Below are 142,433 nucleotides of genomic sequence, written 5' to 3'. Positions count from 1 at the left end.
CTTATTCTCAAACCATCTGAGCTCTGGAAGGACCAGTGCACACCCAGGACAAACCACGCAGTTTATAGCAGCATAATATACAGTTTAAAGGTTGTAAAGCCCTACAAATTAATAAAACATCCCATAAACAGTGTGGGGACAAAATAATGACCTAAAACTAAGCTACCCGTGCAAGGCCACTCACTGGTCAGAGGCACTCTGTCGCGCGATGGTTTCAGATTGTTGCGCGATGGTTTCAGACTGTTGCGCGATGGTTTGAGCCTTTTAACCAGTGTTTGGTTTACACGTTTCTGGATTTTGGTACATATCCAGAAAGATCCCAGGAGTACTCCAAAACAGCAGAAACACAAACTAACTACAAACTAGTAGTTTATACTAAGGAAAGCAGTAAACAGGTTATTATCATGCTTGCAAAGTGATTTATACGTAAATAAATACACAAAAACAGCAAGACACCAATCCCCACGCGAACCATCACATGAGACCTGGTATGGTCGCGCACGTGTCTGGGTCCATCGCGCGCTGGTTTTTACCACTACGGTTTTTGAAACTTGCCAGCTTTAGGACCAGGATTGGTATTGATTACCAGCCTTGGCCTTGCCAGCCCCCCTCAGGGATCAGAACAGAAAACAGAACAGAGGTAAGCTATACCTTCGGTTTTGAGTTTGAAAGGTGTTTGAACTTTGATGTTTGAAAGTGGTGTGAAAATGGGGTGTAAGATTTTGTAACCTTTCTAACCCAAGGAGTGGATTTTCTAACCCTTCAAATGGAAGGATATGGGGGGGTATTTATAGGGCAAGACCCTTCCATTAATGGAAACCCTCCATTAATGGAAACTATTCCATTAAAGGAAACCATTCCATTAATGGAAAGAATTCCATTAATAGAGACTATTCCATTAATGGAAGCCTTCCATAAATGGAAAGCTTCTAGAAACCTTCCAGAAGTGGAAAGCTTCCAGAAGTGGAAAGCTTCCAGAAGTGGAAAGTACATGGTCGGCTGCAACTTTAACCAGCACGCGGATCGCAGACTAGCGCGTGCGAGCAAAACCAACATGTGCCAGTAGGGTTTTTGGTTTTTGAAGTGGCTTAGGCTAGGTTAGGTTCAAGGGTTTTGCAAACACTCAAAGCTCAAACACGCTATCATTCCCAGGGTGTTCTTGATCCATTTTATCATTGGGGAATCAAAAACCGTAAGTAAACTAATCTGGAAGCCCAGATTGGGGTGTCTACACCTTCTCATCAGGGTAATCAATTCATGTGCCGCTTCGTCTTCTGGGTTAGACAAAACCTGTGCCAACTGCTTGGAAAGGCTTTGTATATCCGTTGGTGCACTCAAGCCATTCCCCTGGCTATTCTTTGGCATCCTTTGTTCAGGATGTATCACATCGTTTTGGGTTTCCAAGCCTTCATTCTGAGGCTCTATTGGTCGATCGCCTTGCTTTCTTGTTGTTGGTGCCATTACTTCCAAATTAGTAAGAGCCCTCCTTCTAGCGCCAAAATTGTTACCAAAACTTTTCCCTCGATCGAAATCGACGGAGATTTCGGGAAACAAAACCAACAACAAAAATAAAGGCGAATGCGGCTTGTCTCCACAAACGGATTTGAGGTTCCTTGCCGTATTTCAGGACTTCACCAGAAAAGAAATGGCGAATGATTCAAATGCTATTTTTTGGTGGTGATGAATTGACTCGTAAAAGAAGACCGTCACGCGCCAATCAATGATATGCACCTCCTCATAAGATTTGAGCAATACGGAAAGGACCTTCCCAATTTGGAGACCATTTCCCAAATCTTCCCTTCTTCCTTTTTGAATCGATTGGGAGAATTGTTTTCCAAACTAAGTCCCCAACTGTAAAAGATTTTTGTTTCATTCTTTTGTTGTAAGCCCGTTCCACTCTTTTCTTTTGGACTTGAATTTGGTTTAGGGCATGTAACATTTTTTCTTCCAATCCATCGATGTCCAAATACATTGCTTCTTCATATTGCAAGTTTGGATCATAATGACGTGCCACCCTTAACGATTGAACATTAATTTCGACTGGCAAAATTGCTGCGTGCCCGTAAACTAATTCAAACGGAGTTACCCTAGTACTCTCTCTTTGTGATGTTCTATATGCCCACAAAACTCTGGGCAACATATCATGCCATTCTCTTGGGTTATCATCGATTACCTTTGCCAAGGTGTTCTTTAAAATTTTGTTGGTCGATTCGACTTGCCCATTAGCTTGGGCATAGTACGGAGTGGAATTCAAGATCTGTATTCCATACTTTTGTGCATACTGGACAACTGTAAAGTACAGATAAAAGTAGAAGCCTTTGGGCGATTGATTGGAGGTTCTAAATGTCTTCTATTCTTGTATTTATAGGCTGTCTTCGATTTGAAATTCGAACCAGATGGAATTCCCTCCTTTGATTTGAATTGAGTGGTTACTTTCATACTTCCTTATCTTGCTCTACTATCTGCACGAGGCGGTTACTTCTCCATGATCTCACATGTTCCCAATGTTGTAATTGCTTCAACTGCCTGCATTAACTATCTTGTCCACGATCTGCATGTAACTTATGCTCTGAAACGTGTTCCGGAGTTGAATATTAATCGTCGATCAGTCCACTTGATTTTCCTTAATAGGCTTCACATTGCATTTTAAATTAACTAGTCTAAAACATGCTGACACGTGTAACACTTTTGACCCAGTCGATCATATTAGACTAAATTACTAAATTATGGTGTAAACAATGACCCACAATGTTTGGAAAGAAAGGGGTGTTTTGCCAGGCCTTGGAGCCCACGTAGAAAGGAATTGGAAGTCGGCTACAGCAGCAACTTATAAAAGGAGGCGGCATACATTCAGAAGGGACACGGACGCATTACTGGAGAAAAACAGAGGGCTGCGCAAACACATTCAACTGCTGGGTTTCGATCACGGCTGGACAGAAAAATAACGCGATGATTACCACTCCGATGTCCGGCTAAATCTCTCCTAGGGTGTAGATGAAGTTCGCACTCTGAGTAACAACATTTATGTTTTGATTTAGTGTTTTATTATTCGAATCACGGTTGTATGACTTTATGATTTATATATGATTTTAATTTTTCCTATTTAATCTTATGTATGGTTTTCTAGATTTTATACACGTTTATGCAACGGTTATTAATTATTTTGTCATAACTGAGACACGTCGTGCTATTAGACGATCTATGTCATAGAGACGGGTCGTACTAGTAAGTCGGTTCGTGTTAGGTGATACCCTATGCTATTTGGTGATTCAAAAAAATCTTTTGGCGATACCGTAAGGGCACGTGAACCCTAACGATATCTGGATTGATTCGAATAATAGATCTTTATCATCACATTTATCATCGCATAAACATTGTAACGGGTCGAGTGGATTCGAAACCCTAGGTCTTTTCTCTCATAAACTCTCTACTTTTAAACTGCTTTACATTACTTAGTTTGCATAATTTAGGAAATCAAACAATCAAATCCTTTTTCGAATTAAGTTAGAAATGAATTAAAATAATTGCAACTTAGCTAATCCCCGAGGACGATACTCGAAGTACTTACCACTATCTTTTAGGTAGTGGTAATTATTCTGTTTTATAAATTATTTTTGAAACGGAAACCACATGATCAATGATCCTTTCAGATTTGAGTCTGTGAAATATTTCTCATTGAAACATTTTGATTGAAATGAGGGATTTGGAATTTTGATCCACTAGATAGTTTTAGCCAACCCTTCCTGGTCCAATGATTAAAGAGTAAATCTTTGTGTTGTATTCACAGTCCAAATGATAGTTGTGTAGTTTGAGTTAAAATGTAGAGAAAAGCTTTGATTTTTCTTATGTGTTTCCTTCGAATTTTTTTGTTTATGGTTTTGACCACGAGTCTATAGTAATGCTGCTACGTGTAAGGGCATGTTGAGTTTTGCTTGAACTGATATGTGAGGGTCTGTAGTACTCTTTAAGGGCTACTCAACATGGGCCGTCCAATACATACGTTTAAGCAAAACTACGACATTTGCGAGACTTGAATTTTGCTTGAACTGATAGTGAGATTTTAGTGATAGCTTTGCTTAAAAGGAACAGACAACTCCCTACCTTTTCACATCCCCGTTTGATAATAGGTTTGAAGTTTGGGATTGGAGTACTAATTCCATGGGAGTATTAATACTCGGTTTGGTAACAAAAAAGGTTCCGGACTATTAGTCCATTGGGATGTCCAATCCGGCCTTTAGGGAGTATTAGCAATACCCATTGAGACTTGGTATTCATAGTCCAATCCCAACTTCTTCTCATTACTAATCCATTCTCATTACAAATTTCTTCTATCAATGTAATCTCATCATCTAATCTCATCTTAAACAAACATGATATTAATAATTCCATCATCCAATCTCATCTCAAACAAATATACTCATTATCAATCCCTTCTCATTATCAATCCCAATACTAATTTCATCTCCTTACGAATCCCACACATCTATCACTGTTATCAAACGGAGGGTAAGGTAACTTCAAACGCTCTTTTTTTTATACAAGAATATTTTTTTTACTTCAGACATCAATTTCAAAGCTTGCATGTCCTCCACTGTCAGAATATTGTAAGATGAAGGAGACTTGTGGTACAAATTTTCACTACATCAGTTTTTTTTTTTTTTTTGAAGATGTTATCATGTCACAACATTAGGTGGAACATCAAAAAGTGTTTTTTCCCATTATGTTCTTTGCTTTCATCTTCTGTGCCATCATGTTCTTTGTTTTGATTATAAAGCTGAATGTTCTTGTTTGAATAATAAGTTCCAAAGCAATCTCATTTATGTACGTTCCTTCATGAAATTCCAGGCATTTTTACCGGTGATCGAGTCATTTGGCTTTGAGATAGACCTGAGGTATCACACCCAAGGACAGGCAATCTGCCTTTCTGTGTTTGATCATTGGGCTATAGTACCTGGCGACCCTCTTGACAGGGGTATTGTCTTCAAACTGCTTGAGCTTGCACCCATTCAACACCTAGCTCGTGAATTTATGGTGAAGACAAGCGAAGATGTGAGCATCATCAAGTTTTTTGATCTTCATCAAATGTGGACCTGGCTTAGAAGTTCTATTTCCATATGTAGAGAGATGAATTTTGTAAACTTGTACTTAGATGATGTAACTTGTACTCAGATGAATTTTCTTCTACTAGTTTGTACAACTTCAGTTTCTGTTTTGGTGATAGCATTTGGTTTTATGGTTTTTGTTGTGAATGGATAACTTGGCAATGAGAAATGCCCAGCGTGGGCTTGTGCATAACCTAATGTTGTTTCTGTTGTTATTGTTGTACTGACACCTTTGTGAATGTACACGACACGGACACGGGCACTCTAAAAACTCAATTTTAGTACTCCAAAAACTCAACTTGCCAGCACCTAATCATGAAGCAAGTGTTACCAACATTGAAACTCAAAACCTGAAATGATAGAAATCTCAAATTCCAGAAACTCAAAATTGAAATGCATACACAACAGTTACCAGTAGGGGTAAGCATGATCCGAATTGGTTCGGTTTTATAGTAAACCAAGAACCAAATCAATACCTACGGATTATGAGTTTGGAGATCCAAACCAACCCACAAAGGCCTAAAACCAAACAAATCCAAACCATTAAAATACGATTTGGTTTCGGTTTTCAACCACAGTTTATTTGAACAAAGCTATCATCTTCTAAAAGTATTTAAAGTACTTAAAATTAGGAAGATAAAATTAAAGGAAACTTATATTAAAACCAATTCCATTCAAATAGCCAAAACACACTAACATCAACCAACCAATTAAAGGTAGAACACCAACAATTGCCTCAAGTCTTAAACTAAGAAAATGAAATATTGGTAAGTCACTAAAATGAACCAACTAAGAATACCTACTACTAAACATCTTAAGATAGTTTAACCTAATAAAAGGCCAAAGATAATGCCTAAAACTATTGATTGAAATGAGGCAACAAAAGAGCAGTGGCAGCAGCATGATAGCAACCAACTTGTGATGATCACTCCACAGCAAGGAAGGAAACTAAATACTACGGTGAATTTAATAGAATCAATAAATTAGAAAATTAGTTGACTAAGGGCGCCCTTAAATTATTAAATGCGGATCTCCCCTTTCCTGATCAAATTTCAATGATCCGACCGTTCAATGTGATCAGAACATGATTTTAAGGGTCCCCGTGAGAAATCAACAAAAAATATAATAGGGAAGTTCTTCATCCGAGCAATTTTCATTAAACGGTTCAATAAAAAACTGCTCATATCAAGCACTTCCAAGTCATATTTTTTGCTGATTTCTTGGGGGGGGCTTAAAATCACGTTCTAAACACTTTGAACGGTTCGGATCACCGAAATTTGATCGGAAAAGGGGAGGTCCGCATTTTAGCAAGTTAAGGGCGCCCTTAGTGGAGCTTCCAAGAAAACAGTTCCAACTGTTAGTTGAGCTTCCAACTGAGATTGAGCCGTGAGCTCACTTGGCTCCTTGGTCAGCTCCACTGGCTCAGTTTGAGCTGAATTTGGATACCGTTTTTGTGGTGAATTTTTTTTTATAAATAATCAAATTTAATTAAAGAAGCATTAAGGGGATGCCACCTATGTACAATTTTGTTGTGATTATGTAATGGTGATGAAATTGGATACGTCGTGACAATCGCGTAGTTAGGTTAATGGCAAACTTAAAGTTGAATATCATTATTGTTTGTAAAGCATTTTTTTGGATGCCAAGAATTAGATGTTGGTTATAACATGTGTATCTGTAAGTTTTGGAGTTTGCTTATAGTCAGAAAGAGTTCAGAGGTTTGCTTTCCAATTCCAGTAAGAAGTATTGAGATGTCAGAAAGAGTTCGAAAGATTGAAAAGCAGTATTGAGAAGTCATTAAATAAGAAAAAAAGTAAGTGTCACATGTGCTTTCAATTTGGACATGATAAGAGAACTTGTCCTTCGCATCTAATGCGTAAAACTAACAAAGGTAACTCAATTACTAATCCTATTTTTCTTGGGCTACTGATTTTGCCACTCCCTTTTTTGTTAACGCCACTCCCCTGCAAGTGTATCAAAAATACACTTGCAAGAAAGTGGCGTTAACAAAAAAATGGAGTGACAAAATCATTTCCCTTTTCTTATTGACATAAATGTTCTTATTTACTACTAATCTTTTTTTTTTTAATTGTCAATTTTATTCAATAGACTTGAAAGAGGAAGCGGAAGGCTCAGATAGTGACCAAGAGGAAGACTCAGATTGCTTCGAATGATCTTGGAGTATTTTGGCATGTTAGCTTTCGTAATGTAATGTAGTTATTGTGCTTTCAGTTTGGAATTGAATGTAATGGGATGGACCAGTTTTTAGGTTAAATGAAAGTTCTTTTTTATGGATCAGTTTGTGGGATGAATTGAATGTAAGAAAGATTGAATCTTTACACTTGGTATTGGTATGTAATATTGGGTGTTTGAGTATCTGTATCCTGCCGTATCTGTATCGTGTCGTGTCCACTTACTTGCTAGTAATATTGGATCTCAAACTTCGTTTTTTTGTTTTGTTTGAAGTATGAATTTCACACCCTAATGAGGTGTTTGAATCATTTTATTTAGTGAAAAGAGGAGGCAGGTTCAATGGTGCTGGTATTGGTGGTGATATTTTATCCATGGTTGTGATCCATTCTGTAAGCAGCATCTACTTGCACAATTGCACTTGAGTTTTTCCAATGACCAACATTCATATCATTGGTTGTTGGCTTTTCGTTGCTATTTTATTTCTGTTAGTATATACTCTAGTTTTTAAATAAACACTTGTGAAACATAGAAGGGGACCTTTTGGGTATTTAAAGTGATACGTACTTAACTAGTCTTTCTGTCCAGGCGCTGAGGAAAGCAATAGTAGAAAATTTCTATAGAGATCTAGCAGTGAAAGAAAGATACAGCAGTGACGATTTCCAGTGATGTTATTGTGCTTAAATGATAGTACTATTGAGTACTACTTTTTCTTCTTTTTACGTCCTTAAATTTACATGTTACTAATGCAACTCAGGCTGGCGACTCTGATGAAGTATCGGAATATCGAGTACATGAAATGTGGACCTTTGGATCATTTCTTTCCTGATTTGTCTAAACTTCAAGAACGGACGTTATCTTCTTCTGCTCTCCAAATAACCCAACTGGCCATGCAGCATCAAGGGAGCAATTAGAGCAACTTGTGGAATTTTACGGGGAAAATGGCTCAATCGTTGTATACGACTCTGCCTATGCGGCTTATATGACAGACGGAAGTCCTTGATCAATCCATGAAATCCCCGGCGCCAAAGAGGTACATCATTGACATGTGCGGATTGTATTTCCACTGTGTCATCTGATTTTCTGGAATGTTGTTGCTGCTGACTGTTGGTTTTTTATAACAAAGGAAAACAGAATCTGCCCTGTTTTCTTTTGAACTGAAATAGTAACAAATTATGTATTTAGGGTTGGATGATTCTAATTCTGGGGCTAATATCCTCACAGGGCCGGCCCAATGCTAAATCATAGGGTGGGGCCCTACATGTATTTTAGAATTAAACAATGATAGGAATGTGCCTTAATATAACGACTTTAACTTTTATAAGAACTGTAATTGCTTTGTCACCGGCAACCAAGTGGATGGCTTGTATCCCTCTTACACCTGGGTTCCAAACTTTGCAGCTACAATAGCAAACATTGCACTATTTTTTTTGGGAAAAACACTTACAAAGAAAGTAGTGCGCGCTGGGACTCGAACTCAGACATTTCACTCGGTCAGGAATCAACTTACCATTGAGCCAACAAAGGCATTTCTCTTAAAACATGATCAAAATTTGAAGGCCCCAGGCAGCGGCCTCTTGGACCTTGTCCTAGGGCCGGCCCTGTGTAGAATCTTCATTTACCTTATGCCTTCACTATCCACCATTCTTGTTGCTTGTGTACTAAAGTTGATTGTATTTCTCCCTTTTTTTAAGAGGTCGAACTATGTGCAATTGTGCATGAAGTTTTCTTCTCGTGGCTGAGAAATGTCTCCAGGTTCATTTTTGCTTCTGAATAGTGGTACGTGAACAAACTGCTGTATAACTGAGATTTTTATTTTTTGGACAAACATAAATTCATAGTATAACTGAGCTTTGAGTTCTTTTTAGGTTGCAATTGAAATTTTATCATTCTCCGAACTTGCTCGGTTCAAGGTGAGTTTGAATATCTGTTTGCCGTTTGGAATTGATTTTGGTTTTCATGCTTTTGGATGCAGAAATGATTAAAACATCAAACACATCTAACTTTTTATTTGTATTCATTTTTGTTTGCAAAGTTTCCGAGAAGCCAAAAACATCTTCTCAGCGCTTTCTAAAAAGTGCGTTGTTTCCAAAAACGTTCCCAGAAACAGTTCACCAACGAACATTGGTGTTTTCTGAAAACCGGAATACAAAAACGATAGCAAACAAATTGGGAAATTCCTGCATTCTGAAACCAGGAAGACACCTGGGAAGCCACTTGTAAACAGAATGCCTTTTGGTTTCCGGAATCTGACTAGTTAATCAACGACGACTATATATCTATCTAATTACTTCTGCTGAATCTCTCCACTTTCAGGCCATGCTCTCTGTGGTTGACTACTACAAGGAGAATGCTAACATACTTGTCGACACTTTTGCTTTGCTGAGCTTCAAGGTTTACAGAAGTGTTAACTCACCTCATCTGCGGGTTCGTTTTCCAGGTTCTAGATACTGGGATGTGTTTTACGTGATCCAGGAAAAAAACACATGTAATTTCCGTCCCCAGGAGTTGGTTTGGTCCTGGCGGTGAAGAGTTCATTAGGGTTACTACTTTTGGACACAGAGAAAGTATCCTGGAAGCCTCAACTAGGCTGAAGGACCTTTTTTCAGTAGAGAAATGCGGCTGAAGCCTCAACTAAGTGCCCGGCGGACGGCAGCGAGGCTTAGGCCGCCCGCCAGGAGTGAATATCCACAGGGCCTAAATCTTATAGCTCTGATACCATGTTAAATATGAATAGAAGTTTTATTTACCGGAAAAAAAAAAAAACACAGAGGCTGTAGGCTGGCTTGATTTTGAGGTTTTTGTAACTTAATAATTACAATCTTGCAATAAAACCTACGATTACTGACTTGAGAAAACTTGAAGAGCCTTCGTGGTAGTTTCATCAATGTTATCTACCTAATAAAAGGCATTTCCAGAAAAATAAAAATAAAAACATCTAATTCTCTAGAATTGACCAATTGAAACTTTCTAACTGTTTCCCCCTATAAACCTCCATATTTCCCCGGACAACCGTTAATTAATTGGTTCCTGCATTATGAAACAACGTGCCACCTTGCTAATTGTAACTTCTGAAAACAGCATTATGACCCCAAAATGACTAAATAAGCTGGAACCATGTGAGGGTGCTTTTGACTGCAGCTTACAGGCATCAACTTTCTCAACCAAAAAAACAAAACAAAAAGAAACTAAGTTGCACTCAAGGGCAGAGTGAGGACATGAGATTTGGCGTTAAGTTACCCGACTGCGTTGAAAAGATCTGTTATAATCGCCGTAGTTTCCTATTTAATGTATGACTCGTATCACATTCGACAGTTTTAATAAATTTATCTGACAGACGACACTACACTATAAGTTTGCCCTCTTGACACTGCCAAACGCAACTCTAGGTTTTCGATCCTACTGTTCAAAAATATTTGCCCCTCTTGGTTGCAACTAAAGGGGCTGATATATATCACCTTCAAGGCTGAGATCTCCCAACTTGATCAAGAACACATAAAAGAGGTCATTAATTGAATGCAGAACACAACCATATGACAGATCATCTTATACAGTCAACAATAAAATTGTTTAAGCACACTCAAACATCTTCTATTGGAGTTTACAACATCCTGATACACTCAATCTGCAACCAATTCAGCCGCAATGCGAGAAAATGGTCAGCAGATGGATCCTTTACAATACAATGATATCAACTACTACTACAGTGCACCATATACACTTCCGGCAACAAGAAAGCGATCAAACTCAATAGTGGTCAAATCAACTGACTCACAAAATACAAATCCTTTAGGCAGTATATCGATCAAGGAATTGGGTAAGATAAATAAGAAGATATGGGAAACTACGGTTACATCCTTCAACTTTCCATTTCCTTTTCATTTCTTCTTATCCAAATCTTATTTATTCAAATATAGCCTTCGTTGAAAACATAAAAGAGCAGAACTCACAGTCATAATATAGGTCTAGATATCAAGGATCTGGCAACTGACAAGTTCCTCAGGACCCGCACACCTAGTGGAAATGACCTTCCATATATTCGTCTCAGATCTTGCCAGGTTGGGGGAATCAGCCGAAAGAGTGGATGAAGTTGATGGCAATGAGGTCGAATCATTTTGTCTTTCAGCCTGCATGACTGAAATATTATGGTTTGCATCTTTTGTGATCACGTGAAGCTTCCCTACTAAACCACCAAGCAAATAAGGAGACTCAGAATCAGCAAAATCACGGATGGGGACATCTCCCTCAACCACTTTCCAAGCATCATCTTCGTGATCATACCTTTTCATCTTAGCACTATCCAAAGAACTGGAAGGATCCAATGCATACAACTCACCATCAACAACGACACTCATTTTGGTTACCGCCTGCTTTGCAGGCCACCCCTCTCCCATGCCCATCGGCATTTCAACCCATGAATTTGTTTCGGGATCGTAAACCTCCCCTCCGACATCCACGAAAAATGGCCAACAATATAAACTCTGAGGCACATAAAGTTTTCCCCTGTATGAGGTCATTCCGGTTGCAATAGGTTTAAGCAAATCGGCCAAAAATGCCGTCGGTAGGACCTGAGCTTTTGAAAACGGCATGTTTGGGACTTGCGACCAAATCCCAGTACAAGGATCAAACACCTCAGCGGACTGCAGTGGAGTTAGTCCTCCGTGACCTCTAGTAACCCCTCCAACGACGTAAAGCTTTCTGTTTAAGACACTTGTCTTACAATAAGCTCTACCTACTGACATGGGACTTGATTCCCTCCACTTGTTAAGAATCGGATCATAATACCAAACACTACTCATGGCTGAAGCTCTGGAAAATCCACCTAAAACATAGATGCAGCCATTAATAGCTCCAACAGCACAACCACAGAAGGGCATTCGATTTGATCTGTCTTTCCTCCCAAGCCACCCACTTATGGCATCTGCAATTCTGATACTTGACCCCACCATATTCCACATCCAAAGGCCTAATGGACCCCCTTTAGATCCTTCTTCCGCAATGTTAGGCATCAGTGGCAGCCTTTGCCATTTCTGACACACCGGATCCAATGCATGCCACATAAGCTTATCGTCTTCCCCCTTGGTCAAAATATAGAGCCACTCTTCTGTTTTTGAAAGTTCTTTTCTAATTTTATAAAGTTCATCATTCACAATGGCAGATTTCCAGCTCCGTGAGACTAGTTTTAAGCCCACATAGCAAATTCTTGGAAGTCTAGCAAGAATTTGGATTGATATCTCATCGGGAAGGCAGGGAATTAATCGTGGACTCTCCTCGTAAAAGCTTGAAGATATCCTTTGCCTCTTGGTGGTTTCACCCTGTGGAAACTCATAGAAATCGCTCTTTCCAGCTCTACGACTCAATATTCCCCCCATTAGATTCTGTATTGGCAATTCCAATCCAGATTGAGAACAATAACATCCAGCCTTTGGAAGTCAAACCTTCTTATCTAGGACTTGGTTCATGTGTTGTAAGACCATCGCATTTCTACTTGAAATCAGTAACAACAAAGCTGACCACAGAGCAGCAAGAAACAGGTGTGAGAACGTAATGTCACGGGTGAATGACTAGATAAGTTGCAATGGAAACACTATAAAAGTCGAAACTCCGATGACAACACAATGAAAGAAAATGGAAATATCCACAACTCCTCCTAAAACGACTGGGACACCACAAATATAACTTCTAAACCATCTTCAATGTGATAGATCACAAATTTTGCAATTTCGCTCTTATAGAAAGAGTGCTACGATAATATTGTACTTCCAAAAAATCAACAATTGATTTGTACGCTTCAGCAGGATATTGCATAAGAAGAAACCATCAAGCTCCTTCTTACCCATGGAGAAGAAAAAGTAAAACCTTAAGTAAGAACATGCATATAAAAAACTAAACACCAGGAATGAAAGCCCCAAAATAAATCAAAAAACAATGTGCCAGAAATTAATTTAAACTGAGCTACATTGAACTCAATATCTGTAATGAACAGCAACGTGGTGGCTCATGTCCAATACTGACCAAAGACCACAAAAGAACTATAAAAGGCATTAGCAAACAAAATAAATGAAAAGGGACAACACCTATTTATGATAAGCATCACGTTTGAGAGATCATTATATGCTCGGCATAAAATAGTTGTTGTTCGGGGTACATAAACTAAGGAAAACAAAAGGGCACTTAAAATCTCTAAAAGATCGACTTTATGTTCGTTAGTAAACCATAACACTCAAATTGGTGCAAAACAATCAGACACCAGAATAGCACAAATTATCTGTCAATCAACATTAAACTCCCTTTGGCTGCCAAGGTAACATAGATAACAAAAGAAATAAATAAACCAGAGACACATGGAACTTCTGTATTCCCTAGTTTGCCACTTGATTAAACAAAAGCAATAGTCGCAAAGCATGCAAAATTACAACCGGATTAAGAAAAAATAAAGTCTAAAGTTTCAAAAACTAGAGGTCTAGCAGGTAAGATTGTTCTTCTTAATGAATTTCTCATTCATGAAAAAAAAAGAAAAGGGTCTAGCTTGTTGAGGTTGAATTTTAATTTCCTGAAAACCAAATAAAATTATAGGCAATGAATTGGAGTTAGCACAGTTGGCCACTCTTGTACACTTCCATAGGAGAGGTCAGGGGGTCAATCCAGTCAAAAGCAAAGATTGATTATTTCTTCCACCGAATGGGTAGTGGTGGACGCATGATTTGTACTAAGTTGAGGCCCGAATCACATGTATTTTTACATTACTAGCAAAAATATAGTCTATAAGATAAATATTGCTCAGAAGACGAGATTGTGTATATATACATAATCACATTTAAATTTATAACACAACCGAAAAATGGTCGATAACTTGAAAATTTAGGATGTTTTCTCAGACATATATAGCAACTTTATCAACATTTTTTTCCATCCAAGAGACTTGCACGGGCGGCGGGCCGATCATGTAAAACTTTTCCAAATGAACTTGAAAATATAGTATAGTTAGTGGGATAATTGGGAGGTGTGCAGGGGCCTGGCCCCCCCTTGCACCTCCCTACATCCGCCCCTGCGATTGGCGGTTATTTGTTTAGTTAGATGTTCCCCACTAACAATCTTATAAGAAAAGCAACCAAATGGAAGTAATTACATATCACCAAGTAGTAAAATTGAGATGCTTTTGAGATGACAGTAAACGAATATTCCACATCTGGCATCTCAAACACGCCCCGAAAGCAAAAACATAGTACATAAAAAGGATGAGCTAGAACCATTCTCAAATACCAACCAAAATTACACTAGAATATACTTCATATTCTCATATCTTTTTTGGGTGTGTGAAATCATGCATGGTTTTCAATATATCAACTAATGAACATCAAACCCATATGAAGCAACCACCAGACAACAAAATAGCTCAGCTGGAAGAAACAAATTCCCATATCCTCCCATATCAACACGAAATAAATCATCACTCAAGAAAATTAAACTCCAAAACCCAATTAAGCCAGATAGGTATCTAAATCCAAACCAGATTCATTGATGAACACAGGTACACAAGACGCCTATAGACAAAGCATACATACACACAAACATAAACGAATTCCGTTTATGTGTGAGTGAACTACTTACCTTTCTGAAAGGGAGGAAATATAGGGGAAATTGATGCAATTAGGGTTCAAGCGGAGTGGGTTTGGGAAGAGAGTGGAATTTGGGAGGTGGGAATGGAGATTTACTCGGCCAAATCACCACGTAGCTTTCCACTTCCGGCATTCTGTCACATTTTCCTGTTTTGTTGTTTTCTTACAGCAGCTTTTCGGCTGTCCCTCTTGTGAGACTGCACCGTGCAGTTGCCCCGTTTGTGAGCCCGTACTAGGTTCAGTTCAATAATTGTGATCGTTCATTTTGTAAAACTCGACAAGAACATAAATTGTGTCAAAAATGTTATTGATAGGACATAGATTACTACCTCATCTCGATGCATTTATCTTACATAAAATTAATGTGGCGGGTTCCTCCTATGTGACTGAACCCATTTGTGTAAAGGTAAATGTGTTCAGATGAGGTAGAGTTTGTATCCAATCAATTTGATTTCTGAGATGATCGATGATTTTATTGTTCTACAAAATAAACGATTTCGATTATTAAATTCAACCTAGTACGAGCCCACAAAGGAAAAATTGCACAGTACAATCCCCTTGAGAAAATGCACACAACGATTGTGTTAATTTAAGAAAACAGAATTATGTTTAATCAAGAAATTTCAAGCGGAAACATGACTCAATAATGATTTCATTTTTTATGTAGACTTTTGTGGGACTTGACTAATATTGCCCCCAAAAAAGAAAAGACTTACTAGTATTTGTTAGACTTTTTGGGTATTTTTAGCTCATTTACTACTAGAATTTGTGATGACACATTGTTTACTTTAGTCGGTTAAACATGACTCAATGATGATTTCATTTTTTATATGAGCTATGCTACGTGCACAGCAGCTTGTACACAGCAGTTGTGCACAGATCCCATTTTCTCCCGGCTCGGGTCGCACAAAGATGATCGGAGCCGCTCATGTTGTTCTAAATATGTCGTTTAAGGTTTCTGTAAAAAATGAGCTTCGTTCGATATCGTTAGAGGCGTTAACAAAACACCCAAAATTACTTCAAAATTTAGGCCGTACAAGCTGCTGTGCACGTAGCTTTTCTGTTTTTATATAGACTTTTGTGGGACTTGACTAATATTGCCCCCCAAAAAAAGAAACGACTTATTTGTTAGACTTTTTGGGTATTTTTAGCTCATTTACTACTAGAATTTGTAACGGCACATTGATTACGTTAGTCGGTTAAACATGACTCAATAATGATTTCACTTTTTAAGAAGACTTTTGTGGGACTTGACTAATATTGCCCCCAAAAAAAGAAAAGACTTATTTGTTAGATTTTTTGGGTATTTTTGGCTCATTTACTACTAGAATTTGTAACGACACATTGTTTACATTAGTCGGTTAAACATGACTCAATAATGATTTCATTTTTTATGTAGACTTTTGTGGGACTTCACTACTATTGCCCCTCTAAAAATAATAATAATAACAATAATAATGATAATAATAAAATAATAATAAAATAAAAATAAAGAAGAAGAAAAGACTTATTTGTTAGACTTTGGGGGTATTTTTAGCTCATTTACTACTAAAATTTGTGACAACACATTGTTTACGTTAGTCGGTTAAACATTAGAGTAGGCTTATCTGACATCAGGTGGTGAGGGGAGATTCTTTACAATCTTATATACCATCTAGCCATTTATTATTCGAAATTCTTTGTGTAGTAGTCAACTGAAAAATAAATAAATTGATCGGTCATTCTGAAACATCTTAGCAAATCGTAATTGTCACATATAAAATGCCTGACCATATATTTTTTAGATTAATTAAATGCTCATCCTTTTTGGCATTCCACGTTAGTTTTCATGCTGGTCAATTGAACTATTATTTTCTCATTTCAAAATTTGTATAAAAATAATCCGTAGTGATAATGCCAAAACTATTTTTGTTTATTAATGCCAAAACTCTAATACATAAAAATCTTGTATCATCCCCATGTGTAAGGTACAAGTCTTTTCTGCACTACAATTTTGGCATTATTATTTTCTTAAAATACTAAGCAAAGTTTCTATTGATATTCTATTGGTTTTATCTTTTCACATATTGGTTTTATCTTTTCACATAAATGATTTATGTGTCCAGCCTTATGAAATGAACAACTCAAATGGTCAAATGACATCGTGTTGGAACGTATTTTACATTAATGAGAAGATTTTAAATCATCAAATAATCTCAAAGTAGACTGGACCGTGTCATCTATAAACTTGTGGAGTCATCACCATTTTCATTTTCATTTGTATATGTTACGATTTCAATTGAAATTACATGGTGATGATTAGAGCACTCAAGGATAAGAGATCCATGTCTCGGGATATTCCTATTCAACTTCCACACCCTCTTCTTACAAGTATTCAACCTCACCTCCTTCTTCAATACCAAGCACGATAAGTGAGGGCCATAACAACACTATGAGTGATTTTTTACACTCAATTGATAACTCATATCTCACTAACCCTTACATTACATATCTCCAAGGAACACTTAATGAAATTCAAAATTTAAACACTACTCTAACTTTTTATAATTTGTTGTCTTTTTGTGATTTCTACGATTCTCCTCCTTGAGAATCCTTCCTCCTAGTAATTCCAACCATGACCACCGCATAATTAACCTCCTTATTGGTTTTCTTATATCAGAGTCCTAAGTGAATACACTTAAATTATCTACTTAGTGAATAAACGTATGACCATAGCAAGAGGTATAGACCCGCCGAACAAATAAAAGAGAAAGAGAGAGAAGCCGAGAGAAAGGGAAAGGGAGAAAACGGGCTTTAGCAAACTGGTAAGTTACCTAGATCTAATTAGTTGGTTTTGGGGGGTTTTGAAGTTATGTAGTTTAATTATATTCCTAAGTAAGAAATCTGTAATTAACGACATTTGTAAGTAACCCTCTTATATTTTGGGATTTTTGTTTAACACAAAATTCAAAAGTGTTAGTGAAGCATTGAACTAAAAAATAAAGTTTATTGGAACACAACAAACATAGTGATGAACTATTCTAAGAACTTGTACATTTTAAATCAATTTTGCCAAGAGAAGTAACAAAACCAATTAACATCATTAATTTTATAAGTTCGTATTGGGAAGATGGTGGTTTCCAAATGGTATGAGTTGCTTATCAAATTTTATTAGCTATATAGGTTACAATTATTTTTAGCGGAGAGGAGCTTTTTTAAGTTGAAGAAAATAAAAACTTACATTCGGATCGATTCTCATATCACAAGAGAGATTGAGTAGATTAATTATGGTCCTGATTAAAAACAAGTACTTGGATAAGTTAAAGTACGATGACTTAATTGAAGAATCTGCTTCAAAAAGTGAAAGGAGAAGTTGTTTTCTTCTAGTCGGATCGTGCTAATCATAAAACTATGACTATGGTTACATTTTGATTTTTTTAATGTAATTCAAGCTAAAAGTACAATGTCACATGGGTTTTATTTTTGACTTTGATGTCTTTTTATTTTGGCAAATGCTAACCAATGCCCCCGGGACACAAGTTAACATGTGATATATATAGAATATTCGCAAGGTTTGGTATCTACCTAATAAAATACAAGCGTGTAGACCCCAAACAAACACAAGTTGTTAGAAGAGTTGAGATTCATTTGATGTCATGTCCCGCCCCACAAACGGCACCCAAAGTGGGCCCGAGTCGGCGCGACCACGTGACATTCCACATAGAAGACCAAACCACACCTCACAACCTGTCAGAAATAAACACCCAACGGAAGAATTATCACCTTAACATAAAATGAGTCAACGTATCGACCAACCAACTTCAACCTCGATTTACAATACTTTAGAAAATTTCATCCTTCAACATGTCTACCGACAACTTAAATAAATCAACTTTTTCATCAACTACCTACAACAAGCTCGACCATCCACAACATCCAAGGCTAGCCTAAAACCCCTCAACACGATGACCAGTAGTGGGCCCACTCTAAGCAACCTGCTACCTGGCAGACTAAAGAGGAAAGCTAGAGTGTGTGAGACATAGAAGTGCTCGACATAATACCACAGTACCCGAAGGAATATCAACATAAATGCACATCACCAACGTAACTGAAATACGTGAATATATACAACAGTTATAACCAACATGTCCACCCAAATAGAGCAATAATATTCAATGCACAACAACATGAATATAATCACATCACATGCAGTGGCACGTCTGCCACATCCCATGTAGCTAAGGTATTGTGTCCCGCAAACCAAGCTCTCATTCACTGTTAATTAGGCAGCACGGCACAATGACTTGGTGTGACTCACTCCACAATCCTTTCGCGGGTACAATCAACACACAACAACATGCATATCAATAACTAAACCTCGGTTAACATGATATACAATCTCCAAGCATGCATATCAACAGCTAAATCATCAATTAGCATGATATACCCTCACCACTACAACAACATCTCATTAAAGATAACCATATCGAAAGCTAAACTACGATTAGCAAGTTATACACTCACTACCACAGTAATATTATATTGAAAAGAACCATATAAAACACACTCACCTTTGACTAGAGTATGCCAAACTTACGGTTTTGGCACCTCCCATTTGACCGGCTCGTTACTTAGTCACAAACTAACTCATATTAGCATACGAATCTCTTGGGATGTTTAAACTAATACATGATAACACTCCATAACATTTCTACCAAGCTAACACATGTCACAATGTTAACAAAGTCCCCAAACTTCTCCTAAACATTCAAATGGATATTTAATATCAAGTTACAAAGCAAACAAGGTGTTAAAAAATACCCTAATGAACACAAATATTTCCACCTCAAAGGCCTAAAAGTGTCCCTAAACAAGCGTAGAGTTCAAGTATAACATAACCTCTAAAATTGGTAGAGAATCCTATAATCATTCCATCGTATTCTGACCATAACTTCTTTTAGGATTATAATTAGGTCATGAAACCACCACCATTAGAAAGTACATTTTTAGTACATCAATTTTGATATATAATTTGCCCAAAACGGAGTCCGGATGAAAAAGATATGATCGTCCGAAATTTCACAACAGTTGCTGAAAAATTACCCGAGAGGTACCAGTACCACAAAAACTTGGTACAGGTACCCAAACAAAATCGTCACAAAATGTTTCAGTTCTGCCTTGCTAGTACCGGTACCACCAAAAAGTGGTACATGTACCAACTGGATTTTCATCGAAAATTCACCATGTTTCCCTTCCGATTCCCAACCTTTTTCCTACTCAAAACACAACCAAAACTCAACAAAACATCACAAAACCATGGCCAAACACTTAGAACTCAAAAGTTATTCCAAGGTCCTAAGATTCAATCATCAAGTTCATACCCAAAACAAGTTCTACACATTGAAATCATGTGTTTCAAAGAGTGAGCAACCTCAACTCTCAACCAAACTAAGAGTATGAAACCTTGGCCTAAATATATGGATTCAAGACCTATACTTACAAATTCAAAGACAATAATCAAGAGATTCAACATAAGAATTAGGAATTACCAAGATTAGAGCTTCAAACCACTACAACACGAAAGAGCTATAGCGATGATTTAGTTTCCTCGCCAAAGCACCTAATTTCCTCGCAAAACATATTAGCGAGGAAATTTTTCCTCGCCTAAACATTGTCGCAAAAGGTTTTATAGCAAGGAAAAAAAATTTCCTCACCTATTTCGACACAATTGCGAGGAAATTTTTCGTCGCTAAAGGCTGTAAATTTACTATTACCAACAATAATTAGGAAAGTTAAAACTTCCCTCGCTAAAATAAATCCATAAAGTAAAAACAATCTCTCCGCGTTTTTTGCCACTCCCAACACTTGAACCTTGGTTCTCTTGTATAAGATACATAACACCTATCCACCGCACCACTTTGCACTTCTAAGTGAAATTGTGAACTTTTTTTTTATATATTATGTTTTTGCATCTCTTTCACCTTCCAAATTAGTTTTTTGCAACATTAATTATGGCCTTTCAACTTTTTGTACTCTTATAGTGTCTAAAATTTATTTGAAAAAATTTAATTTTTTTGCTAGCACAATAATTTTTTTGGTTGAAACATGTTATATTGGTATCCAACAACAACTTTCGAAAGACTAATAATATGTGTCATTATTCTAATTTTTTGATGGAATTATCCCTAGCTTTTATGGAATGAGATTTTTGTCGTCATAAGCTAGCTCGAGATATATTTTAATATCAGATTATGAATGACAAGTTTCATCACTGTTATTTTTTATTTTTAAGAGTGAGTTTGACCTTCTTCTTTTTGCCAAATACAAAGGGTATTATAGATTCGTAGTTATTTTTTAAAGCTTTTTTCATCATTGCTATATAATAATATCAACAAAATTTGTAAATATTCAGATTAGATCATCCTATAAGCACTAAAGACAATACTTTTTAAATTTTTCATCTTTAACAAAATTTTTAAAATTTTAAATTACCCAATATCTCTCTCTCTCTCTCTCTCTCTCTCTCTCTCTCTCTCTCTCTCTCTCTCTCTCTCTCTCTCTCTCTCTCTCTCTCTCTCTCTCTCTCTCTCTCTCTCACACACAATATGTATTTGTATATATAAAAATATGCATAATACTTATAAAATTGCATTTGAAATTAATGTTTAACATATTTATCCGTTTATAAAGGAATACCATTAGAATCACCTAAGTTGGTTTAAATAAAAATCAATAACGGTTCACACAAAAAATTCTTTACAGCATGAATGCACAATAGATATGAAATAGTGTGTTTTTTTTTTTTTTTGTGAAATAGTGTATTTTATGTAGATGTTTTGAAAATAGATTTGTGATGATCTAATTAACTTCGAGATATATTAAATACGACATCACTTCAAGATGTTTTTAACTTTATTATCTTTTGTTGAGTTTTTCATTACTATGGAATAAATCCTCAATACCTACACTTCAAGATATCTTTCATTGCTAATTAAAATAAGAAAAGTGACAAATATGAGATTTTTTCACCAATTCAATGCGATTGACGAGGAAACTATTTTTTCCCGTTTATTACTTTTTAATTTTAATAAATTTGATAACGGTATTGAACTATGTAGTTGATTATGTTTTACCATTGTGATATTACAAATACATATGAACATAATTAATAATGATTTATATATAAAAAAAATTAATAAGTCGTAAGAAAGGCAAGGAAATTAGATTTCCTTGCCACATGTAAGCTTTTGGCGGGGAAATCTGTTTTCCTCGCTAGAAACAGTCTTTTGGCGAGGAAATATGTTTCCTCACAGATAATGTACTTTCAGTGGCAAAATCCGTTTTCCTCGCCATATTTCCTCGCTATAGCCCTTTCGTGTTGTAGTGAACCAAGCCAAGCAACCTCATCCTAGAGTTTTTCCCTTCTTCTTCCTTCTTCCTTCTCTCTCTCTCTCTCTCTCTCTCTCTCTCTCTCTCTCTCTCTCCATGGAACAAGAATAAGAAAAGGAAAAAAGAAATATCTAACCCCCCAGAATATCTTGATACTAGTGCTTACCCGTGCCTACGGCACTACGCACCCCGGTTGGAATTGCCCGTGCATACGGCACTTGCTAGTTTGTGGCTCAACCACTAAATCGATTTATTAGTGTGTAGTATGTGATCATCTTCTTAGTGGCACGAAAGAGAATTACCCAACCTTAAGACATTCTCCCAACTAAACTTTTTAGCTAGCTACAAAGAACTATCAATTGCTTATGGAATTCCAGCAAACAACAGCAACAAACATAAGCATATTTCCGATAGAGAAATGGGATTCCGTCAAATGTGGGTAGAGACACCATCATATCACGGAGAAGCAAATTAGCAGTAGAAATACACTCAGCATAGAGCAGAAATGCACACCATCAGCATCAAAGATCTTCACAACACCCTGACAAATTCACTCTTTTTATATATAGTGAAGTAACAAATTCAATTCTTTTAAAATTGGTTATTGAATACAGTCAATCTCATAGATTCTGTCATATCACTTTTCCATATGTAGGGAAAAAATGCAAATCGATAAGGACCCACCAGATTTTTTAAACCTCTGAGAGAAACCCTCCAAAACCCTTCCCAATCTTTTTTTCACACTAAGCTTGGAGAGAGTCCACCAAATTTTTATAACTTATAAAAAAACAAAAACAAAGGTGTAGCAATACGGGAAAAAAAACTAAAATTAGTTGCGATGCTATTGTGATAAGCGAAAGTAGTTGCCATGCTATTCGAACTGATTCATGCTATTTGAATCACAATCTTAAGAACCAAGATTGATTAGTTTAGCCAAAGGAAAAGGAACAAAAAGAAAAAAAAAAGGAAGACAACTTCTCTTCTTACTTGAGCTTAAAGACTCCTCACATAATTTGACATGAAACTAAACCAATTACCACGTCACACCATGCCAAAACAAAAACGAAAGAGAATGCTTATGGAGAACCCTAGATAAGAACATAACCAAAATAAATTGAACATCTCTACCTAATCTTGAGGAAGTGCACAGTTCTACGAAATTCTGCAGAACGCCGTTCAAAAAGGGGGAAAAAACTGCAAAAACCCTCTACTTCACTATATGTATTTTAACTGATAGTAAGAGGAGTGTGCTATCTACTTTACTATAAACCACAAAGTCTCTACAGTGTCAAGGAAACTCATAAATATAAACCACAAAGTCTTTACAAATAGAAGAAATAGAGGAGGGGTACGAATTTTGCCACATGCATTTTAACAAACACATGGTGGGCAACAGAAAAATACCTCTCAATACACTTACATTACCATTTCTTATCCGGTAAATGCACTAATTAATCTACTTGCCCAAAACACATTGAACATTTTTTGATAGATTACTCCCACTGTAATTGGGAAACGGGAGTTGATTTCATTGTCCCACCCTCATTTTGTCGAGGAGGGGTGTTATGGAGGAAGTCTACTAACCCGAACAGTAGGAAAAGGGGAGACGGTCCCGAGGGGTTTGAACGGTCTCGGTGCTCGGCAGTCCACCGGGTGGGTTTTGACGATGGACGATCCCGGTGCTCGATAGTCTTCAACAGGGAAGGAAAGGTCTTCAGATTCGTAGGAGAGCCCCCCATCACTCTGAACAGAAGAAAATGGAAAGGGGATAAGGATAAAAAAAAATGTGAAAGGGGATGGCAATTGTGTGATTTAAGTAAAAATCACAAGCACTTAACCGGAAAGTGGGAAGAGGCACTACAACCTTTAGATCAAATGAATATGAGTCGTTCCCACAACTAGGAAAGGAAAGAAGAAATATCTAACCCCCCAAAATATCTTGAGAAAATAATATGGTGTATTCTTCACACCTTTTAAAGCATGCACCAACCAATAGCATTTAGTTAAATACCAACAAATATGAATTAACCCCATAAACACATAATTCAATTGAAATACTAAATATCTGGAACGGGTATTACATTTGATCCAAGGATTGAGAGGCATTCTATTCATTTGATTAAAGTGCCCACATCCCTCACATGAATTACAACATTGCCATCAGATTCAACGGTCTAACCCACCCCATCCTTACCGTCCATTCAAAAATCAAACCTACTCACCTACTCTCTTTCTTCGTCCTCTTCTCTAGATCTCGATCCCCCCCTCTCTCTCACTCTCTCACACACATACACCCATCAACACCCACCCCAAACAATGCCCACACCCACAACACCAGCGCCGTTCCGACCGCCACCGTTGCCGCACCCACCCACCAATATGCCATGAATCTCACTGCTCTCTCGCCACACCCACCCACCAATACATCATGAATCAAAGGGGGAAACCCCGTACCAAAGTCGCCTAACTCCGCAAGTAATCATCAGATTTGGTTTTTTTGAATTGGTTTCTGTTTTTTCCGAATTGGTAATTCTGTCTTCTTGCATGTAAACTCCTTTTTTTCCTTCTGGTTTTAGTGCTTTTTGTGTGTTGATTTTATTGGAAAATTTTGAATTTTTCTCTTGGCTTGCATTATGGGCTTGCAGGAAATCAGTGCAAGTGAGATTATTATTGGCTAACCACATGGGTAAGGATTTTGTCAATTTCACCGGGTGAGCCACCATGTGCTCTTTATATTCCTTGGTCCAGTTGACGTGTTAGATACCCACCATGTGTTTCTTCAATAAAGAATTGTTGTAAGGTCCATATAGGACTCTTCAAGGAGCTCCAGTCCACTGCAATCTTCCAAGTGAGTGCGACTCCACATCTTTGTATTTTGGTTCGTCAAAATTCCACTCCTTAATTTACTGAGACAAAAATACCCTCACTCATGTTGCAATATTTATGTACCCGCACCACACAAAATACCCTAAACACCTTTGACCACTAGCGCTTGGACAGTTGTCGGGAAATCGTCATCCCATTGGAAGTCGTCGGGGAATCACCTATGCAAATTACAGCTGCCGGTGACTGTGCCTGTGTCCGGCGCTGGAGATGGTTGTAGAAGATGATGGTGATGTGGAGGCCGATGGCATCAAAAAAATCAAAAGTACCAGCCAACATTTCATTGACTGCATTAATCTCTCTCTCTCTCTCTCTCTCTCTCTCTCTCTCTCTCTCTCTCTCTCTCTCTCTCTCTCTCTCTCTCTCTCTCTCTCTCACTCACTCACTCAAACTCTCTTTCTCTTCCCAAGGGACTAATCACTGACATTTCACTTAGCCTACCCACTCTATGTTTGTCTAGTTGTGTGGAGGAGAAATTTTTAGGTGTCGGGTGGATATATCCCATGTGGAGCCCGCTCGGCACTCCCGAGCCGTCCGATATACTTTTGGACAACTCAGATTGAAACCTTCTCTCTCCTCTCACCCGCTCGGTGCTCCTTAGCCCGCTCAGCACTCCCGATCCATCCGATACACTACGGAGTTAGGCGACTTTGGTACGGGGTTTCCCCCTTTGATTCATAGCATATTGGTGAGTGGGTGTGGCGAGAGAGTAGTGAGATTCATGGTGTATTGGTGGGTGGGTGCGGCAACGGTGGCGGTCGGAACAATGCTGGTGTCGTGGGTGTGGGTGTCGTTTGGGGTGGGGGTGGGTGTCGGTGAATGGGGAGGGGGGTGGTGTCTAAAGAGAGAATGGGTGAGTAAGTTTGATTTTTGAACGGACGGTAGGGATGGGGTGGGTTAGACCGTTGGATCTGATGGCAATGTTGTAATTCATGTGAGAGATGTGGGCACTTTAATCAAATGAATAGGATGTCTCTCAACCCTTAGATCAAATGAATCTCAACCCTTCTAACAACATGTGTTTGTCTAGGGTCCACACCCTTGCGTTTTATTTGGTAAATGTCCATATTAGTTCGATGTAGATTAGAGAATCACCTTTGTTTAGGAATTAAGTAGGACAATCCCTAAACCAAACGCTCTCAATGGCATCTTCCAACATAAAATGACTAACCGATAAGGGGTTCCACGCATACAACAAGGTCTTCATCTTGTTTGAATCCTATACTTTCGTTGAAGTACTAGGTGATGACTCTATTTGAATCCTATATTTTCTTTTCTTTTCTTAAATATCACCTTGTTTTGGATCAATAAGAGGAATTGTTTTTCTTGTAGGATTTTGTGAAAAATTAAATTATGAATGGCACATTTTATTTATGACCTGCCATGGTATTTTTTTGTCATTTAATTTTTATGTTAGATGCTTGGATTGGTTTTTAGTCACCTGCTAATGCTATACTTGATAAATCTTAGAGCATGATGAAGCGGAGAAAATGGTCCATGACAAAATAGAAGATGAAGTGGAAAAGGAAAATGTGGGGGAGGGAAATGGAAAGAGATTAAAAAGTAGAAAATGAAGTGGAGGGAAAAGAAAATTAATTGTTGTTGGACTTTCTTTTAGAAATTGTTGGAAAAATATTCCATATTTGTTGCACCTTAACTTGTGCCCCGGAGGCACTTGTAGCAGAATCGTAAAAAAAATTCCTTCTCATTTCGCTATCATTGTCCTTTCTTTTCTCTCATTTTCTTTAGATTCCAAATAGAGTATAACTTTCCCTTCCATTTTCTTCGTAATTATATTCTCTTCTTTTCCATTTCTTTCCTCCCACAGTACCGCCTTAACAGCCCCACTTGAGTGATAAATGAAAAAGAAACAGGTGTAGTTTCACTTACTAACGAGAAAATAAAAGAAATGAGTATGTTTTCTCATCATGTCATTTGGATAGACCAAATCTACTTGGGTGAGAAATGAAAAGAAACAGGTGTAGTTTCACTACTAATGAGAAAAAAAGAAGAAGAAAGTAGTATGATTTCTCATCCTCTTATTTGAATAGACAAACTCAAATATTAAAATTCTTCATATTTTCTCTTTTCACCAAATCTCACTAAAAGTGGTGAAAAATAAAAATGGTTCTAGAAGGGGGGATTTTGACTCAGTGATTCTCACCCTCAAACCTCTATATCCATTCAAACATGAGAGAGAATACCATTCATTTCTTTCCTTTTCTTTTTCTCTTAAGAACCTTCGGGCGATGTTTCCATTAACAATTTTGAGCAACATATTTACTAATATTTTAGTTTGTTATTCACATTAAGCAATAAATTTTGCATCTCGTTTACAAGTTTTGCATCTCATCTACAACTCATTAATAAGTGAAAACAACTTGACATTTTTCAACAACTCTCTCACAACAAATTTGACATTTTTCAACAACACAATTGATGCTTAAAGTTGCCTACCAAAATCCAATAAAGCGGATGTTGGTGGTTGAAAAACCTTTTTGGGAAAATGACTGGTCAGTGGCGTGGACCGGAGTTATTCCCCAAACCATGGGCTCCAGTTTCAAAAGTACCCCTGCCATGGCAAAAGGGATAATATTCACCAATACATGGTGTGGGAACTTAAAATGTCTATTTTACCCTCCTTTATATATATTTTAAAACCCTAACTCCCTCATTCCCCCCTCCCCCCCCCCCCCCCCCCCCCCCCCTCTCCAATTCCTTTCGTCTCCCCTCTCTCTCTCTCTCTCTCTCTCTCTCTCTCTCTCTATAGCAGGAGCACGATTCCCCCTCGATTTGTGTCTGTGTCGAACTGGTATGTTCCTCCCCCTCTCTCTCTCTCTCTCTCTCTCTCTCTCTCTCTCTCTCGCACACACACACATAGTTTTGTTCTGCCCTTCCGTAGGTATTCCCTCTCTCTATCTCTCTCTCTGCGCTCTCCTCTCTCTTTGGCGTTTTGTTCTCTCTCCTCACTATCTATACCGTTCTATCTCCCTCTCACTGTAATGTTCGGCCAGTTGAGATGATTTTTTGGTTGTTTTACAGATTTCGACCAATATTGTTGTGTTTGTGTGAACCCTGATTGAAGGTTTGACAGATACTACATTGGTGATTTTACTGTGTTTTCATTTGTATAAGTCCATATTTAGGTCACTTTGTTTGATTTGGTTGTTTCGTACTCCGTATTTAGTTCATATAGTTGTTTGCCAAGTGGGTTTGTACTGATACAGATATCGTGTAACCATGAGTGTTTTGGTTTTGATCTGGACAAAGTTTATGGTTTCCATGGTCGGTATAGAATTTTGAACTGTATGATTAGGTGCTCCATATGTACATTTGACCTGCAACCATGAGCTCATATTGTTTTTTGGTTGTTTTCCATGGTCGGGTCGGTTTATGGTTTCCATGTCCCGTGCCAGAATTGTTGAACACTGTGAGTTTTGTCATGCTTTGACTAGATAAAGCCATGTTGAGTATTAATTGCTAGAATCTTTTCAATGTTCTTTGTTAATTATAGTATGTAATTGTGTTGTAGCGAGCTGAAAATCAGCCTATTGGGATCTGGTTTATGAGCATGGTCATTGATTTGGTTAAAAGGTAAAGCTATTCACTCCTTTGCCCTATGCATATATCTACAACCAATTGCAAGGGAAGACCTTGCCAGGAATGAAGGAGCGAATGCTAGGGCATAGATTGTATCGTTAATAACCTACTAAGTTATGCAGTTTATTGATAAGCACCTAAGATTGTATGATTGTGGTGCTTAAGTCCCCTAGTGAGTAGTGTTCTTAGTTATAACTTGTCGTTTTTACTCAATTTTACTCGTAAGGTAGGTTGTTTAGTGTTTCAGGTAAAACGTTTCGAAAAGGCGTATTCTGACCACGAGGCTAACCCCCTGGTGGAAACTTTGCCAAGATGACCCAAGAGCGAATGCGCTTCGGGTTTTCAAACCTTGTATCTAAGGCAAAGGTTTTCTTTCGGTTTAAGCATTTATCTTTATCCTCTTTTGTGCACACATGCAAATCGATATTGATAATGAAAGTGTGGTGGTATGTTTGCTTTTTTTAATGTTTACTACAATAGTTGTCTACTAGATTACTTCTCCATATGAGGACCAACATAGCTTTATTAGACCATCTTTAATGTGTTGTTCGTGAACATTAAATTTGTGGGTGCTGTGTAATAGTATTAGTATTAAAATGTAAAATTTGCATTAAATCGGGCCAACACCTCTGACCCGTAATTGTCCCTTTTACTTATCCTCTTAATCCCAAATGATTTATAGATGGTGTGTAACATATTGTTTTCAAGAGTTTAGTGGCTTAATCTTTTTGATTAAATGACGTGGTTTTTGCATAGCATTGTAGTTGCTCCATATAAATATTTGACTTCCTACTGCTGTCATGTGTGATTTACAAATTACCTCATCCAAACAAGTGTTGTGGGTGTAGTTTAAAGGGTAACATGTTTTATTGGACTCATCGGACAATTGAACGTCCCTTATATCATGTAATTGGGTATGAATTGCGTAATGCTTATATATTTGGTTGATGTTGTGCAGCCATGTCGACGACTCCTGAGAAGTTGATGTGTTTTCGTTATTCGGGTGGTGAGCGCATGGCAAATGCGGATGGTAGCTTGGGGAAGTATATGGGTGGTGTATCTGAAGCCACAATCATTGAAGAGGGCAACCTAACCTGTCAACAGACCTAAGTTCCAATCTTCACAAAGAGATAATATTCAATTAAAACTACCAACAGGCATACCTGAATGGAAAAACCATCAAACTAGTGGCAAGTCTCTTAAACTAGCTAGTACTGTGCAAGTTCTAACTCAAAACCCAATGTACTAAAATTTGATAACACCACATTTATCCATTCTACCTAACTCAATTTTCACCACAACATTTGACAGGCAAAATGGTCTGAGAAGTTTCCAGTCTATTCATGAACAAGCAGAACCTTTGTCCCAAAATCTTACATGCAAACTTAAATGCATCATAATATCACAACAGTGTAGACCTAACCCTTTGTCACATTTTGTGCTCTTCTTTGTGCATACTTCTCTGAAGTAATTCATGCATTCTTCTGTTCACAAATTCAATGTGCATAGCAGACTTGGATTTGCTTGAATCATGGATTTTCAGAGACAAAGGAAAATTATGAGCAAAACAAAGTAATGGTCTTTACTTCATCTTTTCCTTCACAGCTACTATGAAAAGTTTTCCTTACATTTAACCACAAATTTCAGAAAAAAGCTTCATTAATGGCGTGGTTGCAAAATTGGGAGGAAAAAAATCGCCGGTTTCAGAAACAAAATTTGGAGATGTTCCAAGACCAACTCCACCCCTAACCTGTTTTTTAGACTCAGAACCAAACTATGAGTGAAAACCTCCTAAATTTCAAATCAAGGGAAACACACACCATCACATGATCAGACCAGTACAAAGAACATTGGCTTTCTATGCCTCCTTTTTGGACAAGAAAACTCATTTATGGACCTTATTTTCATTTGTAGAACGACCACAATAACATATAACACACAACACACCAGAAGTAAACCATTAATTACTAGGAACTACAATAACATATAACACACAAGACAAGGATTTACACCCATTTTTTTAAATGGAAGAAAAGGATTGAAACTTAAATGAACTCAATAACTAGGAGCTACATATGTTTGGCAAGGCCAAACTAAAGCTATGGAGCATCTAAACGTGAACATAGATGCACCATCAGGTTAGGGACCTTTAGAGTAATGCATTAATATCATCCAGTGGGTAACAAGTAGAGTCCAAGGTTAGGTATCATCCTCTTGGTGCCAGAGAGGTGGCCTACCCACGCTGACGCCGGTTTCAGGCATACCCAAACGCCGACACCGGTATCGAGCGGCAGTGTGCAGCGACTAGCGACAGAAAACCAATATGCAATTGACAATGAAAGTTACTCATGGCCAAGACTAACAACTACTAACATTGCAACTACTAACAAATTATTGGAGAACAAAACCCTAACATTGCAACCAAAACCCATAAATCACAAACCCTAACCCGAAAAAAAAACTTACATGTGAAACGGATTCAACGTGATTGAAATGGATTGGGACGGAATCAATGGCCAGAGGAAGTATGCGCACGTCTTCGATTCTTCTGGAGCACAGAGGAGAACAATGGAGACCAAACTAGAGAGAGAGATGTGTTGAGAGAGAGAGAGATGTCTGTGTTTGAGAGGAGAGAATGAGAAGGGAAAGAGGGTTTTAGCCCTTCTATTACAAACAGGGGGAAACGGTGTCGTTTTATATTGAGGGCAAAATTGTCCACACTGATCCACCGGTGTCATGCTCACCATGTGTTGGTCATTACAAGAGAACCTACCATGCCTGCCGTTGTCATTTGGAAATGGCACACCATCAAAGTGGGGAATAATTCCAGCCCACACCACTCTCTACCACGCCTTTGTCATTTGGAAATGGCACACCATCAAAGTGGGGAATAATTCCAGCCCACACCACTGTCCGGTCATTCTCCCAAACTTTTTTCTGACTACTCTTCACAGTTCTCCTTTCGCCCTCCTGCATCACTATTTTAGTCACAGTCTAGACTCTAGAGAGCATATATTTTGCATTGTAACCTTGTATACAGAGAGAGACAGAGAGAGAGAGGGAGAGGGAGATGAAAACAGAAGTTCCAATCCAACGCAAAATTCGTCGCTCAAAGAGACAACGTAAGCTCGCAAAACGACGAGGTAAAAGCCTAATTTCCTATCTCCATATGTCCATATACATGCATCAATCCCTTGGCACTCGAATAAAATCTTCATCTCTCTAATTCCTTTTAAAATCTTCCTGTTAGTGAAAAAAAGGGCGAAGAAGCAAGTTAAAGAAGAAGGGGTAAGCCCACTGGTGGAGAAGTACTGGTTACGGAGGTACGATCTGTTCTCCAAGTACGATGAGGGCGTGAAACTGGACGAAGAAGGATGGTTTTCGGTTACGCCGGAGGAGATTGCAGTCCGGCACGCCGAGCGGAGCGGCGGTGGAGTCGTCGTGGATTGCTTCGCCGGCGTCGGTGGGAATTCCATTCAGTTTGCTAAAATGTAAGCTCGTATGGGTACGTCAAGTATTTGGATTACATCAAACGGACCTGAATTCACAATGATACTAAGCTCACCTAGTAGTCCATGAAGATGTGGAAACTTTATATCCAACCCAAAGCCAATTGGCAATGAGTGACCTCTGGAAAGGTCCCTCGTATTATTAAGTGATCACCGATTCCATTCCATTGCAATGTGGGACTATATTTCCTTAACATCCCCTCACATGCAACCGCATTTGAGGTCTGTCAGGCGTAGCCTCTTTTTGTGTCTATCATCGTGTAGCCTTTTTGTTGGTCTATCATTTGGGGTGTGAATTATACTTTTTTTTTAAATGTGGAGTGGAATGGCCCCACTTCATGTGAAAATTTTATATCCAAGTCAAAGCCAATTGGCGATGAGTGGTGAGGTCCCTTAGGGATGGCATTCGGGGCATTCGCGGATATAGGAATTTCCGTACCTGATCCCCAAAACCGAAAGGCTACCCATATCCACCCCGATACCTGAACGGGGAGAAGAGAAATGAACCATAACCGAACCAAACGGGGTTCGGGTAATCCCTGAACCGATTGGGTAACCGAAATAAAAACTGAACAAAATTGAGATCTACTCCATGAAAACAAAACTGAATCTATTTGACTGAGATCTACTTTTCCGAACAGCGAACACCATACAAACTGAAAGTAAAACTACATGGTAGCGCAGAAGATTTTAGAAATGCTGTATCTATTGTCGATAAGAAAGCGTTATATTATTTTCTAGAAATGAAAGGCCTGTCAAAATAGGGCATTGAACTCTTGGAACGAGCTCCTTTGTTTTTCTCTTGATTTCCTCTTCTTTGGCTAACTGTAGGAGCAAAATTCAAAATGAATGTATGAGCAAAAAAAAATCTGAATTAACATCAACAGGTTGTGTGTGTGTGAGAGAGAGAGACGAAGGGAGAGAGAGAGTGAGATAAAGGAAGACGAACACACACACACACAGATGGCAGGCGGATCGGAGAATCGAGTGAGAGCTTGTCCTTCCGAAGAGAATCGATGTCTGAAGGCCGTCGAGTGGTTAATACTCTTAATCTTCAGCAGATCTTATGGGAGAGAGAGAGAGAGAGAGAGAGAGAGAGAGAGAGAGAGAGAGAGAAGAAGAAGAAGAAGAATGGGTTCAGTTCTCTCTCAAAACTTGAGAGAGAAGAATGAGAGAAGGGAGTGACTGCGGCTGTGCTTCTGTCTTTTACCCTAGATGTGATACCACATATATATAAAGGGTATTTTTGTAATTTCATTATTTCTGTTCGGTTTGGTTCGGGTATCTGCTGAACCATAACCGAACCGAACCAGTTCGGGTATCTCACATCCTCTACCATATCTGCACCCACAGGGAATTTTTCGGTTATCGTTAGGGGGAAAAAATTGGTTACGGTTCGGGTATCCATCGGTTCGGTTCAAATTGCCATCCCTAAGGTCCCTCGTGTTATTAGGTGATCACTCATTTCACTCCTAAGCAATGTGGGACAATATTTCCTTAAGCTTTGGGATATAAACATAAGGCCCAAGTTCGTGTCCTACAACAAGGCCCAGGTTCAAGTCCCAAAGCCCCTTACTGGGGCTAACCATAGTCCTAACACCATCCACATATAGTGAGACCTTAGCTTCAGTCCCGATGTGGGTGCGGTGTGTCCTCTACGGATTGTGGTGTGGTGACAGGGCAATACTCCGAAGTGACAGAGTAGCATACCTGCACCTCCATTTTAAGAACCAAAAAAGAAGAAGGAACAAATAACTACATAAATATGTTTTGACTCATTTGGTTGTTTTCACAAAACTTTCTTTAATACAGTCAAAGAACCTACAAATTTCAGATGCCGTAATACTAAAAATTATGTCAGTAGGAGTAGGCGTCTGTGACTATTTTTCTACAGTATTTTTGTATCTGTAGTGTTGATAGTGAAAAGGCTGAATCGAGTTCATAATGAAATAGGGAATGGTCTATTATTGAAGAAACAAACTGTGAGTGCATATATCTCTATTCCATTTAATAGAAAACCAATCTTGGCAAAGAAGACGCCAGGCCCTTAATGCAGACTTGATTGGGAGTCCTTTACATACTTAAGGATGTTTCAATAAATTTATTATCCCAAAAAAATAAAAATAAAAACATAGTTAAGTGTGGCATTTGGTTGGACAGTCAAGTTGGTTTGGTTTGATGACATTGTCTTGCTTATGCTTAACTTGTAGGTCTTGCCTACCTTTTAGTAGGTTACGTTGTAGATTTCTTAGTATTACCATATGTTAGTGAGCTTTGGGACACTGAGGTAACTCAACAAAGTTTTCTCTCAGTTATTTGGGGTTGGTTATGTGAGTCTCTTTAGGCTCACTCAGGTCTATCAATGCACCCCCTATCTTGTTTTCCTTTATGCCAATAATTCATATCTGCATAGGATTTTGCATGTTTTTAAACGAGTTTTTAGTTGCCTAACAGACCTCTCCATTGACTGTACTGAGACTGTACTGATCTTCCATTTTTCTTTCATTGTGGAATTCCATGGTACAAAATTGAGAATATATTCTGAATTCGCAAAATGCTTCAAGTCTTATTTGTTTCTCCTCCCAGGGGGCTTTTGGATGTTTGGTCGTATAATTTTACGAGTTTACCGATGTCTGTCGATTGTACAAGAGCATAACTCTATTTTATTCTCAAATCATTGCAAAATGCCGTTTTCCAACGACTTATGAATACGAACTTTTAATTGGCGGTCAAGTTGGAGTATTGTTTTGGATGCTTTGGTTAAGATAAGCCAAACAATGCAATGCTTGTGGGCTCTAGCCTAATGGATACCCATAGACAAACCTCCAAACATTATATAGTTATATCTCGCATGCTTTCCTGTAGTAGAAGACTTTGTAGACAATAATTATAGATTCTTGTTCTTTGTAATTTCCTTTTTGGATTCCAATATTAGTATTTTTAACCTTGCATTTGACCCTTTCTCTCTCTAAACTGCCGACGCCTATGCTCTAAGGTCTGCCTCCTCCCCCTGGTTTCACCCCTTTCTCCTCCCTCTCCTCCATCTTTCCTCTCTCTCTCTCTCTCTCTCTCTCTCTCTCTCTCTCTCTCTCTCTCTCTCTCTCTCTCCAGTTCCCCTTTTCTTCGCCCTCAGTTTGGGGCTTTTGTGATGTGCGACCGGTGTGGAGGCCATGGCCGTTTGGCCGGTGTTCCTCTTTCTAGCTCGGCTCCCTCCAAGTCCCCAGATCTGATGGCTGCATCGGTGGTGGTGCAGGGGTGCAGGGAGTGGTGTGGCTAGGGTTTAGGAGTAATAAAGGAGGAGGAGTGAAGGGTTTTGTTCTGCTGTCTGTTTTCTCCGGCTTGTCCGGATTGAGTTTCCAGTCCTGGTTTCCCCTGGATCTGGAGGGTTGAGGTGGTGGGCGAATAACACCTGCGGGGCTTGGCTCTCGGAGTTGTATAAGGGCAGGGGCTTGGCCTTGGTGCCTGGGTGTGTGTGGTGGTTTCCATTTAAGCAGCAAGGTAGGGTTAGTCGTCGGCCACTGCGATCGTAGGACCGATCCACTAGCCAATACGGATTTCTGGCTCTCGGTTTTCTCAATCGGATTGGAGCCTGTCGTGACAGCGTAGGTTTGCCTCGGAGATTCCCTCCACTGCTTTGGTGTGAGAACTCGATCGCGCCCTCAGCTGACGGTGTCTCGTATCCACGCCCGAAGACGGCAGGCATGCTTTTCGGGCAATAACCCAAGGCAATTGATCGTACACTGTTGTTTCGATATCCGTCGGCATTGATTGCTATATGTGACTTGGGTTTTCACCAATCCTTAGGGGATTGAGTGTCTGGATTTCATACTCCACTTGTCCCAACCTTTATTGGCGGTGTGAAGTCGTTCCTGGTCTTAGACATTTATCTTCCTTGTTTCATTCTTAGTTGGATGGTTTTGGTGTTTCCCTTGTCATTGTTTTCGGATGGATATCTGTAGTCCAGAATGTAAAGACATAAAGACAGATGTTAATAAATGTTCTCGATCTGGTTTTTATCATAAAGAATCTAATGTTACCATCAGCCCGAACTAACCAATCCTTTGCCGTATGGCTTCTTTGAATTGATATGAATTGTGTTCGGATAAATTATAAAAAAAAAAAGAAAGAAACCCTTGCATTTGACCAATATTTTCCTTTATGGGGACAAACTGTATCAGGTACTTGGAGGGGAGTGGGCTCATGTATTTCTGTTGTAATATAGGTGCTATCATGTTGTTGCTATTGACATTGATCCTCAAAAAGTGGAAATGGCATTAAGTAACGCAAAAGTCTACGGCGTGGAAGATTATGTTGATTTCATTGTTGGAGACTTTATCCAACTTGCTCCTTCTCTAAAGGTATGCTTTTGCTCTCCTGGAATGAGAAAATATTGGAATTTAGAAGTAAAGGAAGTTAAGATATTACTTACCAAAAAAAAAAGAAATGGCAAGATGTTTTTATTCATTTACCTGGATGCATTCTAATAAGGCTTCTATTATGATAGCGAAAATTTGAGGTCGACAATATTTTCAGCTCCCCTGCCCCCACCCATCTCTGAAAGACTCAAATGAAAAAGGTTGTACCAATTCCATGAGTTCATTTTACTGTTCGGACTGTGGTGTTGTTTTTATGTTTCTGTATATTTAAAGTGAGTTCTTATCTCTATTTTGAGCGCACACACATATACAGGGAGTGCTTAACTTGTTCTTCGATGTGGTGAGATATTTGATGGCATGTCACATCTGTAACTGTGTAAAATGAAGTGTTTTGGGCGGATCTGTGTAGAAGCAACCTGCCATAGTTTTGTTATCTTACTACTACCTATTGATTTCTCTAAAGAAATCAGTTGAAAAAACAGTAAATGGTGTTCAAGAGAAATGGAAAAGAAAAGGCAGAGGAAATGATAGACGTTATACATGTGACACAATTGTTTGCTAACAGGTTGAGGGTTCGGAAGTCCTAAAAGTGAGCTCTAGAACACATACCTTCCTTGTGAACAGAACTTGAGCTGTGTAAGAATCTAACAAACATGGAGAAACTCAGGTTTATCTTCACTGGGAAATGTAAAGCAGTAATGTTGTTAATCGAAGCTGAAAATTAGACCAAATTGGGTGATCCTTTAACGTTTAATATTACTGCTTTCCCTTCTTTTCCTGTACATAGATAGATTTAATATTCCAGTGTTTGTTTTGTTAGGGGGATGCAGTATTTCTCTCTCCACCATGGGGAGGTCCGTCATACAAAGCAACGAAGAATTTTACCCTTGATTTATTGAAGCCGAAAGATGGGTACGTGGTGATGCTCTTGTCTATCCATTCTTTGATGGAATGAAAGGTTAAATCCCTTAGGTCTTTTGCTATATCAAACTGAAAATGCAGACATTTTCACAGTCCGAGAGAGGAGGTCAGAATTGCATTAATAAGGTAGTTCATACAGAATAGTTCAAAAAGTCATGGACCTTCTCCAGTAGAGTGAACTCATGATTGTTTCGCAGCATGTTTTTAAAGTGTATGCATCTTCTTGCCATGATAAAATGCAATTTAATAAAGAAAAGGAAAAGTGATTGTGCATTAATTGGCTCGTGTTAATAGAGTGGGTAAATTGTCAGCTGTTGTTCCAAGGAGCATTTGTAGAGCATGTTTGCTTGCCTTTCCAAAAAAAAGAGCATTTGTGCTTAGGAATTTTAAGAGCCCTAGATACTTTGAACGTGTAGAAGGTTCTCTATATCTATTTACAAGGTGGTGTGCATGTGTGCTTAGAGTGGGAGAGTGGGCAGCTCCTTCGAGGGTTGCCGGGTACAACAGCCATGAGGTGAGAGGAGAATAGATGTGAGGGACAAATAGAGATGTGGGGTTGAGTGAAAAATATAGTGTAGAGCCATGATGTTAGGAGCTCGAGGGGTGGTTTTTCATCTCACATTGTAATCTCCTATTTTTCATATAGTGGAATCTCTCTCTCCCGTGGAGGAGGCATTGAGGCATTGAGTGTTTTGTGCGTGTTTATTTCTTTGTTAGGCTTCCATTGCGGGTGGGATCGAATTTATCCCAACATTTTCACCATTAGGGATTATCTTAAACCTTATTTTAGTACTTAGTAGGAAAGGGAGCTTATTTAGAATGTGGAATTGGGACGTCTGAATATGTATTTTTATGTGGTTGGTCTGAATATCTTTGTGATTAGTATGACGAATATGAAGGCTTAGTTTTGCTCTTCCATTCAGTTAAGTAAAGTTGTGCAGTTGGATTTATACGGGACGTCTCTCCTTGATCCTAACTATTAAGTAAAAGCAATTTTCGAATTTGGGTACATAAGAGGAGAATTTGATCAGTCCACTGTTTTACTAACTTCTAATGTATGTGCTTTCAAATCCCATTATCAGTAACCCAAGGGCCAAGAGAGGATGTAAACCCTAATTCATTGCTGAATAACAGTAGATGTCCTTTTATGAAACATCTGTTCGAGATAACCCTCTCTCTTGAAGCTTTGGTCAGAGAATGTTACACTGCAAGGGAGCAGATTGTTAGGTTCCTATGTCCCACTTATGAAACCACTTCCTGGATTAGCACAAAATAGTCGGAACAAATATGGCTCTCTAGATACATTGTGGCCACCAGAAACGAAAGATGACAGTCATTTGGTACTTGTTGATCCCTGCAGTATCGAGTTCTGTTTTTTGGTTTCTTATTTATCTTCTTCTTTCCGAGACATGTATCTTTATATTTTCTTCCTTATTTATTTCTGCAGGTACTCATTGTTTCAAATTGCTCAAACAATAACGCCTAACATCATTATGTTCTTACCGCGGAATGTGGATTTGCTCCAAGTGGAAGAACTTTCATGGCTGTCTTCTCCTCCATTATGTGTTGAGGTATCCATTTCACTGAATGATATATGTTCATAGGGGATGTTTATATCGACTTGCTGGGAGCTTCTTTTACATATCAAAAGCTTTGTGCAGATTGAAAAGAATTATGTGAACAGCTATTTAAAGGGCATAACTGCGTATTTTGGTGATGCTGCATTTGGGAAAATGGAATTATCTTGAACTTTTCGGGCTTTGAAGCATTCTCCTGATTAACCAGCATACAGTTTCCTGAGGGACATAACATGAAGTTTAATCTTTGTGTACAGTTTGTCTTCTCCACTAGTGACTACATTCTTGAGAGAGAGAGAGAGAGCTGAATTGGAATTGCCCTTGCCCTTGCGAGCGAGGCTGTGTAAAACGTTCATGTAGTTGAATTGTCCTTTCTCTCTGAGCTTTTGTCAAAACAAGAAATTATGGACTCCAAGGGCTTATTCAGTTTGAGTTGACTGTATTGTTTATTCAGCTTGAATTTTTATTTTTTTTTGAGCCGCTATTCAGCTTGAATTGACTGTGTTCTTTTTGCTGTATTATTTTGAATTTTGTTGAATAGCACCCACCGGCACTTATTAACACGTTTGAAATGCTTGGAGTATATTCTTTTATATTTGTAGAATAATAGAAACAACGTACAAGCTTTAGCGATTTAGACATTTTCACAGGTACTCTAGGGTTTAGACACTTTTAGGGTTTAGGATTTTAGGCACTTTTACTGGGTTTTAGTGTTTCATTAATTGGAGGTGACTTGGAGGGAATTACTTTTTATTTTCTATACCTAAACGTAAATAGCCCCCGAAATTTTAGTGTCTCCACATACTAAACTATTTTTTTTTTTGGGTCAAAAGTTATGTTGTTTCCAAAAACTAAAATATCCAAAACATTTTCTTCTACTAACTGATGTATTTTTTACCATTTATAATTTAGTGGAAACAACTTGACGTTAATAAATTACAAATAGTCCATAATTTATCGCTTAGCGGAAACGCCCCTATGAGTTTCCAAAGGAGTTGAGTTTTGTTCACCCTCTTAATAGAGGGTGAACATTACTCTCCTTCTTATTAGTTGAAATGGTATGGATTCCACTACAAAATGATGTCATGTTTACCAAAAAGGGTACTGTATGGGTGAGACCTACATCATATCAATCAATAAGAGGGAGGATAATGTTCACCCTCTTTTAAGGAGAATAAACAAAATTGCTCTAGTTTGCAAATGTATTGTTTTTACAGTCCCTCTACTGTCAGTCCCTTGGGCTGACTATAGTGTCATACACGCGCGCAACTTTTTGTACTCTGCCATGGAAGTTAAATCCTATGTCTGGGTTGTTTAGCTAATAAGCCAAGTGACTTATTTTTTGTGTCCTTATTCAAATTTTTTTTGCATTCGTTAATTTTCTGTCAATTTTTTTGGGGATTATTGCTTCGTCATGATGAGAGGAACCTAAAAATTAAGAAATTACAATTGAAATTCAATTTTTTTTGAATAAAGACGAAAAAATTGGCTTATTGGCTTATTTGTCTTTATTCAAAAAAAATTATGTTTCGATCGTAATTTTTTACTTTTTAGATTCCTTTCGTCATGACGAAATAATAATCTCCAAAAAATTGACGAAAAACTAACACATGCGAAAAAAATTTGAATAAAAATAAAAAAATAAGTTATGCAGCTTATTTAGCCGAACAACTGCATTGATGGCTCCAGCTAGTATAACACAAAATGACAAGCTTGACCCCATTCACCTTTTCCTATAGTAGAACTAGAACCAACATTTAAGAGAAATGCCAAGTGCAAAGAAAATGGGCAAAAAAAAGATCCTTAAGAGCATCTCCAGCCTTGACCCATTTTAAGACTCAAATTTAAAAATGGGGCAAAAATCACAAAAATCTCTCTCTAATCTTTGACCCAAACCCTTCCCCATTTTGGGTCTTACCCATTTTTTTGTCCAAATCTGAGACAACTTTTGCCTTGACTCATTTCTCCAACAGCTAGTTAGAGAGAGAGAAAGAGGGAGATGTGTAAAATTTGGGTTTGATTGTTGGAGATGTGTCTACCTAAAATGGGTTTTTACCCAAAATTTGACTCAAATTTGAGGAAAAATATGGGTGAAGGCTGGAGATGCTCTAAAGTGCTCAGATTTACCTCTCAGATTTACTGCACAGTAAATCTGAGCGGTTCGTGTACACTTTAAAGGTCTTTTCTTTGTCTATTTTCTTTATCCCTAGCACAACCCAACATTTAAAGGACGAAAGACCCCATCCCATTTGCGTCGTCTGCCACATGTTAAAATATTGTACAGGTTCACAGAACTCAAATCCTCCTCTTTCTGCCTTCTCTCTCTACTAAAGGCTTGTTTTGACTAAACAAAGTCAAGTGGTTTATTTTTTAATCTTATTAAAAGAAAATTTGTATTTGTTAATTTCGCATTAAATTTTTTTGAATTATTAATTCGTTTCAATGAGAAAAAGGAAAAAATTTTGATCCAAACTCAAATTTTTTTGAAATCATATTTTGGCCAAATATTTTTTGTTATCATTGATAATTTTTTTTGCATTTGGTAATTTTGCGTCAATTTTTTGTGAATTATTGCTTCGAAACCCAAGTTTTTTTAAATAATAACAAAAATAAGCCAAAAAACACCTTATTTTCGTCTTTATTCAAAAAAAAATGGATTTGGATTTTATTTCTTACTTTTTAGATTTCTCTCATCATAATCCATAAAAAATCAACACAAAATTAACAAATGCGAAAAAAATTTAAATAAAGATCAAAATAAATTCATTTTGGATAATTTGGCCAAAATAGGCCTAAAGATTTCAAAATAGGCCTACAAAATAATCTCCTTTATTTCCTACTTTATTACTCCTTCCATCCTTTTTTAAATGTCTTAATTTGACGAACATGCAATTTTAGGAATCAACTTTCAACTCTACTTTACACTTTTTCCATCTAACTTTCTCTCCACTTTACACTTTCCATATCAACTTTTACCTCCACTTTCCAAAAATTATCCTCCACTTTATCAATTAACTTTTCAAAATAGACACTTATTTTGGAACAACCTAAAATAGAATAGAGGATATTTAAATAGGGATGGATGGAGTACTTGTCAAATTTCTCTCGTCGAAACGAATCAATAATCTACTAAACTTGACGCAAAACTAACAAACACGAAAAAAAAAACTTACTAAGGACAAAATAGAAAAGCTAGACAAATATTCAGTGATGGAGCCAGAATTTAAAGATGGGATGTCGTCGTTAAATGAGAGTGCATAGTAGTTGCATGTAGTGGTGTCAAATCGGCACGGCCCGTTTAACTTCGTGCTAACCATGTTTTGTGTCGTGCTGTGCCGGCCCGTTTACTTAAATCGTGTCATGTCGTGCTGTGCCATTTGTCAATCGTGTCGTGTCATGCCGGTCTGTTTCTGAAATCATGTCGTGTCGTACAGGCCTGTTTTCTTAAATTGTGTCGTGTCATGCCGTTTTCAATCGTGTCGTGTCATGCCGGCTCATTTTCTTAAATCATGTTGTGTCGTGCCGACCCGTGTTCTTAAATCATGTCGTGCCGTTTTCAATCGTGTCAAGATGTGCCGGCTCGTTTACTTAATCGTGTCGTGTCGGATCGGGCCGTATTGTTTTAAGTCGTGTCGTTTTAGTCTGCCCTAACATGTTTGGGTTGACTTAAAGCATAACTAATCTTGCAACAGATATGCAACCATTGTATACATTTGATTTTTTGGCATATTGGAAACTCAGCGACATTGAGCAGGGATAGAGATCCTTGCATTCGCTGCATCCTCATAAAAAACAAGGGATGAGTGTGTGTGTGTGTATGTTTGAGAGAGAGAGAGAGAGAGTGTGTGTGTGTGTGTGTGTGTGTGTAACGACCTTGATTTTCGATAAATAAAAATTTCGTTAAATATTTAAATTTTATTTTAATTACTTGGATTTCTTTTAAAATTCCATTTTTATTTTTAATAATCCGTCATAATTAGATTTGAGATTTATAAAATTATATCTTTTCGTCTCGGACAATTTAGTTATTTTCTAAAGACAAGTATCACTTGTATATTTTCTTAGCAAGTTAAATAAAATTCTAAAATTATATTTCTTAGCTAGAAATTCTATATGGCAAGTAGGATTAGTTTTCAACCAATTAGTTAGGAAAACCTAACTACCATTTCACTTAATTACTTTCCCCTAACCTTAGGTGAACCTTATGAACCTTTCCAACCATACTTGAACCTTTTGGATCTAGGGAAGTAATCATTATACTTTATGTCTAGTCATTTCAACCTTACTTATCATCAATATTCTTCTACCCATTGGATAATAATTGTTAGAAAAATTTTTATTCCTTGGATAATGGACATTAGAATTTGCCAATGAATATGTGATTTGACAAGACAAATCATGGACCATAGGAAGCCATCATTTTGCTTCCAAAAGAAGCAAACTTAGACTTGTCATGCATGCAACCCTAAGACTAATAGCCTTAAACCTAATAGTTATCCTCCAAGGCTTATATATATATATATATATATATATATATATATATATATATATATATACACACATATGCACATGATTCTAGAGAGAGAGAGAGAGAGAGAGAGCCAAGAGGAGAGAGGGAGAGAGGCCGAGAGTAAGAGAGAGGAGTGAAGTGTGTGCATGTGTTTTGTACACTCTAGCAAGCTACCTCTTTTACCAATTTCACACTCAAGCCTAAGTACAATTTGACAACTCATTCTTAGACCTATTCAAGCACACAATCTTAGCCTGTAATCAACCTAGGAATTGACTACAACCTAGACCTAAGATTGACTAGACATAGGAAGACTACTCTCTAGCCTAGCTATCATTTCTTTCTTACTTGCAAGACTTGCCAACCTAGACTATAATCACCTTGATTTACCCTAGAAAGCATAAGACCCTAGTTAGTTTATAGCCTTATGCTTAAAGATTTGGAATGACCAATGAGAGAATTGACTTAGCATGCTTTCAAGCATGATTTGCAACACAATGAGAGCAAGAGAGAGAGAGAGATGGCCGGCCATATGGAGGGGAGAGAGAGCCCAAACTTTTTCTATAAATAGCACCCATCACTCACCATTCAACTCACACCTTCACCTTCCAACTTCTCTCTCTAGAAATTCTTGTATTCTTGCTTGTTCTTCTTTGTTCTTGAGTTCTTCAAGACACTCATCCTAGGCCGCCACTAAACCACCACTCGACCACCCTTTCGATCTAAAAAGTTTAGTAGTATAGTCAAGAACTAGTTTCGAGAAAAACCTTTTCTCTTTCGAAGCTACCGCAAGCTTGCCGTAGGAAGTACTCCGTTCGACCTCCGACGTATCTTCTTTCCTCCGTAGTCGTCACTACCGCCAAAAAGAACGGTAGAACTTCCTTACTCTCTAACTCTAAGTATATGTAAAATACCCCTACTTACTTACTCTAAGTATAAATAGAAGTGTGTTTATTGTTTGAATGTTAAAAATGCATAAGAACTTGAAAGATAATTGTTTTAAAGTTTTGAAAAGGAAGGGGAATATGTAGGAATGGCAACGGGGCGGGGCGGGGCGGGGTGGGTTTTTGCATACCCTGACCCCGACCCGAAAATCATTACCTGCCTCGACCCCGACTGGATTTTTTTGGGGTACCCCCGTCCCCGCCTCGATCGGGGAATGGGTTTACCTGCCCCGCCCCGTAAAAATTAAAAAAATTAAACTATAAGTAAAAAATTAAAAAAATGCAAAATAAAAATAAAAATTATCTAAAAAAATAAAAGTTTTGAAATTATTTTTGTGTCTTTTGGTATCGCGGTTTTATCTAAATTTTTAATTGCAATCAATATTTTAGATACTTCATTCCATTTCTTTATGTGTAGGATTTATTATAAATATTTGAAGAAAACTTTTTAAAAAATCCACTAAACACCAATAAATATTTATTTTTATTTCTTTTTTAAATTTGATTAGACTACTTGACATTAAAGAGACATTGTTTTTTGGATTAATGCTAAAAAAATTAAAGGACATGTATATAAGTATATATACATATATACTCCCTCCGTCTCATAATATTTGTCCGGTCCGCGAAACGAGGACTACAAAATAATGCATTTCTTTTGAGAAAAAATTTAAATTTTTTTCATAAGTTAAAAGAACTCGTCGAGATCTAGTAAATTGTTGAATTTTTTTTCGACTTTTCTTACAAAAATAGTATTATTTTTACGTCTCTGTTTTGCGGACCGGACAAATATTATGGGACAGAGAGAGTAAATAAATACATATACATATATATATATATAGAGTGGTGCTATTTGCACCGACCGGAGCATACCGACGGTATAGCGACGACCCCGCGCAGCCTTCTCCGGCCACCGGACGGCCAATCCGAGCCGTCCAAAATTTAAAAAAAAAAAAATCGAGGGGCCCAATGCGGAAATCAACGGCATCCGATGTGTGTAGGGTGCTTGATCTAAACACCCTATTTTTCGTGTATATATACACATATATATACACGAAAAATAGGGTGTTTAGATCAAGCACCCTACACACATCGGATGCCGTTGATTCCCGCGCATGACCCCTTGGTTTTTTTTTTAAATTTTTGGACGGCTCGGATTGGCCGTCCGGTGGCCGAAGACGGCCGCGCGCGGCCATCGGTACAGTTTTCCTACATTTTTGGTCGGTACATATAGGATTTTCGTATATATATATACACACACACACGCCGGGTCGGAGTCGGGTAATTTCGGGGTGGGTTTAGGGGCGGGATACTTTCGCCCGAACCCAGGCGGGTTTTGGAAATTTTACCCCAACCGGACCCGATCCCCGAAAATAGAGTGAAAAACCCGCGCCGTTTGGGGCTGGGCGGGGCAGGTACACTTGTCATCCCTAGGAGTATGTTGAATATATCGACTTTATTTTCCGGAAAAACATATGTTGTTTTGAACTTCCCTAAAAGAAAGAAAGAACGGATTTCAAAAATATGAACTTGATTGAAAGTATTCGTATTTTGATCTTAATGATGGTTATGAGCATGTATATGTGATTACTTGGATTGTTTGTCTTGAGGTGTGATAAGGCATAAGTGGTCTCCACTCCAAAGGGACGTACATGTGGCGTTATGCTTTAAGTGGTAAATTTGAACTTGATAGATCACATATAGTTGGATGATATTACTAGTTTAGTTTCAACATTACAATGAATGATTTATGATTACGTATGTGAAAAGTCCTACCGCAGAGTCTTTGCATGAAAACGAGACACGAAAATCAAGAAAGTAGAAACATGACACCTAGGATGTGTTAATGGCAAGGTATGTTTTGAAACCGTAATGTGGCCGGACGTGGTAGACCATTGTGTGTAAGAAAACCCGCAATGTGGCCGGACTTGGTAGCCCGTTGTGTGAATGAAAACTCTCAATGTGGCCGGACTTGGTAGCCCATTGTGAAGATTGCCAATGGGGCCGGACATGGTAGCCTCATTGGTAATGTGACTTGGTTATCCACAGAGAGGAACCAATGTAAATTTTGTGTGCCAATGGAAATCCGACGCGGCGGAACCGAAGTTGGGTGTGTAAAATGACGATTTTGAAAATGTTGATTTGGTTAATGAAAGGTGAAACCAGTAACACGGTTTACGAAATGACGCGTAGGAGAAATTCAAAAATCATGGACACTAACGATAGTGAATAGTAAATGTGGATGTGTCATTGTTAGATATGCAAGTATTATGTGAAAATTGTCAAACTATGATCTTCTGCTTGTAAGTTAAGGGTTAGTCGGTATGGATTATTTTATCAAGCTTTTGTAGCTCATAGTGTTACCTTTGGTGATCATGACATATTATATTGGTGGCGACGCTGGTATAATGTATCAGGCCTTATAGATGAACATGGTGAACTCTACATCTTAGAAGCTTTTGGAGCTGAAGAGCTGGCTAGGATGGAGGAGCAGACGGAGCTGTAGTTAGGAACCCTAATTTCCCTTCCTTTTGTAATGAAAGTACTCTTATAGAGGTTTATGATATAATAATGAGTTAAACTCTATTTTGAAATTTCAATAAAATTATCTATTTAAAGTACCCAAAATTCGGGGTGTTACAGAGAGAGAAGTTGCTATTCAACTTCGATTGCCCCTTCTTTTTCCTTTTTTTTCTTTAAACGTCCCCTCTTTTTCCTCGCTTTCCTCAGCTTCCTACTTGATAAATCTTTTACAATTTTTCAGTTAGTATACAAGCGAGTTTGGTAATGGGCTCAATGAATCTGCACTTGCGCTTTCAATACTTATTGTCGCACATTTGAATATTTTGGGGTGTTTTCTTAAAGACGTTTTTACTGTTTTACGATCATGCTAGTGCACGAGAATTATTAGGCAAAAGGTCTACTCTCAGTCTCAGAATATCATAATCACTCAGTAACTTGCAGAAGAGAAAAATGAAAGGACAATTCACAATGAAAAAAGAAAGAATAACAATGGACAGCAGCATTTTCATATACCAATCCTTTTGGATTAGATGACATGCCAAAAAAATTTAACAATTAAAAAAATAACATATTACAACCGCTAATTAAAAAGAAATTTTTGGTCTTAATGAAGTAAAATTTAACAATTAAAAAAATAACATATTACAAATGGTCTTATTGTCCTAACTGCCCCTAATTAAAAAGAAATTTTTGGTCTTTCATTCTTTGCTGCTTCTTCTTTTGGGACTCGGTAGCAGAGTGCTTGGATACTTAGATACGTGTCGAACACTTGTTAACATTTGGCTAATAAGCTCAGATAATTTGTAAGTTTATAGACCACTTTTTGAAGAACCAATAGGCCGCAATATTAGTTGCCGATTTGACCTTCAAATGTTGCCTCGCCTAAATTCAACACATTTTATAAAATTTTATCATCATAGCCAAATAAATCTGGAAAGGGCCCGATTGGAATACACATACATACCAGCTGGCTGCTGTATCTTTAACACACACACCCCTGCTGGAACAAACACACATACCTACACTTTTTTTAACCAAAAATGGAAAACCTGCCCAAACCCTCCAACTTTGAACCAACAACCAACTAAAAATTGCACATTTTGAAACCAGCTGGTTGCTGTATCTTTAACACACACACACACACACACCCCTGCTGGAATAAACACACACATGACACACCTGCACTTTTTTGAACAAAAAATCTGCCAAAACCCTCTAAACTTTGAACCAAAAATCAACTAAAAACTGCACATTTTGAAACTAGCATAAAATTGCCCCAAAAATAGCACTAGAAGCAGCAGCACACACACACACACACACATATGCACCTGCACTTCACAATAAAAATGCAGATTTCTCTCAAACACACACAGAGCCCAGTTTTTCATTACAAATTTCAAATGCATAAAGTGATAAAGTCCAGATTACTCTCAAACACACACACAAAGCTTGCTTAATCCAGTAAACACACACACACTTGGGACACTAAAACTTGCATTGAAAGACACCCACACCCATACACTGACACAAAGTTGTTCAAACAGCAGTAGCAGCAGCACACAAAGTCATTTCTGCTCAATTTTTGCTCAGTCCAATAACAAATGAAAACTTGAAGTATAACACCAATTTGGCTCAAATTATATCATCATAGCCACACTAAACACCAAAGGCTCAGATTATATCATCATAGCCATTCTAATTAGGTTCAAATTACATCATCATAGTCACACTTAACACCAATTTAGCTCAGATTATATCATAGCCACACTAAACACTAATTAGGCTCAGATTACATCATCATAACCACGCTTAACACTAATTTGGCTCAGATTATATCATCATAGCCACACTAAACACCAAAAGCTCAGATTATATTATATCATCATAGCACACACTTAGATATATAAAGAATAGCACCTGAATGCGGCAACATTAAGTTGTCATTTAAGACCTTCATAAGTTACCAGCATCAGCAATGCATCTCCCCCTGATCAGCATCTATATCTGAGTCCGAAAAATAATCTCTGAATTCATCTCTAGGATGACATTTTTGAATTTCAAAACGTGCATCCTCCCAATCTTTTATGCATATAAGACAGCCCAAAATGTCGGGAGCTAGTTTGCTCCTCTTCTCATTCAACACTCTATTACCTGCACTAAAAGCAGATTTGGAAGCCACTGAAAACACATGTGATGTTAGTAAATCACGTGTCATGATAGAAAGAATGAGAAATGTCTTTTCAATTTTTTTTCCACCAAGCTAAGATATCAAATGATTGAAACTCCTCATTGGTAACTAAATTTATCTCTAAATATTGAGTAAGTTCAGATCGTGAAGAAGTTTCACTACTACTTGGCCCTGAAATCAGAAACCAAGATAGGTCATTCTCATTGTTACTTGTAGAACATGGATTATTAATACTTGAAGAATATGGAGTAGCAGCAGCAGTAGTGCATGCAAATTTAGACTCATATGAAGCATATATAGAAGTCAACAGTGCGGTAACAGTAGAAATAGAAGGTAATGTAATCCCTAAATTCTCACCAAGCCCTTTTAAGAGCTTTTCAACACTCCTTACCTTAATCTTTGGGTCCATTACAGAAGCTACAATAAATATTGTTGGCATGTTCTTGAAATATTTTTTGAATTTATCTTCCATAAACTTACAAGTAGCTACAAAATTTAGTTTCGTTCTATGACTTTTAAGAGTGTGACTCATATTATACAAGTGATTAAGCACAATACAAGTAATAGGATAACGAACACTTGAGCAAGATAAGGTAGCAGCATAAATTTTTTTCAAAAAATTCATAAACTCAAAAGCAATCTTCCAATCAGCTCGAGTTAAACCACCATCAGTACGCATATACTTGGAATTAACATAAGCAAAAATTACATCAGTTTGATTCCTACAAGATTTTCACATAAGAAATGTTGAATTCCAACGAGTAATTCACATCAGTTTTGATTTTTTTTGCTTTAACGTTGTAACTTACACACAATCTTTCAAATTCTTGTTGCCTAGCTGGGGAAGTAGCAATAAAAAGAATAGCATCTCTAATTTTTTCTACTTGTGATCCTATATGTTTCAAACCATCTTGCACAACTAAGTTAATGATATGACATACACATCGCACATGAAAAAATTGTCCAACATGAAGAGTAGTCAAATTTTGTTTGAACAAATCAATTGAACTGGAATTAGCAGAATGGTTATCAAAAGTAATACTGAAAACTTTATCAACAATTTCAAACTCCCTAAAAACACCCATTATATATTGAAAAATGTTCATAGCATTATGAGGATACTCCATTAAAAGGAAAGCAATAATTTTTTTATTCAAAATCCAATTGGAGTCTATATAATGAGCTGTCACAGAAATTTAACCAAGATTATTTCGACCACTCCACAAATCAGAAGTAAAAGAGATTAAACTACCAAGTTCCGCAATTTCACTTATCAAAAATTTTCTAACTTCAATAAAAGTTTTCAAAGAATCACTTTTGATTGTATTTCTAGAAACTTTCAAAAAAAGAAGATTAAGATAATGTTTGACAAAATATTCAAATCTAGTATCATCACTAAACGTAAAATGGTTGTTCTGCTGCAACTACATAACAGGTCAATCCCTCTCTCATACTAGATTGAGAATATACGAAATTCGACATACCACCTATGGAATCAAAACCACCAGATTCACCACTGACTTGCCCAACTACGGTATGTTTAAATTTTTTATGTTTGTTTTCTAAATGTCGTTAAAGATGCCCTATGCCGCCCGTACTTACGCAGGTATAATTATTTGGACAATAATTACATACAGCTCTAGCTCCTATATCGATTCCTTGTGCATTTTTAAAGTTCTTAACTATCGTTGAATGTCTCCATACCCAAGAGCGACGCCTTGTTTCACCAGACTGGGCTGATTGGCTACGGCCTGTTACGCCTATAGGAGTAGAATCTGCTGTAATGTTTGAAACAACTTCACCTACAGACTCCCTTCCCGGTGGTAGAATTAGTCCATCATCACCTGAGTCAGGGTTTAAACCCTCATTATCGAAATGAATGTTTTCAGGATCCATCTCCTATAAAAAAATGAAAACAAAATAGAGAAAATTAGTACACTAGAACATTAGTTAATAACATCTAAATAAGTTAATAAGCTACATGTGCAGAAAACCTAGAATGTACAAATAGAGCAAGATAAACTGTATTCAAAATTTGACCAACTACCAATTTTAAACTATAGTAAGTAGCAACTATACCAAAATAAACTGTATTCAAAACTATAGTAAGTAGCAACTACCAATTTTACCACTATAGCAAGTAGCAACTACCAATTTTACGACTATAGCAATAGCATGTAGCAACTACCAACAGTGCATGTCTATAACAAAATCATCAGATCTGGCCATTTCTAGAATATACGAAATATCAACAGTGCATGTGTGTACTAATATACGAAATTAGTGCAGGTGTGTGTACAAAATCATCAAAAGTCATTTCGTAACCCTAATTTCATAAATTAGTACTCCCTCCGTCCCTTTTTAAGTGTCCCGCTTCGTAACTCCAACTTATTAAAAAGACATCATCATTATACCTTTCACATCAACTTTTTCCTCAACTTTTCCTATTTACCCATCATCATTACACTTTTACTCACTAACTTTCCAAAATAAAATCTACTTTTAGGGACAAAATAGACAATACACCAACTCTTACCCCCCTTTACCCCCCTAACTTTACAAAATGGACACTTATTAAGGGACAGACCAAAATAGAATACTGGACACAAAAAAAGGGACGGAGGGAGTAACAAAAGTGAAAAGCCCTAATTTCTTGTGAAAATCCTATTGGTACCGATGGTACCGTAGGGAAAATGCAGAGACGGCCACCAGAAGGCCGATCTGAGCCGTCCAAAAATTTAAAAAAACAAAACCGAGTGGGCCTACACGAGAATCAATGGCATCCGAGGTGTGTAGAGTACTTGATTCGAGCACCCTTTTTCGTGTATATACACGTATAAACATATATAGACGAAAAAGGGGTGCTCGAATCGAGTACCCTATACATCTCGGATGCCATTGATTCTCGCGAAGGCCCACTCGGTTTTGTTTTTTAAAATTTTTGGACAGCTAGGATCGGCCTTCCGGTGGCCGGAGACGGCCGTTCGGTGGCCGTCGGTGCATTTTCTCTACCGTACCATCGGTACCAATAGCAGTACTCAATTTCTTGTTACTAATTTACAAAAACCTTAATTTCGTAATCTTAATTTCAAAAACCAGGAGTCGAAACCCTAATTACAGTAGTCAGTAGATAACGATAAGTGGAGACTGGAGAGGGAAGTGATAGATGTATCTGTGAGAGAGAGAGATATGGTGTGAGAGAGATACGGTGACTGGTGAGTGAGTTGGTGAGCTGAGGACCTGAGGTGGTGAGAGAGTCGGACTGTCGATGAGACAGAAACGTTGAGAGAGTGAGATGATGATGGTCACTGAGTTCAGATCTGATCTCTTCACTTATGATGGTCACCGACTCACCGTTTGAGAGTAGAGAGAGAGAGAGAGAGAGAGAGAGAGAGAGGAGAGGAGAGCAGTGAGACAGAGAGAGTTGTGACCAGTGAGTCAGAGAGAGAGAGAGAGAGTGAGAGAGGTGAATGAATCGGTGAGAAAGGTGATTTAGGTGAATGAATCGATATATAGTTCAGAATCTGAACATTAGGCTCATCAGATGACCAGAGGTGAGAAGACAAAGAGACGTTGATAGAGAGAGAGGGAGAGTTCGAGAGAGCTCGGAGAATGAGGTGAGAGGGCAGCATCTCATTCCTTTTATATGATCTGTGTGATCATGTGCATGCGAGACACCATAATCCATATGCACCAACTTATCGAAAATTCTCGTAGAGTCCTATAATGCATCACTCAAGGGCCGCCCGAGCTGTTTTTTGAAAATCGGAACCGTCTATCTTTTATGTGGCAGAGATTATATTATTCTTACCAAAATTGAAGTAAATTGGTTATCGTTATAAACTTGATTGTTTATAACACTCATTTTCCTATTAATGGATCTACGTGTCAATGAAGGAGCTTTAAAAACCCGATAGACCCAAAAATTGGAGAGAGTCATTAAAACACAGAGAATAACAAAATGAACGGTATGGATCGTCATATTTATTTTGTGATCGTGTGGCTAACGTACATTATACTATAGCAAAATACCTTGGTTCATAACCAACCAAGTTCAATGTATAGATTTAAAAGGTAGCTGCAGATTTTTTTTTTCTCCAAAGGTTCGATCTAAATCGTTACGATTTAATGTCTTATCAAATTTATCATTCTCATCTGAATAGGTGATAATCGAATGTCGGAAACCACATCATCGGAACACATTCGGTGCTTCCAGAGATATTAAAGTCCTATAATGCATTACTTGAGGGCCGCACAAGCTATTTTTTAAAAATCAGAATCGTCTAACTTTTATGTGGGAGGGATTAGATCATTCATGTCAATAATCAAGTAAAATGCTTATAGCTACATACTTGATCGGACGTAAACAAAATTCCATCAAACAATGAATTAGCGTGCTGATGAAAGAGTTTTCAAAATTCGACGCACGAAAAAATAGGTCCTATGATTAAAACATTAAGCACAACAAAATGAACGCATTGAATGGTATCGATCGTCGTGATTGCGTTGCAATTGTGTGTCTACTGCTTGATGACCTCGTTTTTATATAATAGATCTACATATTATATATTAATTTTCCAAATCTATAACAAGTTAATTGGTGGCATAGTGGTTTGTTTGTGTATAAAAAAACCTAAGGACCTAGGTTCAAGTTCTAGTCTAGCCAACCCCTTTTTATTTATTTTTTTCCCTTATTTCTACTATGTATTTTTTTTCTTTTTTGTTTGGCACTTTTTTTCTTATTTCTCGTTAGATTTGGGGTAAATAATATATTAATATATGACTCTTGCACATTTCCTTTCGTATTAAATTGCTCTTGCACCATAAATATTTTGATAAGTTTTTTTAATTTTACTTGTTATCTTGTAATGTTAAATTTACAAACCAAAGGTCTAAAGACTATTTTTCTAATGAAAACAAAACAAATATTTTTTACCGAATAAAAATTGATAATTTTTTAAAAGTAAAAAAATGAATTTTTAAAAACATGATTTTTTTTAAGAAATTATTATTTTTAAATTAAATATCTTAGTTGTTTACCTTTTTTTAAAGGTAAACAAATATTTTTTACTGAATAGAAATTGTTTAATTTTTTTAAATTTAAAAAAAAGTCATTTGGCTTATTTATTTATTTTTTGTTTTTCCGTGCCCATGTCGTGCTGGGTCATGCCCATGCCCGTGCCTTGCTAGAACCGTGCCGTGCCGTGTTGTTCCTGTCCACTTTCCGTGCCCTTGCCCGTGTCATGCCTGTCTACGACCTTGTCATGCCATGCCGTGCCAGGCCAACTTTCGTATCGTGCCCGTGTTGTGCCGCCCACTTCCGTGCTCGTGTCGTGCCTCGGGCCCTCTAAAACCGTGCCGTATCGTGTCGTGCTAGGCCAAAACCGTGCGTGTGACGTGCCATGCCGCCCCGTGCCCTTGCCTTGCCGTGCCGGCACGGCCCATTTGACACCTCTAGTTGTATGTTGTTTGAGTGCACTAGTAGTTGTAAAAATATGGTTAAAAAATTAAGTATTTCAATTTTCAATCCGTTTAAATCGATGCGAATATATATATTTTTCATTTTATTTTAAATGGTCATAATTAATTTTTAGACAGCTTAGATTAAAACTTTCTCTCTCCTCTCACCCCTCCTATTTCTCTCTCCTTTTTCTATCTCTAAATGTGCGCCATCTAAAATCGCATCAGAAATTCGGATGTGCCGAACGGACACCACATCATACCACCCGGCACTGAAAAATTTCTCGAGAAAGAGGAGTATTTGAGTTCTGTGAAACTGTACAAGATTTTGACACATTGCAGAGGAAGCAAAGATGGGTCTTTCGTCCTTCGAAACTTGGGGGTCTAGTTGAAGAAAAGGTAAATAGGGTCAAGCTTGTCATTTTGCTTTTTATACGCTGGAGTCATCTATACACAAACATTGAATTTGACATCCCATGTCAGAAGACAAAAAGTTTCCCAACTTTGGAATTTGCCTTGTTCATATCGAAAAGTATAGGCTCAACAATTGATGACTACTATTTTGAGTACTCATCATTATATTGCATTGGATCCTACTTTTCAGCTGTCAAACACCCACCAGTCCCACTTTTCCACTCCACAGCCACGCGGCACTATTGATCTCTTTCACTCTCACTCATATGCATTTGCTTTATAACATTGAGAGCTTGTTCGTTGGGGCTTTAAAGTTTCTGTGCATTGTTTTTAATACATTTTTTTTATTTATCTCTCCATTCAAATTTTATTCAAAATTCAAAACAAACAAGACTTGAGCATTTTAATTGGGTAACAAATAGTGTCTCGATAAATCGGACTAATCTCATATTTCTGTTTGACCAAAAAAAAATCGGACTAGTCTCTCCAACTTCTCTTGCAATCCTTTTCACATATTTGCGTGAGATGAGATGACTCCATAGACTAATCATTGTTGAGGGGAATCAATCTTACGATCTTGTAGGGATAAACCCCACGGCCCACGACCGTAGGGATAAACCCCACGCCCCACGACCTTGGGTGATAAACCCCGCCATGGTTTAGTTAACCACTGTGCCAAACCAGCTTATGAGTATTGAAACCGTGTAGCGAAGGAGTTATTAGTGGGTGAGAGATGGGGAAAGTAAAGTTTTGTAAGCAAAGTGAATCTACTATGGATCTTGATACTCCTAGTAACAGTCATTCAGACAGTGACGATCAAGTTGGGGAAGAGATTGTATTTATAAAGCAGGTGCAAAGTAATGAATTGCCAACATCAGAGGACCATAGCCCCAAATCAGCAAAACCCAATTTTATTCAGTTGTCTCCCTCCACTCCCTCCCCTTCCTCCACGGTCCCTCTCTCTCTCTCTCTCTCTCTCTCTCTCTCTCTCTCTAACATGCATGCACTCATTATTTATATAGTGCCACTTTGTTTCTGTGAATTTTTCTGGGTTAATGTTAGATCTAGTTGGTGGTGGTTAGGTTAAGGGAAAGAAGAATTCCTGGGATTTGCACGAGGAGTTGAACTGGCAGTTGGGGAAGACCAAGAAGAAGCGTTCTGGATCCAAATCAAAGCACGTGAGACTTCCTTTCTTCACCTTTCTTTCTCGTGATCAGAAAAAAAGGAAAAAAGAAAGGAAGAGAACTCTCCCTTTCTATTATTAACACTGTCAAAATGTCGTAGTTTGTCAAGTAAATTGAAGTATCTATAGTACTCTCCTCTTCTGTGTTTCTTAGAAAAATGATTTTGGCACTCCAAAACTTGTCGACAAATTTTGGAGTACTATCATAAAAAATTGGGGTGTCGAAATCATTTTCCATTTAGATATCTATGTAGATCGTTTACTACTACTTGCGTCAGATCAGAATATTAAGTACTCAACTTTTGGATGGGATAGATATCCTTAAATTGTAAGACTAAAAACTAGTGCATCCTAAGATTGGGTTTAGGGAGGTCTGACACCTGGACATGCACCCGGACACACCCATGCCTGATACTAATAACAATTAACAAGTACATGACGCACTACAAACCGTTGGACCTGTTTGGTAAACCATGTTTTATGAGTAGAAAAATAATATGCTGTTTTTTTTTGCTGGTAAAAAAAAGAAAAAGTATATGCTGAAGATTCAGGGCTCCAAAAGTTGCAAGTTTTATGGGATTCCATCAAATTAAGGCCAGTAATCCTTGGATAATTTGGGTGTTTTGTTTCTGCTTCTGTAATATACCTACCTGAATTTAGTAAGAAGAAGCTAGTGAAAAGGTTTTGCCTCAACAATTTGGTGTATTGGCTTCAGAAAATTGTTAAGTCCTGCTGAAAGCCGGAGTAATGTGGCATAGCCAATGTCGTTCTCCTGACTGAACGAAACATACACCATGTTGGTCAATTACCCAATAAAAGTGAATCATAATGTCCCACCTGTAAAATTCTTTGCTGCGACATTGGTTTGAGTACCATGTGAAAATGCCACATGTACTTTAGGATCACGAGTCCTCTTTCACTATTGTCCTCTATCTAGTGCCACCCAGTTTGTCAAACCACGTGGCACTATCCTTGTATGTCCCATGACTCTCAGAGTCACCAATCTCTTATTATCTCCCCTTTTGCAAAGCTTTTGTCCTGGATCATCACACTGTCTTTTTTATCTACGTAGACTGACTTTACACTATATTGCCATCTTATCCTTAATCCAATGTGGAAGTTATTATGTGTTCATGGTTCTCCTATTCTTAGGCCCTGTTTTCCTAAGGTTCTTATTTTTTACGTACTTATTTTCCGCTTTACGAAACTGGTCATTCTCTCACAATACATCACGTTTAATTCAAAAAATAAGTACTTATTTCCCTTAGTGGAATTGGGCTTTGTTCTCATTTTTTAACTAACCGTGGATGGAAAAACTAATGGCAAACCTATTAACTTCTTGAACAGGCGGTATCTAATCATGCGGGGAAGCCCATGAGGTCGGTTATAAATGTTAATTTTCTGAATTTTTGTTTTGAAATTTCATGAGTACGAAATGTGACTATGGATTGTAAAAAAATTCTGGCTGTTTTTGAAGCTGTAAACAAAGTAAGTCTGCAATGATTGGGTTGCCTGTTGAAGTTAAGACACCTGCCATGATTCGAGCTGAGGAGATCAAGTCCAGTTTGGGATGTGAATTTCCTAGCTTTGTAAAACCATTGGTTCGATCGAATGTTTCCAGTTGTTTTTGGATGGTAATCATGACTCCTCTGCATTTCGATTTGCATTTGAATTTGGAATCTATTGTAATGTACAGTGTTCAAGTCAAGCCAGAGAGTTGTGTGATAAACTCACTCTTTTGTTGACAGGGGCTTTCTGGTCCCTTCAGCAAGTCTCACCTACCTGAAAAGGATACCTCAGTAATTTTGGAAGATGAAAGTGGGGAACAATTTCAAGTGAAATACATTCAAGGAAGGTGGGGACTTAGTGGTGGTTGGAGAAGCTTTGCGATGGGACACAAATTGCTCGAGGGTGATGTCTTGATCTTTCAGTTAGTTGAACCAAACAAAATGAAGGTAACATTTGAAGATGTATTTATTTATTTTTGATGGTTCAGTATGTATCGTGTCTTAAACAAATGAAACCCTGGTGATGGGTTGACTATAGTATTAGGTGTCGCGCCTATTGTCCAATATAAAATCTTTCTATATATTCACAAATCTAGGTTCATAGCTTTTTGTTACAATACCTCCTATAATGGGACGCTAAGTGTGAATCAGCCTGGGAGCAGGAGGAAAATTGAATAGCGAATGATGAAACTAAATAAGTCAATGTCAGTGGTGGCATCAAATGTGCTGGTTTTATGAAGTGGAATGAGAATGGTGACATCTAGCAGGGGAAGTATGAATCAAAATATGAATTTCTCAATTTCCGCTGCTTCTGTAGAGGTAGAGAATACGAATCGAACCGTTTTTCCTTTTTAGTTCTAACAACCCTGTTTGATGGGTTGAAATAATATCAATAGTCACTATGTTCAATTTGGTTGTGTCCCTACCCTTTGTTTGGATCATGGATTTGTGGAGGGATTTACGAAGGGAAAGGAAAAGGTAACAAAAGTACGTAATTGAGGTTATGATCTGAGTTCGTTACTTCATTGTTATTTCTCCTTCCGTAATTAACTCCGTCCGTGAACCCTTGATCCAAACACATTCCTAGCATTTTCTCCACAAAGACCTTATCAATTCTGACTGTGTTCTCTCATATATGGCACATCCTTTTTTAGGTGTACATTGTAAGGGCCAATGGTTTGACTGAGGTAGATGGTGCTCTAAGCCTTCTTAACCTTGATGCTCACGTCAAACAAGATGATACAGGTTAGTTGATGTATTTACAGCATTCAGTGGTCCAAGTATAATTTTGCAGAGTCAGCAGTCAAGAACAACTTTTTCGATCTTAAATCGTAATGGTTTGGCATGAATGTTGATCTCAGAAAAGGACGATGCAGATGATGGAACAATAGCTCTGGATAACAAGAAGAGGAAGCGTCCAATCTCTCTTCAACTTGCTATAGTCAAGAAGAACAAGAAGGCAAGCCTCCAAAAATCAGTTCCTAAACTCACAGAATCCGTTGTGCAACTTGAAAATGGTTGCGAAGAGGTTGGTTCAGAACCTCTCATCGGTCCCAGATTCTCTAGCTCTACAATTCGTATCTGGGATGTCAAAAGCTTTAAACACTTCAATATTTTGGTTGATGGGTTGTCCATAGATTCAGAGATTCCGAAACATATACGGGTCAAGTACTTCAACCTCTGCCAGAGTAGAAGAGCATTCCTTCATGCACGGCTTTTCCATGGCCTTAACATTAAGTTGGTTTCTGGTATTATTTCTGAGATTGTCAATATAGCTGATGCCATAAGAGCATGTACGCTCACAACTTCTCGGAACAAATTTGAAGTGTGGGAAAAAAGCTTGAAGTCTTTTGAGCTCGTGGGAATGAATGTCGGTTTTTTAAGTGCTCGGTTACGGCGCCTTCTTAGCCTTGCTATTAAAACAGAGGTTGACGTGGATGTCAAGAAGTACGTAGAGGCTAAAACTAGAAAAGTTCAAGCGGATGATGAGATACGAAAGCTCAAGGCTAAGGTTGTTGAGCTGAAGGTGGCATCCAGAAAGTTGGGTGCATTTATCAAGGCTCTAAAATCTAAGGTTGAGGGCTATGAACACAAGTTCCAGGAAGAAGTTGATGCTCCATGGTAGTTTCTGCTCTATGGCTTTATCTTCTGTATGATGTTAATGTTTTTGTAATGGTAATGCTCCCCGGCAATACCTTCTGAATTATGTTGTTATGTTTTTGTATCCTAGTCCATGATGTGTGGCGGGAAAAGGTGGGAAAAAACTATGTTTTTTCATAGCAACCGGCCAACCATGTAGTTATGTATCTAGTGATCTTACATGAAGGCAATGGTGCCTAATAAGAACCTTGTCTTGCTAGGTTATGTGCAGATATTGACCGGGTCGTTTTCGTACCAAAAATAATTAATAAAACAAGACAATTATTACTATTCAAATGAATAGTGATAAGTATTCCGAGTATTGTTCCTCAGGGATTATAAGGCTGAGTTACAGTAAAATCAATTAATTTCTATCCTAGTTTGACAAAAAGATTGATTGATTTGTAGATTTTCCCAAAATTATTAAACAATAATTAAAAGGATTAAAAACGTAGAAAGTATTGATGGGAAAAAGCAGGGTTTCAAATCCACTATTCTCTCTCGTAACCTAAATATATTTTAATTACAGGTCAACTATTCAAATCAATTCGGATACCGTAGGATTGCAAGCCCTAACGATATCTCTTAAAAATAATTTATGAATCACCAATGGGCATGGACTATCTCCGCTTAGCACGAATCGTCTTACTAGCACGAATCGTCTCAAATCAAGCACGGATCGTCTCATCGGCACGACTCGTCTTACGTAGTATAATCCATCTAACCAGTTATCACAAAACAATTAAAACCGTTGTATGAATGTGCATAAAATCTAAAACTTCATGCACACGATTTGATAGAAAGAATAATAGTAATAAATTCTGAATAGTCATACAACCACGATTCGAATAATAAAACCTAAATCAAAACATAGATAGTATTACTCAGAGTTTGAGTTTCATCTATGCCCTAAAAGAGGGTTTAGCCGCTCATGAAAAAGAGACAACTTAATCTTGATTTAGCCTCCATGACAGCAAAAACTTTGTTCGTTCACTGTTGTCTTCGTACGTCTGTCGCTCCACGGCAAGTCCACGCCTGCTGACCCCGAAGTCAGTAGGATTCCATTGTTTATATAGGATTTCAAGCATTAATTACATTCAGCCCCTTGAACTTTATGCTTTAATAAATTAACAATCCAATTTTGAAGCATTCTGCGCTTTAACCCCAAATTTCATTAAACTCTTCTTTTTATCCAATATTTTGGGCAATGAGCTCGATCAACCTATAAATAAAATAAAAGAAAAATAAATATCAGATAACAAATATAAATAACTAACAAATGTAATTTGAAGAGCTAAAATATCAATATTTCGGCACTTATCAGATATCCATACATATATCTATGATCTTGCTTCTCGAATTGATAAGTTGTTTTGTACTTATCAGTTAAGCTTAGATTGTAATGTCTCTTGGTTACTGTTCAAACCTTAAATTGAGTAGGTAGGGCTACCAACAAAACGAGCCGAGTGGTAGGGTATGCTCGGCTAGTCGGCTTCATGACAATTGGTTAAGCTCATTGAGGTTAAAGCCGAAGTTAAATGACCGAAGTCAAGTTTGATTCCCACGGTACTAAAAGAGATCGAGCTTGGACGACGATGGAGATGGTTACGAATTCATGTCCTTTCTAACTTTGTAAGCAGGATTTTTCTTTTCCTTTCTGGATTCATGCTGCACTTCCGGATCTAAATTATAGATGATGTGAGACTAAGGTATTTTTGCTGCAGAATATGTGATGCAAGAAGATGGTAGAAATGGTTCAAATGACAAATGCCTTACAAAAATTGCTTTGTCCAAGACATTGTTCTGCCCGAATTAATCGCTAAATTTGTTTGCACCGAGTTAATAGCGACTCCAGAATCATTTCTATCATCTGATTGTGTTTGCATACGTGGGTTCCTGATCAGAACACCTTAAAATTTCCAAAAAGGCAAGAATTTATAAATTTAATTAACTTGCATATTGCAAAGCATTAATTCAGACATTGAATTGAATGAAAGGAAGAGAGCCAAAATAATTAGAAAAGCACACGAGTCGCATGTTATTGAAGTAAAAGAACAACTTTTTTAAGAAAAGCCTTGGAAACCCTAGCAAAGTTTGAAGTTGTTGTGTGTCATCATGTTCATAAACTCATCCAAATCAACTAGTCCATCATATCCCCGTCCTTATCCACCCCTTTCACCATCTTCCAGCACGACTCCAAGTTGCACTTCTCTCCAATCTTCTTCATAGCCTCCCACAACTCCTCCGTGCTTATTTTCCCATGCCCATCCAAATCAAACACGCAGAACGCGTTGGGATTGTCGCTTGTCTTCACCCCTCCTCCTCGCCCCGTGTCGTTATTCACTTTCATGAACTCTTTGAAGTCAATGAATCCGTCTCCATCTGCATCCATCACCTATAAAAAGCCCTAACCACCTCTTTTTCCGTGTTTGCAGTGCCCATGACTTTCACCGCTAACTTGTACTCCTTGCGGGAGATCTTTCCGTCCTTGTTTGTGTCAAATTTGTCAAAAAAAAAAAAAATTCATTTTGGCCATATTTGGGTGGAAATTTACCTGAGTGGCCGACAAGTTAGACTTTTGCCTTTCTCTAGGTACGCTTACTGGAGTGGGAATTACAGAGGAGTTCATTGAATTAGAACTCCCATATTTGAAACTGAGAAAACTGATTTTCGACATTTTCCAATGCTATTTGGTGTTGTATGAGTAGAAGATGAAGAAAGTTGATGATCTTAACCTGGAATCCGACCTCCTTTTATAAGAGCTTTTACATTCCTAGCTATTGCCTTTCTTCCCTTTTTTGAGAATATATAATACAAAGATACTAGCTCTCATTCTAAGCAATTCATGGGGTAAATAATTACCAATTCACTATTCAAATTTCAAAGCCTCGGATTAATTTTTTGTTTTTTGTTTTTGCCAACGGGATAACCGATTCATTGATAAACGGTACAAAAAAAACCATTAAACGGCATATTAAAAAAAAAAAATCCTTAGATGAAGGCGTAGATAGCCAATCCGGTGGATAGGCTTCCCATGTGGAGACACCTACACAACCATGAAAGAATGATAGAGAAGAGCATGTGAGCAAACTATAATACTGCATACTACTAGGAGTACAATATTCTAAGGGCGTGTTTGGTTCACGAATTCATCTTGGGGATTGTTGCAAAACAAAGGATTGTGGTTGGGCGCTATCGGATAAGCAATAGCATGAGATAATTTTATTTTTTTTGATCAGCAATAGCATGAGATAATGAATGGGACAAAAGATGGATGGAATGTATAAGTTCATCACTTATCAGAATTATTTTAGCTATAAAAAAAATGGATAGGAAAAAAGAAAAAGGAAATCGGAGTTCCTAATCCTCCCTTGTACCGTACGTGTGATCCTAGGTATGGTGAGAGTATGTGGAATTAATTAAGTTTATTCCTGAAGCTATAATTTAGTGATTAATTAGGCGAAGGTGGTCACACGTGGTTACCTAATAATAGTAATATTGTTGTTATAATAAATGTAAAATGGTGAGTCGTCATACTTTATCCATCGTTTTTTTTTTTTATATTCCACGATTCATACGGTGGCGGAGCACTAAGTTCTCCAATGCGCGTCCTCAAATATTCTAGATTATCAAACATGCCCTAACCTTCTACTCTCCTAATCTTATGTTCGTGTGTGTTTTCCTTCAAAGTTGTGCTCTTTTTTAAAATACAAAAAAAAAAAAAAAAAAAACCTAAGTTACCGTTATCGTTTAAAATTGATAAGGAAACCAAAAAAAACTTCGAGATGGGTTTAAATAAAATTCGAAAAGAGAAAAAAGGATACTTTTCAGATTCGGAAGTACTTGGCACGAAAGTTTCAAAACAGAAAAAGGCAACTTTCCAGGAGGAGTATTGAATTTCGAACCGCCTCAAACAAAATTAAAAAAAGAAAGAAAATAAATACTCCTCCTTAGGAAAACTCTCCTAATTAATTTCGGTAGTGTCAAAGTCCCAGTTGAACTAGGACGAAAACGAAGGAAACCCATATCCCAATTCTCATCGGATTTGAAAACAAGAAATTTCAATCCCCCTATATATATATATAATAATAATACCCTTATTACACATAACCATAGAACAGAGTATACTGCAACTGGTTATATTGCCTTTCTCGTGAAAGAAGAAAAGTAACCGAGAAAAACCATGAACCGTCCGAAAAAGCCGGTCGCCATTCGAAAGGTATGGGCCAAGAACTTGTTCGAAGAGCTCTCTCTCATCAACTGCATCGCCCTCCGCTACCCATTCGCTGCGATGGATACGGAATTCCCAGGTACCATCTTCCACCCGGCTGTCGAAAAACACCACTTGTCTCACCTCCCTCCAGACTACAACTACCGCGTCATGAAGGCCAACGTCGATGCCCTCAATCTCATCCAGCTCGGCCTCACCCTCTCTGACGCCCACGGAAACCTTCCTGACTTTGGCACCAGCCACTCCTACATATGGGAATTCAACTTCAGCAACTTCGACATCGAATCCGACCTCCAAAACCCGGACTCCATCGCCTTACTTGAACGGCAAGGAATCGACTTCCACAAGAACAGGACACTCGGCATCCATTCGAGGCAATTCGCCTGGCTCTTTCTCAACTCGCGACTCGCTTTCGATTTCAATCACGGGTCCCCACTGACATGGATCACCTTCCACAGCGCCTACGATTTCGGGTTTCTGCTCAAGATTTTGACAGGGGGGAAGTTACTACCAGAAAACCTCGGGACGTTCATGATTTGGGTTAACATGTACATCGGTGGGGCCGTGTACGATATGAAACACATGATTCGGTACTGCTCCGGATTGTACGGCGGATTAGAGAGGGTGGCGAAAACCTTAGATGTCGATCGGATGGCTGGGAGGAGCCATCAAGCCGGTTCAGATAGCTTACTCACTATGCAAACATTCATAAAGCTGAAAGAGTTGTACTTTAACAGAGAAGGAGGGGAAGAAGAAATTGGTAAATTCCGGAGTGTGTTGCATGGACTAGAGGTTGAAGGGACACTTCTCCTTGTTTAATTTTCAATATCTATGTGAAATTTTTCGTTTTAGACCCAGTAAATAGACTAATGATTAATTAGGAGTACAATTTTAGTGAGTTACGGAACAGTTTTTGTATCTGCTTTCTGTTCCCTTCAGCTAAGCCGATAATTCGGTCCCAAAAGGTTTCCCCGAAAATGTCCCCAAACTAGAATTAAGGGCAGTCCTACAGAGAAGGTTTGTCATGTGACAGCTCTCTTGGAAACCCCCTTAAAAAGCATGTCAGTTCTGCTGTAGGTTTTAAAATAGACATGGAGCAAATTCATAATAGTACTGATTTATCGAACTTTTTGGAGACACTTGGCGACATTTGATTAATCCTTCTCATGACTAGTGACGAATATCATAGAAGTCATGTTGTTCAACATGCTTCACAGCTGCGCACTTATGCACCATGAACATACTTTGCAATGTTAGATAATTAAGTTCATCATCTAGCTGCCAGTTTATGCAAGTGCTACATGAACGATGTCCTAATGCTAAAAGTTATCAACTATGCAACTTCTTGATCTAATCAGTATTACGTTATACGTTCCTCGTTAACTTTCCATTAGTTACATTCCATTGTCCTCTGCTTAGAGGGAGTAGGGACTCATGACCAGGGGTGGCTCCACTAGTTTTTAGGGGGTTCAAGCAAACCCCATGGGTTCAAAAAATGTACTAAAGTTTTATACTTTTGCATATAATTCGATTTTCCTCTAGTATTGTGCCCTAGAACATCTGTACATGTCCAGAGTAAATAAAACGTCACTTCAATTTGTATGTAGATCATGTAGCCCAATAAAAAAAACAAATTAGGCCCGATTAATTTTCAACTAAAATACATATAATTATCTTATATTGCGTAGTGAACACAAATTCTAATGCAATTGTCACCGCTGTAAAAAAAAAAAAAAAAACACTCAGCCGCCCCTGCCATGAGCATCTATTCAGAAAGGGGTTTTTTGAATGTCCCTGACTCTTGTCCTACTATTGATTGGCAATCTACATTGCAAAAGCAGATCAGGAAAAAAATAAAATAATCTACATTGCAAAAGTAAGGTACTATTACTATATGTGTTATTTACCATAAATGGAGGGAAAGAAATTCTAAAAGCTTTAAGCTTTAGCCTCTAAAGTCGTGGTAGTGCTGAGGCTGCTCAGAAGATTGTAGCAGATGTGAGAGCATTTTTATCAGCTTGGAGAAATGACCCAACTATGGCAAACAAGATGTGTTTGTATTGGGATCTTCCAGAAAAGGTGCTAGAACTCTATAGAAAGGGCTATTGCTGGTCCTTGTCTTGCATTTGTTTGTTTTGTTTGCCTTGTATTAGATAGTGTTCTGTTGTCTGTTTAATGATTGTTTTGATGTTGTCCTGGGATTTCTCAAGGATCTTCCTTGTTCTTTTGGTGAATAGAAATCAAGTTACCGACGAAATAACATAATAAATCAGAATTTTTTACAATACCATAGGCCTGCATTTTTTTAGTTATCTGCGTACAACCTGAGCTACTTAGTTTCAAATTCGCCATTCAGAGACAACCATGTAAAACTGATAATGCAACTCAAATAGTAACACGGGGATCCAAATGTCAAACATGGCCTAAAAAAAATAAGTGACTCGCGGAATAAATGACATCTCCTATCCCACAACCAAAGGTTAAAAAAAATAAAATAAAATCCTAGTAATATAGATGACTGCTATCAAAAGTTTAGAAACAAGCATCACAAGTCCCTCCGATTTCCATCCTCTCATCTAAGAGTAGACCCATAAGCCTTTCAATTGAAAGAGAATGAAGCAACCACCAGGGCAAAAACAAGAGATTCAAAAGCTTGGGCGGTGAGTGAAGCAGAACCTGAGGTTCCTGGAGCTGGTACGGGAGCCACAATTTCATTCGCTCCTTCTATTGAAGTAGGTCTACCCACTGGCGAAATGGCTGCACCAAAAAAAAAAAAAAAAAAACAATTCAAGATTATGCTGTTCACCTGCATTAATCATCCGTTTGATGCCAAAGATGGACTCAAAACCATCTTTTAGTCCACTTTATAGTCCCAAGAATGGATTGGAGATGGAACTCCAATCAAAGCTTGAAATGAAGTAACCATCCCTTTTTTCATCTACCCTTTACTCAGCGTCTATTTTCTTCACTCATTGACATTATGCCATAGGTAAGATTGTAGTACTTCTGCTAGTTTCCTTCTTTGTATGCATGCACAATGAGTTTAATCTAATAGTGTTGCTTGACATTTTATATGTTCAACATTCTTCAGGTGAAGTGCATAAATTAATAAAACTATCAACACTTGGACCACTAACACAAAATTGAATGGTTGACAAGCTTGTTATCAAAAGTTAAATAACATCTGACTCACACGTAGGCAGACTAGATCGACAACCGACCTGCAAAGATTTCAGCATTAGTCGAATAGCTTTTGTATGTACTGTAAAAGTTTGTAACATCTGAAATCTGAGTAACATGCTATACACAACTAATTGTTTAGTTTGTAAGGACCACACGTGCTTTCTTAATCGAACCAAAACTGCTACAACCACATGTGGATGTGCACAGATCATGGCACGGATGTATCCGGAACCATCCGATGTGTGCAGGCTATGCCTTGAGATTTCTGAAACCTTAGGTGCCTAAGCGGGGTTTGAAAATGGGCCTTTCATTTTCTACTATATTAATTAGTTGTTCGATGTAGGAAACGAGACCACCTTGTTTTTCGGTGGCAAAGTGGTTCTACCACCTCTTTAGCATCACACTACGAAATACCGACACCTCTAGAGGTTGAAGTGTCGCAGTGTCCAGACATGGGGACACGTGTTCGACAGGCCACATGGCGTGTCCAATAATTTAATTTAAATTTTTGAGGGGGACACGGCTGGAGACATGTAGGAACACCAATTGGGACACAATGGGGTCAAACTATAATTTTTCAAAAAAAAATTGGGGTCAAAATGTAATTTTTTTTGTAAAATCTGGAGGGTCAGGCTTTAATTTTTTACAATTTTCAGGGGTCAAACTGTTATTACTTAAATATATAAATAAATGAAGAAATAGTGTCTCCCGTCGTGTCTGTGTTCCCATTTTTTAAGAATTTTCGTGTCTGTATCTAACTATCTGTGCATCATAGGTATCTCAGGTCGTGAGTTCAAGCCTCAAAAGCATCGTTTCAAAACTATTTTGTACGGGTTCCAAAACCGTTGTGTTAAAAATTGTAGGGGCCAGGATCAAACTTGTGTGCCTTACCACCATGCTACATTAGTCTAGTTGTAAAATAGTTCACACATACATAATATTTAATATATTCCTCTATTTGGAGGTCCAATTATTGGGCCCAAAACTGGAGGCCCTAGGCGATCGCCTGATGGGCCTATGGCCAGGACCAGCCTGGATGTGTCATATGAGACAAAAGTGAATCGAACTATTTTGAATATGTCTGTGTCTATGTCTGTGTTTGGATTTATATACATCCATCTGTTTCCGTAGCATTGCTCTCGATCCATCTCAAAATTTAATCAACAAATTGTCACCAAAATTGTCATAACAAGGTTGTTACGGCACTGATGGAAAAAGAGAGGTAGTTACGGCTAGTAATGCTCTATCTAATTTGGAGTTTGACAAGGGGACTAGTTTCCAAAAATTTAAGGATTCTTCATTATGAGATGAAGGCAAGTTCCTTCATATGCAACATTTTGGATATTCATAATGAGCCCCAGCCTATGGCTACACGTAAAAGAATTCACTTGATTTTAGAACCTTATATGCTGTTAATTAAATAAACAAATAAAAACAAAGCAGTCATTCCTGTGGCCCAAAGCATCGTGATGGTGATGCTAACTGGTTATTTGCCCCTGTCAATACATTCAAATGGCCCAGACACGAATGGTTGGGATTGAAAATTATGAATTCTAATGAACAAGGATCAGAATCGAACACAAATTTAATTGAAGATTGGGAGACAAGTTACTTTCCCTGAAATTTAAAAAGGGGAAATTATACTTTGCCCCCTTAAACTATCACCCGGCCACACTTTGCCCCCTCCAACTACTCAATCGAACACTTAACCCCCTTTAACTATGATTTCGCTGCCACCTCTTTAACTCTGTTAACGTTTTGAGCTAAGTTACGTAAATACCCTTACACAATACAGGTAGATATACATACACGATACTCCTACAGATTTCCCCAACGCACAATACGATTTCCACAACCCTAAAAGCTACAATTCCGGTCCATACCATTTTTTTATTTATAAAATTCAGTTTTTGTTAAAAAATTAAGTGTTCCAAATTTCAATCTGTTTGAACCGGTGGAAAGATTTTCGTTTTCTGATCATTTTATTCTAAATGGTCATAATTAAATTTTGACTATAGGGCTCTCGTTGATTAACCCTAAGAGATATTTGATTCTACGACTTTCTTAGAGCTAATCAACGAGAGCCTTAGAGTCAAAATTTAATTATGACCATTTAGGATAAAATGATCAAAAAACTAAATTCTTTTCACCGGTTCAAACGGATTGAAATTTGGAACACTTAATTTTTTAACCATATATTTTAATATATAAACTATCTAAAAAGAAAAAAAATTAAGTGTTCCAAATTTCAATCTGTTGGAACCGGTGGAAAGATTTTAGTTTTCTAATCATTTTATCCTAAATGATCATAGTTAAATTTTGACTCTAGAGCTCTCGTTGATTAGCCCTAAGAAAGTCGTAGAATCAAATATCTCTTAGGGCTAATCAACGAGAGCTCTATAGTCAAAATTTAATTATAACAATTTAAGATAAAATGATCAGAAAACTAAAATCTTTCCACCTGTTCAAACGGATTGAAATTTGGAACACTTAATTTTTTAACCAAAAATCGAATTTTATATAAAAAAAATGGAATGGACTGAAATTGTATTCCGCTAAGGGAAGAAGAAAATGAACTGGTCAATGGATGGAGAGAGAGAGAGAGAGAGAGAGAGAGAGAGAGAGAGAGAGAGAGAGAGAGAGAGAGAGAGAGAGAGAGATGGGTTTGTGTAAAGTCTGGAAAATTTCATCTTTGAGATGGTTGTGTATGCTAGAAAGAGAAGGAGAGGGTAAGTTTGTCTTTGGGTTTAAAAAATAATGGCCTCGAAAATTTTTCCATCCAAAATCCAAAACCCTAACAGACAACAAACGGAAGGGTTAGGGTGGCAGCGAAATAATAGTTAAAGGGGGTTAAGTGTTCGATTAAGTAGTTGGAGGGGGCAAAGTGTGGCCGGGTGATAGTTTAAGGGGGCAAAATATAATTTCCCCATTTAAAAAGGTTTAAAGACAGAAAGAAAAATTAATCAAAGTAAGAAAAAGAAACAAAAAAAAAAAATTTAAGGACCTTCCTCTAAGTACTAATAACCAAAACAAAGAAATTACTTCAACCCGTTGTTCGATTTATATGTTTGCAAGAACTAGCGTTTTGGCTGGTTTAATTTTTGTATGTTAAACTTGTACAATATGAACCTCATAGTTGGTAGTCAAGGCCTAGAACAAAAGGGTTTGTTCCCTCTGAGATCTCATGTTCGAAACTTCTTAAATGCTACTTAGCTTTGGGACGTAATCCATATGGAGCTAAGTTTCAATCAGAATCCTGGATAGGGATAGAGGACAATACAATTTGTGCCCAAAAGATTAGTTGACGTGAGCTGTACGAGTAAGGTGACCCTGGTTATAAAAAAAAACTTACAAAATATGAATACTATGGTACATTGTATACACAAATATCTTTAAGTCCAAATGGATGTGAATTGTGATGTATGAATGGCACACTGTATACACAAGTAAAAATTTCTGTATTTGTATTTGTTGTACGTTACAATTTTATCAGCATCACCAATTCCATAATCAGCTTTCCAAATTAAACAATTACTGTTTAAAAAAAAAAAAAACTTGTCCAGATCAGAAAGCAGAGGTGAAATTGACTAGAACTGCATAATCATTTACTAAGTCATGATAACAGAAAAGTAAGTCAAAACATTAATAGGGGCAGGGTAAATTGAAGATCATTCCACACGTACCTGGAGAACCTATTCCACCGGTGCCAATACTCACTGCAAAAAATAATGAAAGAAAAGATAATTAAAAAAAATAAACCGACATAAATTTCTATTTCACCCATACATGACTTGCATGTACGCAGCTGGAGATTGGGCTGCCTGAATTCATTGTTTTATAATTTATTTTCGTTGTTTGAGATTAATTTTTGTTTTTGGTCAGCATTGTTAACTTCTTAAGATATGTCTAACTGAGAGAAATAAAAAAAAAAAAAAAAAAAAAAACCGTATAAAAACTGTGAACCAAAATTGAACAGAGCTCGGAACAAATAAAAACAATTCGAAACTCCTGTTATTTTGAAAAAAAATTCAGTAAAAACATTAGGTCTTGTTTTTATATTTTTCAAATTACTCCCGTCAAGATGAAATATTTGACATCCAAGAGATCCAACAAATTTGATGTAGTACGTACAAAAGTTAATAAACAATAGTAAAAAAATAAGGGGAAATAAATATATATGTAGTTTTGCCAGAGAGGGTATTAGACTGACTTGCACAGAAAAGTGTACATAGAATCTGCTGTCTTCAAATTGAGACTTTTAACACAAAAGAAATAGAGGGTAGAACATATCTGGGATTTTTCTGTCGGGAAACAAACAGGGTAAAGGTGACAACAGAAAAACCAGAAACAAGGCAAAAAAAAGTGGGGGAAATCGATGAAAATAAGGAAGAAAATTATCAGAAAGATAAAAAAAAAAAATTATTCATCGAAAGAATGATTGATTTAGACCAATTAAAGCACATACGTATGAATTCAGAGATGCATACACCACAGGGTATAATATACCAGAATGGATCCAGACAAACAAAAAACCATAAACGTGCTTAATAACTAGACTATTTTTCTCCCCGGGAAAACAAACAGATCGAGCAATGTGAACAAAATCCAATCGAGAAACCCATGGAAAATAGCCAAGAAATTTTAAGTATATCGTGATCCCTGTTTTAGGTCCCCTCTTTGATGATCAAAATTGCAAATTTGCCAAAAATCGTCCACAAACTAAATGCATTAGAAATCATATTTATCCACTATAGGTCGGTCCCAAAAAAGACTGCCCCCCCTCCGAAAACGCAATAGTATCGGTATTGGGCTGTTGTATCGAGTCGATACATAAGTATACAATGCTATCGGAGATCCAAATTCTCGTTACAGAATTGCATGTGTTACAGAATTGCATGTATGATCGTAACTGCCTTTGTTTAAAAGGCTGATTAGTAGTAGTACTCCCTCTGTAACAATATATTAGACCTTTTTGAAATAAGGTGCCATTTTACATTGTCTTTACGTTTCAATATGAATCTTAAAAAACATAAAATATTAATATTGTTCAATATATTTTGATTAGTTCTATTAGACCAAGTTTTCAAAATCACATTATACTTTATGAATCGAAATATATAATCAATCTAAAATGAAACGGAATCCCGAAAAGGTCAAACATGTTGGGAGTGAGAGAGTTTTTTTTTTTTTGGAATGGAAAAGGTGAGGACTCACATCCGCAGTCACTAACAGGAGGAGCAGAGACACGGCAAGCGGAGGGAAGATCCAAGGCCCTGGTCATGTTCAACGTCACCCCAAACTGCGCGGCGTTCTTGAAGGCCTCGCACAGGCACTCGGCGTGGGTTTTCAACACCTTCTTCAGCCCCGAGCAGCAATTCCCCTCCGGCTTCTTCACGGTGGCGTCGCCGCTCACGTACGTCAGGCAGTCCGCCATGTCCAGGATAATGCTCGAGCAGTCCGCGGCTGGCACCGGGGCCGTTGCCGCCATGCAAACATCGGCGGCGAACAAGACGGCGGTGAGGGAGAGCAGGATTGGGATCGTTGTTTTGATCGCCATTGTTTTGGGGGGGTGGGCAGTTGAAGAGGTAGAGGAGGTGTGAGGGAATTATAGGGATGTGGTAGCGGAGAGAGTGAGAATGGGAAGGTTTATGGCCTTATGGGGAAGTTAAATGGGAAAATTTCAAAACTTAAGAACCTGAACTTATCATGTATTCTTCAAAAAAATATTTGGAATTTACAGTAACTAATAACAAAAAGGCACTTCGTAGACTTATCATTCCGTTAACAACAGCGGCAGAGCTATGTTGAGGCCCGGTCCCTTCGTTCCGGTATCTCGAGTTTTAAAAAATTTATTTTGTATATACCTGATTTAATTTTAATATTATTGATAATTTTTCGTACATAACTACTTATTATCTTAATAATTCTAGTTTGATTTAATAAAAAATTTAGTTTTTTTTTACATTCTCATTTTTCAATTTCTTTCATAAATAAAAAATAAGAACATAACAGTTAAGTACCCTAAAGAAAAAATACAAAATAATTGATGTACTTTAACCTAAAAAAAGAAAGAAAAAGAAGGTTAACGTCTTCCGTTAGCTCCATCCATTACAAATTTACTGAATTGGACGGCAAGAGCCTAATTGTTAGGAATGGTAAAGTTCAGGTATCTTTTTGTTATTAGTCAAAGTCCAGATATTTTTTTTGCAAATACATGAAAAATTCATGTGTTTTTTTGAAATTTTCTCAAGTTAAATATCATAGTGAAGAGAAAAGAGAGAGAACTGTGTGCTGTTGGGATATTTTTTTTGTAAATAACCCTAACGACAAAAAGACAACTCGTCTCACTAAAAGTACCATGTAGTCCATTTAACTAGAGGAAATGAATGACTTGATTTGAATAGTGAAAAAACTAATGCATTGAGCAACGGCGGGAGGTGATGGTTTGAAACCCCGTTAAACGATTCCCTTCCACTTAGGTTAGAGTAGAATAGGGATTTTTATTAGAAAAAAACTGTTTAGCAAATAATCTTTTTCATTGCTTACAAAAATGAATTGTTATAATATATTGTATATGGGGATTTATTCACCTATATTACAAATTAAGCTCATGCATGTATACATTTCTTCTCTATTGCCCTGTGCATGAGGGAAGAACCGAAAGAAAGAGGACTCTCACTTCAGACTTGCAATCGAGGGCAGGTAGAAACGGAAGACGCTACCTAATAACACCTTTTTTCGTTTTGAAAAATATAGAAAAATCGGCATCAGATGCCTTCGTTCATGACTCCCACTCTTCATCGGAGAGTAAACTTTTAAGTTGTTGCAGAGAATATATTAATTTTGCATTATCATCAGACTCCGTAAAAAAAATAACGTATGAATATAGTGTAGGCCCAAAAAATAACTCCACAAAATGATTTGAGCTTCCACCCAAGTGCACCCCATGGGGGGCCAACCAAATGTGCTAGAACTAGCTACACAAAACATGCGCAATGTGAAAAAGTTTTTGCAGCTTTTTTTTGGGGTCAAATTTTGCAGCTTTGTGTGTAGGTCAAACACTACACTAGTCCTTTTTTCATGTGACCAAACACTAGTCCTTTTTTCTTTTTGGATTGGATGGAAAGTGCAACTGGAAGGACCTTAATTAGATACCCTCCATGTATTCATGGAGAGAGAGAGAGAGAGAGCTTGAAGGACCTTAATTAGATACACTCCATGTATTCATGGAGAGAGAGAGAGAGAGAGAGAGAGAGAGAGAGGGACCTTAATTAGATACACTCCATGTATTCATGGAGAGAGAGAGAGAGAGAGAGAGAGAGAGCTTGAAGGACCTTAATTAGATACACTCCATGTATTCATGGAGAGAGAGAGAGAGAGAGAGAGAGAGAGAGAGAGAGGGACCTTAATTAGATACACTCCATGTATTCATGGAGAGAGAGAGAGAGAGAGAGATTGTGAAGGGCCCAAAGCGTGAACGAAAGAATGTTGGAGAGTTGAATTATGATGGTAGAACAATACTTTAAAAGCCTAATTGCATGCTGGAATGCTACACCAATCAATGAAAAGCGTGAACTAAAGAACTTTTGACCGCGACTTATGCCAACTAGTAGTGTAACTTTTGCAGCTCGAGAAATGATTATTTAGACCCATCCCGCCGAAGATGGAATTAGAAGAGTTTAGTTGCGGAACCTGCAACGATAAGAATTTTAAAAATTATAATTATTATATATGAAAAAAAATTTATTCCCAACATATATATTATTGCCACTGTTAGATTTTTTTTCTTTATTTTTTGTTATATACTAGTCCTAAATCTTCTATTTTTTTCAAGAAAGGAGATTCAAAAAAGTATTTCAAAACTAAATTCAATGGGCCAAAGTGAAATAATATAAATGATGAGACATAATTAAGGAGAAAAAAAAAACTCCACACTTTAACCCTAAAACAACTTAACCTAAAAAATTAAAGTTAAGTCCTTTTTCGTACTCCATATGCAAATAACAAATATCATTTACTATAGTTTTTGTTATGTTATTTTAATTTTTTTGTAGAGTCGATGACTATTAATATTGTAATGCATCTTTTTTATTTTTTAGTATACATTTCACTACTGCTAGGGTAAAATCCTGATTCCGTCCCTGTGTGCTACTCCAATCTTCTAGTACGTTGCGGCTACTTTGAAAATAGATTTGCAAAACACCGTTGATTATAGCCAATGTTAATTTCATACGATTTTATTAATGGGCACCACCAGCCACTGCTAGTGAATGGTGGAAAGATTATTATTTTTGCACTGCAATTATCTTTTAATGTGCCCAATTTGTTAATTAGGATAAACTTAAGTCTTGGTGAACTGTGTAGACATTTAAATTTTTTATTTTCTATAGTTGTGGAGAGATTTTCTTTAAAAAAAAAAGTGCCATAACATTCATCAAACTTTTTCCCAATTATTAAGCATGAATTCTTTTTACGTATTTATATATTTAACTTCACTGCAACTAAATTTTGACTCTGTCCCACAACGGGATTGTGGGATTGATATAGCCTGGAGGGCACGATTGGATGAGCTGGCAATCCCAGGGCTGTGTTTGTGAAGGGACCCACATTTTTAACGGGGAATCATTTTCCCTTTCGGTGGGGAAAAAAACCTTTTGTGCTAGTACTATTTAATGAATTGCTTTTGGTGAAGGATGTTTGTTGCAGTTTTGCATGATGGTCTTTTCCCTTTATTTTTCGCAACATGAGTCAGTTAATTAGTTTAGGGGGCGACTATTCGTAACCCTGTATTTTCTTTTTTAGTCCACTATATTTCGATAAATAGTTGTTGAAAATTATACATAACATTTTAGTAAATAGCTGTTGAAAACAAGATTATATTTCGGTAACTGCATGTCGAAAATATGTTCAACCTTCAGTAAAAAACTGCTGAACATACATTTTCGATAAATAACTGTTAAAAAAAATATTATATTTCGGTAATTGTATGCTGAAAATGTATAATTTCGGTAACTAACTGTCGAATATAATTGAAAATTTTTAACAGGCTAAGCGAGAAAATATGGGGCTGCGAATAGTTGCCCCCGTTTATTAATTTGCATCAAACAATTATTATTATTTTTTGGTGAAAGTACATAAATATCTGTTCGATTATTACTTTTTCTCGTAAAACATCCCCACATTTAAAAGCGTCCATGAAGACCCCTCACCTATTCCCGTTACCCAAGTAACACCCTCCCATCTCAGAAATATTTGCTGAGAGGTTACATGTCAGCAAATTGGGCATTTTTTGGACAAAAATGCCCTTTAATAATCCACAGTCCACCATTGACGCCACCACAATCTACAATCCACTACCACTGACTTCACCACCTCCACCATTGTCGCCACCACAGCGAGGCACCAATCGCCACCACCAAACCCCCCCTCCCACACTCGGTCTCCAACAATCACAACTATCACAAACCACAAATCACCAATTTCAGAAATCTCCAAAATCAAACCCTAACCCCAATTTCAGAAATCTCTAAAATCACCAAGATGGGTTGGAACCCATAAGCGGTTTCGGGCTTTTCACAGCAGATTTTGCAGATTTAGGAGTGTTGGTTTTGCGTTCGAGCTTAGGGCTGTCGAGGTCGTCGAAGCCAGAGGATTTCAGAACTGCTTCAGCTATCGTGGTCCGGCAACGCAAGCTTGGAGTCGATGGGTTGCTCGTCAGAAACCCCATTTTGGCGTAGCTTCCGGGGCTCGGGCCCGGGCTCATGCTCGGGCTTTGACTTCGGCTGGGGGAGGACGAGGAGGCCGGAGAGGGTCATGGCGTCGGAGGGGTCGTGGAGGAGGAAGCGGGAACAGTAGGTGAGATCGGAGTCGGGGGCGGAGAAGGGGTGGTTGCGGAGGAGGCGAGGGAGATGAAAGGCGGCCACGGAGTCGTCGAAGAGGTCTTTGCCCGCGATCAGATCACAGGGGTCGAACTGGAGGTGAGTGCACCACCTGGGCGCTGCTCACTCTCTCTCTCTCCCAGATCGGTTGGTAAATAATTTTCAGGATTTTTTTTTATAAATTTTCCTTTTAAGTGTATAATAGAAAAGGGTATCTTGGTCATTTCCTTAATTCCGTTAACGGAGTTCACATTTTTTTCGTTTCTAGTAGTTTAGGAGGTCTTCATGGGCGCTTTTAAATGTGAAATGGTGTTTACGAGAAAAAGTGATAGTTGAGAGAATGGTTATTTACTTTCACCTTATTTTTCTATCATCTTTTGCAAAAAAAACCTTGTGTTGCTTGCAAAAGTGGCAAAAATCAGAAGAGATTCGTAATCCAATCACATAAACAAAGGCATAAAGTTTAATGTATATTTATAAAGTATTGTATATAGAAGAAATTGGTCTTTGAATTGTATAATGAAATGATGTATGTCTTCAATTCAAATATTTTATGTTGCTCTTTAAAAATCTAATAAATTCTCTTAATAAACACCATCAAATTAAGCATGCGGGTAGTATTTTTTTTTAACTGAAAATATGTCGGTATTTCAATTACCGAAAAAAGACCCAACAATTTTATTTAATGAATTACACAATAAAGAAAAGAATATGTAACAAAGAGCTATGGTCTATCCTTACCGATCAGGACATCGCCAGAATAAAAATTTGGTTCGCCAATGACATCCCTCCAAGACTCCGAGTGAGATTTATCGCCTCATATACGGATGCAAAATTTTACACTTGGGGACTCTAGGAAGTAGGATATCAGAAAGAATGCATAAACAGGGGAAGCAAACACGAGCCAGAACAGTGCCAAAGAAAATTTTGACTTATCATAAGATCAACTGTGTTTAAAATAGATCATAGGCGGGTAAAAGTAAACAATTAAAAAGGGAAAGGAAAACAAAAAAACAAAAAAACAAAACAAAACTCTGTCGAAACGAATAAGTGAACTTTATTTTTCTTCAACCCGATAATTTTGTTTAAATTGATCCACACATCAACACATCCTTCAACATATCGGGTGTGAAAAAAGGTATAGACAAATGTTGGTTAAAACTTGCCATATTGTGAATCAAGCAAAAAATTATATTACATGATTTGAAAGCATTTAGAGACTACAACTTACAAGAAACAAGAAGATGAAGAAAGCCATTGTCGTTACTCAGTGGGAGGACTTCTGGACCAAAGACACAATTACGGTAACATCATCAAGTTTGCCACCAGTAAATCCCACATATCCAGCTGCTTGTACTGCATCTGCAAATGGACTCCTACCAGTTTCTCATTTTCCCACCTCTTGTGCTCTCACAGCCAGAACTTCTGCTATTTCCTGACGATCCAAGAAACAAAAGCACAAAAAACAAAAGTGATGAGAGACACTAAACTAAAAACCAAAAAAAATTACAAACCTGAGGGGGTCAGATCTCCTGCTATCATATTTTACAACTAAAAACCAAAAAAAATTACAAATCCGAGGGGGTCAGATCTCCTGCTATCATATGTAACAATTGCCAGAGGGACTGCATATCCATCGAATAATCCTACAAAACATGAGATGAACAAATATGGAATATTTTTCTTGATTGGAGCACAAATGTGGAATATTAAGGGGCATGTGGTATTAGTAATCCCATTAATCAAACATGGGATGAGATAACAATGAAGGGTTGTACCTTACCCAAAAAAAAAAAAAAAACAATGAAGGGTTGTAAACAAACCAAGTCAAATGTGATCGTCTACAAGATGGGGTTACTGCTAGGCAGAGCTCAGAAGAGAAACACCTAAAAGCACTTAGGCCGAATAGGATCACAAAACTGGGGAGGGTTTTCTCGAGGTAAAGAAAAGGTCCCGGAACGCATAAGAGATAATGAAGTGGAGAATCTTAAAAAAACTTCTTCGGTTTCCCTACCCTCTTCTTTATCTTCTGACAGCACTAAGAGACCAATCTACGGAAGCTGTAAGCCTGTAACTATTTCCATCTATTGACAGGATTCCACATTGCCAGAAGAATCACCTCCAGGTGCTTTAAAACATTGGACCTTATCATATATCAGAAATATAAAGAGAAAAGAATCGCCAGGTCACTTTTTGCTAAACCACTGCCATTCTTTGTGTTAGGTTGATTGTCTATGGTTAACCAAATCTGATACAACAACAATAAAAGAACCTATGTAGTCCCCAATCATTGGGGGATGGATGGGAGAGGATTGGAGACAGACCTAATCTTTGGCAATATGCACAAATTGGTTGCTCTCAGAATACCACTGAAATAGTGGCCCCCTATACCTGTTTTGCTGCAGAACCATGCCCCCAAATCAAAGCCAAATGGCATCAAAGAGGACAGGCCTAGAGACCCAATTCAATTTATGTGCACATTACTATTCTTCCTTCATTGATAGTCCAGAGCATCGGTATGCACAATTGGTTAACCAAATCTGATAGTTTTCCAAATAATCTAATGAACATTTGACAAGCTTAATAAATTTGAGCACAAAAGATTTGGGAAGCACCTCAGGTTTCAAATTGCCTGGCAGCGACTTGGAGATGATTGAAGCTATTTCTTCGTCATATAAATTGTCAAAAAGGCCATCAGTTGCAGTAACAATAACATCACCCTCATCCAAATCAATCCTATAGTCCTGAAATGTAGCGTCAAACAACATTTTCAGTTCTAATCAATCATATACCACATCAAATCGTATAGTCCCGAGTAATTTAGCTAGCGTTTTCCAAATAATTAACTTGCATCCTCAGACATATAATTAGAACTAGGGAAAACATACCTCCACAAGCTCCAAGGGATCGTCTCCACATTTTATTTGAATATGGGAAGTTCAACTCGTAAGACCTTCGAGAAGACTTTTTATAAACAGCACCATTTCTGATTACAATAAATCCCGAGTCTCCACTATCGGCCACATGAAGAGCCTGATTGGAATTAAACAGTCAGTTAATTGACAGCCTTAGAAGAAGCTATAAGTATCACCACAAATCCGTTTTAGACGGTCTATGAGTTTTGGGTATTTCATACTTCAATAGAAATCTGTCTATTCGTGGCCTAACAGCTTGAATTTATAATTCTGTAACACTTACTTCCATTGAACTCCCAAGTGACTGTTTAAGATTAGATTCCTTCAAATTATGGAATTGCATCCACAATTTTATTTATGGATTCATTACTTTTCTTGCAACGACAATGCAATATGATCAAAATAACCAATCCAAAACTCTGAGCTAACACCATAAAGAGCAGAAAGACATTAAGCTTGTTCTGAAAGCTACACTTCCTAATGGACAAAAAATTGAAGTTATTACACGATAATAATACGATTTACGCACCGTCACCTATACAAAGTCTACAATGGCTCTTCGATTTGTGATCCCTTTACCTTTTCTTTTCCTTTCACAATCCAAGATCCAAACACAACCTTGACTAAGGTAAAAAAGGGATAAATTTTACAAAAGCAATGTCAATACTTAGTTTCACATTAATTACATTGCCAACATAGGTGTTAAGATAGGTACAATTACCCGACCATCAAAGTAAGCAACCAAAACTGTTGACGATCCAGGAGACTTCGCTTCAAGAGCACTTTGATTGAGAACTTCCTCCGGTTTAGGTAGTAGCATACTGTTGCAATTCGAGACAATCTTTTGACAGTGCTCCATCAGTTCTTGGGCATAAATTCCTGGATTAATTCCTGAGTAACAAATGCAGAACATATTAGACTGATCCAAACGTGCCCGCACAACTTAGAGATACAATAAGGCTGCGTTCTTTGAGGAATATTATGAAGAAGAGCAAATAAAGAGAAGAAAAAATGAAGAAACCGATTCATGGCAAATGATAGCAGGCCATTTGCCTATGGGGCTATCTAGCAAAAAGTTGTTTTCGAATATTTGTGAATTGTGAGTGTATGGATAATCTTATATAGTGAAACGTACAAAATTGAGACTATGGGTTGCGGTAATACCACCCACAACAACAAACCAAAAATGAAGGTTGAGCACTAGTGGTCCCTCGGGCTTAGTAGAGTTACCACATAAGCTGGCCAGGACACCCTAAGTTATAAAATGCAAACATGCACATTGACATACATTGTGCAAGACAAAAGGGATTACATTCTAGTGACCATTGACCAACTCCATCCGCTGCACCCAACCAATTCTTCCCAGGAACAAAATAAGCATCCTCCCCACCTGTCAATGCCTGGCATTGTTATTGCTGAATTACTACCTAAGATATAGTATCCTTTTATGACAGAATTTGAAGTTAAAATTTCACAAACTTCACAAGGTCTTCATATATAATACCTGATGTGCTAGAACGTTCACCTTAAAAAAGCAAAGGCTTAGAAAACCCCCTTGTGGATTCTTTGGTATTTTCGCTTTTCGCTTGGTGAGATTACATCTCCATATGATGCTTTGCAATATTATACACAGACCACCAACTAAATTTTCAGCTAGCTCAATCTTTGAAATTCTGAATTTTAGATATGAAATCAATTACCCATCAAGGGAGTTGGCTTTTTCCCTCTGCCCACTAGAAATTCAGGAAAACCCAAAACTAGACTATTCCACAATTTGAGTAACCTGGCAAAATATGGTCCTACTACTCGCTTATTCAAAAGTTTGAATGCCTATTCCAAATTAAATGAATATTAGACAAGCGTGTCACAGTTTCCTATCGTCCAAAACATAGAATGAAAAAGTCATGTCCATACCTGAGAGGGATGAGGCAATAGCGAAGCACCAGAGGAGAGGAAATATCCTGTTGATGAGATCTCCTCCCTGTTTAGAAGTAAAATAAATGAACCTGATGCTGTGACAGATCATAAATCCTTCACAAGTCACTAATGTTTTTTTCCCTAATCCTTTTGAAGATTAACCATTCTAGCTTTCCATGTAGATGCTTCTTAGTCTGCACTCTGCAGAAAACATCCCTCCACATGGAGATTGCTGCAGAGTGACATATTTCATAACGTTGAGTTGCCTAGTCACAAATGGCAAAACTTGCAAAAGAGGCCCTTTCATTTTATTATGTGATGGTATGAGCTAGGTTGAAGTACAAATCCGATAGAAGGCAATATTGGATGGTTAAGATTAACATAAACATTCACAAAATAAATACAACCAAAATGAGAATGTTCAGACGGAGACCACAATATGCACACGCGCGCGCGAGAGAGAGAAACTCTGTTATACACAACTGCCAAGGACTTGGTGAAGCATATGGCTCTAGAGAAAGCCAAAAATGAAGAACTATTCACATAACAGACCAGAATAATTGACAATTGCTGAAAGAAAGAGATCCTCTTATATGTGTAGTAAAGAGCACTTGTATAGTCCTTTGTGCTTAAATGCAAACACTGTTTCTGAACAAAAGAAAAGAGGCAGCACATTTCCCAAGGGGCATTTCAGCTAACCAAAAAGTTATGGACTACTTGTCGTCTGTCAAATTGTTTACACTAACTCATAAGTTGTAGATGATATAGGGCAGGTCAAAGGAAAAATTGGAGGGGGAAAATAGAGGGGAAAATGGAGAGGAAGAAGTTGTGGGTTAGTATGAAAAACTAGACAAAAGAACCCAAGTTATAGTGCAAAATTGTTAGCGGAATTGGGGCCAACCGCGTTCCATTATCTGATTAAGCATTTAGAATTCAAATCCAACTTGCAAAGAAGGGAGAAAGGATAGTAAGAGGGCCTAAGCAAAATACCTGTTTGCAGCAGCAACAGTTAATTCTGATTCTTCTGCTCCGTGATCTGACACGTCTACAAAATCACGTTTCCGTGCGTCGTTTATTGTGGTTCCAACTTCCAATGCCACATTAGTTGCTCTATCATTCAGCTAGAAACAACATAAACACAAAAGATTATCAGCTGAATCAACCTGGAGGAAGAACAAGATTTTCCTTGCTCTAGTTACGTCTCACTAAAAAGCAGAAAAGTCGCAGCATCAAACTTTCCCATGGCAAATGCCTAGCAGTGAACAATTTTCATTATTGGTTTCATACTTCTTCTGGCACGGAGAACTAATATTACCTTACCTCGTTCTATGTAGTAATCATGTTATAGCCGACATAACAAGAGAAAAGATAATTACCACATGAGTATGTGGGAAGAAAGAACAGTGAAAGGTTGGAAGCCAACCTTTATGAAGCTCTCATTTCCGACCATGCCAATTGATTCTTCCATTGTGTCACGACTGTTCCCTCATCGAGAATTGGAATGGGTATGGTTCCGATCACATTACCTCTGGTTTCAATCACATTATTTTCACCAATAACTTCATCACTCTTGCTGCCCATGACAGCAATCTTAGTCAAACATTTACCTTCAGCATTACCTTCATCACGTTGGCCTAGTATACTACAGGTATGCATTTATAAAGAATGTTATTCTTTAAAACTTGGAGAGCACATTCAAGGCTAACGATATTTTTTTTTCCAGGGCCTTAATCATCCACCTCGGCCTTAGAGAGCAAAGTTGAGAGATCCAAATTAAATAGTTTCTGGAGCAGATTTTTGTGTCAGTTTTTGAGTCTTGGTAGCCAGTAGCCACTAAGAAAGCTTCTGAATGTGGTGTTACTTGGTCTATGCAATGTGAATATCTAAGGGTCCTTTTTGATGCACCCATTTTTGTTTCAAGTCTTGGGCCAATCTAGGCAAACTATAGGAGGTGTTCTTACCCGGTCTATGTATTGTGAATATCTAGGGGTCCTTTTCAATGTGCCCCGTTTTGGTTGAATATTGATGCACCAATTGTGGCAAGGGGTTGTACTTGGTGTTCTCCACAAGGTATGCAGGTCTTCTAGGCCCAGCCCTGAGATTTTCAAGGCCCTAGGCGGGGTTCGAAAAGGGGCCCCCCTCATTTGTGATATGTATGTATATATACACACACACACACACACACACACATATACATACACAGTCATTTTCAAATAAGGAGGTCTCCATTTCTCCCATTTTCCGTTCAAATTTCGATGATCCGAGCCGCTCAATGTGTTTAGAACATGATTTTAAGAGTGCCCGCGAGGAATCAGCAAAAAAAATGACCGAGAAGGGCTTCATCCGAGCAGTTTTTATTTGAACCGTTCGATAAAAAACAAACAAAAACTGCTCGGATGAAGCCTTTCAAGTCATTTTTTTTTGTTGATTTCTCGCGTGTACCCTTAAAATCACGTTCTGAACACATTAAGCGGCTTGGATCAACGAAATTCTATCGGGAAAGGAAAGTCCTTATTTTATTAAGTTAAGGTGGTCCTTAGGAGAAGAGGACTATATACATACACACACATATATATATATATGAGTCCACTTCTAATAAGGGCGCACTTACCGTATTACGGTAAGGGCTTCTCATTTTCCGACCAAATTTCGATGATCCGAGCCGCTCAATGTGTTCAGAACGTGATTTTAAGGATACCCGTGAAAAATCAGCAAAAAAAAAGACCGGGAAGGGCTTCATTCGAGCAGTTTTTATTTGAACCGTTCGATAAAAAACAAACAAAAACTGCTCGGATCAAGCCCTTCCCGATCATTTTTTTTTGCCGATTTCTCGCGAGTACCCTTAAAATCACGTTCTGAAGACATTGAGCGGTTCGGATCATCAAAATTCGACCAGAAAATGGGAGGTCCTTACCTTAACAAGGTAAGGGCGCCCTTACCTGATTGAAACTGTATGTATGTATGTATATATATATATATATATATATATATATATATTTGAATTGAGTAGCATAAAAGCCTTCTGGCGCAATGGCAATTTCTTGTTGCACCTTTTTGGCACCTTAGGTCGCGTAATCGAACCACAACAATAGCTGGTCATGTGCTGGGAGTCAAACTTGCATGGTGGCGTGTGAAACACCAGCAACTTGGAAACACATCATGTTTATCGAATCCTATCACAAATGACATGATGCCAAAAAATCATTAATGAAAACAGTATACTGACTTACCTCTCTCGTGCCCATTATACAACTTGGAACAACTGCTGATTTGGTAATCCAGAAAATTTAGCAACTCCACAGAAGTATTATTATGCTTATGCTTAATCGTAAATCACAGAGTCAACAAGTGCGTCGCAATAACTTCAAACAAAAGAGTAATTGAACTCATGATATGCAATCTCATTATACAATGGAGTATATAGAGCAGAAAAGGAAGCAAGTAAAAAACCATTTTTTGGAGCAAAGTAATCATAATCGATGATTCTAGCACACAGAATTAATATATAACATGAAAGTGAGCAAGAAAAATGTCCTAAACTTTACGAATTAAGGCTCGGATCTTAAATTTGTAAGGGGATGTCTATGGGCGAAAAGAAAAGACACGGACATAGGAAGGGAAATGATTAATCTGTTTCAGCAATATTTTCTATTTCTTTTATCTTCTACAAATCTCAAGACGTTAACCAAGGATTTCTGATGTCACACATGAACACTCACATCCAACTCGGGAATTTTGCACTTTTTATGACTTCTAAAATAGAAGTCTTGGCATACCCAATGCTTGCACATTTTTTTTTTACAATAATATAGTTTCAAATCACAAACCAACAAAACTATAAAATACATGTACTTAGATAACTTCATCAGCTGCTCATAGTCAAAACAATCACAAACCAACAAAACTATAAAATACATGTACTTAGATAACTTCATCAGCTGCTCATAGTCAAAACAAGGGGAATGAGCAACCACTTGAAAATATTTCTAATCTCTATGACTTTAATAAGCAAATTTAAAAAAAAAAAGAAAGGGGGACAAAACCTATATACGAGGCAAATGGTAAGAAAAAACCATGGAAAATAAAAGAAAAGCAACACAAGGAGCCATATAGCATGAAAAGGTCGAACTTTTAATCACCAATGCCAAAAAACCACAGAATCAACAATTTGATCAAAGCTAGATGCTGCTGTTCCCATGTCCCAGCTTTATACAATAAACAAAAAGCAACTCTTTAGGCTCCTCCTTTCCAAGGAATGTCCTGTTTCTCAACTCCTGATAATACATAGGTTGGTACACAACAACAGAGATACTAGGTAATAGATTCACATGTAACGCCTGTAATAAGTTTCCAAAAATATGAACTACGCAACTTGAGAGTGTCGTTTCGTGATCTAAAATAGCACTTTGCACAAGATAATTATTATATAACAACCAAAATAGCAAAACGATAGAATACATTGAGGGGGTCTAAGTAGAGAACCAAATCTTATGATTGAAAGTTTAACCAAATGCATTTCCCTCCTAAGATAAGTTCCACCAAGGTTGACTAGTAGTTGTGAAGCCAACGATAAAGAAAACCCAAGTCAAGACGAGAAAATTGAAAATGGATATATCTCAATTGTCCAACTCTTGGAAATTCGACCCATTCACAATTCTCAACGAATATGCAAACCAGAATAAATTGCTTTCTAGTTCCATGATGCTTGAGTAGAAGACTATCAAGAAGAACTTCCAAAAGCTGATTGGCACTCCTTATCACCTTCGCCTTCTTGTTTTAGCGACATGCAAATCAACTCGTCTCTTAACAGACACTAAGCTCTCGGAATACGGAAAAACTTGTGATAGTTCCAAGGGTTGCGGCCAACCGCATAACTGTTTGTATTTTTTCATGTCATGTGTACTAAAGTTGTATGACACAAACTCCCAACAATCGTTGCCTCCGCTGACAAGAATCTCGTTATTTGGCCAAAACCCAAATACAATGTCACATCCTAAGAGGGGCCCAAAAGTGTACTTTTTAGTCCAACACTCCTCAACTTTGTATTTGTCCATCAACCATATGTCAAAGCATGCGCAATCCTTTGACCCAACAAGGGCGAGTGAATCATACAGAAGACATAGATAAAATCCATTGCAAATGCTGACAGGCAAAGATATCCGTTCGAACGATTCTTCAATGGTGTTTAAGGCACCAATTACCTTGACCTTGATCTTGAGACCAGTAGAAGAATCATCACATAACCAGTAGAAAACCCCATCCAATGATGTGCAAGGGGAAGGACAAGGGTTGATGAAGTAGTTGGGCACCGTAGCAATAATTTGCTTCCATGTATCGTTACGCATAATATAGATGTGAACTTTATGCTCGATAGGTTTAATGTCAGATCCACGGCGAGTGGCAAGTCTAACCACAACATAATCATTGATTGTGGGAACAAAAGCAAACCCTAAATAGGTAGTATGAAATGTTCTATAAGGGGGTTGGGGGAGTAGCCTGAATTCTCTCAATGCAGGGTTGCATATGACGATAGTGGACTTATTGAAGAGACAAATGAGGCCGTTACAAGAGCCACCGTGACAGTATTTCTTAAGGAGCGACCTGGTGAAAGATATATCTACTTCTTCAATTGAAGTTTTGTCGGGGAATAAATACATCCAACATTTGTATTTATAGGCGAGTTGAAAGAGGATGCAGTCGTACTGTTGTGCGAGGTTGTGGTGGAGAGAGATGAAGCTAGGGTCTTGAATGAGAGAGTACCAGAATTTGGAGACGGATTTGAATCGGAGGAGGGATTTCACCGGAATCCTCGACAAGATGTTCATCAACACGTCTTTTGGCAGCTCATCCACATTCGCCCTAACCTTCTTTGCCATGTCGATGGATTGTGAAAAAATCGAGTGCTTTCTGCAGAATCCATAAAGCAATATTGGCACAAGGAACAAAGATAGATAAGCAACGGGATTACCAATTCAGGGATTAATATTTAATAGTCCGAAATATTTAGTCTGGGTAATAATTTCATCCCGAATTGTACCTAGTAATTTTTATGTATTGATTAACATGGGATTCCTTATGGGATAAAGAACGGTTTTCTAAAAACAAAAACGGTTTTTGAAAAAAGTTTATATCTATAAAAAAAAAGCACTGTTTTTTTAAGACAAACATCCTTGAAAACAGTTTTTGGATTTTTATTTTATTTTTTTGAAAAAGTTGGTATAGAAAAAGAAAGATTGTTTTTTTTTTTTTTGTTAAATAGTATTTTAGAAAAAAGAAATTTTTGAATTTTATTTTATTTGGGACAGGGATTTCACTGGAAGCAGAGATCAAGGTTGTGAATACGGCCGGTACGTACCGGTTTGAAAAGAAAACGGTACTCGGACGCTACAATATCAGCCTTTACTAGTCCGTACCGGCAATTTTCGACAATACCGGACAAGATAATGGTACCGGAAATTCGGCCGGTATTCTGCTATACTGGGCCAGATTGCAACCGGTAGGTTTTCCAGGTGCATCTCGGTCAGATCACAACTATAGAGAGAGAGAGAGAGAGAGAGAGAGAGAGAGAATGTCACCTTTTGCAATCGAAGAAAAGCGGCAAAAGAAACCCAGCCCTAGAAATTGCAGAGAAGGAGGGGAGGGGTATAGATACAAGGCGTGTTGGGGATATAATGATATATAGGTTTTGGGGGCCTGGGGGTGGGGTTTTTATATATCAACCTTGATTTGCAAAGGGAAACTGCAACAAGTCATTGTTTTATTTTGTGATGCAAGGGTATGTTTCCTTATTCTAATGAATTTGTTTTGTTTGTATTGGATTTTGAATTTTTTTTTTTTGAAGTAGTAGAGATAATAAATGGAGAAAGATTGAGAGAGAAATGATTGAAAGTAAAAGGAATATTTGAAAAATGTTTTCCAAAAAGTAAAGTGAATAAGGCATTCGTTTCTTTAATTAATTTTAGTATGTGAATTCTAACTTTTACCATTTAATTTTGTAATTTCCTATGTAACATTCTCGACAATTGAACGAAGCCGGAATAGTGCCATCAATTATAACATTTGAATGAGATTAACTTTTACGTGCTAGACAAAAATACCCTTGCTTCAATATTTTGTGTCTAGAATTTACTCACCAACACACATGACCTATCAAACATTAAACTCCTCATTCCCTTTTGATTTTTCTTTGTTTCATTCCCACACTATTCAAAATCAGTCCAGCTACGAACAGGGACAGTCCACAGGGACAAACGCGTTTGGCCCCATTTGGATCCCGAAAAAATCTAAAAAAATATCCATAAATTTTTGAATATTATTTTATGGGGCCCTGTAAAAAATCAGCTCCAGTGGATATCGGTAAGTATTACTTTTGGATAAGTAGGGGCGAATCGGATTGTCCCAGCTCTTAGTTTTTTTGATTCAAAATCCATATAGAAATTTAAAAAAATTGATGAAAATCCTTATACCAATTGGCAAGTTGACCGCGGTTATGATTTTTGTTTCAAATTTGAAAAAACCGAATGGTTGCCATCCCTAATAGTCAAATATTTGCCCCCATTTATATTCATGCTAGGTTAAAAAAGGCTCCCAAATGACCAGCGGCATGAATTTGCTAAGGGGGTGGCAATATGCAATTAGAATTCACTAGTATATGTGATAGGCATATTCTCCGTAACAACACGAAAAGAAGAATTAAACATAGGAACTTTCTATTTTTGTCAAAATGAATAAAGACTTAATTCAATTATTTGTAGTCTTTTAAATGAAAATTATTGAAATATTATTTTTATGATTCGAACCGTTAAATTTTTTTTTTTGTTGTTGCTATTTTTTTATCATTTGAGCGGAAATCAAATTGTTCAGCTACCAATAAGTACCTAATCGCGACTACCTTTAGTGTAATAACTCACAAGGATTAATTAAATATTCCCTTTGTCGAGAAAAAAGACTGGTTGCAATTGTTATTTATAGTACTGACTGAACAAAAAATGATTAAAAAAAAAAGTATTTATGTGTACAGTTTTTCAATGATTTGGGTCCTTGCATGGTTTGGGGAAGAGGAATGACACAGGGAAGTGGTGGGACATTTGTGTCCATGCCCAAAACATTCACTCTTCTCCCACCAAAGAAACCATAACTTTTTATTCCCCATAAAAAATGGCCAATGATAATCACCCCGCTTGGTTCACCATTTTGAGAGTAACTTTTACTCTCGACACAGTTTTCAATAAATTTTTCTCTCTATCTCTCTCCACTCATTACCACTCAACTCTCAAAAATAACTTTCTAAAACCTCAACCAAACAAAGTGAATGTCACCCCCTTTTATCAATGTCACTCTCTTTTTTGTCTTTTAATTAGGTGAATTTACTAATTTACCCCTCAATGTAATAAACTTTCACAAAATGTATGGACTATTGTGTAAATTCGTACACTACAAGACAAAAAGAAGAGTGGCATTGGTAAAAAAGGGTGTGAAACCATGTTGGAGGTGTCCAACATCGATCATTGATCATATTGTCACTCTCTTTCTCCTTCGCTTCTTTCTCTATTGTCCATCTCCTTCAGTTCCTTCAATACTCGAACTTATTGTTATCTATAATTCATGAAAAAGAGTTAAACATTTTTTGACAATCATAAGATCAGCTGGGTTAAGATAATAGGTGGGTAAAACAATTAGGAAGGGAAAGGAAAACTAAAAAAGAAAACAAATTCTGTGACAAAAACGAACAAGTGAACTTTATTTTTCTTCGGCTCCGGTAATTTTGTTTAAATCGATCTACAAATCTATGTCCCCAACACATCCTCAACATATCGGGTGTGAAAAAAGGTCTAGACAAATGTTGGTTAAAACATGCTATATTGTGAATCAAGCAAAATATTATATTACATGATTTGAAAGCATTTACAGACTACAACTTACAAGAAACAAGAAGATGAAAAAAGCCATTGTCGTTACTCAGTGGGAGGACTTCTGGACCAAAGACACAATTACGGTAACATCATCAAGTTTGCCACCAGTAAATCCCACATATCCAGCTGCTTGTACTGCATCTGCAAATGGACTCCTACCAGTTTCTGATTTTCCCACCTCTTGTGCTCTCACAGCCAGGACTTCTGCTATTTCCTGACGATCCAAGAAACAAGAGCACAAAAAACAAAAGTGATGAGAGACACTAAAAAGAAGAAAAACAACAACACTAAGACCCGTTCGATTAGTCAGATTATACTTGTATTCAATTACAAATCCAAGCCTAGTGGTAAACGGCTCGCTCCCATAGGTTTTGGGTACAGGACGTTACAAAAACAAGGCATGCGGATGATGCCCAATCTTGCCTTGAAACCTCTTGGTGATTGGACCCTCGTGGGACCCATCGTGAGTTTGGAGTCCGTATCATTATGCTAAGAGAGGTTGCTATAGCCAGCCACTGCCTTCTTCACCTTCTACCCAGCAAAAAAAAAAAATTTACAAATCTGAGAGGAGCAGATCTCCTGCTATCATATGTAACTATTGCCGGAGGGACTGCATATCCATTGGATAATCCAAAAAACCATGAGATGAACAAATATAGAGATTTTTCTTGATCGGTGTACAAATGTGGAATATTAAGGGGCATGTGGTATTAGTAGAGGTGGCAAATAGGCGGGTTTGAGCAAGTTGAAACGGGTTGTGGGTTGAATAAGGGCAGGTTGAATACGGGTCAATAGTCAGCGGGTTGAAATGGGTCGGGTTAAATATGGGTCAAGTCATACCCAAACCCGACCTGACCAATCCACTTTCCTTCATTTTCTCCCCTTTTTGAGTATAACTCAGAATCAAATGAATTGAGACACCTGTGACTTAAATTAAAATATATATTAGGCCACCTGCATAAAGTCATTAATTTTGACGGTGTTTTTAATGGAAACTTTATGGACAATGGTTCGTGTGATGCGGTAATGAACTACGGAGTGTAGTATACCGTAGTTAGACTATTCGAGGAAAAAAACTACTATAATTCTAATAAAAAATTTAAACGCGCGTGGGTAGGATGGTGGCCCGGGCTCATCCGCCCCTCGATCTATCCTTGAGCTCATACGTTCCTCTAGAGTCGTCTTAAATTATAAATAGAGGTTTATGATGAGTCTGCTGCAAATCGAAAGACTTGCAAAAAGGAAAACCAAAAAATCTAGAACTTGCAAAAACTCATGCTACACAAGATATTTTTTCATGAACTCGTAAAAATGTGTATATACACATATTTGTAGTATGAAGTACTGAAATATCAAAACTGTTCTTTTTCTCTTGAGTGAATAACATACAATATGTTGAGAATGACGAAGCAAATTACGGAAACAGAGATGGAGATGGAACTGGGTTTAGTTGATTTAGGTGGGGGGGACAGATTGCTGCTTCTCTGGACCAGTGTGGATTTTGGACGAGCAATTAAAAAAAACGAGCCAGCCCGAATCTCTTCCTTTGAGCCCATATTGAACCCATTTTCAACCCACATAAACCCATATCAACCCATTATATAATATGGGTGGGTTGGGTTGTTGGGTTATAAGTGGGCGGATTTGGGCGTGTTAAAAAATATGGGTTGAGATTGCCACCTCTATGTTTAGTAATCGCCTTAAACAAACATGGGATGAGATAACAATGAAGGGTTGTTAACAAACCAAGTCAAATGGGATCGTCTGCAAGATGGGGTTACTGCTAGGCAGAGCTCAGAAGAGAAACACCAAAAAGCACTTAGGCCGCCTTGGATCACAGAACTGGGGAGGGTTTTCTCGAGGTAAAGAAAAGGTCCCAGGACGCATAAGAGATAATGAAGTGGAGAAGCTAAATAACTTCTTTGGTTTCCCTACCCTATTCTTTATCTTCTGACAGCACTAAGAGACCAATCTACGGAAGCTGTAACTATTTCCATCGATTGACAGGATTCCACATTGCCAGAAGTATCACCTCTACCTAATCATATATCAGAAATATAAAGAGAAAAGAATTGCCAGGTCACTCTTTGTTTACCACTGCTATTCTTTGTGTTAGGTTGATTGCCTATGGTTAACCTAATCTGATAGTTTTCCAAATAATCTAATGAACACTTGACAAGCTTAATAAATTTGAGCACAAAAGATTTGAGAAGCACCTCAGGTTTCAAATTGGCTTGCAGCGACTTGGAGACGACTGAAGCTATTTCTCCGTCGTATAGATTGTCAAAAAGGCCATCAGTTGCAGTAACAATAACATCACCATCATCCAAATCAGTTCTATACACCTGAAATGTAGCATCAAAACATAACATTTTAATCAATCATGTACCACATCAAATCCTATAGTCCCTAGTAATTTAGCTAGGGTTTTCCAAATAATTAACTTGCATCCTTGGACATATAATTAGAACTAGGGAAAACATACCTCCACAAGCTCCGAGGGATCGTCTCCACTTTTTATTTGATATGGGAAGTTAAACTCGTGAGACCCTGGAGAAGACTTTCTATAAACAGCGCCATTTCTGATTACAATAAATCCCGAGTCTCCAATATTGGCCACATGAAGAGCCTGATTGGAATTAAACAGTCAGTTGATTGACAGCCTTACAAGAAGTTATAAGCATCACCACAACTCCGTTTTTGACGGTCTGTGAGTTTTGGGTATTTCATACTTCAACAGAAATCTCTGTCTCTTCAAGGCCTAAGCCTAACAGCTTGAATTTATAATTCCGTAACACTTACTTCCATTGAACTCCGAAGTGATTGGTTAAAATTAGATTCCTTCCAATTATGGAATTGCATCCTCAATATTATTTATAGATTCATTTCTTTTCATGCAACGACAATTCAATATGATCGAAACAACAAATCCAAAACTCTGAGCCAACACCATAAAGGGCAGAAAGAAACATTAAGCTTGTTCTGAAAGCTACACTTTCTAATGAACAAAAAATTGAAGTTATTACACGATAATAATACGATTTATGCATCATCACCTATACAAAGTCTACATTGGCTCTTCAATTTGTGATCCCCTACCTTTTCTTTTCCCTTCAGAATCCAATATCCAAACACAACCTTGACTAAGGTAAAAAAGGGATGAAATTTACAAAAGCAATGTCAATACTTAGTTTCAAATTAATTACATTGCCAACATAGGTGTTAAGATAGGTACAATTACCCGACCATCAAAGTAAGCAACCAAAACTGTTGATGATCCAGGAGACTTCGCTCCAAGAGCACTTTGATTGAGAACTTCCTCCGGTTTAGGTAGTGGCATACTGTTGCAATTCGAGACAATCTTTTGACAGTTCTCCATCAATTCTTGGGCATAAATTCCGGGATTAATTCCTGAGTAACAAATGCAGAACATATTATACTGAACCAAACGTGCCCGCAGAACTTCAAGATACAATAAGGCTGCATTCTTTGAGGAAAATTATGAAGAAGAGCAAAGAAAGAGAAGAAAAAATGAAAGAACCGATTTATGGAAAATGATAGCAGGCCATTTGCCTATGGGGCTATCTAGCAAAAAGTTTTTTTTCGAATATTTGTGAATTGTGCGTCTATGGATAACCATATATAGTGAAACACACAAAATTCAGACTATGGGTTGTCAGTAATACCACCCACAACAAACAAACCAAAAATGAAGGTTGAGCACTAGTGGTCCCTTGGGCTTAGTAGAGTTAGCGCAGAAGCTGACCCAGACACCCTGAGTTATCAAATGCAAACATGCACATTGACATACATTGTGCAAGACAAAAGGGATTACCTTCTAGTGACCATCGACCAACTCCATCCGCCACACCCAACCAATTCTTCCCAGCAACAAAATAAGCATCCTCCCCACCTGTTGATGCCTGGCATTATTATTGCTGAATTACTACCTAAGAGATATCCTTTTATGACAGAATTTGAAGTTAAAATTTCACAAACTTCACAAGGTGAAGATATATAATACCGCACCAACTAAATTTTCAGCTAGCTCAATGTTTGAAATTCTGAATTTCAGATATGAAATCAATTACCCATCAAGGGAGTTGGCTTTTTCCCTCTGCCCACAAGAAATTCATGAAAACCCAAAACTAGACTAATCCACAATTTGAGTAACCTGGCAAAATACGGTCCTACTACTTGCTCATCCAAAAGTTTGAATGCCTATTCCAAATTACATGAATATTAGACATGCCTGTCACAGTTTCCTATGTCCAAAACATAGAATGAAAAAGTCATGTCAATTTGTCAACATATGGAGATACCTTAGAGGGATGTGGCAATAGCGAAGCACCAGAGGAGAGGAAATATCCTGTTAATGAGATCTCCCCCCTGTTTAGAAGTAAAATAAATGAACCTGATGATTTGACAGATCATAAATCCTTCATAAGTCACTAATATATTTTTCCCTACTCCTTTTGAAGATTAACCATTCTAGTTTTCCATGTAGACACTTCTTAGTCTGCACTCTGCAGAAAACATCCCTCCACATGGAGATTGCTGTAGAGTGAAATATTTCATAACGTTGAGTTGCCTAATCACAAATAGAGAAACTTGCAAAAGAGGGCCTTTCATTTTATTATGTGATGGTAAAATATGAGCTGGGTTGAAGTACAAATCTGATAGAAGGCAATATTGGATGGTTAAGATTAACAGAAACTTTCACAAAATGAATACAACCAAAATGTGAATGTTCAGAAGGAGACCATAATGTCGCGCCCCTGCGCACACGAGAGAGAGAGAGAGAAAGAGAGAGAGAGAGAAACTGTGTGTTATACACAACTGCCAAGGTCCTGGTGAAGCATATGGCTCTAGAGAAAGCCAAAATTGAAGAACTGTTCACATAACAGACTGGAGTAATTGACAATTGCTAAAAGAAAGAGATGATCCTATGTGTGGAGTAAAGAGCACTTGTATAGCCCTTTGTGCTTTAAATGCAACACTATTTCTGAACAAAAGAAAAGAGGCAGCACATTTCCCTAGGAGCGTTTCCGCTAACCAAAAAGTTATGGACTACTTGTCGTCCAAAAATGTCAAATTGTTTACACTAACCCACAAGTTGTAGATGGTATATGGGCGGGTCAAAGGGAAAATTGGAGGGGAAGAAGTTGTGGGTTAATATGAACAACTAGACAAAAGAACCCAAGTTTTAGTGCAAAATTGTAAGTGGAAACGGGGCCGACCGCGTTCCATTATCTGATTAAGCATGTAGAATTCAAATCCAACTTGCAAAGAAGGGAGAAAGAAGCAGAATACCTGTTTGCAGCAGCAACAGTTGTTTCTGATTCTTCTGCTCCGTGACCTGACAAATCTACAAAATCACTTTTCTGTGCGTCGTTGATTGTGGTTCCACCTTCCAATGCCACTTTAGTTGCTCTATCATTCAGCTAGAAACAACATAAACACAAAAGATTATCAGTTGAGTCAACCTGGAGGAAGAACAGGATTTTCCTTGCTCAAGTTACATCTCACTAAAAAGCAGAAAAGTCGCAGCATCAAACTTTCCCATGGCATAAAGAGGTGTGGGCAGCAGTGGGTGCGATCATGTGGAAAATCTGGAAGTGCAGAAATGATGAGGTTTTTAATAGCAAGGGATGGAGACCGGATGTAGCGTGTAGGTCTGCGGTCTTAGAAGCAACGGAATTCTTGGAGGCAAACCGTGAACTGAATGTGAGTAGGGGTCGCTTGCAAGCATTACCTGCAGAACATTACAACATATGGGAAAAACCCATGCGAGGGTGGTTTAAGATCAACTTTGATGGAGGTCTGGACAACCGGAGCAAGTCGAGTGGTGTGGGTATCATTATAAGGGATGAATTTGGGATTTTCCGAGCAGCCAGAGCAATTTATTATGGGAATTTGATGAGTCCAGTGGTGATAGAAGCTTTGGCAGCAAGGGATGGTCTTTTATTTGCAAGGGAAATGGGTTTAAGATATATCCAACTAGAAGGTGATTCGCAACAGATTATTAATCTTATCCAAAAGAAGGAAGACAGCAACATAGAAGTTGGGGTGATCATTGCCGATGTGAACAAATTGAGGGATTCGTTTGAAGGATCAAAAGTGAGTTTTGTTAGGAGAGTTGGCAATTCGGTGGCGCACTTAGTGGCCAAGAATGCTGCGAGAGGGAGTGGGATTCGTACTTGGGAATATTATCCCCTTGGCTTTACTCCTCCCTTTATGAGGATAAGGGCCCAAACTGATGTATTGATCGATTTCTTGATAATAATATTATCCTAATCTTTGACCAAAAAAAATAAAAAAAATATGCCTAGCAGTGAACAATTTTCAATACTGGTTTCATACTTCTTCTGGCACAGAGTACTACCTTACCTCGTTCTTGTAGTAATCATGTTATAGCCGTCATAACAAGAGAAAAGATAATTACCACATGAGTATGTGGGAAGAAAGAACAGTGAAAGGTTGGAAGCCAACCTTTATGAAGCTCTCATTCCGGACCATGCCAATTGATTCTTCCATCCTGTCACGACTGGTTCCCTCATCGAGAATTGGAATGGGTTTGGTTCCGATTACATTGCCTCTGGTTTCAATCACATTACCTTCACCAATAACTTCATCTCTCTCGCAGCCCATCACAGCAATCTTAGTCAAACAATTACCTTCAACATTACTATTCGTCTTGTCACTTTCCTCGCAAGCCAAACTGATATCAATTTCGAGAACAGAGTTGTGCTTGGAAGCAGTTGAGGAAGCCATGGTTTCAATTTCAACTTCACTCCTCACTTCAAGAACTTCCTCAGAAACAGAACCACCATTTTCAACATGAATCTCTTTATCCAGCTGTGAAGGATTGACTGGACTTGAAATCTCTTGCTTACCATCCTCTATAGAATTTTCCACAGTATGCAAACCCTTTTCCATGTCAATAATGCTAGACCTATCAGTCTCATTGATATGAGAACCATGAGCAGCTTCAGAGATAGAAGAACTGTTTGACTCTATTGGAACTTCTTCAAAAATAGGCACTTCTGTATCGTCCATTAATAGGTCATTCGGTTCTGCTTCAGAGTTGATCCTATCAATAACCACAGTACTTTTGCTCTCACTAGCACCGTTGTCTGTGGCACGCAGAACTAAATCTGTGTTATTCACATTATCAGCCATCTCAGTTGTGCTCTCTCCCCTTGCTTCTCTCTCTATCTCTTTAACTATAACCTGCCTCTCATGAACTCCATCTAAAACCTTCACAACATTGGAATTTTTTATACTTCCAGTGACCAACCCTCCAACTGCGAAATTGGATTCCTCTATTTCAACGCCGGTCACGTCCCCGAACCGGAACACCGTGCTTCCATCAGAACATTCTGTCCCAACAACCATCACACGGAATCAATCAGAACCCTCAAAAAGCAAGAATCGGATTCATCAGAACATCAAAAGAGAGACTTAGTAAGCTTACCGGTGATTGAAATGAGCTCAAAATCTGTGGGCGAAGTGGGTTTGGAAAGCGTAGTCAGAAAATTGGATTTTCTCCTTCTTCTTCGTGGGTGAAATAATGGGTGGATTGGGAGAGTAGAGAAGAGTGGGGATTTTGGGGAAGAAGGACGCGGAATGAAGAGAGAGAAACAGTTGGAGGGGCGAGAGCCGAGGAAGTTAGAGAAGAGATCGGGCATTTTGTATTGTATTATTGGGAAGTGTAAAGGAGATTCTTTGATAAATGTTCGAGTTCTTCTAGGTGCAAAAGGGTATGGGTTAGGGTTTCGAATAAAGAAATTTTGGGTCCAGTGGTGATCAAGATATATCCAGAATTGAGAATGACTGTCACTCCACTCCAAAGGGTAGAGGATAAAGTTCGGAGGAGAGAGAGAGAGAGAGTCCGACAGAGAGGGGGTCGTTATGTTTGTTTCGCTTTTGCGCGCGTGTGGTATCTAATATCTATCTATATAAACTTTTTTTTAAAAAAAAAAAAAATCAATGTCTACCTATGGTTAATGGGCTTTTTGGATGGCTTATTTTTTTTTTTGTTTTTATTCAATTTTTTTTGCGTATTTATTTATTTATCATTAATTTTTGTGGATCATTGCTTTGTTATGATAAGAGGAATTTAAAAAATAAAAATTACGATCGTAACCCCAATTTTTTTAAAAATAAAGACAAAAATAAGCTAATTTTTCCGTCTTTATTCTATAAAATTAGGTTTGGGCCATAATTTTTTACTTTTTTAATTTCTCTCATCGATTTGAAACAATAATCCATGAAAGTTTGCACGAAACTAATAATGTTGAAAATTTTAAATAAAGACAAAAAATAAGCCAATTGACTTATTTAGCCAAAAAGGCCCTTAGTAGTAAGGCTTTTTAGCTAAATAATCTATTTAGATTATTTTTTTGTCCTTATTCAATTTTTTTTTGTATTTTGTTTGTTTTTAATCAATTTTCTGTGAATTATTGTTGGGAGGCTTAATTATCCATCCTAAAATCTCATCCAACTTAAGTATTCATCCTCCATTTTTTGAACAGTTATGATTTAATCCATATTTTTTTTTATACCAAAAGTGTCCCTAATATATATATATATATATATCAGAAAATGAGACCAAAACATAATCTTTCTCATCCCGTCCCACGATTTCCGTTCAATCCCCAAAATTATGGATCCCAAAAATTCGGGTGGGATTATATATAAAGCATCTCTCTCTCTCTCTCTCTCTCTCTCTCTCTCTCTCTCTCTCTCTCTCTCTCTCTCTCTCTCTCTCTCTCTCTCTCTCCAAAGTGCTCCATTCGTCCTCCATAAACAACCGCCGCCATTCACACGTCCTCTGGTGGGCGGCGATCCACTCGTCGTCCGACGTCTTCCGCTCTATCGCCGCTGTTTCCCTCCTCCCTCTCGCCGATCAATCATCCTCCGTCATCATCAATGAAGCCGACAGAAATTTCCCTTTGATACCGTTGCTGTCGACCGATTCCCTCCTCCCTTTCGCCAATCAATCATCTTCTATCGCCAATGAAGTTTAATGGAGAAGTGGGCGTTATCGTTGTCGCCAGAGCAAATCTTCAAGATGTAATGATTTGAAGTTTTTTTTTTTTTGTTTATATGGTTTGGGTATTCATAGTTTATTAACCATGAATCGGCGATTGAATATTCATGATTTTTTTCTCGTCTTGTTCGTTGATTTTTTTTATTTATGCCTTGTTTGGGTATTCTTACCATGATTATTAATGAAGGTTTCCATGACGATGCACAGATTGAATGGTTTTTTGTTTATTTGAACCATTTACTATGAAATATTTGTTCGAATTATGGGATATTAATCGTGTCCACGTAGTAATGTCATGGTAATTTAACCATGTAACGGTTTGAATGTCATGTTATATATATTTTTACGGTAATTTAGCCATGTTCCATGTAATAAGATCAATGAAAAATATGACTTTTTGTTATCTGGTTGGCCAACTCGAAGAATGAAGAAAAAATACAAATATGTGGTCAACTTATCATGTTATATTCCTAAAAATAAGTAATCAATCATATTGAAATTTACCAAATCCCATTGAATTAGAAAAATAATCCAATCCAATCCCACTAAATTGGGAAAACAATCAAATCCAATCCCACTAAATTAGGAAAGCAATATAATATTGAATTAGGAAAATAATTCAATCCAATCCCACTAAATTGGGAAAACAATCAAATCCAATCCCACTAAATTAGGAAAGCAATATAACATAATATATGTATATCATAGTGAAAAAGGTAAGAAAAGTAATTCACACACTAAAAGGATGAAAACATAAGTATGAAAAAAGGGCGAGATGTATTCTTACTTGACATGGATAGAGGATGAATATTTAAATATTTCATTATTATTATTATTTTATCATGACGAGAGGAACCTAAAAAGTAAAAAAATTAAAATCCAAATTTGTTTGAATAACGATGAAAATAATCTGATAATTCAAACAAATTTGGGTTTCGATCGTACTTTTTTTACTTTTTAGATTCCTCTTGTCATGATAAAGCAATAATCCACAAACATAAACAAAAAACTAACAAAAGCAAAAAAAATTAGAAATTGATTTTAGCACTTCACTTTGTGTCTTGATCATATGAGAAAACAAAACTAAAGGTGGAGTGTCATTAGCTAAAACTGAAGTGCCAAAATCACATCCTAAAAAATTTGAATAAGAACAAAAATTATCCAAATGGATTATTTAGCCACAACAGCTACTTGATTTTGGCTTTTTAAAGGGAACTTTTGCCTGAATTTTTGTTCATATTTTAAAATTTCAAGTTAACTTCATGTCAAATTTGTTTCAATAATCATTTGTCACGACAGAAGAGTATAAGAAGTAAAAATTATGATTAAAAAAATAACTAAAAATAAACAAATTTGAAACACCCATCTGTAGTATCATTCATCTGCATTTCCAAAAAAAAAGTATCATTCTTCTGAAATTGTGTCAACCGCCATTGTTGTTTTACATTTTTAATCTTGTTTGTGGAGACAAATGATTAATTTCAAAAAATTTGACAAAAAACTCAACAAAATATCACTAGACATGAATAATAGTGACTGTTTTTCAAGACAAGTTAATTTTGGGCTAAGCTCACCCTAACAATAAATGTTTCGGACATAGAATGAACATAAATAACGGTGGGTCTACGAAATCAAATTAGGGGACACTTAACTAATTATGACCTTCAAAATGTTGCTCGATGACTAGATGAACCCGAAATTAACAACTAGACGAACCCTCTAGTGGCTCTAAAATTTGAAATGTTTGGCCTCCGTAGAAAGAACATACGACCTCATGAAGAACAAACACTTATTAGCTTTCTCATGTCCACTTAGCCAAATCCCTCAGGGTTTTGTGTAATCGTGTGTACAAAGAACCTTTAGATTATGAGGCTTGTACCAAAGTCAAGCAGAGCATTTGTGGTTGATTTCAAACTTCTGCTTCGCTTGATACACAATTTTGTAATCGTTGACAAGGTCGAAGTTATTCTCTCTAAAAGGAGGTGCAACTATGTGGATAAAAGCATTTGTTGATTTCAAACTTGCCGCAAACTCTATTTTTATTTGATAACTCAAGTGTCCAAGCTAGCTTACGCACACCTCAACTAATTCTGGGGATTAATCTCACCACCCACTTGCGAGGGTCTCAATTAAAAGCAAAGCAAAGCTTTATATGGACTAAGCCCCAATGGGTTGGTCAAGTGGTCTTGACTTGAAACTTAGGAGTTTGCTCCCTCCTAAGGTGATAACTTCGAAAACAAACTCTACTTGCTATTTTGCATCCTGACTTGTTGTTTCTTTGTAGTTGCATGCCATTGCAAATACAGTATTATGTCATGAACAAGAAAGTGGAGGAAAGAAAATCATCCATTGAAAAAGTAGTTGGGAGAAACTTGAGTTTTAGCCTTTACTTCCCGAACTTTACCAAAACTATGAAAATAACTATACCAGGAAAGGCGACGCAGAGCCGTTCAAGGAGCTGTGTCCTGCATTCTCTAAAGAAAGTGGATGGTTACATTAACAATTCTCATAAACAAGAGACTTCAAAGAGTCAAAGACTAGATCCACTATGATGAGAGAAGTGGAGGATGCAGCAAGAAAAATCGGCTAGGTTCACAGCAGCAGAATAATAACCATAATGTATAGGTTTAACGATACACACAACACATACATAAAAATAAATCCCGAGTAAAGAACAATGAGAAAGAAGTAAAGTTTGGTCAACTACCTTCGTATGATACATTACAAACATGAAAGAGTAATCTACATCAATACACACAGGTAACATAAACGGTTACAAGATTCTTCTGACTAATTCACAGGCCATGTTTGAAATCAACAGAAACTAAGGGTAATTGTACGAAATCAACAGAAACTAAGGGTAATAGGATTGTTTAAGGTATATCAAGACATTACATTCTGAATCCACGAGGCAACCATGGTTGCCAGTTGACAGGAGAGTTTGTCCCGTCACTAAATTTCACCTCGTCTTCATCAGACGTCAATAACTTAACCTTTAGCTCAGGTTTTGTGCACCAACCCCATGATCAAGTTTTACAGAAACTGTAGCAACGATTTATTGACGTGAATTACTAAATCAGAATCCTTGAACATCTAGCTTGAGGAAACCTGGGTTGGCCATAAAAATTATTTTGTTCTCCCAATTTGGTCATCAATCTGACATATCACCATCTCTGTACTGATCTTGACGGCAGATTAATACTTTGATCACAAGTACAAAATCTGCCAAAACAGATGTTTCCCTATTAGAGAATTACTCCTTCCCAGGTTCTATTAAAAACATTCATGAAAAAAAGTTAATTCAATTACCGTATTGGGGAGTTGGAACCTACTTTAATAACAACCAAATCAGTTTCTGATGACATAAAAACCGTTTGTTTGGTATGCGCTTTATTCTCACCTAATAAACAACAACCGCCAAGGTTCAAACGGAGCAATAGTTAGGAAGCGGATGCAATTTTACAGCACTTTTAATCACCAAGTAATAGTTTCCCATTTGCTAGGCGTCGAACTAACCAACAGCTAACCAAGTGACAGTAGGAATTTAGCAGCTACTATGGGCACCAGATAGTAGCCCCTTGGTGGAAATCATTTAGTAAGTTGAGTTGGTTATTAGAGTACAAAGAAATTTGTCGTGTTAAAATAACAATTGTATAAAAAATGAAAACACGTATTATTCCAGAAGTATATGTAGATGGGTCTTCCCGAACAAGAAGAATAATGACCGACCACGTGGTATACATGTGAGAATACTTAGGACACGACGTGAGGGTGCGTCACAGGAAGTAACCCTGACCACGTCTGAGACACGTGGCCAGGTCGGCGGCACAGTGAGAAGGTGCATAGGGCCGAACAAGGTATCTGGTCGGTGACAAAACAAAAGGATGCACGGCATTGTAGCCGAGCAAAGGGCATAAGTGCACGGGCTCAAACCCTAGCATGACCGACTTATGAATGAGGGTGGTTAAGTTATTCTGGAATATTCTAAAAAGAGCATCCTACGAGATAGGAATGGATCTTGTGAATAACGGAAGGAAATCGTGCTGCTGCGACAAGCAAAAATTGGGTTGCTATCTAGAACGAAGTCCATATAGAGTAGAATTCCTAACGTGAGAGGTTTCCTAACACACTAAGGGTACTTGGAGGGCAAGTCTACCCAAGTCTATAAATAAGTAGGTAAACCGAAGGAGAAAGGTACACTATCACTTGCAATTACTTTACATACGTGAATTGGGTTTTCCTTGTTAGTATGTGGTCTAACTTAGACATTAGAGGGCCTTTGCCGACGAGAGGCAAATGTGAGCTCAAAGTATCTTGTTTTGCAGGCATTAGGGCTCAAGGGGTGTGTTCCAACATTACGCGGATTTATTCCCCATACAATTGCTGCCGTCTGTGGGAAACGAAGTAGTTCCTTGAGATCAACCACGACGTCCACGGACCCCCAAAACTCCGTGAATGGAGAGCAATCCGAACAAGGACGGGGATTTGGAGGCCCCGAATGCTCCGAAGAAGGCCACACAGGAAAAGCAGAAGAATGTGGCAGCTGGGAGCCAGTTGCTACAAGAGCTGCGTGGCTCAGAAGATGAAAGGGACGGTTCAAAGTCTACACGAAAGGAGAAGAGGGGCGAATCTCGGTCTCGTCGTGAGGATGAACTCCAGAAGTCTAACAGGCATTCCAGAAGCATTCAGGACTGCGAAGAAAGTCTCGAAAGGAAAGAGGGAGATTTGGAGGAGTTTGCTTAGCTAATGAAGAAGCGCGAGTGAGAGATACAGGAACTCAAGAGGCGTGTGGCCCGAAGGGAGAGATTTGGAAGCACACGGGATTACAAAAGTAGGAGTCATACATCGAAAAACGCAGAGGCGGCTCTCTGCGAAAAAGGAGATATAGAAGCCTAACCCCAGAGAAGGGTAAGTCGAAGAAACAGTACGAGAGGACTCACTCTGATTGGGAGGAGGAGGAGCACATGTTCGGACGGCGAGGGGCGTGCACTACAACTGCAAGTGAAGCAGCGCGTAAGGCCCTTAGCTGAGTTGCAGCCTTGCCGCTCTCAAAGTGACTACAAAAAGCACGACTGCCAAGTAGAATAAAGCACAGTGCGTTCACGATGTACGAAACCAACACGGATCCAGTAGCGCACATCCAGCACTACCAGCAAGCAATGTTTAAGCAAGCAATGTTTATACACACCGAAGACAATGCCATCATGTGCAAGATGTTCCTTCAAGCTTGGGAAAGGTTGCTTGGCCTAGTTTCACAAACAGGGCCCAAATTCCACCAAGAGCTCTCTCTCTCAAATTTGAGATCTTCTGGAAACAAAGTGTAGTATTGTTTGGGGTATATAAATAAAGTAACTCCTCTCACTCTCACTCCACCAACTAGTTTTTTTTTTTTTTTTTGAAAAGCCCATGGATATTGACACGTTTTTAATTCTGGAAACAATGTGTAGTTTTTTTAAAAAAACTTAATACAGTGTAGTGTTTTAAAAAAAAAATCTTAACACAATGTAGTATTAATTGGTGTATATAAATAAAGTAATTATAATTGGTAATTGACTAATTAATGAACGGCCCATACACATGAACCAGCTGTTGTTATAATCATGTTAACAGTTTATTGACTTTCTTCTCTCTTTTTTTGTGTTACTGTGTAGGGCTAGGAAGTACTATACAGTTTATACTGTTATCAAATGTCAATGGATCAAACTCATAATACATCTTCGGTGGCCTCTAATTCTGAGCCGTTATTGAAAAGAAATTCGATTGATGTTGGATGGGATTATGGAGTTATTGTGGATGTTAGCAATATGGACCACCTAAAATGCAAATTGTGTGGGAATCAGTATATTGGAGGGGTTAGTAGGATGAAAAACACATAGCTCAGGTTAAGGGGATGTTGCCTCATGCAGTAAGGCAAGCAAGGAAGATATATTAAAATGTAAGAAGGCACTTGATGAGACAGCAGCTAAAAAGAAAGAGAAGAAGCAAGGAGACATAAATCTTAGGGAGGAAGTGAATATAATAAATGAAGAAGGTGATGAATTTGAAGATGATGAAGTTGAACATGTAGGATCAAAGAAGAGGCCCCATGTTCTTGGTCCCATGGATAGATATGCAAAGATCAATCCCGATTCTTCTGACACGAGTGGATTTAAGAAGATGAGACAACCAAACGTAAATGATGCAATTTGGAAGGACATGAGTCATCAGGTGAGTCAATTCTTGGCTCAATGGGTGTACGAAGCCAATATTCCATTTCATGCCATAGACAATGATAGCTTTAAACGTTTTGCGGAAGCGGTTGGTCAATTTGGCCTGAAATACCAACCTCCAAGCCAATACCAACTAAGGGAGCCATTGTTGAAGGAGGTGGACAGAACAAAAAAATTACTCAAGAAGCAAGAAGAAGAGTGGGCTTTGACGGGTTGCTCTATCATGAAGGACGCTTGGACCGATCGAAAGAGGAGAAGCATTATGAACTTGTGCATTAATTGTAAGCAAGGGACTTGTTTTCTTTCTCGAAGGAAGTTTCGGAGGCATCACACATGGGGGTGTATATCTTTGACTACGTTGACAAGTTCATTGAAGATATTGGGGAACAAAATGTAGTTCAAGTAGTTACGGACAACGCATCCAACAATATGGCGGCAGTGGATTTGCTAAAGATCAAGAAGCCTAACATATTTTGGACCTCATGTGGCACCCACACAATAAACCTCATGCTTGAAGGAATTGGTAAGCAATCCAAGTTTAAAGGAATTATTGATAAGGCCAAGGCGTTCACTATTTATGTTTAAGCTCATCATAATACATTGGCGATGATGAGAAAATATACGAAGAGGAGAGACATTGTGAGGCCGGGTGTTACTAGATTTGTGACCGCCTTCTTGACTTTACAAAGCTTGATGGAAAAGAAACAAGAATTGCGGGCAATGTTTAGCAGTGATACATGGGACAAGAGTAAATGGTCTAAGAGCGCAAAAGGGAAAGTGGCATATGCTACTGTGATGAGTATGACATTTTACAATGGTGTAAGCTTATGCTTGAAAGCGTTTGGTCTGTTGGTGATGGTTCTTCGACTTGATGCGCATCGGAAGCCCTCAATGGGTTTTGTATATGGAGAGCTCAAAAAAGCAAAAGAAGAGATCAAAGAGGCATACAAGCAAGTTGAGACTAACTACCGGCCAATACTAGATGTCATTGATGGGAAAGCCAAGGATCGGCTAGATAGTGCATTGCATTTGACGACTTACTTTTTGAATCCTTTTTACTTCTACAAAGATTTTATCATTCGAGATGATCCTATCATTATAGATGGGGTTCTTACTTGTGTTGAAGCTTTCTTTCCCGATGATGTCAACGTTCAAGATGAAGTCATAAATAGAGAGTTGTTGAAGTACAAGAACAAAGATGGTGGATTTGGAAGACCATTAGCCACAATGGGATGTGCAACAAACAATGACTCTTATGATCCGGGTAAATAAGTAGTTACTTTTCTTAGTATTATTATTATTATTTTGCTAACTAGGTTAAATAGGACTAATGAAATTGTGTTTCTTTCATGACTAGTTGGATGGTGGTCTAACTATGGCAATCATACACCCAATTTGAAAAGAATGGCCACTCTCTCTCTGACTTCAAGTTCATCGGGGTGTGAGAAATTGGAGCACTTTTGAGGGAGTAAGTACATACACACACACTCTCTCTCTCTCTCTCTCTCTCTCTCTCTCTCTCTCTCTCTCTCTCTCTCTCTCTCTTTTTCTTTATATATGTATATGCATCAGAGAAGAATTATATTAACTTAGGATTTTTCTTTTTTGTATAGATACATACAAAGAAAAGGAATAGACTAGATGCGACAAGGTTGAACAATCTAGTGTATGTCCAATTCAATGCCAAATTCATCAACAATAAAAGAATGGGGAAGGATGTATTACGTGAAAGTGAAGCAACAAATGCACAAGGATGGATTGTTGAAGGTGGTGACGAAGAAGACCCAGTTTCAGGACTTGCATGGGAGACGATTGGGGAAGCTACGGAAGCGGATGAAGTCCTTTAACCTAGAAGAAGTACTAGAAATGTTGGAGTACGAGAGCTACATGAGGAAGATTTTGTGTGGGAAGATGATACGAAGAGGACGTAGATGAGGATTTTGAGTTTGAGTCCAATAGAGACCAAGTTATGGATGGATATGGAGAAGAAGAGGAGTAATTAACTAGTAATTCCGTACTTAGTTTCATTTTGTTTGAACATTGAACTTTGTAATTTGACTAGTAATTTCGTACTTGGTTTCATTTGGTTTGAACTTTGAAGTTGAACTATGATTATTGAACATCTTATTACGTAGTACATTTTCATAAGGGTTGTCATTGGGGAGTATTTAATATTTATATATGAAAAAAATCAACTAATTGCTACAAGCCGATTAATCAGCAATAAATAGGTCTTGAAGCTCGAAGGTGGTCGACCGAGCGACGAACGCCGAGCGACTTTTAGAACATTGAGGCCAAGAGATGGCCATGGAGCCAGACTACAAGAAGCGTCCGAAAGGGCTAATCCTGATACGCAGGTTGGCAACTTCGTATACTAGGAACGAAGTAAGGCTTCTAAGGAGGCAAGCCGAGCACAAGAGGCATGACATGAAACTCGGCAAGAAAAGGGCAAGGTCAGACAGTGGGTTGACGGCCCGATTAGTTTTATGGACGAGGATTTGGATGATGTCCAGCTCCCTCACAATGACGCATTAGAGGTCACCCTATGGATTGGAGACTAGGACATGGAAAAAATCTTGGTGGATCAGGGGAGCTGCACAGAGATAATGTACTTTAAAGCTTTCAAACATATGGTCACCCAACGTAAGCCGAGCTTGTGGACTCTTCCATTCCGCTAATCAATAGTTCTGCCCATAGATTTCGTGGTGGTCAACGTGCCATCCTCATACAATGCGATCATTGGGAGGACTTGGTTGCATAGGATGAAGATGATATCTTCAACGTACCATTAGATGATCAAGTACCCAGGAGTGAAAGGTATATAGTGTATCCAAGGAAACCAGAAGGTGGCCCAGCAATGCCTAGTCCAAATCTTGAAGAAAGCTCCAAAGGCGCACTTGGTCAAGTCTGTGGAGGTTCCCAACCAATCAACGCTCGAGGATGGTGGTGGTGACCCGACAAAGAAAGAAGTGGAAGGGCTCAAGGAAATCCAGATCAAAATACTTCTTGATCAATGAAACCCTGGCCAACCAAGAGGAGCAATAATTGGTGCAATTCTTGAAAGAACACATAGATGTGTTCGCCTAGACACCATAGGAGATGTTGGGGGTTGACCCTGAAATAATTTGCCACTACTTGAATGTGGATCCCCAGTATAAACCTGTGGTCCAGAAGAAAAGGTTGACCGTGTAGCACACAAAGGTCGTAATTGAGGAAGTAAAAGACTCCTTAAAGCAAAAGCAATCAGAGAGAGGTATCACCCAGAGTGGTTGTCCAACACTGAGGTGGTTAAAAAGAAGAACGGAAAGTGGCGAGTTTGCATGGACTTCACGAGTTTTAACAATTCCTATACCCTAAGGACTGCTTCCCACTACCAAGAATCGACTAGTTGGTTCCACTGTTGGCTACAAGAGGATGAGTTTTCTCGATACGTATCGAGGATACCATCAAATAGCCATGTACAGACCCGATAAAGAGAAGACGTCATTCATCACCCCAAGGGAGTTGTTCTGTTATAAAGTAATGTTTGGCTTAAGGAACGCATGGGCAACCTATCAGAGGTTGGCCACAATGATATATAACAAGCAGCTCTGTAAATAATGGAGGTTTACATAGATGATATGGTGGTTAAGAGCAAAGAAAAAAGGAACCACATATCTGAAGGAAACCTTTGAAGTGCTAAGAAAGTTCAACAGTACAAGTTGAAGCTTAACGCATCAAAGTGCACGTTTAGGGTGAGCTCGGGAAAATTCCTCAGATGAGAGGTATAGAGGCGAATCCCGGCTAGATCTCTGCGATTCAGAGATTGAGATTGGAAAGCCCTAGGACTACAAAGGAAGTCCAAAAGTTGACAAAGATAGCAGCGGCTTTAAATCGATTCATAAGCCAATCTTTAGGATATGTGTAGGTCATTGTTCCAATTGCTGAAAAAGAGGGTTGGATACGAATGGGGAGCGAATTGTGAGCAAGCGTTCCAAAAGTTAAAGCAGTACTTGGCCTCCCCCATTGCTGTTGTACTTGGCAGTGTTGGACTGTGCTGTTAGAGCGACACTCCTACGAGTAAAGGATGCCAAATAGGTCCAGTCTACTACGTGAGTAAGACCATGCTGGGTTCAAAGACAAGGTATCTTCCATTAAAAAAGCTGGTTTTCGTGTTGCTCACCACCTCCAGGAAACTGCCACACTACTTCCAGAGCAATCCGACCGTCGTTTTCATTGAGTATCCCTTGAAGGCCCTGCTTCGAAAAGCATACTTCTTGGGTAGGATTTTGACTTGGTCGGTGGAACTGAGCCAAGAGGAGATAGACTATCAGCCACGAACGGCAATCAAGGGCCAAGTTTTGACAGACTTTAAAGCAGAGTTTTCACCGACAGTGGCACCACCCCCACAAGGGCCGTTCCCGAACGAATTGGTCCCAGAGGCAATGAAGCTGCCAATCGAGAAGGCAAAGGCTCCTGCTAGGTAGGATCTTGATGAGTGGAAGTTATATGTTGATGGCTCAGCATGTAACAAAGGGTCTGGAGCAGGAGTCGTGGTCTTCTCACCAGAGGGGTTAGTTAGTAACTTTAAGGCTCGGCCTCAGCTCATCGAACAACCTGGCAGAGTACAAGGCACTACGGCACTGCTCGCTGGGCTACAAAGTGCCAAGATCCTGAAGGTAAGAAAGCTGAGGATTCATTGTGACATAAAAACTGTTTGTTAGGTGCGGGCTTTATTCTCACCTAATAAACAACAACTGCCAAGGTTCAAACGGAGCAATTGTTTGGAAGCCGATGCAATTTTACAGCACTTGTAATCACCAAGTAATAGTTTCCCATTTTCTAGGCGTTGAACTAACCGACAGCTCCCCAAGTGAAAGCAGGAATTTAGCGGCTTTCTAACAGAACATTAAGAGGAAAACTTTGTTACAATTACAAAGCGGCTACTATGGGCACCGAATAGTAGCCCCTTGGTGGAAACAATTTAGTAAGTTGAGTTGGTTATAGGAGTCCAAGGAAATTTGTCACGTTAAGATAAAAGTTTTCTAAAAAAGAAAAGACCGTATCCTTCCACATGTATTTAGTGTGCTAAATTTGTCAAGTGAATAGCCTCTGAGGTTCAAAGCACAGAAAAACATGCATGCTTGCTTTGAAATTAACAAGGGATTAGCCTCAAAGTGCAAATGGTTTCTAAAGGGCTTTAATCATGGATGCTGGGACGAAGTTACGAAAGATCTTTTCTAACTACGACAACAACTTACATTGGACCCAAAAGTTGGAAGGAGTTCTACTTGTGTACGCCAACACCTTCGAGAGCCATTGGATCCTTTAATTTGTCCATCATGTATTCTTTTTCCTTGACCAAATGCATAGACCAAAACACAGTGCAAGAGAAAATCCAACTTGCAGCAAGAAGGTTTTAACAACCAAGGATAGGGAATCGAACGGATCTCCAGTCAAACTGTAACCATTAACATGACTTTTCAACCTCATCACACATTAGCTACATAAACTATTTTATTGAACGTTTGCATATCTGTGAGATGGGGCACTGCTGACTTAAACATTGAACTAGAAAATGACTAATCTCGTCAATTTTTAGATAATTATCAAGTAGAGATACTGAATGTGGCATCTGAGAGGTAACCTTAAAAAAGAGAAAGCAATGACAAAAAACCATAGCTCAAGTAGATCATGCAAACAAGCTCACCAAACTCCAACCAAAAACAAACCATTATATTCCAGAACATTTATCACCACAAAAAAGTAAACATCACATTTCAAAGCAACCGAGAATATACAGTTGAGAAAATAAATTACAATTGAATGTCCAAGCAAAGGCACAACCTTGCACAAACACATTCCACAGAACAATAAAACTACTACACAACCGACGAAGTACATAAATGATACACCAACCAATAGCTCAGAAATCCATTTACAAATCCAATGCATCAACACACAACCACAGCCAATCATTCATTTCCTCCTGTAACTCTAATCTACGAAGAGAAAACAAAATATAGATAATACAAAAGATCAGTTAGAGAAAAACGTTACATTGCTCTGCTTTCACTTCGACATCAAAAGTATCTCCGGCTTCTTGGCCTTTGTGGGCGTGTTGGAATTCGAACCCACATTTGCAGCCACTGCTGCCACCGCCACTGCTGCCCTAGCTGACTCACGAGCTCTCTTATCGAGCTGAATCAGACTCCGGGTTGCCAGAATCGCCTGAGGAACCAACTCATGAGAAGCCCTAGCGTACAAACACCGCACCGCCACCAAAGCAGAATCCCTAACCTCCTCCGCATTAAGCGGAGCCAAAAGGCAGTGACCCAGAATTCTCAACACAGGCTGCAGTAGCTCCCAGGGAAGCGGAATCCTAGCTCCCTTTGCGACAGAAGAACCACCACTGGACCCGTTTTCGCTAATCCCCAAATCACCCATCTCCTCAGCAATCTCATCGGGCCCATCAAATTCTGATTTGCAGGGGCAGTCCTGACCGGCCCAATCAGCCACGAACCGGCAGAAATCGAGCTTGGACCAGGCGGGCATTTGGGAGATCTGCTTGTAGTAGCAGTCAAGCGCGACGCCGACGATGGTGGCGCGCTTGGTGGATCTGACGGCGGTCTGGGGCTCGAGAGGAGGAGAGATGAGTCCTACCGAGGGGCGTGGGTTAGGGTTTGGTTTGGTTGAGTAAGGGTTAGGGTTAGCGTTAGGGTTTGGTTTGTCGAAGGATGATCGACGAGGGGTGTGGTAGAGGGAGGGGAGGGAGAGGTCGGGGATGGAGACGAGGAGGGGTTTGCCGTTGCGGGATTTGGTCTCGGCGGAGTAGAGAGAGAGGAGGACGGCTTCGAAGCCGGCGAGGGAGGAGGAAGAGGGGGAGTCAGAGGAGAGAGAGTGGAGGAGAGAGAGGTAGAGGTTGGCGAGGGTGGGGACGAAGGAGAGGACGACGAGGCGGAGGTGGGGGTCGGAGGAGAGGTAGGTGTCATAGAGCCAGTGGCAGAGGGGGTCGTGGGGGGAGCCGGAGAGGGAGGAGGAGAGGGCGGAATAGGTGGGGTGGGAGGAGAGGAGGGAGAGGGCAGGGTTGTCGGAGTCGTCGGCGAGGGAGGAGAGTGGTGGGGAGAGGGTGGGGGGGAGGAGGGAGGAGAGGAGGTGGATGCGGGACCGGGCTTTGGAGACGGATTCATACCACGAGTGCATCGGGTCAGGGTCCTGCTGCTGCTGGTGGTGGTTGTTGTGGCCGTTGTTGTTGGTGGTGTTGTGGTGGTGGTGGTTGGAGGATGTAGGGTTTGGGGAGGAGGAGGTGGTGGAGGGGGAGGAAGAGGGAGGGGAACAGCCGGGCATGTGGTTCCGGTGAGGATCCATTCTGCGGGGGAGAGTGTGTTGTGTGTGTGTGAGAGAGAGAGAGAGAGAGAGGTTCCGTTGGGGATGAACTGGATGATTAGGTGGAAACCTCTTCTTGAGTCTTGATTAGTGATTACCATGAGTATAGAAAAGGGTCGGGTCGGGTCGGGCACATTCGGATCTTCCGGCCATTGATGAAAAATTTACCTACCGGACTTGGGCAACCCCACGTGCTATCACATTCTCCTCCACACCACCACACAATCATGGGGATCCAAATACTAAGTAAATGTGCAGATCCTGTGATTGTGTCACAACAAAAGAAAAAATAAAGAATGTGATTTTTACACTCCAGTTTAGTTAGTTGCACTCTGTATTTTGTTTTGTAATTTCACATTATCAAAACACAAAGTAGAGTATCAGTTATTAAAATAAGAGTGCTAGAATCAATTTCCAAAAATAATTGGATGGCTTTGGAACAAGCAACGCCCTTTTTACCATATATTTTTATGAGGTTCAGGACTTAGTGATTGGATTCCATATGAATTTGTGATTGAAAAAAATATTAAAACACCACGCGACAGTGCCCTAAGACAGACACCTGAATAATTACTAGACGTAAAAGAGGGGCCTGAGACAAGTCTGGAATTTATTTGTCCTATCAATTGAGGCAAGTCCTTTTTTTTTTATTAGGAACACAAACATATCATATACAGAAGAAAAACAGTACTACAAAGAAGGACACTACCGGTCCAAAATACAAAAAACAACCAAAGCAACCAAAATAAAAAATAAAAAATTCTACCCAAATGCAAAATTACCCGCTCTGGCCAAAGGAAAAAGGCAAATTATTGGCATTTTGGATGGATTACTTGTATTTTTATTTCCCTCTAAATTGGATATTGATAAAATTCCAGAAAAATGCCCTTCACCGCAACCACATAACCACTCACGCAAATATAACATAATTTCATACAAGCATACATAAATCTGAAAATGTCGTCCAACAAGGACAAGGAAAAATGCCGTCGATAATTACATCTACCAACCCCGAAGAAACCCTACGCAACAATACGCCCAAGCAAATTAGTACAACGAAGAAACCAGTTCCTCAACATCATCTATGCCTTCTCTGTTTTATAAAATTCTAGATTGCCAAAATATACTGAATGACAAGTAGCTATAAGGAAAAAACCAGACTGGACAATAGTCTCAAAAGGAACCCCCTGTGTATGAAAGAAGAAATTACGCATCTGCGTAAAAATCCGGATCAACAGATTTTAAGTCACAAATGGCTCCAAATAAGGAGGAAAAGAAGTCAGTTTGGTAACTATGGTGAAAATTGAAGCTCGGAACATAAATTAAACAAACCCACAGGTTACATACATCTTGATATGTTAATCTATCGCCCTCATTTGGGAAAAGAAAAGAAAAGCCAAAAACACGATAACTCAAGAATGATCAGACGTTTCTCCTCTTCGTCCACGAGTGTCAAAACATTATCGGAGTTTCCCAATTTCCATTTTCTTCTTTAAAGCCCTCCGACCATGGTATACGAATGAATCTACAATACCCGCCACCGTGAAGGTACCTGCATAGAAAGATAAGGAAGATTAATTGCATACTTCACAGAATGCGGGAAAGATTTACAAGGCATAAACTCTAGTCACAGGAAAAAATGCAAAAAGAGAATATTACCGCCATAGATAATATTACAGCATAATCAATTTAATCTTGTAGGTGAAACTTTAAATTATTATACGGCTCCTTCTAACCGTTGGTGATTGATAATATACATAATGCCTAAATAGTTCAAATTTCAAAATACATTCAAAGATCTTTACATACTTTTCTCTAAAATCAATGCCCCCTTTCTTCTGGCCAAATATTTCACTGTACAAGCACCGACTCAGATGAATCTCCCAACTTTTCCCAAATCATTTCAATCAACCTTCATTATTTTGTTCATTTATCTCATGTATCAACACTTATAATTTTCATTTAAGTTCAAACATCAGACTTAATTCATCCATGTTTTCCTTTCAGTTCAATTGCTCTTTCTCAACCAGCCCACCAACCAATCTAGAGTATAATGCTAGCGTACAGATGATGCTATTTCATTGATAATAGCCAATTCCAGTAGACTAATAGGGGTCCCCTTGGCATCTATCCACCTGGGATCTAGGAATTGTCTGGCCATAAAATATTTTGCATTTGGAAGTCCCATGAGCTAAGGATCAATGTGGCCATAAACTTTTCATCCTTTCCGTATGCCCGCTCCACGAGTGAACTTATTTGAATCCGAATTTCCTTGAAATCTTAACTTCACTCCCAGACGTAAAAACTATGAAACTTCATTATTTCGATTACTTTTTACATAATTCGAACAAGATTTGCTGTAGAAACCTTCAGTTGACTTTTTCAAAACCAAGTACACCAGAATCATGAAAAAAGATTGTTTTTTTACCCTAATTCCTAGACTAAATCTTGTCAGCTATTCCAATTTGCGGGCCAAATGTCTCAATTAGAATATTGATCAATTCAAGTTGGGTCAATGGGTCTAAATCCCAAATTACACCACAATTTGCAACAAGCAAGCAAATTCTGAAACCTTGAGTATGTGATGCAATGGAACAAGAAACTACTGTTGGAGCTAAATAATATGTATGCAAGCAAAGACGAGAAAAGGAAAAGGAAGAAGAATATGATAAAATTATGTAATTAGGCGTTACCTCCAATTATTGCACACAGATGTGTGAGGAAGTGTAAGAATGAGGTATGCCCCTCTGTGAAGGTAACCTGCAACAAGCAAATGTGTCAGCAAGTAAGGAAGCTGGTGTGACTGGTCTCTAGTTAAATCACAATGAATTCGATTGTGTCAGTCTCAAACCTTAATGCATAGAACTGTGTATTTATGACCCTAACGAAGTTAATGTTATAGTGACTTGTTCAGATGCTTTTTGTACACCAGGTAAAAACTTTCCACTATTAAACGGTCCCTAATGATCCATGGAAGCTTGAATGAAAGCTTGACTGGCTGCAAAAACCTGACCTAGTTTTCTACCAGCTTGTCTAAAATAGAAAGAGAAACCCACCTTAATTGGTGAAAGGTCATAAAAGAAGTAAACTCCATGAGGCGACTGAAAGAGACCGGCTTCTGTACTCTTAAAATGCTCTGTCACGGAGAACTGCATACACCGATGCATGCATCTTAGGACACCGAAGTTAGTTGACATAAAAACGAACAAATTCAATCTCGACTATAAAAGAGTACCTGATTTGACGAAATAGTCCGGCCTCGTACATTAGTGTAGATCGTAGGGACAACCTGGAATTAAAAAAAGTATTAGACTAAATGAGATTTGACAAAAAATGTTAAAACACTGCATTTGTACCCAGGTGAGAACGCAAGCAGAAAGGCTAAAAAGAGAAAAAGAAGGAAATAAGCCTGCTGCATAAATCTTTTATTTCCCACCCCATTGTTTTATCCCATATGGACACCTAATGGATATTCCATCTACAACTGGCATGAGAACCGAAATGTGCACAAATGAAGTACGGTGATATAGTACCATATAAGAGCCACTGAAAATTTTCAATCTCAAGCAATCTTAAGGGTTTTCAAGTGGGGAATTCATGGAAAATTGATTCGAAATAAGGACGGTGGAGTTGTGAAGAGGTCAGATGAGACCAGATTCCGCCCTTAATTTGAGCCAATGGAAACTCGACTATTGCACGACTTATAATTTGTTGATTCAAAGTCAATCTAGTTGGAAAAAAAATGTGATTATAACTGAACTACGAGAAAATTACCGGGGAACAAACTGACATACAAGGTTCTACAATTACACTTTTTGTATCAATAATGTAGCACTTCTGTTTAGTAATTTAATGTAGCACATTGTTGAACTATGGTTCAATCGCTTGCATTAGTTGAGATTCACTTCATTCAATCTCAGAGACAGATATTGGTGCATATATATACTTCAGTTTCAACTGGACCTTAACAGAAATAATCATCAGTTCCAATTGGAATATTGAGAACTCTGTATTGCTTCCAACATAATGACACCACCATTGGAAACGTCAAAAAACAGAAGCAGGGAAGAGTTATAGCATTTTTCAAGAAAGGGAAGATGGCACTTGCAATGGCAAGTCAGTATCACCTACCTAATCGTGCCTTTTCGTCCCTAGCAATCTAAGGCATAGTGCATATGCCCCCCAAAAAGCTCAAGACTGGTTCATGCAAGGGACATAACCTAAGAAGCACGGACACGTCTACCAGCCTCACGTATTCGTGTCCGATACATGTCGGTCACGGACACGACATGACACTCCCCGGACACGACGGACATGCCTAAATAGTTGTCCAATTTTTTTACTATATTACTTTTACTCAGACACCTTGTGGATACTTTAGGACACGTTTGTGACACTCTTGGAAACATGCTAAGGACACATTAAAAGGTTAAAATGTAATTTCTAAATCTCAGCCCAAGGTGAAAATTTCCACAGATGTATAGTTCATGTAAACTTATATGGGGACTGTTGATTCGTATCTTCATTGTATTGTTCTTAATTTGATAGAAATAATGTTTTCGACATTTCTCTGCATCCATAACATACCTCTATAATACAAATACATCTCACATTTGACTTGTCCCAGATGTGTGTCCTAATTTTCAAAGAAATGACATGTCCGTGTTGTGTCGTTTCCATATCCCGTTTCTGTGTCTGTGCTTCTTAGGACAGAACTAAGAGTTATTTAAGAGAAAGTTGAGTACTCATGATAAGTACAGGGACTGAAAACTTCATTCACTTGGTGCAATACAGTCCCTTGATGGTTAAGGATACTTGGTACATGAGATATCACCTATGAAGGCAAAATTGTTCACTGAAGAATCAATGGCCGATGGTGTAGAGGTACGGGGAGCCTGTAAACGGCTACTAAGCGACTTCCAAATTCAGAAGAGTAAATATTTAGGTCATTTGACAAAGCAAGCATTGGAGTAATGTTTGGAGCATGAAAACCCAATCGAAAACCTTGACTGTTAGAGATACTTGCATTTTGATCTGATGAAGACATGAAGGTGGTGAATATATCAACCTGGCAAAGGGTGAAACTGCACCAGCAATCAGGAACGCAGGGTTGGGCTGTTGTAGGATAACTAGGTAACAAGATTGAGGGTATTTGGGCCAGGGAACTGGGCTTGTCTTTCCTCATAGTATGCCATCATATAAATACATGTTATAAACATACCTAAGCAAACTATGTCCTAAGCTTTTGAACAACCATCACCTTCTACATGCAAATACAATCGAACTCCGAAAGAAAATCTATTACACATACATTTATGGGTTAGGTTAGATTTCACCGAAAACATGCTAAACACAGTAAAGAAAGGCAAAGGATAATTTATTAAGCCCTAGGAATACTGACCTTGACAAAATACTGGTACACTCCATTTGGTGCTTCTTGAACCCATTCCGCTCTGATGAATGGGGGAAGAAAAAAATTATGTTAGTAAGGTGATTAAAAAGAAAAAAAAAGGGACATCCTCAAACCCAGATGAGAAACTTCCAACAGAATTCAAAAATTTCACAATTTTTATCACAGTAGTAAAATTAGCAGAGAAAGCATGAACGGGCAGAGGGGGAGGAATAAATATGGACTGACAAAAATGAACAGCGGACTGGCCAAAATTGTTTATAAGGTGCAATACTTCACCGGGAAATTGAAGATACTATAACTTTTTCCAAGAATACTTAATCATTGCTACCATTCTGACTTTTTTCATAGATGCTGATGCCAAAATAAATTCCAAATACCGGTTTTTTGTGTAGTTAGTATCAGCTAACGATTTGTCCCTCCATGTGCTCAGGCATGCAGCTAACATTGACTTCTTAAAAGGTTATAAGACAAGGCGCTTGTCATGATTTTCTCATGGAATCCAGATATGCTTATTTGACCATCTTTTATAGAAACCTCTAAACTCGTGCATGGATTTAGGTATCAACTATGTAGCACAGATACAGATACCGCCGTGAACACGGCACGGGACATGGGATTTCTTGAAAAATGGGGACATGGGCACAACAGGGGACACAGACACAGCAAGGGACACAGCAAAAATAAATAAATAAATAAATAAATAAATAAATAAAATTTGTTTTATACTAGTAGAAATATGGTTAGAGGTATAAGCATGAAGCTTCCATATATATAAACAAGCATCATAGATACATCATATTACACTTTTAACCAAAAATCTTTGAAGTAATACACATTTCCCCAAAAAAAAATTAAAAAATTGAATATTTAACGCATGCCGTGTCCCCATACATGTCCCTCCCGTGTCCCTATTGTATCCCTCATGTGGCCTCGCCGTGTCCCCCTAAAGATTAATTAAATTTATTGGATACACAAATGGCGTGTCCCATAAGTATTTTTTCGTGTCCCCGTTTCGGACATGGGGACTCGCCAGCCTCTAGGAGTGTCGGTGCTTCATAGGGAATCAACATTAACACGGAAACTGAAACTTCTGTGTAGGGAAAACATATTACCCGTCAAGGGGATTTACGGCTCCCGGAAAATATTCGCCAAAAGCTAACCTATTGATCTTGTGGCTTATCTGCATAAGGACCATAAAGTTAATAAAATTGCAATATGACATAATAAAAGAAGGCATATTGAAGAAGCGGAACATAACTAAATGATCCGCAAGGATACGAGGATAAGACACATATAAAGCCACTTCTACGATTATATCCCCATGACCCTAAGTAGGGAGCGAGTATCTTACATTGTACACATTGTTCTGAAATGCTAGCAACTCATGCAGATGAACATTTGACTGATGAAAGCTTTTCCCAAGGGCAAAATGAAAGTTTCCAGCCACTTTATTGACTTCAAGTGATCCATGAATGTTGCATCCTTCTCCTTCTTCATCTTTTATCTTTTGGACGAAACCTTCTCTTTTGCACTGAATGTCAGAGTAACATATATCTTAGTGATTTGAGTCATTTGACGAAATGTAGAGATGAAAAAGGGAAAAGGCTTCAGTCATTGCTAATCTCAGATCCTAACTTGAATAAAATCAATTCATAGGACACCATCATGAAGCAATCTAAAACAATATTGATCACCAGCGAACCTGGTCTATCAAATCTGGGTTTGTCATCCCCCACCCTCTCTTTCGATAAGCTTCACGGACTTCTTCACATGAATTGCAACATTCTTCATCTGACTGCAAAACAGAGAAATAACTGAGGAACCACCCCTGAAGAAAAAAGATTTAATAGCAGTCTCACGCAGACAATTTGAGATAACATCAACCAAATAAACTGAGAAAAAGGCCACCAAAATAACAAAGAGGTAAGTTCCTCCAACACACCAGCAAATTGATCACTGCTTACAACCCATTTCCCCTACACCACACTTATGACAAGGATTTGCAACCAAAAAAAAACACAGCGGTCCTGATAACTTTCTGCACCGCCTAGAGCACTCATTCAATTCAGGAAGAGGGAAAGGAGACAAATTCTACAATATCTCATGCAAAGCAAATGAGATTACATGAAAGATTGAGCGATGCACTCACTTCAAATTCTCTAAGGAAGTCCCCTGACATTTTCCTACATTCCCAGTTCCACATCAATAAACAACATGAATTTTCACAAGGGAGAGGGTGATAGACTAGTTTACCGTTTCTGCACCAAAACATGAACCACAGTATGTCTCATTCTTCTCAAGCCTACCACCATGCCTCTGCAAAGGCTTCTCAATCTGCATTCAGTTAAAAATAAGTAAAGTCATAAGGGAAAGAAAAATAGAAAACACGGAGAAGGGGCACGCCGCATGGGGAAACAGAAAAACAGGGGGTGGTTTATCATTATGAGCTAAGATCTAACGACCGAAGTGACATGCTTAAGCATATAATGGAATATCTCCCCCGAAGGTAATATGTGTTTGTCTTCTGAGCAAAAGAGATTAAAGGGCACATGTACGAATCGATGACATGCCGACAGTGTTACAATCAAAACTAGCCTTAAACCCTAGGAAGCTAGTTTTAAAACCACTTCATATACTTTTGATAATTTATAAGCTCTTATCTTCGTGTGTATAGGGTATAAATAGAATGGTACAACTGTACTCCGCTCATTTTGCTAGGGATGGCAATTTGAACCGAACCGATAGGTACCCGAACCATAACCGAAAATTTTCCCCGAACCATGACCGAAATTTTCCCCGGGGGTACGGGTATGGTTGAAGGTAAGAAATAACCGTTCGGGTTCGGTTCGGTTATGGTTTGTCTGCTACCCGAACCGTTCCCTGAACCGAACCGTACCCGATCCCCGAACCGAAACTTTGAAATTATAGAATTACCCTTTATACATATATATAACATAAAAGCTTATTACGCTTCTAGGGTTCCCTAGAGCTGCGCTTCAGACTTCAGTTCACCTCTCTCTCTCTCTCTCCACCACCACAATGCTTTTCAGAGCTAGTCCGGCTCTCGCTCCCTTGAACACCCAGGGTGACAATCGAAATCTCTTTGGGATTTCTCAATCGAAGGCCGAAAGTTTGCGCGTCCAAGGGTTCTTCTTCTTCGAGCAGTCGGTCAGCGACGGCTGTGGTGTTTGAACCGTTAGAAGAGGTGAAGAAGGAGCTATGCTCTTCCCTAATGTCCTTCAAGCTTCTCTTGCTCTCCAGATCTGATGGCTGTGAACCCGTATCAACGAGCAAATCAAGTGGGTTTTGACTTTTGATTACCCTTCTGTAAATCCATGTGTATATGAGCAAATCAAGTGTGTTTTGATTACTCTTCTGTAAATCCATGTATATATGAGCAAGTGGGTTTTGATTACTCTCCGTAAAACTTCTTTCTTTTTTTTTCTAGGAAATCAACTTGTTCCAAAATCAAGTGGGTTTTGATTATTCGGTTACCCAATAGGTTCGGGGATTACCCGAACCCCATTTGGTTCGGTTATGGTTCATTCCCGTTCTCCCCGTTCGGGTATCGGGGCGGATTTGGGCAGCCTTTCGGTTTTAGGGATCGGGTACGGATATGCCCATATCCGCCCCGAATGCCATCCCTACATTTTGCTGCACAACTGTGTGTGTGTATAACTCATAACCTTTACATCTGCTGATCAAAAAAAAATAATAATAATCAACCTTACATCCGAAGGAGCTGACATCCATTGCCAAACCCTACTCCGCCTACCAATCTCTATATTGTGGCCACCATTTAGCCCACCTACAAATATGTGATGGCTTATCATGGCATGTGCGAAGTAACTCAGCCTACCAATCTCTACCTTTTGTCGTCATCAGCCTTTACAAACCCACAGGGGCGTATGTGCTCAGGATCTTAATTCATGTGCCATTGTTCCATCCACACGTCCAAGCTTCCTTCTAGAAGACAATGATGCTCTGAAAAGCTTGGATGCAATCATGCCCAAAATGAAACACCAGAGGCAGTGTCATGCATCTGGGATGGAACCATAGTTGCTAAGGGGAAGTGAGGCGCAAAGTTCTGTTGGGGTCTAGGTGCAAGGCGAGGCGTGGGCCTTCTTGAAGCGAGGCGTGGGCCTTCTTGAAGCGAGGCACAAACCTTTTTGGGAAAAGGCAAAAATAGCATACAGTAATACTTCAAATAATAAACACAAAGCAAATGAATTTTTGAAAGCATACCATCCAAAAAATTCATAAAACCATCCACAAAATGTCACATAGTCAACAACTCTGTCATAGAGCAAGAGAAGAACTAAAAGTCAAAATCAACAAAAAGACGAGCATTGAGACTCGAAAGAGATGAGGAGATCAACCAAGGGGCTAATAGACTAAAGGCAGAGAGAGATGATCGGTTGAGAGAGATGAGAGAGGATTGAGAGAGATGAGAGATGATCAACTGAAGTCGAGGCTCCTGTTGAACTTATTTTGTTTGTCTGCTAGTGATTGAAAGAGATTAGAGATGATCGATCTACTTCGTAAGTTTAACCAAGGGCTGAGCCTATTACTCATCCTATGGTTGTGATTGAAATTGAAAGAGGCACGCGCCTCATCACCTTGTCGTCTTTCTCCAGGCACACACCTTTCTCGCATAGGCTGCGCTAGTTTCAAGTCACCTTGCCTAGGCAGAATCAAGGCGCCAACCTTGTGCCTTGACACACCTCTCACCAAGGCGTGCGCCTAGGCGTACCTTTTGACAACTATGGATGGAACCGAGCAAAATTACTAGCGCTGAAGTGTGTGAGGGCTAAATTGTCGTCTCCAATGTAGTAAATCGTAACGGAATCAACAGTATAAGACTAGAAGTTGATATGCATTAAAGGAACTAAAGTAAGAACTTAAAATGCACACGTGCCCAACACCATGCGCCACCTAAGGGGTCAGCTAGTGCCACATGGTGGCCTCATTATGAACCTTCAAACATTCTACCCAGGGTCAAGCCTGGGTACTTGTACACATAGAGGCAACCTTTGAATTGACCATATTACAGATATCAATCCCACAATCCAATGTGTCTTTTTATGTTCCTCCTCAATGCTGATCATGTCACTTTTAGCTAAGTGCTAGATGCTATACTTTATGCCATTCTTCCATGTCATCATAACCAAAGATCATTCGAGACCAGTATGTTTCAACTGTAGATCTCAACTCAATACATGACAAGTACACACAACTTTTGAAGAAATTTCGCAGATAATCACAACACTAACCTTAGGGGCGCCCATTCCTTCCTGCCGGACTTCTAGTACGTTGCCATGGAAGTCTATTCTTTTCTTGAAAATGTCGTGTCTCTGGAAAGTAAAAACATTGGCATGAAACCAATCAGTGAGTGGAAATGGAAAATATTTAAGGAATGTTAGTTCAGAAGTCGTAAAAATGGAGCATAGTGTGAACAGCATACTATGTCAAGATGTTGCTCTCCACTGATATCCATGGCATCAAGACTGAGCAAGGAACATGGAATTGCAGGAAAAGTAACATCAAACTGCAGTTTCAGGGAAAAAGAGGCCACCAATTAGTAAAAGATAGACAGATCCAATATAAAACAGAGTATATATGATAAGCAATATGACAAATGTCCTTGTTATAAGAACTTCAGTAGCTACTATTTATGCCAGAAGATTTTTAACCAGAAAAAAGGCACCTCGCGTACAATTTTCGAAGCATGCTATAGGTCACAATACAGAACTGGCAGGATTAAAATAATTAACGCGGCTAATAACGAAAGAGATGAGATATATTTGCATTTGCACAAAATACAAAGATCATTACATTAATACGAAGGGTTTCTCCCCTCGAAGTATCTACTACGAGCTTTGTTTCAGTAACAGTGTGGAGGTATAACCCTGCAAAACCACAATAACGTATCAGTATTGATAAATCAGAAATAAAAAGTTACAGCATTAGCAGGTCAAAATAGTTCCTATGATTAGCGTCACAAATTCTAAATTGAAAAAGAATGAATGATTCAGCAGAAAATGCATAATACAGTTGCATGATATCACATTACTAATAAATCCAAACAACTGCAGTCCATCAGCTTAGCTATAAAACAGGGAACAGAGGTAGCATAACTCTAGGTTTCACACATCATGAACCCAACTAAGTCTTATAATCCCTATTCTACATAGTGCATTTTGTCAAGGACACCCTAGACATTGCAAAGAAACTGAGAAAGAGCATCATTAGTCTACGTCTCTGCTACAACTGATGAAATATACACACTATTTCTCTACATTTACATGCATTGTACAATAAACCTCTGCACACCATAACAGTTGTCATGAGAACTAGCTAATAACCTTAGTCAGCTACAACTTTAACTCCAATACACCTGTCCACACTTCTTTCATGACGCGCCTTGGCATAAGGACACCATAACTGGTCCGGCGACAATCCATGAGAGGATACTTAGCTCATTTAGTAATCCAGTACTGTTAAAATATACAAAAGTATGATTGTGGAAACTATAAACATCAAAGTGATTCAGGAGGAGCATTTTTATGTCGTCCTGTAACTTTATATCTTGACAGAGTTGGAAACTACAATAACCTACTATTCAACTATTCACATATTGCCAATGGGCTCTAGCCCAGTGGGCATCTCCTTGTCCTCCCCTTTGGAAGGCCAAGGTTCGAGCCCCGTCGTGGGCGTTTGGGAGAAAAAAACACTATTCACATGCTAATGGACACTCTTCCTCAACTTTACTCCACAAGACACTTCTTTTTGCCCCATGAAATTTTACGTCTTCTTGAAACTTCTTATTAGCCTGCTTCGCTATATAAGTGTTGATCATGGTAGAGGACTATTGTGGTTTACTTATCTATCAATAAACATTGAAGTCAGGTATATTCACAAGTCACAACCCTGAGCTATAATAGAGATTCCGTTAAAAGCTTCATATTAGCATATTTTTACTTTCTTGTTCTTTGCATTTTAGCGTTTCAACAATGAAGTTATGGCACTTAAGTCGATACCACACTGTGTAGGCTGGTATTACCAAGGTAATTACTTGTTATTATGGTTTTGCAAGCCCCATATAGGGGTCTCTTCAGGGGGGAATAATTGTCTTGGAGAGCAAGTATTATTCAACACCAGTCATACTCACACTCCACCTGAGGTTTCTTACACTCCCTTTCATTGTGTTTTAGCCCCTCATGCCATGTGTGATTCTAAAAGTGAACTGTGAAGAACAATTACCGTGATCAAAACATTTGGAATCTCTCTCTCTCTCTCTCTCTCTCTCTCTCTCTCTCTCTCTCTCTCTCTCTATATATATATATATATATATATATATACATATATACATATATATATATGTATATATGTATATATATATATATATATAAGCAGTGCAGATACAATGGAAGTCATGAAATACTTTCCAATGAAACCGCAAACCACTCAAATAAAACAACCAAAATATCACAAGACACGTTCCCATATGCATTCAGGTTGATTCTACTTCTCCTTCTTCCATCTGAATAATAGTAGCATGGGTCATAAAAAAGGCTCGGTTTGGTTTGGTTTGGGTCATCAAAAAAGGCACCTTGCTCAAAACCTAGGGTTCCTTGAGTCACCTTCATATCTTCAACCCTAAGACTTATTGGTTCTAGTCAAGTCACTCGGAACCTCCCAAATCTGTGACTACAATTGCAGTGCCCAAGTAGTCTACAACACTAAGCACGTACGGAATACAATTAGAAACATATAGTATTCTAAGTAAACAACCCTTCGTGAGTAATTTGATTAATCTATGAAGGGAACACACATGTGTAGTTGCCTATACTATGCTAAACCCAATAAAGAACAACTAAACCCCAAAAAATCGAATTAAATTTGCAAGGGACAGAGATTGACAACGGAAATAAAGCTTCTTTTTTTTGGGGAGGTTCCAATCGATAGGAGAGATCAATTACATAAAGTATAAATTACAAAAAACAAACCCGAGACACTACATCAATTATAAAAGTTCACTAGATAACCGAGTCCAACAACTTAACCACTACAAGAAATAAGCTCCTCATAGGGAAGAAACAAAAAAAGAAAGGAAATGCCCCTCCAAGGGAAGAACACCCACTCAGGTGGGGAGATTCGAAAGCCTAGCCTCTCCTGGCCAGCCCCAGTTGGTAATAAAGCATTCAATTGAGACAGAATGTCCCATAATATAAGCCCAAAACAGAACCCTAGATTAGGAGAACAATCTTATATATAGAGATAGAAATCAAGAGAGACAAACCGAGCTCGGAGAAGAACAGCAAGAGGATGACGATGGAGGAAACAAGGGTGATAACACCGCCGGAGAGCGTGCGGCTGTAGAAATCCTCATTGACTTTTGGGTAAGCATCCAAATTCCGAACCTTGCTGAAAACTTTGTCCATACCCACCAGCCCAAACCTCAAAAAGAATCAAAACCCACCAACCAAAACCTCAAAAGGATCAAAACCCACCTCTCAGTTTCTCATACAACGGCACATACAATCGTATATACCGATGTATGCGTTTCTGATTCTCTCTCTCTGTCTTTTTCAGTTTGCCGGCGATTTGGAGACGCCGGAGAATAATTCGGCCGACTAGCGAGAGCTGTAATTGGCGAATAATTTTAGGTATATATGGGTGGGTTTTGGTGTGATTTGGATTGGGTTTGTTGGGGGTTTTTGTTGTTAAACGAACTGTCAAATGAGTGGGGACTTTAAACGATGGTCAATGGGTCTACGCTTTCAACGGAATCACCTCTACAAATCAATCAATACGAAGGAAGGATGTAACTCGGTCCCAGTCTACAATGGAGAGCCGGCTCGGTGAACAGCGAGGGGGAATTATTGCGTACCGGTTGTGCCCCTGGTACACGTGTCGTGTGATCTGATTGATGAGTTGTGATTATTCCAGGGACGCGGTTCTGTTAGATTATTTTAGTTGTGCCCCTGGTACACGTGTCGTGTGATCTGATTGATGAGTTGTGATTATTCCAGGGACGCGGTTCTGTTAGATTATTTTAGTGCAACGGTGTGAAAAATATTCAAAAATATATACTCCACTATATATTGGGGAAATTGCTATTCAGTGTGGAGGGGCAAAAAATGCTTATCTCATGAATCACTTTTTTGAAATTAATAAGTCATGGAAAGGAGAAAATTAATTCCAAAGACATGGTATTGAAAATAAACGTGGACAAAAATACCCCCCTTCTCCTACACGAAGTCGTTCGCTGAAACCCTCCCCAAAATGTTCGATGTCTCCCCAAAACCCTCCTACCTCCAAATCACTCTATGAAACCCTAGCTAGCTGAAACCCCCCTCTCTCTCTCTCTCTCTCTCTCTCTCTCTGTGTTGCTCTTAGCCTCCATATCGTTGCTCCTCTCTCCTCCTCTCTCTCTTGCCAACCAACGACCGTCAATCATCACGACTTACTCGCCGACTGGAGTGGTGAGGGTGCGTTCCCCATCTCCGCCCACCTCTGCTTGCTATAGAAAATCAAATACGGGAATCAATACGCATCACTAAACCAATAGCCACCTCTATTTACATCCTAAAATATGTCATCCAATAAGAAAATTACACGTGACACCAAATAGTGTATAATCTAATCAAAACACATTGTAATTAGGCCTGAGATACAGAAGATTGAAGAGTTTAATGATGATGTTATTTTAGAGCCCGTTCCAAAATACCTTCTTAAAAAATAAGTACTTATTTCACATTTTCAAACTCAAAAATAATATAAATAAAAAATAATTTTTTAATTTTTTTTGCACCGTATAAAAGATCTCATCAAGATCTTTCAAAGAAAATCCATATTGCATATTTTTAGATTTCATTAAACCCATTATTTTTTAGCTTGAAATTGCCTTCTTAAAAAATAAGTACTTAAAACCCATTCCGGAACGGAGCCTTAGTACTATACGGTATCGTTTAGATTGGAAACGACCACGTTTGATCAACAAATAATAGATATTAAGATGGTAATTAAGCACAACCGCTTATTAACTTTTAAAACCATCAAACAGTGTCATTAGAGGCCCGTTTCATGAAAGAAATCAGTTATGCTTGTATGGAATCATCTGAATAATCTATATCAAAGCACTAATCCATGTTGCATAAAAATAGGAACCCACTACCCATAAGTTAACCACAATCAGCATCAACGAACGTGAAAGGAAAAGAGTTTTCTGAGAAAACCAAGTCAAGCAACCGTTCGAAGCCCTTTGCAACCGTTTTTGGAGGGAATGAAGGACGTTTTTTAATCAAATTTGAACGAGAACGTGGGCATCAAAAAAAAAACGTGAAAAATGCAGGTTAAAGACAGACCCTTTTAGGGCTATCCACGGTCGGATTTTTTCGGGGTCAGGTTCGACCTGACCCGACTGTTGTCGGAGTGAATAAATGCCCACTCGAACCCGACTGGACAATTTGTCGGGCTCTGACTTATACGTTGTCGGGTTGAGTTGGTCGAGTTCGATTATGTAATCGGATTGGGCTAGTTTTGTTGGGCCAGTTTTTGGGCCGGTTTTATTTTTCTAGGCCTTTTTTTTACTTCTTTAGTTATTTTGGGCTTGTTTTCCACCATTTCAGCAAGCCAAATGGCCCAAGGATTAATATAAATATTTTGGGCCATGCCCCATAGATCAATCCAAGGCTCCAAGCCCTGTTTTTTCAGCAATGACTCAGTGAGCATGGAGCAGTCATACTTGATAGGCTGATACACATTTCCATTTTCCACCACCACCCCACAGCAAAAAAACAAAAAAAATTCCAGAGAGCAACCAACTCTTTAGTCTCTACTCCCTTGGTTTTTTCAGCAGCCATACACAACCAATCAACCACAAGTCAGAACATTTTCAGTTTTCCACCACCATATTACAAGTTTAGACGACCACCGAAATTACAAGTCCAAAATGATTAAAACAACAAGTCCATAATAATTTAAATTAGCCAAACACAGAAGTCCATAATAAAATAGAGTAATCAATACTCCATAGTCCATACTCCATAGTGCTGCTGCTCCCAATCCCATATTTCCCATATTCGTTCAAACCTGTTACATAAAAAGAAAAATTAGAAGACAGTAAAAAACTTCAAAGATTTTTTTGGGACTTGATAAGTAAAAACTTCAAAGATCATTAAATAACATCTGCTGTTATGTTTTACCAAGGTCCAAAGACCATCAATCCCTAGGAACTTGCATCATCAGTTTTGTAAGAGTTATGGAAAAAGAAACACATAATTCAATACAATACTAAAAAATGTTTTGACTGATCAAATAGACCTGATCAATTAAATTGTAGACCAGATCAATTAAATTAAATTACCTCGTTCAAGATCTTCAACTTTATCCATAGCCTCTCAAAGAGAGATTGGAACCGTGCTTAAAAACCAATTTTGGGTGCATAAAGAGTCTTGACCGTTAACGGTGAGAGTGAACTCCGAAATAGATCAAGTACGCGACCACCCATACTAAAGGCCGACTCAGAAGCAATGGTAGACACGGGCATAGCTAATACATCACGCGCTATCTTTGACAAGATTGGATACTTGTTGGAATTGTTCTTCCACCATACCAAGATATCAAAATCCGGATTGTCCCTACTTTCACACAAATCCCCCAAGTACTTGTCTACCTCCGAGGAACAAACACTAGAATACTCCTCCTCCAAGTGTCAAATTCAATAGCTAAATTCAAGCGATGATCACAATCCTCATTCTCCTCCATTACTCTCGGCATTGGACTTGCACTAGGCACATTTTGTCTAACTTCACCCTCTTTTGCATAAGAATCATACAACTGGTTCAAAACATCCTTCACTTGTTTCTCCATTTTCTCACCCTCAGTTTTCCCTTTGGATTTTGTATAGCAAAACTTCACCAACCTTAACTTAAACCGGGTATCCATTGCCACTGCCACATAAAGTAGGGGGATTGAATTTCTCTCCATCCCCCCAATACCTCTCAAATTTTCTTTTCATTTCAATTTCCATTGAAGACATAAAAGGATCTCGGTTGGCGATTAATTCATCTATACGGGTTTGTACCTCATACAACTTATGAAAGAACACATTGGATGTTGTTAGCTCCAAAAAGAGGTGCTATTTTTTTGGTTGGCGATTCCATTGACAAAACGTACTTTCTTTTGAATTTCATTCTTTATCGAGTTGTAATTTTCATTTTCTAAGCATAGCGAGTCTGTATAGGATTAGAATCGAAGGAATCTTTATTTGTAATTGAGAGAGAGTGAATCGAATGACTATAGGCCGAATGACTTCGCAAATGGAGGGAGCTAAATCAGAACGAAACAATCGGGATATCCATCGGGAGCTAATGTGTAATTAAGACGGAATTTGGGACTAGGTGTATTGCTCGATTTGTGATGTGGTATCTAATATAAATAGAAAACTTATATTGGAATCTAGGGTAAGCATGTGGAGCATAGCAATCAATACTATTGAAGTGGGAATTAAAAAACCGGGGAAGGATGTCTGCTTTGGCTCTCGGAGTTCAAGTGATTTTCACAGATCAGTGAGCAACCTAATTACTCCAAGAAGTTTCTACAAACTCATATTCGATTTCGTGAGTAAACTTTCAGTGGATTTCTGAAAGTATCCGGAAGGCTTGAGGATTCAAGGCGGCGGCAATCAAATATTTGGTACAGTGAACGAGGATTCGACAAGTACATCTTAGGGCGATCTGTGAGTGATTCAAAATCGTAGGGTAAGGTTACTTGTAACCGTACGTTGATTCATATAGTGTTTGATTCCTTCCCGTGGGTTTTTACCCATTTTTGGGGTTTTCCACGTATATCTGGTGTTCATCGTTTATTATTTGTTTCTATTATTGCTTTGATTATTCAGTTGGTAGCAAAATAGAAATTTCAGATGTGACAAAAAGAAAAACCAAAAATTTCTTGGTTGCATCATAAAAAAGTTTCAAGAATATAACAAACAACCCACACTTCTTCCAATCAAGCTTATTTGGGACAGTTGGTTGTCTTGGAGTTGGGACACTAATCCTATGGCTCCCACCTCGGCCACCCTCCAACTCCAATGACAAATCCTCCTCGCCTTCCTTTATGCCAAATTTTTTTATGAAACTGCTATCATCCTCCCCCATTCTTTGGAATGCCTTCTCAAACTTGATGGCTACTTCTAACATCAAGTAAGTGGAATTCCACCGAGTACACACATCAAGACACATAGTTTGTTTCGACTTAATTTTCTCCTTCTCCATACACTTGTTGACAGTCTCCATTCTTTATGAAGAAGATCTCACATACCTCAGAACATCACAAACACGGAGAATAGACTCACTCGTATCTTTCAACCCCTTAACAACAATAAGATTCAAAATGTGTGCACAACATCGCATATGTATATACTCATGCTCCAAGACAATCTTTTTCCAATCCATTGTTTTCCATTTCAATTACTCAATAGCCATGGCGTTCGAACTTGCATTATCTACCGTCAAAGTAAAAATACCATCAACATTCCACTCAAGCAACAATGACTCAATTTTCTTGCCTATGGTAACTCCCTTATGATCTTCAATTTGACAAAAGTTTAAGATTCTCTTTTGCAACTTCCAATCATCATCAATGAAGTGTGCAATGAGACACATGTAGTTAAGATTTTGAATTGATGTCCATGTATCAGTCGTGAGGCAAATCTTACGAACCTTCAAGAATTTTTTCAGTTTTCCCCTCGCATTTTTATGAATTGCACCAACCTCTCTAGTTATCGTTTGGCGAGAAACCGGTGAGAACTTCGGTTGCATGACCTTACAAAAACTTTCTGAACCCAATCCCCTCAACGAACCAAAAGGGTAGTTCATCAATGATGACCATTCCGGCAAGAGCTCTCTTACAATCATTAAAGGAAAAGACATGAGTCACAACGTCGACACCACCCCCGTTTGTGGGTCGAAATGAAAGGTTTTGTTGTCCATGTTGGTCTCTATTAGGATATAATGGGCAAGCGGGGATGTGAGCTTTCAAATTACTAATGCCATGTTTTTTACTTTCGGCCGCATATCGTTTATTGCAATACTTACACTCAACTCATTTGGTTACTGTGCCCTTTTTAATCTCATTGAAGTGATCCCAGAAAGGAAATCTATATCTTTTTCCAGGCTCTTTTTTAGGTTTAGGAGCTCGTGGTGGAACCTTTCTTTTCAGTCTATTTTCAGTATTTTTTCCAACTTCAACTACTGTATCATCTTGAACATCAATAACATCAACATTCGTAAACATAAGAGGATTAGAATTACCTCCAAGTTCAACTTCTTCAACATCATCCTCAAGTTCCCCACCAAGCGTGAAATCAAAATTGCTTGAATCCATCGCCTACAAACAAGTGTAATCAATATCAATAAACTGCAATGCATATAGATATAGCGCTACACCAGTCGAAATAAGAGAAAAAAAATTAGCTTTACTGTTTTCTTTTGCTTTACCAGTGGAAATAGAATCATAAAATTAGCTTTAGTGCTACACCTGTCACGACCCAAATCTAACGGATTTGAATATCGTGACCGGCCAACGAGTCCGTCTCACCAAAGGCCTCTATTGACCTTTTTTTTTTCTTTCAAAAAGAAATAACCATAACATTTATGGAAGCCTTCTCTAATAATCAACAATCACTATTTATTCATTATGCTAAGATCAACATAGGCTACACTCTTCTCTTATTCATTACATAACCATAACATAAGCTTAATAACATTGTTACTCGGCCAGTCCTTCTAATCCTGATTACCTGAAAAAGGAAAGATTTCAACTATATAAGCCATTGCTTGTGTGAGATAATGAATTACTAGAGTTACATGAGCTACCATGGAATTCTTTTTATCAAAGAAAAGTAGGAATCATAACTTCAGTTTTTCATGGCTTGAACTGTAACCAAATCAACTGCATATAACATAATACTGCATATAACACAATACGATATACCATCCAACGATTTCTACCGGTACTGAGGGAGCGACCCCCAACGCGTATACAGTGAATTGATCAATTCAAACGAACACCCGGTTGTGCCCCTTTCCATTCTGCCCTTATTACGCCATTCCCACTAGTATCTTTAACGTCCCCTAGATTCAAGGACATCGTTCGGATGTATTGGTAATACTTTTCCATATACTATTCAAATCATCATAATTCCCTGGTATATTTGTTACAAAAGAATCCAAATGTTAAATAACCATACTTTTGTAAGCTAAAAATATAAATTTTACGAAAAATTCATGTAACAGGGATAATTCATAACTCACATTTCGTTCCGCCCAACTTGGCTTATGATTAACTACTTCGAATGACTTGTACCTATTTCTTTTCCTCTTCTTTCCTCCTCTTTTCTTTCTCTCCTTTCTTTTCTCTCTTTCTTTTCTCTATTTTCTTGGTGGAATGTGTGGTGTGATGTGTTTGTGGTGTGTGGAAAGAATGTGAAAGGGCATGCCTATTTATACTAATGAAGGAAGATTCTTGATCATATCAAATCAAATTAAATTTTAGATCATAATCTTATAATATCTAAACATAATCTTATATTATCTAATAATATCTAAATCAAATCTTGTATAATCTAAGAAAATCCAACTATATCTCATAATATCTAATCAAATCTTATATAATCAAACAATATCTTATAATATCTTTCCAAATCTTTCCAAATTTGTATGTTATCTAACAAAGTCCAACTATAATCTTATCATATCTTGCAAGATTTAGTGTATCTAGGAGGATCTTGCATAATCTTTCATTATCTAACAAAATCTAAGTTTATCCGACAAAATCTAGGGATATTCTAATAGGATTTGATCCAATTCGCCCTATAATGAGATGTTGCCTCTTTCCGGATTAATTGTTTCAGTTCGCGAGGACAATGTTAACATGGTTAGGGAAATAATGTTTTATAAATTGACACATATGCAAAAAATAAGTCACAAACAATTTACTTCCTAAATCCTAACGGTAAGTGGCCCGTTAAATGATTATCCCCTTACTTTTTCCTTATTCTTTTTCGTTCTAAGAAGTCGGGGTGTTATAACACCAGTCGAAATAGAATCATAAACTGTTTTTTTTGCTTTACGCCTTTATCAGTCAAAAAATTAGCTACACCAGTTGGGAAAAACCAGCCAAAAACTCATTGATCTACAGCCAAAAAGGGAGAAAAATTAAACATGGGGGTTTGATTGATTCAAGCCCTATCCATCGCAATCCAATACTCTATCAATTCATCATATCAAAATCACAGAGAAAATATTTTTGTAAAGCCCTATCACTGATATAGTCGTAGTCTCGTAGAGAAAATCAGAGAGAGAGAGAGAGAGAGAGAGAGAGACGTACCACTGTAACGCTGTTGTATCAGTATCGATTTAGGGTTCTTGGCTTCTTGCCTTCTTTAGTTCTTCGGGGATCGATTGAGACTTGAGGGAGAATGGGGACTGATCCATTGAGAGAGAAAAGGGGGAATAGTTGTGTCGGAAAACGTGGGGCTAAGCGACCGGCGTTGATGGTGGTGGCCAGTGGTGGTGGGCATGGACGTGGGTGGTGGTACTGGTGAGGGTTGAGGAGATTGAGAAGCAGCAGATCTGGAGAGTGGAAAGGGTTGCGCGAAATGACTGAAGAGTGAATGTAGGGTTTTTTTTTTCTTTTTATACGTGTAAGTTTCGATCGAGTTCGGGTTCACCCGAAACATTATATGGGCACCCGAAACCCAACCGACGGGATTCAAAATCCGACTGAGTGAACCCGAACCCAACTGAAAAAGGAAATCAGAACCATCCGTAAGTCATTTTTCGGGTCAGGTTGGGTCGGGTCAAGTTTCTGGACAGCCCTAAACCCTTTGTCTATAAATAGAAGAAGCAATTGAAGAGAAACCCTCGACAAATTCATCATCTGACAATTCATACAAAAATGATTGCTTAGAAATCTATCGTAGTTTAGGACTCAGAGTAATTTAGTTAGTTTAGTATTTTGCAAGTTTGAAAACTTATTTGCATGCAAGCTCACTTTTGATTAAATTTAAGTTATCTTATATCTTTTTGTCTTTTTCTTGCCAAAGAGTAGTCGAATATAGGCTTGCTTTCGATTCAATTCAAGTGTGTCTATATTCTTGCATTATTCTTGTTGAAATCTTAAGAGTAATTGTATATAAACTTGCTTTGGATTAAATTCAAGCTTGTTTATATTCATTTATCTTTTCTGATTGAAGAGCGTCAATCTATTATTGATTGATACCTTTAGAAAAATCCTCTTAATTAAGGTAATCGAACGGATAACACAATTGTGTGATTAAATTAGCTATTTTGACTTAATTTGAAAATGATAAATTATATTCTTTTCTGGCACGTTCGTACAGAATCATTTTGCCAAAGGTTGAGCTAATTTTGCCCAAATAAAATGTTGCTCTTAAAGTCCAACTTAATGTTATTGTTATACATATCCTCTCATTTGTACATGATGAATGTTGCTCTTAAAGTCCAATGAAAGTTAATTTTTTTTTAAAACTACTATGGCATCATCCTCAACCAGTGCATCGACCCCGGCCTGCTCCTCCACGACTTGTCTGTCAACCTCATTGAAAAATCCTAGCTCGCCTAGGAATATAAATATTTGCTATGTTTTAATCTCAATCAACGATTCACCAAGCGATACACAAAATCAATCTCACAAACGGAAAGCAAACAAATAACGAACACCAAAATATACGTGGAAAACCCAAAATGGAAAAAAAAACCACGGGAAGGAATCAAACACTACTAAATACGAGGTTACAAGAACTCTTATGATCAGTTTGAACTCCATAAACCTAAACCTAGATGCTCTTGCCGAATCCACGTACACCTCTCTGAATGCTTGACCGCCACTACCTTGAACCCACAAGCCTTCCGTTTGCCTCCCGGAAATCCACCGAAGGACTTGAACTTGCCTAGGAATCCTCCTTAGGGCTTTTCTCAAATAAGTTGAAGAAGATATTGAACCTCTTGAAGATGTCTTTTACACTTAATGATCCATCGATCCCATTGTACTCCAAGATTCAAAAGAATAAAAACCCTCGATACTTTTTCTCTTCAAAAACCGTGTATTTTACTGCTCTCCTTTTCTCATCTGTCTCCTAATTCTTGGCTGCCTTTTTCTTATATATAACTGCCTCTTTTGTTTTTGTATAGCAGTAGACAAAACCTAGGAGGAAAAATAATACAACTATTTATATTAGTTGTAATATGTGCACAAGCTGACCAATTCACTTCTAATTTCCGCCTCATTTAGTCAGTAGCTTCCGATGGATATCCGATTGATTCGGATCCATTCCGATTTAGCCCCCCTCTATTCGCGAAGTCACTCTGCCTTTTGTAATTCGATTCACGCACACTCAATTACAAATAAAAAGATTCCTTCCACCAGGATTGCTGGGTTGAGTATGGAGTCTGCAGCACCAGTATCAAAGAAGGCGATAACTGGTATGGGTTTCTCATATTTTCCAAGCAAGATTTTGACCTTGGCTAAAGGTTGAGCTAGCATGATGTTTGAGAATCCAAATGTTTGGATTTCATATGGGAATGAGTCAGAATCATCTGATTCTGATAAATCATCTGAATCATTAAAGGTAAATGCTAGGACTACTTCGGTTGTTGCTTCATCATCAATAGAAAACAAAGATTCAACATCAGCATCTTCAAGATCATCATCAATGAGAGCCAAAGAGTTAACCATTTTGTCTCTTGCTTCTTTATTTGGACACTTGGCATAGTGCCTCTTCTTTCTGTATATGTAGCAGTGATCAGACTTTCGCTACCATCTGAACTTTTTCTTCTTAAAAAATTTCCATTTTTTCTGGCGTGAGAATTTGCCAGATTTTGAAAACTTTGGAAACTTGCCAGGAGATTGGAACTTCCATTTTTGAAAGTGTTTAGATTTTCGATATGAAGGGCTGCAAGTGCACTTCTTGTCTTTGCACTTTATAGATAGGTCTGGCCGGTCACATGCTTTGCTAAGAAGTTTTCCCTGTTCTTCAAGAGTTCTGAGAAATTTTTGGTGATTGCACAGCTTTTCTAAGTCAATCAAAGAGTGCTGGTAAATACTGCCAAGAGATGTTGCATTCAGCGTCAATCCTTTTGTTTGAAGTAACCTTGTTGTCTCATTTCCCAATGGTTCAGGAAAGGAATTGATAAATGCTTGCTTGAGGTTGACATCATCCATGCCGTTGAGAAGATAAAATCTATGAGACATACAATCATAATGAGTCTCCAAATCTCTTCTTTTGAATGAACAGCACTTCATGCTGAGATATTCTTCTCGAACAAACTCTTTTGTGTTGTTATGATCTCCAAGAAACTCAGTATGCAGGACTGAGATGAATTGATCAAGGGTTGGCAGGTGTTTAAGCTGTAACTGTCGGTACTCACCAAGAGCCAAGTACCATTGATGTAGACGGCCAAAGAATTTTATTGTACACTTAGTAATGACAATACTTAGTGTAGCATTTGGGGAAAGCATAACAGCAGTGCACCAAGCATAAATCTCATAAAGTTTATCCAACCATTTTGATGGAGGAATATTCTCAAAGGAGAAACCTTGGGTGTGGATATTGGAATGTGAGAAGGAATCAAAGTTTGGAATTTATAGAGGTGTGTCAAACTCAGGACCTTCTTCAATAATAGGATCTTCGACATGTTCCTCTGGAGAATGATCTGGGTTTTCTGGGTTCATCATGAAAACATGAGAAATTGGCATAGAATCAATGGATTTAGTATCTGAATTAAACTCAATAGTTGACTAAGGAGATGGTGTTTCGAGTATAGCGACTAAGGTATGCAATAGAGTGGAGATTGGATTTTTGGAAGGGCCAAAGATTGAGGTTAGCTAAACCATTAACTAAGATGATTTTGGATTTGGATCAGATGGTTTAGAAGGAGTGGAGGTAGTTAGAGTAGAGGTAAAGGTTGATGGTGGAGACAGAACTGTTGAAGGTCGGATAGGTTTTATCTAGGGCTTTGGGAAAGGAAGCTTTGGTGGAAATGGTCTTTTTGGTGGAGGAAGAAAAGTTAATGAGCTCCCAAAGATATTAGAACTTGACTCACCAAATTCTGAAGGTTTATGGGTAAGGGTTGAGACATTTGAGGATACCCAGAAAAACTTTGTTGAGAGGAAGACGCAAACATGTCAAATGGATTTTTTTGCTGAGAATACTGCTAAGCTTGGAGAGATTGAAGTTGATTCTTTAGATGCTTCATTTCAGCATCCTTTTGGTAAAAAGCTACTGAAAATGCTTGGTTAGCATATGCCATCTGGAGAAGTTCCTGGGAAACATTTTGAATCTTCTGATGCAAATCTCTGATAAAAAGTTCCAAAGATGATAACTTCTTATGGAAAACATTCTCCAAATTTTGCTGAGAGTTAGCAATTCTCTGGAGAAATTTGTTTTGAGCTAGAGAATTTGTTGACTGTCAATTTATTGCTGCTTCCGCTGCTGACACTGCCTTGGTGCTACCATAAGGGAGAATGGTAATGGAGTTTGGAATTTTATGACGGTGGGTCATCCTTTCTTGAGAACTATGGAACTCTAAAGGAGGAAAATCTGCTTCAGTCTAGGAAGAGGATGAGGTGAACATAAAACACCCACTGGGTTAGCCGAAGGGCCATTATTAGATGGAGGTTCGGGAGAAGGTGGAGATTTACAAGGAGTGAGAGATAAAGGAGAACATAGTGGACATGGATCTTCATAGTCCTTTTCTTCTAGAAGACTGTTTTCTAGACATTTATCACAGTCACAGACATCAAAATAACAATGATCCGTTTCTGGATTTTTGAATAGAAAACTGGAATACCACTGGGTTGAAAATATTTAATTGGAGGGCTAGTTCCAGAACCATCTATAAACATGTCTATTCTTGAGGGAAAAATGACAGGATGGGTGGAGGAGGAGGCAGAGGTTTCTTTTGGGAATGAAATCTCCACTATACCATCAGGTTTTGAGATGAAAAGTGGATTTGAGGATTGAATAGGTATAAGCTTTTGTTGGTTTTTCTCATAAGTTGTAACCCAAGATTCTGGGAGAAGCTTGAGAAGCTCAGAACGGGAAATCTGACGTGGAACATGAACACAGGAAGTTTGGTGAGGTGCGTTGACCGTTAGAAAAAGGGCTTCATCTGTGGAGGAGGGTAATGACATGTCTAGGGCATGGTTTTGAAGGCGATAGGCCATTTGATAGTTGAGGGTTGCTGCCTATGTGGTAGAAATTTGGGAAGCACCACCAATTTGAACTTGCACCTTCAGAGCTGTTAGCAGATGAGGATCTGCTAGTGGCATGTTGAAGTTGGGATAAAAGGTAAAAACAACAGTTCCAGCATTTAAGGTGGTTTGGACTGTAGCAATACACGAATGCTGGTACTGTATAAACCTGGTGCCTACCAGAGCAAGTCTGGAAGTGACAGGTAGACCTTTTCTACCATGGAAAGTGATAGCCAATCTGATGGCTCCAAAGTGAAAATGAGTAAATCCTTGTTATTGCCAAATGCGAGGCAAATCAACTGGGATTTCCAAGGGTAAAAGTTGTTTAGCTTTTGTAGTCGATATGAAACACTGATCAAACTTGGAGGCTTGGACATACTCTTTTACAGAAGTTGGTCGTTTTGTAGAGAAGAGTTGGGTGATGGTCTTTTTTACAGAGGTTTGTGGTCTAACAAAAGCATTATAGGAATTTAGGAAAATGAGATCAGTAAGGGGAATCTTACTATCATCAGGAAGATATTTAAATTCATATAAGTACTCAAGATTAGAAGAAGATGCGGAGGAATTTCGGCTGGTGGACGATCGTGAAGGAACAAGAGACGAGGTGGTAGAGGAATGGGTAGAAAACAAATAATTCATTTTTAGGAAAAATCTGAGTTCTTCGTTTCCTCATACAACAAATTTTTTTCTTTCCAATGTAAGATCCTCAACCAATTTTGATTAATAAAATTCTGTATACTAGGGTAGATAAACCGAGACACGCTGCTCAAAACTCAAAGTCTCAAGGTACTTTTAACCCATTGATACAGAAATTTTATGTCCAAAATAGTTAATGAGTTTCTGATGTGGAGGATCCTTAGAAGGCAACCACAGAGTATACGCTTCAATTTTTCCCTTTAGAAAAGATTTGAAGTAGTTTTGGAAAAGAAGTTCCCAGAAGGAGTTTAAGCTAGAATGGGCAACATTGGCTTTGATACCAAATTGACCAGACACGAAGTGGGTACAAACACAAAGTAGGTTAGGATCAAAAAAGATTTGTAGAAAGAACACAAGACACATGATATATTATTGGAAACCCTGACTTTGTTTTTTTACAACGGGGAAGAGTCCTCCTTTTATAGGTATAAGAAGGAATCTTGCTTACATCATACTTCACCAATAATTTACGTAGATACTAATAGGCTAGACTATACAGACAAACCATACTATCACACATCACCTCTAGTAATATTGCTTTACATCACACCTATTTACTTGGTAAAAATTTAATGAGAGTTTGAAGGGGTTGTAAGCAAATAGCTCTGTCGTTTTTTCAATGTGAGTTTGCACGTAGGGTTTGGAGGGTGTCTCATTTGGGTTTTAATTTTGAAATTGGGGATCTATTAGATTTTAATACTTGGTTTGCTAGTTGGCTTAAAGATGCTCCAGATAAGGAGGCGACTGAGGACTCTATTTACTTGCTTTGGACTATTTGGTGTATGTGTAATGATGCTCTTTTTAGAAAAAATATTGGTACGGTGGACAATTCTTTATATTATTTTTCAAGAACTTCAAGTCCTGGCAAGTAGCAGGAAAAAGGAGCATGTTTGTAATGAACGCCAAAGGAATGAACAAGGGTCTAATAGAAGGAGTCTGGTTAGGTTTTGTTTTTCAAAAGATGGTCATAATATGATCAGCGAGGATGTTGAATCTTTTGTCATAGATAGTGCATGGGACATGGAGGTTGGTAATGGAGTAGCTGCTTGGGTAAAAAATTGTGGAGTTAAAGAGGATGAGTTTTCTGGTGGAGCTATGTTCTGCTTCTTCGGCCACTATGGTGGAGATCAGGGCGGGACTATTGCTATTGAAATGGGCGATTGGTAGAGGCATATCCAAGCTTACCATTTACATTGATTACCTAGTTTTTGTTAAGGGCTTGCTTAATTCGGAAAAGGCCAATCTATGTTTGCGCAATGGTCTCCTAGATAGTGTGTCAATGCAGCTCATAATAGAGCAAGGGCTGCCTTAAAGTGACTTTGTACTTATGGTTTGCAATGGGATGATCTGTTTACTTCAA

At 38.2% G+C, this 142,433-nt stretch overlaps 14 protein-coding genes and 1 non-coding gene across 20 annotated transcripts; 6 read left to right on the top strand and 9 right to left on the bottom strand.

Moving 5' to 3' along the window:
• Positions 1-10,841: 10,841 nt before the first annotated feature.
• LOC131326217 (F-box/kelch-repeat protein At1g22040-like) lies at positions 10,842-15,070 on the bottom strand. Its single transcript, XM_058358905.1, has 3 exons — positions 14,904-15,070; positions 12,746-12,801; positions 10,842-12,702 (listed from the first exon to the last, which is right to left on the bottom strand). Exon 3 carries the CDS (start codon positions 12,662-12,664, stop codon positions 11,258-11,260), a length of 1,407 nt encoding a protein of 468 aa, XP_058214888.1. The 5' UTR covers positions 12,665-12,702; positions 12,746-12,801; positions 14,904-15,070; the 3' UTR covers positions 10,842-11,257.
• A 16,468-nt stretch (positions 15,071-31,538) lies between these two features.
• LOC131326898 (uncharacterized) lies at positions 31,539-39,605 on the top strand. Of its 2 annotated transcripts, XM_058359805.1 has the most exons (6): positions 31,539-31,905; positions 32,013-32,253; positions 36,494-36,629; positions 37,468-37,559; positions 39,016-39,139; positions 39,230-39,605. In XM_058359805.1, exons 1-6 carry the CDS (start codon positions 31,833-31,835, stop codon positions 39,314-39,316), a joined length of 753 nt encoding a protein of 250 aa, XP_058215788.1. In that variant the 5' UTR covers positions 31,539-31,832; the 3' UTR covers positions 39,317-39,605. The 2 variants fall into 2 exon arrangements, with proteins under 2 accessions (XP_058215788.1, XP_058215789.1); XM_058359806.1 differs by lacking the exon at positions 31,539-31,905 and having other exon boundaries at positions 32,151-32,267.
• A 16,134-nt stretch (positions 39,606-55,739) lies between these two features.
• LOC131326933 (B3 domain-containing protein Os01g0234100-like) lies at positions 55,740-60,239 on the top strand. Of its 3 annotated transcripts, none has more exons than XM_058359845.1 (7): positions 55,740-56,136; positions 56,267-56,362; positions 57,715-57,746; positions 57,845-58,001; positions 58,116-58,322; positions 59,030-59,120; positions 59,237-60,239. In XM_058359845.1, exons 1-7 carry the CDS (start codon positions 55,918-55,920, stop codon positions 59,998-60,000), a joined length of 1,566 nt encoding a protein of 521 aa, XP_058215828.1. In that variant the 5' UTR covers positions 55,740-55,917; the 3' UTR covers positions 60,001-60,239. The 3 variants fall into 3 exon arrangements, with proteins under 3 accessions (XP_058215828.1, XP_058215829.1, XP_058215831.1); XM_058359846.1 differs by having other exon boundaries at positions 55,827-56,136; positions 59,252-60,239; XM_058359848.1 differs by lacking the exons at positions 57,715-57,746; positions 57,845-58,001 and having other exon boundaries at positions 55,827-56,136.
• A 1,915-nt stretch (positions 60,240-62,154) lies between these two features.
• LOC131327615 (calmodulin-like protein 30) lies at positions 62,155-62,691 on the bottom strand. Its single transcript, XM_058360764.1, has 2 exons — positions 62,569-62,691; positions 62,155-62,409 (listed from the first exon to the last, which is right to left on the bottom strand). Exons 1-2 carry the CDS (start codon positions 62,689-62,691, stop codon positions 62,155-62,157), a joined length of 378 nt encoding a protein of 125 aa, XP_058216747.1.
• Positions 62,692-64,148: 1,457 nt separating this feature from the next.
• LOC131326566 (probable CCR4-associated factor 1 homolog 11) lies at positions 64,149-65,176 on the top strand. Its single transcript, XM_058359393.1, has one exon. It carries the CDS (start codon positions 64,198-64,200, stop codon positions 65,062-65,064), a length of 867 nt encoding a protein of 288 aa, XP_058215376.1. The 5' UTR covers positions 64,149-64,197; the 3' UTR covers positions 65,065-65,176.
• A 1,436-nt stretch (positions 65,177-66,612) lies between these two features.
• On the bottom strand, positions 66,613-73,166 carry LOC131326983 (non-specific lipid transfer protein GPI-anchored 11-like). Its single transcript, XM_058359926.1, has 3 exons — positions 72,643-73,166; positions 71,112-71,144; positions 66,613-67,002 (listed from the first exon to the last, which is right to left on the bottom strand). The coding sequence occupies exons 1-3, from the start codon at positions 72,983-72,985 to the stop codon at positions 66,845-66,847; spliced, it is 534 nt and encodes a 177-aa protein (XP_058215909.1). The 5' UTR covers positions 72,986-73,166; the 3' UTR covers positions 66,613-66,844.
• A 5,310-nt stretch (positions 73,167-78,476) lies between these two features.
• Positions 78,477-84,288, bottom strand: LOC131325297 (probable protein phosphatase 2C BIPP2C1). The gene is given in 9 exon segments (XM_058357489.1): positions 78,477-78,741; positions 79,922-80,050; positions 80,195-80,233; positions 80,235-80,339; positions 80,943-81,112; positions 81,534-81,621; positions 82,136-82,202; positions 83,129-83,259; positions 83,562-84,288. Coding segments are annotated over 9 exon segments (942 nt in total). The 5' UTR covers positions 83,607-84,288; the 3' UTR covers positions 78,477-78,573.
• LOC131328132 (small nucleolar RNA snoR100) lies at positions 79,699-79,806 on the bottom strand. The gene has a single exon (XR_009200412.1). It is a non-coding gene; the product is annotated as a small nucleolar RNA snoR100 (small nucleolar RNA).
• Positions 84,289-85,106: 818 nt separating the features above from the next.
• Positions 85,107-88,156, bottom strand: LOC131325296 (putative F-box protein At5g15670). 3 transcript variants are annotated; one of them, XR_009199648.1, is made up of 2 exons: positions 87,899-88,156; positions 85,107-85,500 (listed from the first exon to the last, which is right to left on the bottom strand). XR_009199648.1 is itself a non-coding variant. In XM_058357487.1 (2 exons), the coding sequence occupies exons 1-2, from the start codon at positions 88,012-88,014 to the stop codon at positions 86,896-86,898; spliced, it is 960 nt and encodes a 319-aa protein (XP_058213470.1). In that variant the 5' UTR covers positions 88,015-88,100; the 3' UTR covers positions 86,371-86,895. The 3 variants fall into 3 exon arrangements, 2 of the variants coding, with proteins under 2 accessions (XP_058213470.1, XP_058213469.1); XM_058357487.1 differs by lacking the exon at positions 85,107-85,500 and adding an exon at positions 86,371-87,739 and having other exon boundaries at positions 87,899-88,100; XM_058357486.1 differs by lacking the exon at positions 85,107-85,500 and adding an exon at positions 86,371-87,739 and having other exon boundaries at positions 87,842-88,099.
• Positions 88,157-90,854: 2,698 nt separating this feature from the next.
• LOC131325295 (probable protein phosphatase 2C 71) lies at positions 90,855-98,950 on the bottom strand. Its single transcript, XM_058357485.1, has 9 exons — positions 98,528-98,950; positions 97,543-98,432; positions 96,364-96,494; positions 95,373-95,439; positions 94,886-94,973; positions 94,292-94,461; positions 93,536-93,679; positions 93,267-93,395; positions 90,855-91,264 (listed from the first exon to the last, which is right to left on the bottom strand). Exons 1-9 carry the CDS (start codon positions 98,739-98,741, stop codon positions 91,097-91,099), a joined length of 2,001 nt encoding a protein of 666 aa, XP_058213468.1. The 5' UTR covers positions 98,742-98,950; the 3' UTR covers positions 90,855-91,096.
• On the top strand, positions 96,624-97,367 carry LOC131325298 (uncharacterized). The gene has a single exon (XM_058357490.1). It carries the CDS (start codon positions 96,652-96,654, stop codon positions 97,345-97,347), a length of 696 nt encoding a protein of 231 aa, XP_058213473.1. The 5' UTR covers positions 96,624-96,651; the 3' UTR covers positions 97,348-97,367.
• Positions 98,951-105,798: 6,848 nt separating the features above from the next.
• LOC131327614 (uncharacterized) lies at positions 105,799-106,899 on the top strand. The gene is made up of 3 exons (XM_058360763.1): positions 105,799-105,944; positions 106,012-106,595; positions 106,691-106,899. The coding sequence occupies exons 1-3, from the start codon at positions 105,799-105,801 to the stop codon at positions 106,897-106,899; spliced, it is 939 nt and encodes a 312-aa protein (XP_058216746.1).
• A 21-nt stretch (positions 106,900-106,920) lies between these two features.
• LOC131327613 (uncharacterized) lies at positions 106,921-108,249 on the top strand. Its single transcript, XM_058360762.1, has 2 exons — positions 106,921-107,578; positions 108,020-108,249. Exons 1-2 carry the CDS (start codon positions 106,921-106,923, stop codon positions 108,247-108,249), a joined length of 888 nt encoding a protein of 295 aa, XP_058216745.1.
• Positions 108,250-112,042: 3,793 nt separating this feature from the next.
• On the bottom strand, positions 112,043-113,681 carry LOC131326734 (uncharacterized). The gene has a single exon (XM_058359600.1). The coding sequence runs from the start codon at positions 113,659-113,661 to the stop codon at positions 112,366-112,368; it is 1,296 nt and encodes a 431-aa protein (XP_058215583.1). The 5' UTR covers positions 113,662-113,681; the 3' UTR covers positions 112,043-112,365.
• Positions 113,682-114,847: 1,166 nt separating this feature from the next.
• Positions 114,848-127,939, bottom strand: LOC131326493 (uncharacterized). The gene is made up of 13 exons (XM_058359288.1): positions 127,395-127,939; positions 124,928-125,001; positions 124,557-124,640; positions 124,366-124,446; positions 121,346-121,426; positions 120,795-120,887; positions 120,444-120,623; positions 120,205-120,272; positions 119,081-119,132; positions 116,915-116,968; positions 116,736-116,828; positions 116,373-116,439; positions 114,848-115,231 (listed from the first exon to the last, which is right to left on the bottom strand). The coding sequence occupies exons 1-13, from the start codon at positions 127,534-127,536 to the stop codon at positions 115,140-115,142; spliced, it is 1,161 nt and encodes a 386-aa protein (XP_058215271.1). The 5' UTR covers positions 127,537-127,939; the 3' UTR covers positions 114,848-115,139.
• Positions 127,940-142,433: the final 14,494 nt, after the last annotated feature.

This window comes from Rhododendron vialii, chromosome 5a (assembly GCF_030253575.1).
Source record: "Rhododendron vialii isolate Sample 1 chromosome 5a, ASM3025357v1".
NCBI lineage: Eukaryota > Viridiplantae > Streptophyta > Magnoliopsida > Ericales > Ericaceae > Rhododendron > Rhododendron vialii.
This window is presented reverse-complemented; position numbering and strand designations above follow the sequence as displayed.

Coding starts and splice junctions, on each gene's coding strand:
- LOC131326217 (XM_058358905.1), bottom strand. CDS start 12,664: ATGGGGGGAATATTGAGTCGTAGAGCTGGAAAGAGCGATTTCTATGAG.
- LOC131326898 (XM_058359805.1), top strand. CDS start 31,833: ATGAAAACAGAAGTTCCAATCCAACGCAAAATTCGTCGCTCAAAGAGA. Junction 31,906..32,012: donor TAAGCTCGCAAAACGACGAG/GTAAAAGCCTAA, acceptor TCTTCCTGTTAG/TGAAAAAAAGGGCGAAGAAG. Junction 39,140..39,229: donor CTCCTCCATTATGTGTTGAG/GTATCCATTTCA, acceptor AGCTTTGTGCAG/ATTGAAAAGAATTATGTGAA.
- LOC131326933 (XM_058359845.1), top strand. CDS start 55,918: ATGGGGAAAGTAAAGTTTTGTAAGCAAAGTGAATCTACTATGGATCTT. Junction 57,747..57,844: donor CATGCGGGGAAGCCCATGAG/GTCGGTTATAAA, acceptor CTGTTTTTGAAG/CTGTAAACAAAGTAAGTCTG. Junction 58,002..58,115: donor TTTCCAGTTGTTTTTGGATG/GTAATCATGACT, acceptor TTTTGTTGACAG/GGGCTTTCTGGTCCCTTCAG.
- LOC131327615 (XM_058360764.1), bottom strand. CDS start 62,691: ATGTCGAAAATCAGTTTTCTCAGTTTCAAATATGGGAGTTCTAATTCA. Junction 62,410..62,568: donor CTAACTTGTCGGCCACTCAG/GTAAATTTCCAC, acceptor GGCTTTTTATAG/GTGATGGATGCAGATGGAGA.
- LOC131326566 (XM_058359393.1), top strand. CDS start 64,198: ATGAACCGTCCGAAAAAGCCGGTCGCCATTCGAAAGGTATGGGCCAAG.
- LOC131326983 (XM_058359926.1), bottom strand. CDS start 72,985: ATGGCGATCAAAACAACGATCCCAATCCTGCTCTCCCTCACCGCCGTC. Junction 71,145..72,642: donor TCCTGTTAGTGACTGCGGAT/GTGAGTCCTCAC, acceptor TATTTTTTGCAG/TGAGTATTGGCACCGGTGGA. Junction 67,003..71,111: donor CGGTGGAATAGGTTCTCCAG/GTACGTGTGGAA, acceptor TTTTTGGTGCAG/CCATTTCGCCAGTGGGTAGA.
- LOC131325296 (XM_058357486.1), bottom strand. CDS start 88,014: ATGGCAAAGAAGGTTAGGGCGAATGTGGATGAGCTGCCAAAAGACGTG. Junction 87,740..87,841: donor CACCACAACCTCGCACAACA/GTACGACTGCAT, acceptor ATCTTTCACCAG/GTCGCTCCTTAAGAAATACT.
- LOC131325298 (XM_058357490.1), top strand. CDS start 96,652: ATGTGGAAAATCTGGAAGTGCAGAAATGATGAGGTTTTTAATAGCAAG.
- LOC131325295 (XM_058357485.1), bottom strand. CDS start 98,741: ATGCCCGATCTCTTCTCTAACTTCCTCGGCTCTCGCCCCTCCAACTGT. Junction 94,462..94,885: donor TGGTCGATGGTCACTAGAAG/GTAATCCCTTTT, acceptor TTTGTTACTCAG/GAATTAATCCCGGAATTTAT. Junction 93,680..94,291: donor TTGCTTACTTTGATGGTCGG/GTAATTGTACCT, acceptor AATTCCAATCAG/GCTCTTCATGTGGCCAATAT.
- LOC131327614 (XM_058360763.1), top strand. CDS start 105,799: ATGGATCAAACTCATAATACATCTTCGGTGGCCTCTAATTCTGAGCCG. Junction 105,945..106,011: donor TGCAAATTGTGTGGGAATCA/GTATATTGGAGG, acceptor TGCCTCATGCAG/TAAGGCAAGCAAGGAAGATA. Junction 106,596..106,690: donor TATGAACTTGTGCATTAATT/GTAAGCAAGGGA, acceptor AGTTCATTGAAG/ATATTGGGGAACAAAATGTA.
- LOC131327613 (XM_058360762.1), top strand. CDS start 106,921: ATGATGAGAAAATATACGAAGAGGAGAGACATTGTGAGGCCGGGTGTT. Junction 107,579..108,019: donor CAATGACTCTTATGATCCGG/GTAAATAAGTAG, acceptor CAACAATAAAAG/AATGGGGAAGGATGTATTAC.
- LOC131326734 (XM_058359600.1), bottom strand. CDS start 113,661: ATGGATCCTCACCGGAACCACATGCCCGGCTGTTCCCCTCCCTCTTCC.
- LOC131326493 (XM_058359288.1), bottom strand. CDS start 127,536: ATGGACAAAGTTTTCAGCAAGGTTCGGAATTTGGATGCTTACCCAAAA. Junction 116,829..116,914: donor GGACTATTTCGTCAAATCAG/GTACTCTTTTAT, acceptor CGGTGTATGCAG/TTCTCCGTGACAGAGCATTT. Junction 115,232..116,372: donor TCTGTGTGCAATAATTGGAG/GTAACGCCTAAT, acceptor CTTTCTATGCAG/GTACCTTCACGGTGGCGGGT.